Here is a 144,179-nt window from a genome sequence, read left to right as displayed (position 1 = left end):
CGCTGACAGTTTAATTTCAAATATACACACTCGATTTGAGTGCGGCTTGAGTGTAAACATCCGTATTGACGTTTCGTGCCGCAAACAAGCCGACTCTCATCAAATATCGATTTGATGACAAGCACTTTAGTCTCGTCTGAGTCGTCACGCGGCCCAACCACCTTTCAACGCACAGTATAATGTATAGCTCATCTTCGCTCATTGAAACCAGCTCCGTGTTTGTCATCGGAAGTCCTTAATAAATAGTATCCACCTGGTCTTCCACCGCGTTTTTAGTTCTTTTTGTTGGTATTTTCTTAAAAGTAAGTTCTTACAAGCAGCGGGATTCTATCGTTTTCGCACGCCTGTAGCAATTTGTCATCGCTTCCGCTAACAGTAAACATGTACCGAACAGGTCGCAAGCAGGTTAACAACTTGGCAGCAACAACGCTAAGGGACATTCGGCCTTTCTATTTTTTGTATGTCTGGGTGTTGAGATAGATGAATCTATCATTTTTTCTGAGCCTGATCTGGCTGCTTATAGCTGATGGTGGTGCGTTCTAGGTAGTGACAAATCCCAGCTGGGCACAAATCAATGTCAGTTTTACTTGAATGACTTTTTCATGAAGACATGTCTCTTGTTCCAGTACTGCTTACTTAAGAAGGATCAAACAAGACAAGAACGTAGAATCAAGTCTAGTGAGCTGCAACTTCACAAGGTACCGGGAAACTGCTGCCACGATTACCAGAAGACACGCTTGTCGATGGTGTCCACTTGTCGATTAGTTACATTATGCCTAGGGCAAGAAAAGCTTTTTCGGCTGTGCGATACGTGCTCATGTATGTCAGCCAGCCAGAAGAATAGGGTACATCCTACATCCTTCAACCGAGCACAATACAACCTTGATGTCAATGGAATTTCGTGATGTCACTTCATCATTACACGGACACTTATCCGGTGATAGAAAGTAAACCTTTAGAAACCGCAAATGTGAATCGATTTGAAGAAATTAAAGTCCGTGGGAGAAGTTGGCTGGATGAAACATAGGTAACATTATTTGGCATCGTGTCTTGGCCTACATCTGCATCATATCCTGTGCTCAACTGAAACACGAAATGTCACGAGCAGTGGCGAGTCTCTCATCGCACTGCTCTCATGGTATCCCTTTATCATGACATCCTTCATTGCCGCCTGTTTGAAGAAGCTGGACGGATGTCTAGGCATAAATCAGAAGAAACGCTGAAAGTCTCGCCATACATCACAACATACGCTTGCTACATAATGTTACACCATCATACTAGTTGAAAAAAGAGCCTTCTCATGAGGGTTGTGTATATCTCATAACATTCGGGGCGAGTACCGGCTTCGAACGACGAAATCCGTTCGACGCTCATGAGAGAATGAGAATCATGAGATACAACTGTCAAGCATTTAAAGACGTTTATATCTACGATTTAAGGATAGTTATGTTCTGAATTTTGATTTTTTTTTGCCGTTGGTATTGGATTTCATTCGATACATCATTATTGGATGGTTTGTTATCAATTATAAGGCAGCTTCACTCACTTTCTTGAAAAAAAAACAAAAAAATATCTCTATACATACATATATATATATATATATAAATAAATATATATATATATATATATACATAAATATATATATATATATATATATATATATATATATATATATATATATATATATATATATATATATATATATATATATATATATATATATATATATATATATATATATATATATATATATATATATATATATATATATATATATATATATATATATATATATATATATATATATATATATATATATATATATATATATATATATATATATATATAGAACGATATTATTATGGATATTTGTATGTATAGTTATATTCCGATAAATTTTATATTTTTTATATACATTTTCAAAACTGATGAAAATTTATGTCATTGGAAATTGATCACAAAACAATTTTAAAATGTTACATACCTCTAAGTTCAATTCACTTCAATCATTTAAAGCAAAATTTAAAGCAAAACGTTACATTGAAAACAACATTCGTTCCAAATCCGCAGCGCAAAACCTCGCGGATTTCTCGCCATACAAACGGGAACGTTCGACCCCGGCAGGTAGAACTCATTCTTTCGCGCGCTTCTTACAGTCTCTCAATGGTACGTTATTTTAAAACTGAGCGCCAAGTGAGCGCCTTCTGACAACCGCGGCGAACGGATCTCGTCGTTCGAAGCCCATAGTCGCCCCGATTATTTTTTCTCATCGAATTGGCTTTAGATCTTCTTCTTCTTCTTCTTTGGCTCAACAACCGATGTCGGTCAAGGCCTGCCTGTACCCACTTGTGGGCTTGGCTTTTAGTGACTAATGGATTCCCCCACATAGCAGGATAGTCAGTCCCACGTATGGCGGCGCGGTCTATTTGGGGATTGAACCCATGACGGGCATGTTGTTAAGTCGTACGAGTTGACGACTGTACTACGAGACCGGCTATGTCGGCTACGAGTGACTGGCTTTAGATATGTCATTAAATTCCGCGCACGGGTTCACGTGAGATCGAGTATGTCAACGATATCCCTCATTCATACACTTTAAAAGTCATGCTGACAGGACTTTTGCGTTGAACGTCTTTTGTCTTATCGTCCTCTTCAATGGCGTGATGGTGTAAACGTTTCGTGAAATAATGAAATATTGTTTACGACATCTGGGAAATGTCATGTACCGTGCCGCTGCACCGCGATGATATACACATTCACCCAGTGCGAGCCGGGCTGGCAGTAATCAGCTTCCGCGAAATTGAATCTCCTAACCGCATGTTGTCTGATGGCAGTATGTCGGATTTGCGACCTAAAGCATACGAGATGTGCGTTGAGGTGGTGCTAAACAATGCATTGTTCCTACTGGCGAAAGGTACTGATCTAAGCGTATGTGTGTGTGTTGGTGTGTGTATGGGCTCTTTGTAATCTGGCATTAGCCGTGATGTCATGTGAAGACAACGTCAAGGAAATTTCCGCCGCTATTCCGTGAGCGCATCGAGTCTCTTTTGCCATTAGATCCTGAAGAGTGAAGCATGCATACCTTTCGGGTACTTTCGTGGTATAATCTATGCTATCGGCTTTGCATTCGGACATGGACAATCCCGTGGGCGTCGTGTGGATGATCCAATGACTTCAGGAATTATGGCATTTATAATTGTGGTGTGTGTGCGATATGTGTTTGCGAGTGTGTGTGATTATCATGTGTTTGTGTGTTTCATCGCATTGTGTGTGCTCATCGTAGTTAAGCCGTCTAAAGCAGCGTCTCAGCCCAACGGTTTTAAAGCTCACGCGTGGTGAAAGATGAAATTGAGTGATCGTTTAACGCATGCTTTATCACAGCAACCACTAGGACGGATTGGAGTTGCATTCGTTCAAGAGGCTGAGAGGTAACAAGTTATTATGAGTCTTTTTTAAGCTACTTAGAATTATAATCTTTCCCATCTAACCACAGATAACCAGATTCTGGGCTCGTTTTGGATGGATTAATGACAATTGGCTGGTAATTGGCATTTTTGGAGCCGCAGACGGCAATCATGTCTCTGCTCATTATTCAACCGATTAGAAGCATTTGAATGACATAAGCTTTTTTTTATTCAGTAGGAAGCTTCAACATTAAAAACCGGCAAACTAGCCACAGCTTTCGTCCTCCTATTGCCACAGAACATCAGTTGGGATTGAAGTCGACCAAGCCTGTGTAAAATTTTATCGTCCCTAAAAGACTGAAAGCCCACCATAGACTTGATCGGTCGAGTGACATAAGAAAATAGAAATCAAATAAAAAAAAATGTATATTTCCAAAGTTGCCAGCTATATGAAAAATTGTTGAATGGAGTTAAAAAAAACCTTCAGAATAACCAGACCTACAAAAGACAAAGCGAAAGAGTATCCTATAATAGATATTTTTCTTATGTGCAGTTCAGCGTAATTATGGCTTTTCATTCTTCACCAGAGCTCTTAACAATTTGACCAGATACGTTGGCAGTTTTGATTTCTCACACACTCACAAAATTAAACAGTATTTCTCTTAAACTATGAACCATTTATACAAGACCGTTTGACCCTTCTTGCTGGGACCAAACTCATTACGAAAGCAATCTTTTAATCAAGTTGTTCTAGCTTTTAATTCTGAAACCCAACCATTTTGGTGTTTGTTTTCTTTTGTTTTGTTTGATTTTTCCTTGATGCTTTTATCAGCTACGTTCTCTTTTCCTCAACGGCTGAGGAAATAAAAAACAGGCGATGGCTATCAGGACTGGGCAGTGGACGTCGCAATCAGCATTTCTGGTCGTGCGCTTTAGTCTCGTGCGGCAACGAAACTAATTCGATTCTCGGGGCAAAAATCAAGGTTTTTCCCTTCGGATGAATGAAAACTCCAACTGAAACGCTGCTCTATCCTCATTCTAGATATCCAGTAGAGTGTCAAAGCAGGCTCCTGGAGCTATGTGGGGCTCGAAGACTTGTCCAAATTTTCAAAGTGTTTTCAGTTGCGGCGGAAACGATTTTTGATTCTGGTGCAAGGAAAATCAGGACGGCTGGTGTAGTTTCCGTTCATTATCGATTTGGCAATGCTAATCAAGTTCCTACGTGCGAGTGACTGATTGCGTGATTCAAGCTCTAGTGGAAGGTGAAACCTGGTGGAGTAGTAGCGAGGGACAGGTTGAGTGTTGATCATTGCGAGATTGGGATTTGATTAATTGTGTCTTTTTGTCTGTTTTCCGTTTCAGGTAAGCAATGGCGCAGATTCTGGCAAAACATACAATTTCAGAAAGAAATGACATCCTCCTCTACAACGACAATTGTGGCAATGTTGCAGAAGCTGGATCAGGCGGGCTTATCAGGTGGAAGTGTTAATTAAATGTTTGGATGTAGGTGATTCCATTTCGCATTACAATTTGATTCACGTGATTCTCAATTGTTCTTCAAAAAGGCGAATTAAGGTGAAAGCAATCACAGATGCGAGACTTCATTTGAATCCAAAGGTCAATCATACTGGGTTGTGGCATGTCGACCGGGATGTTAAGAATGAGGCGATATTTCAAAGCCTTCTACGTAACGTAATTAGTGTCATGCAAGAGTTTCTGCTTCCATCCATTTTTGGTTTTATTTCTTCTACAATGAGGGACAGAGATATCGTTCCTGGAATGGAAGCCAACATACAAGCATAAGCTGGTAATCATACAGCACAATCATACAGTACCGGGTGTGCTGATGCAGTGCGGCAGTACTAGTGGTGAAATTTGGTGTCTCAAAATCATGTCTTTTGACACTCCCTATTTGGGTTCCATCGCCACTTGGCTCTTCTTCTAGCTGAGCAACATGATGGTTGATATTTTTAACGTTTACCAACACTCAAATGAGGAATAGATTAAGCCTAGTTTGAGCTATTGGTGGAAAGCTAAGAGGACACATTGTATTATAGAGGGTGTTGAGGCTTAGGGGTTTATGCTTAAGCTGGTGATGTTACGATAAAAGAGAGTGAATCTGAATGATGGCTTCAACAGTAAGCCACAAAAAATCTACCTGTCCAGTAACGGTTGCAGCTGTAGCGACGGAGAGTGTAACCAAAGACCATATTTGACAGAACAAGTATTAAATACATAAATTGGCCCAATATTCAAATTTACCTTTCAGATTGAGCAAGTAAGCAAATATAAAGCATCTCACCTTTTTGTTAAAACAAGCTTCAAACTTGCACCTCATCAATTGCATTCACAGATGTACACTTTTGTAAACATTTCATCGTTACGATCATTCAAACATTATCACAGCAGGACGCCCAACTCATACGAGTCCATATGAGTCCACATGCCCATCATAGGTTCAAGCCTAGAATTTACCGTTTCTCCGTGGCAAGAACTTACTATTGGGCCGCATGAGACTGAATTTATGTCTCGTGTGAATGTCTCAAATGCCTATACAGACCGCTATGTCCGCATCGGACGTAAATCCAAATAGAAGAAAAAGGCCAGGGATGCCCTTGCTGTATGAAACATTCCACGTGGTACACAGGTTCTTTCGCACCATTCGCTTTGTAAACGCAACACGGTATGTAAGCGTATTGTTCGCACGCACTACCTTCTGCACTAGACCAGGCAACAAAATAGGGACGATATCACTTTTATCCAATCTGATGCTACTCTGACCGAAGGTTGGCTGCGGTTTCCAACACTAAATGTACTAGTTAGCTTGTGGTACGAGCTTAGCACCGTTCGCACAGAAAGTTTCGGACCAGATCATGGCAAGTCGTAGGATGTATCAAATGAAATATTTATTTCACTGCGTACTTGTTTTTTTCTGCATTCTTCCACTGGAGGAAACTTGCTGGGATTTGTTAGCGACATTTGAGCTGTTTCTAGTTGGTTTCCAACTAAAACGGGGCACCATGTCGCTCATGATACGTATAAAACCATACTCGACCTACGGGAGCCATACCTGCTGCAGTTGGTGCTTTCAGCAATACACGGCCCCTGGACTCCCTGCAAGACTACGGACGTATACAGTATAAACTTGGCCCCAATGTGTTTTTGCATAATCATGTCAACAGTTATGGTTTCGGTGTGATGTTCTCCAGTGGCTGCACTAGCTGTTGTTTGCACGGGGTTGCAACCCGAAGTGCAATAAAGTTTGCTTGGATGGCCATAGTCAAATCCCATCGCCACATTCGCTGCACACAAACAAGCTCTATGTTGTGTCTGCGTAACGTACCAACACTTTGAAGGGTTCTTCAGTAGCACAGTATGAACGCGCATTGGTTGGTTTTTCCAAACCACAGTCTCTGTTTCGTTGTCCTACCATACACCATCGAGTATTGGATCATGTTACGGCACCAGCAGCCGTTCAAAACCAGCAAGTGAGCATAAATATTTGCGTTTTGTTGTACCGTTTGCTGCTGACAGTTTTCGGGGTTTCGGAGGGCGGTAGCTTTCACTCGGTTAAGTTTACACCCCGTGTACAACGGAACGGCGCAGTGACTTAGAGCAAACCGTCGAGCCATTGGCGGTACTCGAACTGCCCTCACTAGCAAAGGACTGGACACGAAACTATCTCGAGTGGTTTTATCGTGGTATGGATGAAAAAAATCATGAACATACGACTTGTTGCATGTCTGTGAGCAGCCAAATTCACCAGCAGCGGTAGCTGATTTTCTATTCTGATATTTAACCTTCCCACAGAAACAAAAAACTACTAACCAAGCAGCGCAATGCGCAAACAATGGCATGGACATTGCATAGCACAGGTGCCAGGAGGTAAGGATGGCTACGCAATCTACAGTGAACATTAATTTTAAACAACAGTTGATGCATCTGGTGACGATGTGCTAATGTTTCGAATGAGATTTCTGTTTCACGGTGTATGCCACACCCCGAGGAAGAGCACGCAATACAACAAACGACTCGTATAAGCAACAAGCACCATCGTTACCGTTACTTTACACAATCTACAGTTTGTAAAATCACTTATCTTTCCTGAACGACCCATTGCACCGGACGTCGTTCCATCCTCAGAACGGTCATACGCTCTCGTACCGCAGGTTCCAATCTTCAGCAGACAAATTTTTTTCGTGTCAACCAATTCTCTGTTCATGCTTACTAACACAAAATGTGCCCTCAAAATCCCTTCCCGAAGCTGTCCAGTATTGATTGACGACAATGCCCGATGAACAACGGCCGCAGTTTTTCACTTTTCTTATTGTTTACCCTCACCGGCGGCGGATGGTAAGGCGGTCCAACCAGACCGTGAACAAGATGAATCAGGTTAGTGATGGCACGTACGCGCTCCCGGCAAAAGCGGTGTCGCTATTTTCGATCGAAAAGAAAGATGTTTTAAATCGAATTCTTCACATTTCTCACAGGACACTGGCGCTGAGTCACTCATGTGCGGTAAGCAATCGTCAGTGACTCACACATACTCGTTAACACAAACTGTCCCGCTAACTTTTGGCTCGATTGAAAAACGCCCAAGATCGCCTGTTGGTGGTCCTTCGCTGCTATGCCGGTGATGGTGTGCGATGGTTGAAAAGTTTTTATTGTTAGCTTTAAGGTGAGGTGAACAGTGTAAGTTGGGAATGACTCGAAACGGAACCGTCTCGAGATGGCTGTCGTATTGGACGTTCAAGTGTATGTAGTTCAATGAACGGACTTTGCGACTTAATAGTACTAGTCGTTGAAATTCAATATGAGAAAAATAGAAAGAGAAAGGCAAAGTGAGATAAACAAAAAGCTTGTGACAATCAAGATGAAAACAGCATCGAGCTTTTTCTGAAAAAAAATATGGTAGAACATAATAGCATTAAATCTCCATTCAAGTTTCCTTTGAACCGAATTGGTCATCTAGAATGTCTCGTTGCACTGAGTTTATTTGAAAGGTTATTGAGTTTATCGCTCATAGCCAGAACTAAGTAGTTTTTAATTAGGACAATGTTATTTAGCTTAAGTGGAACGAACCAACTAATTTATAAACAATTATTTTAAAGTTAAATCCTTTGTAAATTTAATTTCTAACAACAAACATCTTAACGAAATATCTTTCAATCTCAACCAAATCATTTGGGTGATTTGGAAGTGTGTTTTTCATTTGTTTTGCCTATACTATCAAAAACCGAATGCTTTAATTTGAAAGAAAGCTTTTTGTATTTTTTTATTTGATCAAACTATTTTATGTTTAAAATTGTTACAATGAATATTCTGACGCGTTTATTCATTTACAATGCATCTTTACAATGAATTAGAAACTTCTCCATTCTTATCTTTCTTAACAAGCAGCATAATAGTCAATATGTCATTTGGAAAACAAATCCACAAGAAAATCGTCTCTCCAACACCAGCAATGAGCGTCAAGTGGATTGACTGCTGTCCCCGAAAGTGTTAATTGATTTTCTTCCATCGAAACAAGCACTACTGTCCCGTAAATCGATTAAAAGGCATGAATTTTAATGTAGCTTCACGCGTATTACGAGCCACTGTATCCGACATGGTTTAATTCCCTGTCCTATGAACCGTGCAACACAAAATCCGTTTATTTGTGAAGACCCTCCAGCGCTCTACGGTTGGATGCTCATTGTACGCTCCGTGTGTTTGATTGTTCGTGCTTTTCTTATTCGGAAAACACCACACCTAACACAGACATTTGATGGGGTTCTTGTTCGATCAGAGGAAAATAAGCCTAAGCGTCTAAGAAAACAAACAATAAACCCCAGTGCAAAGAACAGCATCAACCGTGGGCTGAAAATTCCGGCATCACTTTTATCGCATTACGGATTGCTGTCGACGCCGCAGACGCTGATTGAATATTGTTGTCTGGCATCGAAGAAAGGATGGAATTGGAGGTCGTAGAACCCTGCACAGCTGGGTAAACAGCGACAAAATTGCCAATCCTTCACATGAACGCGTGCATCTGCCTGAAGCACGGTTCTGTTCTTTGACAATATATTTTCAATGTGACTCGCAGGAGTGAAATGAGTAAGATCAAGCACTTTTTTTGATCGGGTTTGAGTTAAAAATGAAATATGAAAAATAAACGAACATCATTTTTCTAACATGTCCTTATCGTATGCCTTTCCACCCACCCAGAGCATGAAGATCTGAAAACACTACGCCTATACCGGCAACTTGGCAACTGTACCGTGTTGGGCGAATTTATTGTGAAGAAGTGTCGATTTTTTCCTTCAACCTCCGGTATAACTGTAAAGAACGCGTCAGGAGGCCGTTTTGTATGCCAAAAACGATTCAGTTTTCATAACCGTGTGGATCACGTCCTCGTGACAGATGTGTTCGCAACACGGGAAAATGAGGTACCTAAGTCCTTGTTTGGGTACGATGAAATGAAGTTCTTCCTTTCATGGCCCCTCTTGCAGCCGTGTTTGAGGACAAGAGTGTGTTACCATCAAAATTGCATCCAACCGCGTTCAACGTTCAACACTTTGACACCATTTACTGACATTACCGAAGAAGTATGTGCAAACGCGCATGCTTTCGCTTCAGGAGGCTTTCCGTTTATGTGGCTTTCCATTGGCTCGTTGACTGAGTTCACGGCCCTGCTATGTCAGCTTGTAATCAGCCACGATGTAAAATATACACCTATGATGCTTACCTTTGGCTTGACAATTTAACCATCTTCCGAGTACACGTGGAGTTTGTGCGTGCGGCGAGCTTTGAGATTGTGATTGCTGGTTTGTGGAAGCAAGGAGCTGCTTCTGCCACCTCTCATGCATCTTCTTGGCCCGCAAAGGTCGCAGACACAAGAGCTCTGCTGCTATGCTAAATACCTCAAGAGTGTGTACCGGTGCGTAAGGCGTACATTTCATTACCATGCAATACCGAACACCTGCCAACTTGTGAACAGTTCAAATCACTCGTCTGCAGACATACGAGACTGGAAAAACTTTTTCGATTCAATATTTCTCCGCTTTTCTCGCTATCTTTTGCTCTTTTTCTTTTTTCCCAGTATGAGAAGGCTTCTATTGCCGTGGCCACCTACGCATGACAAAAGTTCATCGTATATTTGCGGTGAAAGTAAGCCATTTCTTATGGGTTTCGACGAATGGAGCATAGGAAGCGCAATCGCGACCGTCGGAAATAAATTACAAATGCTTTCATCTCTCAACGGGCATGCTACAGCCAAGATAGATGTTTACCATGAGCTTCTTTGGCCACCATTAGCCGTATTGTGACTACTAGGAGTCGAGGATGCGCGAAATGGAGTATGTAGGATGTGTTAGAATTCTAGTTCCACGCTTGAGTTCTACCAACAACTATCAACTTGCACTGGACTCGGTGTTAAATTATGAATTACTGGCCCATGGACTATCAAACCCGGTACGAATTGCTGTGCTGATGACTTTTTTCACATTTGGCTACACTACTCGTAAACTTTGCTAATCGCTGTCACGGTGTCTCCGTCGTTTGTACCGATGGGAAAAGTTGTTTTTATTTTTCCTATGACTCTTTGTTTGTCTTTTCTGGAACGAAAACAAAAAGACACTTCTAATCCCTAATCTGCCATTGGGTACTCTTGGGTACTCTCATCCTCAGTTTCGCATTGCCTTGTTTTCGTCTTTGCCTCAACCGAGAGAGTAAGTCAAAACATTCCCTTTATTTATTTATTTATTTATTTATTTTTATTTTATTAATTGCTCGGCCACGTTGGGTTACAGCAATAGTGCTTACTGACTATAGTATATAATTATTCACGAAGGAGTTGGAAGGAGTTTATGGTACGGAAAAGGAGCGAAGACGGGATCGGTAGACAGGATAGGATATGTTGAAATCGAACAGATCAGAAGTACTATTAAAAGACGACATAGCTCTTACAAAAGGCTCATTGCGAGCAAAACGTGTACGACATATAGGTAACTGGAGACGAAAACGATAACGTAAGGTGCGACAAGGTGCATACAAATGTAAGCGCGACAGAAGTGAAGGAGTATCAATCGTATTGAGCAATATGCCAGCGACGAAAGAAGCCTGAGCGACCGAGAGGCGGTGCTCCAACTTGGCAAGGCCTAATAGAGTGCATCTATCGTCATACGAAGGAAGCGGAATAGAGTGATGACCCAGCGACCTACGAAATACGATCCTTGTAAAACGTCTCTGGATCCTCTCAATCCTTTGGAGCAGAGATAGTTGAACAGGAGACCAGATGACACAGGCATATTCCAGTACGGAACGGACCCAACAACAATAAAGCGACTTAAGACAAAAAGGATCACGAATTTCAGTGGACATGCGACAAATATAACCAAGACTTTTGTTGGCCTTGTTGATGACATAGTCCGTGTGCTCCTTGAAAGAAAGACTCGGGTCAAAGAAGACGCCAAGATCCTTAGACAAGGACGCACGGGGAATAGGGGCATCACAGACACTATAAGCATGAGTTATACTTGTAGAAGATCGGAAGAAAGACAAGACAGAACATTTTTCAGGACACAGGACTAAACCGTTAGAAGCACACCATGTAGAGAATTTACAGAGCCAGGATTGAAGGACTAGACAATCAGCTGTAGAAGATACAGGAAGAAAAATTTTAACGTCATCCGCATATAGCAAGAAGCCGTTAGGAGGAAGGATCGAAGTACAGTCATTGAGGAAGAGAATGAACAGTAAGGGACTAAGGACACTACCTTTCACCAGGACTACCATCACTTCAACATTAAACAGCGACCCGCACCCGTAATGAGTGATGAAAACTAGAAAACATCCCAAAAACCGCCATTAACGTGATTCATGTTCGACTGTAATCAGGTTCCATTCAGCCGGGTTTTGGGGCAACGAGATGTCAAAGCCAAAAGGCTATAGTTCTGGAAACCGAACCATTCGGAGAGTACACCTTACACCACGCCCATCTGCAATAGATCCAAGACGATTAATAAAAATTATCCAGGTGCTTACAGACATCCTCATTTGCGCTACCTACGTTGTCTCCGTGCTTGGCTGAGGTACGCGAAAGACTCAGGTACGTTTGATTGTTATATTCTCTTGTACTGCTGAAACGACGATCCCCGAGGAGATGGAATCAAACCTGAGTGTGACACATTTATTGAATCTGTTTTGTACACACTGGAGGGTTTAGTCAGGTTTGACAATGAGCAGGAAAGGATAGAGTAGAGCAAAACCATAACGTCAAAACAAGAGTTGATGATGCGGAAAACGGATGCCTCTGTCTGCATCATGAATCATGCCACTGCCAAATGCAACTGAGAAGCGAGAATTGGACGATAGCGGGGACTTGTGGAGTTCCACTGGTTATGTATTCCTTCACTCTTAGACAGTGATCAAAATGGAAAAAATGTATGCTCTTACATTTTTCTATCACTAACACACTAAAAAGAGGAAATGAATTTCAAATAAATACGCTTTGAGTTGAATTGATGATTGCAGCACTGTGCCTAAAGCGTATGATTCAGCCAAAAAGTACAAGTTTTTCATAAAAGTATCAAATGCCAGCTTCAAAACAGCAGAGAATATTGGTGACACTTCATTTTGCTGTAGCAAAAGCACCGCCCGCAGTGTAACGCAATGCATCACACACAGCTCCGAGGTATTCAACGCAACAAAAGCGACCTGTTCATAGTTTCAAGCATTTTTAAATTAACTTCAACCTCGCTTTTTGTTCGCGTATATTACCATTTTTGTCATTCTGCTGCCACCCTGACAACCTCATGCTCTACGGCCAGCTAATTGTTAAAAAAACTGCAAAAACGTCAGCGCTTCACGTGAAAAGTATCCTTTACGGCAGTATCTGAAAGTGTAATTGATTTCATTCGTCTTTTAACACGTTTTCCGAACCTAAAAGTTCCCATAAAAAAGAGAGAACGAGAGAGAAAGAGAAAGAGAGAGAGAGATAGAGATAGAGAAAGAGAAAGAGAGAGAATTGAGTTCGGTGCTATCGGACCGAAACGAATTTCACAACCTTTTCCGCGTAAGGCCGTTGGAGAACTGGATGAAATTGATAAAAACCCGGCTTTTCTTTCGAAATGAAATTTCACAGTAAAAAGGTCTCACTTTGTGCGATCGGAGAGCCAAATTACACTGTCTCAAGATAGTTTCTTCAAGTGGTGCACAAGTTAATTACGCACCAGAGAAGGCCGGAACTGCTTTTAAGCAACAACTGCAACGGTCCTTCTCTGGGGGATTATAAATATTTTATCGATCAGCAATAAACTTATTTTGTGACCAAACCAGTTGTTGTTGGATGGTGTTTCTTCTCTCCTCAAACGTATGCGCTGTTTTGATCAGTACCATTTTTTAAAATAATTTTTATACGAAGAAACAGCATATAACTTAAAACACAAAAACACACCAGCAAATTTATCTATCTACAGGAAGATTCTGTGCTCTTAACTGTTGACATTTTTATTTTATTTTCCTCCAAAACGAGATGTCTTTTTGTAAACCCCGTTTGTCACTTTACTAAGGAATCTGCCATCCCTGACTGAGGGAAACAGAAGTTTGGCCGATACAAACTATGCTCTATAGCAGCATCCTTCCGTTTGATCCACGGCTTCGTTTTCTCACCTATTGTTGGTTTTATGCTCTTTTGGTACCGGCGCCGACACCAGGCTCAAGCTTAAATATCAATAACTGAAAAGTCCTGCTGGTGTTACTACTGATGCTGTTTCTATATAAGAACTAAACTCGGTAGACGAGAAAAAAAATTAAACGAAACGGAAATGACAGAATTCCATCTCGATTCTTTATTATGAGATGGCTGCCTGATTTCTTCATTTCTTTTTTTACTTTTTCATTTCAAATAACAAGAGGCAAAAGGGCGTGATTAAAAAACTGAAGCTATTGCGAGCTTCCGCTAAAGATCCCTTCATAGCGCACCAAGCATCCAATGGTAGTACCGATTTATTTTTGCCTGCTTCCAGCCAGGGAAAACTGGTCCGGTCGGGTTGGACAAATGGTTTCCGAAAAGGGACATGCAAGCGGAAAAGAAATATCGAGGTGAAATAAAAAGCATAACTTTTCTCGTATGATGAATGGGTGAGTTGTTGTACCGTTGGGTGGAATTGTGCGGATGGATGTTGCAGGAAAATGCTACAACCCAAATTGAAAAGTTTCAACAAGAAAGGAGGCACTGCACAAACAGGGAGTTTAATTTTATCGAGTTTAAGAATCCGTTCGCAGTATTAGGTACATAAGCTTCTGTGTATTGAGTCTATTGGCAAGATTCACAATGTGAGACATTTTGTTTGTGGGTTAGTAAGATGGTTTAAAATGAGCCTCAATGATCGTTGCAATAGATCATCGTGCTGCAAGCTGCATGGATGGTTCTGAACGTATACTGTGCTTTGCTAAATGTCTTCCATCTTACCGATAACACACAGAGCGGATAAGACTTGAAGCTTTTTTGTATGTCTTATGTCATGAATAATTTGGCATCATTTGTCAACCATATGTTCTTGAGATGACTGTCATCTTTTGAATTTCAACCTTCCGTAAAACGAACGAAAAGGCAATTTATGGCTAATAGATGTTTATTAGCTACCAAACGGGACAAAAACGCACTTGAGCACAAACGCATGGTAAAAAGAAATTAATAAATAAAGAAATACATCACTTCACAAAGTGTTTTTTTAAATAATACTTTATGCTTTAAACTGTCACTTGCAACACAAACTTACTTATTTCAACGATTCCAGCTTTTGTTTAACTTTAAAGTCAATGATAAAGCCGCATGTTAGTCCATCACTTCACAATTAAAACCCATTTATTCTTCCAAGTTCATTCATGTTGACTTCTTTTATTGTAGACTTTCGAGATTTATTAATAACTACGCAACAGAATCTTCAGTCCTTCTTAAGAAGACGGTTCACATGAGACTAAAAGCAACGAGAGGCGTGATAAATCGTGTGATTTGAGAACCATATCACGTCCAATTATTGTTTAGAATTGAATTTGGTTTGAAAAATACGCTTAAAACAATCAATATCTTTCGTTTTATTGAGTGCGATCCATCTTCAGGATTTAAACAAACTTCTGATGTTTAGAACAAGGGCAAGGAGAATCGCAATTTCACAAACCAGTGGGTCTTTCTTGTGGAAGTTTGTAAAGGGTTATAAAATATTCTTATTTCTGTTAAATTTAACTTTTTACGGCTTCGGCCGTGTTATCAAAATTACAATCATTGTTCAATATCATTTCGTATTAGAACCACGATGTGATTGATAGCAGAAAAGTTTCGTCAAAAGTTATCGAAGACAACTTATGGATGTCCGTACCAATTCTCTCATTATTCACAAAACAATCAGAAAGTACTTTAACTGCCACTGGAACGGTATACAATATTGTCGCGAACATCCCACTTCTACAAATGAAAAGGACAAACATTTAACACATACAAAATTGATCACAATAATTCAAACGGTTTGACGTATGCTTCCCATATGATGCCCTAACCGCCGAGTGAGCTGTTTTTTTGCGTTTTCACTTTATTTAAAGGTGTCACTCGTGCCTGACCCGCATGAACCTGAAACTCGAACAGTGAGGTACCATTTATTATGCATGCATATCAATTCCCAGCGGTTTCTGACATCTGGAGAGCATTCGTAGGATCTTCCGCAGCAGTAGGGATTTGTGGGAGAGTGGTTGAATTCGAAGCGGAAGCAAATGGCGGGTCTGGGCACTAATTAAAATTTTACTCATGAAAATCGTGGCACTTTTCATTTCTGTGAGCGCAAACACGTTCACACGAGCGCCAAACAAAAATAAAACTTAATACTTTCTACATATCCTTCTCTCCACCATGTTGAGCCAGGAGCGGCGTGTGTGTGTACGTACCGTGGGAATTGAATAATACTTCTGTCACACACAAATAACGAGCCTCTAGTTTCTTTTTTTGTATCTTTCTCAACACGAGGTCCGCATACGCAGCATTTCGACCAGAACTTGCTCAAAACCGGGTCGTTTTAAATGGTTGTGCAAGGTAAATCGGTAATTTATTCTTGCACATTCATTGCTGTCCGGTTTAACATTTGGACATGCCCCTCAGAGAAAGAGGGTATAGGATGCTGCGTATTTTGGTGGAACTAAAAATGGGAAGCTCGTTTGCGGAAGATTGGTTACTACGTTTATGATAATGTGCTCTTCCCTTGCGGTGTATTCCGTTCTGTGTACATATTGAACCCAGAAAGGCATGGTAGGGCTGGAATATCAGAATATGATTCCATAATAGTTCAGAAACGGAAGAAAGGACAAGCAAAGCCTTCAAACTTAACTATTGTTTCGTAGGGTTCGCAAGTCTTCTCCGCCAAAATCACAATAACTTTTATTAGCAGGCGACGCCATCGATGCCCAAGCATCTCCGAAGAGTTCAGGCTAGATATTTTGCAGCCGGAATGCCGAGTATCGAATTGATTCTTGTCCCCTGTACGAGATGTCTTATTTAGCCATCTGCGGTCGTACAGCTTCAGTGTTGGACCATGGTAATGCCAAACAATTTGTAGTGCCCAATATATCTAGCCAGCAAAGGACCTGCACCACCCAGCTCAGCCCAGTAGAATGGGTTGTTTTCAATGTTTCAACCAGAAATCCACCAGAAAGGTGCCCTTCACACGAAGGGTGAAGAAACCCCTTGACTGCACAAATCATTGAAAAGCGCTCCGATAACCCGAAGCTGTAGGCCCAACGTTACAGCAAATTTACCTGATCTCTTATTATTATTATTATTATTATTATTATTATTATGCAGTGGTGAATATTTTATCCCATCACATGGTTCGGCTGACTCAGAGGCGCTGTCTCAATGCGTCATTATCAGTATTAATTTCGGATATGAAATTCGCGAAGTCGCGGAAAGTTAGTTGATCGGTTAAGAAAAAACTCTGTGCACGGGTGCACAGTTAGGCGTCAGAATTGTAAGTGTTTATTCAGATTCAAAATGATTTCTTATATACTAATTTCTTCAAGTTCTATTGTGGGAAGGTTATTTTCTCTTCCTGTTTCGATTATATTCGTGTCGCTAGCCTTTTCCTTTTTGCCAAGCCTACGCATTCTCCTGGGAGGTTTTCTGGTTCTGGTGTGCTGTTTTATGTCAAGCGATCCTGAAGGAAATGTGATCCCTTTTTATTGCTTTCTCAGGTGAGAACAAATTGTTGCAGGCGTTGTGGTTTTCCCTTTTTGGCGTAACTGTACCTAACACTTGAATTCTCTGGTGCATGTTCCGGATATATTGCATTATTGACAAATACTTGAACTTATTGCTGTTCGAATTCTTTATCTGGTTAATGTTATTAACGCAGTGATTGCAGTGATTTTTAGGTTTATAAATTTTATGGCCGTGAGAAATATGGATGTAAAATTTTTCTACGCTTCTCGGAAATGGTCTAGCTTGATACACGTGCATGCTGTAATCCTAAATTAATCGTTATGGTTTTGAAACGAATTGAAGTAATTGACTGCTAAAAAATGCTAGTCAAAATACCAGATGGCCCTACTTGAAGGGCTTAGGATTACATGAAGTTTGTCTCCTTGATGGCACGTCTGATCTCGAGTACGTTTGAACTATCATATTAAAGTCTATTTTATGGTTAGAAAGAAATGTAAAAATCTGGATTGTCGCGTTCGCAACAATCAGTACCAAATAAAGCATGACGTTACATAGCAGGTTAAGCCTAAAACTTTGAGGTTTTGCGTTATCTGACACTGGATTCAACTGACAGCTGTCATTGAAATCTTAAAATTTCGAAAAACCACACGCGTAAACGGAGCAGGATAAAACACTGATAGCGTGATATGATATGGTAAGGAGGTCCTAGGGACTCAGAAGCAGGGAAGAAGCCTGAATCTGCGAGAAATGAGATTATAACGAGATCCTAGGGACTCTGACGCAAGGAAGACTTTGTTTCAGATGTATACAATTGGAATGAAACCATTTGTGGCTCGGTAGGGAGCGTATAGTTCATCAAGAAATTAGTTATAACATATTGTTTCTCATGTATATTCGGAACATGTTAAATATCGCTAGCTCGCTTTAAACTTCCTCTCTACGGATCAGCGTAGATAAACGAAAATTTTACAGCCTCCTACGGGCATACATGTTGCATTTCAGCACACAATATGGGTTCGATTTCACATAGAGCCAAAAGACCACAACTATACTCCGTGTAATTAGAGCTAAAAGATCCGTTGGTCTTCATGAAACTTCACTTTTGCATGTTCACAAAAACGTATCTCGTGGGCGGAAAGGCAAAAGAGAAGGTCACGATGGGTTGGCCTGCTGGTTAACGTCCATTAGTAAGACATCGAAGCATTGTGTGTACTGTTATTGTAAATTGCTCAACATCTCGGGTCGGATGTAAAACAACTCTATCAAAGCAATCTTCATAGTATCAATTCTAGGAATCATGTAACTGCCAGCTGTGTTGGTTTGTTTTCTTTTATTCCCTCTGTTTCGTACAGCCTGGTTACATGGCAAACCGTAAAACGATTTAGCGATACTCTTCTTAAAACAAATGCTTCTTTGCCGGAAAAGCTTACTCAACTAATGAATGCTACCAGTCGATTATCTTTTCCAGGTAAATGGAGGTGTGGATGTGTGTTTTTCCTCTCAATATTTCTAAGAATTGCTGCAATAAGCTTCCCTGGCTACTTAACATTGAGCTTGTGTCGAACCAGGCCTGACCAACTAAGAAACAGAATCCTTCGTACGGACGATCGGCCGAATTACTAATTTCTATAGCTTTAGGCTAGCAGTGCGACGGTAGAACCAAATACTAATGTGCGTCGCTTCCATTAGTCAATGCGTCGTATCCAGTGTGTTGTACCAAACAAAAGTCCCATTATACATCAAACAAAACCTCGACCGTTGCTGATGTTTGTCGACGCATGCGACCGGGCGGAGGTCCCCATTTGTATTTCTCTCCGGATCTCTTCCAAACGAAGAGGTTTCGAAATCTAACAAAAAGGTAATGACCGAACAAACAGAAGACGTACGAAAAGACATCAGCAACGCATTCTTGTGTCAAAATCCACTCGCTTGATGTTGTTGCCTTTTTGTACCGGCAGACAATGGTTGCGAGAAGATGGCAAGATAATGGGACAACACACGAAACGCCCTAAGATGAGCAGAAGATGAGAAGCCTTTTTGTTGCTTCGGGTGAAAATTAGAATCCAGAACTCAGAAATAACACTGTCAAAGGAGCCGGGTCGAAAGGGTATGTGAAAAAAAACACACACACACACACACACACACACACACACACACAATGTCAACAAAAGAGAGAACAATGTTGCACCTTGAATGTGCTTTTGCACCGAAAAGATGTGTACGGAGAGCAGGAAATGTTTTTTTGTTGGTGTCCTGTCAGCGAGGGAAGTGAGGTTGGTTTTGTTGCCTTAGATTTTACTCATACTGCTTGATGTTGCCAGTTTGTTCAGGGTTTGGTTGCAATTACCTTGACACTTGGAAAAAAATACGTCCTCGGTCAAAGATGGAGGCACTTATATAAACAAATCCATTTCCAAACGAAAAGTCTATTTGCTGCCTGAGAGTAGACAAATCGGCCACGCTGAAACCAGGCGCTGAAACAGGCGCCAGGAATGAGCACCACCATGACAATGTCAAAAATCATCTCTAGAGGGCGTCACGGGGCGTCCTCTTCTGATTGTCGTTTGAGCTTGACTCATACAAGCCCGTAAAAGAGCGTGAAAGTGATGGCGATAGCTGCTTTTAAAGGGGTTTCCAAAGGACTACCACAAAAGCTCAACCAAACACACACTCAGGAAGGAGGTAGGAGGAAACATGGCCGTCGTCATGGCCTTTTGTGTTCGCATTCAATCAAAAGGAACGCAACGGACAAAACGGGGGTGCTGGTATTGTTTTTTTTAATAGTTTCATCCTTCAGTGCCGTTCGACAAAATGGGTGATTTGTGTTATCTGTGACGACTCTTGCTCTTCCAACGATTGTTGGTAGTACAATCACGCACGTGCAGGCACGCGTAGCGTCTCTTTGGTGGCTCCTTCCCAGCGCAGGTTGCACTGTGGCGCACAAGATGTGGGCCGGATTTGGGTGCGGATCCGTGCGTTCTATTTCCGAAACGAGACAATTCCATTTATCAGAACACAATTTATACGATCCAATATATCCGAATAAGTAGGTTGTTTTTTTCCTCTCTGTTTTGCGAACTATCTCTTCCCCTCTTCCTCTCCTTCTCTCTCTCTCTCTCTTACTCGCGCATTTACTCTGCAATCGTTGAGTGAATCCTTTTGTTTTGTACACCATTTGCAATGGCGAACGAAGGCGCACGTTGCACGCTTGACGTAACTGTGCAAGAATCGAGTGGCAAGGAGAGGTGTTCAGTTGCTGAAAAGCCTGCTTACAGGGTTTCCCACGAATTATTGGTGGGTTCCCATCAATTTTTGGTGGGTTCTCATATTTTGTTGGTGCGTTCCCACGATTTTTTGGTCGTTTCCCAGAATTTTTTGGTCCAATTGTATTGATATCCTATATTGATCGATATCCATATATTGATGATATATGAAAAAATAAATTATGGGAACGAACCAAAAAATCATAGGAACTGACCAATAATTCGTGGGAAACCCTGTAACCCGTCTGTGATGCTATGGGCAGGGATGTAAATTATACAAGCGACAAGCATTACTGCCAGCAGTTTCTGAAGTCGTAGGGAAAATGGATGCGGGTCAAGTTATGTACCGAGATGGAATCCCAAGAACCTTAAGAATGGTGATGATGTCGGAAAAGGTGTAGGTTTTAGACCAAAGAAGATTTTTTGCACATTGCAAGATGTGGAAAACTAATTAAGATGAACGCTTATTTAGCTCTTTTCGTAACATTAGTTCTTCTTAAAGCTTAAGATATGCATGCTTTTTGTTGCATTTTGTTTTTCAGCTCAAATGCATAAGCATGTTTTAATTTTTACCTTATCTAAGAACCCATACTAAGGTGTTAGCCATTTTAGATTCATGCCCTGTTTGTTTTGATTTATTGAAAAAGTTTTGTTTGACCTTTTTGCCGTAGACTCAGATGAATTCACACAATAATATACACATTGAGTAGTGCATGCATTCAAAAGTACCTCCAACGAAACGCCCTAAAGGAAATCACTTGTGAAGCGACACTTTTTGTTTCTTGTCGCTTCCAATAACAGAATACCACCAACGACACGTGCCTCAACAAATCGGGCGATTCTGTCACCGCACAAATCGGATTTATATCCGGCTACAGAAGCAATGCTTTTTTAAAAACCTCTATAACTATTCGGTCAAAATGAAAATTCTGTAGAGAAAATGCTACCCCCATACGGAGATGTGATGTATGTGTTTTTCAAGCCTCTTGCTTTATTTTCTCCAGATTTCCTCCATGCCAGATCTGCGCATTGATACTTTAGTTTTATTCGATCCGTCAAACATTCGAAACACCTCTTTAAAATTATTCCTACAATCTGCGGTAACCTGTACGAATCATGAAGCATATTACGACGACAAGTTTTTTTGAGAGACAGACACTGTATGTATAATGACAATGCCAATCAAACGACTAACCATTAGGGATTTAAGATTTATTTTAATTATTTTGTTCAAGAAGTTGCCTCGGGAAGCGGAAAGATCACATTCAACTATTTTCCGAGCTCGGAAAGACTGAATTCGTGACGCAGATAGGAAGGTAAATTTTCCAATGCAATTATCGGTATCAATGAATATTCAGATTAAAACGAAATATGGATGGATATGGATGGACACATGGATATTTTCCCTATTAAGTGAACAGGAACAGTATTCCATAGACTCCTTACATTTTCGATGCCGGAATACAGCTGCAATTTCTCACAGTTTGTCCGTTGCCTACCGCTCGCACAAAAAACCAACTACTTTTTTGTGTTGTATTTCATAAGAGTTTTACCAACTTTAACAGTCATCGACAATTGTTTATCCACGCCCAACAGCCGTATACTAGGTCAGCTTTTTTGTCGATAGTGTGTGTGTGTCTGGGTAGGGATTAGATAGCTGTTAAATGGGATCGACATAATTCACTAACAACCGTCTCTGTTCATTCGTGGAAGCTGAGTGTGTGATAAATCGAAACTGGGAGAAATAGCAAGGGGAGAAGAAGGGTCCCACCAATTCATCATTGCACAAAAAGTACATTCTTTCAGCAAAAGAAAAAAAACAAAAATAACAAAAATCAACAACGTGCTACTTGGCTGAATGTTGATTTATGGTTTTGTGTCCCGCGTCGCGAGTATTTTCAATGGCATTGTTTACTTTTGTTCGTTTTCGCATCGTTTCATCGATTTTACTGTGAGCGCCATTTTTATAGCCTCTTTAAACAATATATTACGCAACGTTCTAAAACGACAGGAAACGCTCGAATGTCGAGCGATGACACAATATCGATGGGAAATCCCTATATCTAACAAAAACCGCATCTTACGGTTGAAAGGATTCCCGCTGCCGAAGCATTGGTTTGACACTGGAGTGCTTCATTCATCCTCTTCCGATGAGTTGCGTGGTGTGGAACCGTATTACTTGATATACACCGGAAGCGAGTCTCATGCTTTTTTGGTCGTGTGTTCATGTTCGTTCGTTTACGTTTCACGGAACTCAGATAGGTTTTGTATTTTTCTTTCTCTCCATTTGACTGTTTCAGAATAATTATTAGGATATAATTGAAATAGACACATTAAGTATAATATCAACGGTTTTTTTAAATGCAAGTAACTTTTTCATAACTTAATTATGAAAAAGTTACTTGCATTACTTGAAGCAAAAAAATATTCATAACTTAATTGAAATATTTTCTTAAAGTGGCTTAGGTAGAAAATCTGAAAACAATAGATCAATTTAAATAGGTGTTACAAGATACAAGTAATTTATATAGTTTTTATTGTGGTACACGTATATTTCTGATTCATTCTTTAATTAACAACATTTTAAAAGGGTATACAGAACATAAAGGATTTCAACATAGAAATGAATTTAAACATTTAATTAATTAAAAATCACTTACGCTATAGCGCGTGCTAGAATCAGTTAGATGTGTCAGTTCATTTTACAACCTTTTCTCTTCCGTATTCCTTTTCGATAGAACTGCAAGTGTTGGATGCTTACAATCTTAAATAATAAATTGAATTATTTGCTTGTATTGATAAATTCCTATGCCTGTGATTTATGGGTCTAAATGTATGTAAATGTTTTGCAGTGGAAATTTTTTGAAATATTTGTCATTATTTTATGTCTAATTGTTTTCACGCAGAAAAATAGCTTTAAATGTCGGTACAATGTGCACTGCGTCTGCGTTGAGTCCGGATATAAGGGCTTTTTTAACATTTTTTTATGAGCTGTTGTTCCATTGAAAGATTATTTGAAGTGTGCTTTCGAAAGCCATCCATTCATAACTAGAAAAAAAAAACGCGTTCATGTATACGTTCTGCTCAAAGTGTGAAAATCTCGAAAAATTGCCAGATTGACAGTCGCTCTTTGACACTGTGCCATTCATCTCGCTGCTTTAAATATGTGCCAGTGCCGTTACGTATCAAATATCTCGATACAAGATGGCATTTTTTTACCACAAAACACCGTCTCCAACAACCGAAACACGACCTCGCTGTACCGAGGAATTGATTTCATTGCGGTTATTAAGTTGCAACCACTGTATGAAACATACCATACATTGTTCACTCTTTTCTCGTTGTCCTTTCTGCTCAGGGGGAAAACAACGGCATATCAAGAGTTGAATTTTTCGCTTCCTTTCTTACCACTAGAAATCAGCTTCATGACTTAATTGTCTTTTGGGAAACGGGTTTCGATCGGTGCACTAACGGTGGCAAAGTGGGCTATACGGGTGTGGTAGAGTCCATATTTTGAATCCGTATCGAATTTTGCCCAGCAAGCACATTTTTTCTTGCATTCTCTCGTACCATGCTTCTTAATTTTCACGACCTGGGTAAGCACTGGGAGCGTATGTGTGATGTGGCATGGGATTGAAGGTCATCTATTATGCCAACGGCTCCACAAATGAAGGATCGTGCTTAACGCGTCGGCAAAGAATGGAGGCAAACGAAACGAACCAAAAGGAATAGGAAAACGTTTGCAATCTGGAATAGCTTTCTAAACCTCGAGCCCGCGGCCATTGAACCTCGTCGCTCTCTTCCCGTCACCGAAGCCAAGGAAGAGACGTGCACAGCATATATTTAGTAAACGGGAAGTGAATGAATCTTGTGCAAAAAATTGCGAGTACAGCGTGATTTTGTCTTACCGGTACGGGTGGAGTCGAAAGGATGGAAATAAACTAAATATCATACTTTTCTCGTTTAAACAGGCAGCTAATGTTTTCTGTAAATGTCGATCAAATTTATCTTTAACTGCAAACATTAAGATACTTTTTTTGCTTGTGTTGTTTGTTCAACGAAGCATTCCATTCAAAAGTTTAGACACCGATGCCATATTTCTCATCTGCATCCACGTCCAATTTGTTTTCATTGAAATCAGCGCTTGAATCCGTGCAACTTGTTAAATCCACTTCATTAAGCATTTAAGTAGCATCTTCATGCGTTGTTTGAAACTCTTTTAACAACTCTTTTTACCAAATAAAAAGTTCAGTTACTCTCTTCAGACTTGAAAAGTTGGTCACGGTATGACATTGGTTGGTACCGAACAAATATTGAGTTTGCCAATGAGGCATCAAATTCGTTTACTGCTTGTTGAGTTAAATAATGTTTATGAATGTTGTGTTTTACTCTTCATGTCTGCCAAATATCTCCTCGCGAAAGAATTCAGGAGGATTTTCCACTTGAATAGACTTTTGAAACGAGTCGCACGGCGTTTCTTTCGGGACTGCTGTTATCACAAATACATTGTGGTCCCGTTTTGCACGACTCCGTGCAAACGGTAATTGAATTTCATTTTGTTGCTTAAATACACACCAAAGAACTAAAATGCAATTTTCGAAATAACACACACACCAACTTACAAAAAGACTGATAAGCTGCACAACAAAAATTCAGTTTTTATTTTTTCTTATAACAATGTATTCCCCCGAAATGCTAAACATGATGTTTCCTTATCATGGCCCCATGAAAGTTACAAAATTCCCTACACTACTGAGAAACGATTGCCGTTGATGCGTGAAAAATAGAAAAAAAATTAAGAACCGGTGCAAAAGTTGAAATAACGTTTTTACACAGCAATTCTACAAAACGCACCTTATGATCGAAAAACTCAATGGAGTGTGGAAGGTGCTACGAATTCAATTACAGGTCACCTTTTTAATACAAAGAGACCCACACCTTGCTCCACGCCGTAATACTCCTGCGTATAACGCAGGAACGAGCGAAAGTTAAAATTGAAATCGTTAGGAAAAGAGTTTATTAGCATAGCCTGAAGACGGCGTGCTTACATTTCATGACCCTCAAAGTAAAAATGCCGAGTTAAAAAAGTAGTATAATTCAAAGTTTATGCCAAGTGCCAAACTTTTCGGTCTAGCCGGAAATGTTGATTTTTGATTCTCAATTCCTGTGCGTTTTGAATGATTTTTGGAATGAAATGCAATGGAATGAAAAATACCTATGCTTTTCTTTCTTATTTCTTATTGCTTTAGAGTAAAGGCGCTGGTAATTCAAGATTGTGTGCGTCATTGCCATCGCGTACCTCCATTTATTGCTCTAAAAGTTTCATATTGCTATCAAAAGTCCTTGCAGCACCCGATGATGTAGCAAAGATCAAGAAAAATGAGCATCAATAAAAAATACATCCTTCTTAATCTGACTCCACCAGCAATTACTCTTGTTCTAAGGAATACGATACCTGTGGTTGCCGTTACGCGTAACCTGTTTGTGTTAGCCAGGTGACACCGACGATGGCACCTTAACATTTCTTATACACACCCCTGTTCAGACCGATTATTAATGCAAAGCACGCACCCAAACTGGCCCATTCATTAAGTGTAAAGTGTTTTTCGAACTGATTAGCCTAAGATTTATGATCGCTTTCAGATTCACAGTTTGGCTTTCGGTCTAAAAAATTTTACAAAACCAATCACTTCCACCACCACCATCACCAAGTCTGCCCAAGGAAGTGTTGTAAAATTCAAATAAAAAATCTCTTCAACATGTCCGACAGGACGGATCGGTTCCCAACCATCAGTCACCTAACGCAGATCACGTGCATTTCCGATCAGCTTCAGGGTGTTCTCTCTTGGTGACACGGTGATAAATTGCTCCCACAACCAACAAAAAACGATTCCCACTCAATCTTGCTACTAAAGCACGTTTGTGAAGGTGTGTGGATGGATGAGTGAGAATATCTATTCCCCTGAGGATGATGGAATGAAACGTCCGCAAAGCGGGAAGAAAATATTTAGGAAAAATGGCACAAAGATAGTTCCCCCGAGGCGAGGCCCAATAGTAAAGGTTGCTGTTGTGAGAAGTAGCTTCTGATCCTAGATAAGCATAGCACTGTACCGCTTAGGTCATCCGAGAACATCACCGTGAAATTGTTAAGTCCAGCACTGCTTAGGTTTCCACCATGTGCTTAAGAAACCATCCTGTCTCGGCCTTTCTTTTGTTTGTTTTCCGTTTAATATAAATGACAAAAATTAATCGGCTTATCAAAAAAAAGATATGCCTACAGCAAAAGAGCACACAAAATGGCGAAAAATAGACGTTGTGACAAATACCAAAAAAAAGATACCCGAAAAGCAATCAGTCGTGTCTGTCCTCGCCTTGAGGAACAGCCATTCTTCTCTTAAACTATGGTGTTGTGTCCTGTTGAGCTTATTGTCTTGCGGTCACAAGCCGGCCATAAAACATCATTTTCCGAAGGCACCTAGAATCCGGATACAATGTTGGCAGGAAAGGCACGTTCGAAAAAATAACTCTGGCGAATGTCTTGTCCAGGGATGCTTGCGTGTTCCAGATTCATAATCTATACAAACAATAAACGTATCCCACAACACCAACACCGACCGTAAACAGAAATAACTCCTTACTTGAACCGTATCCCGTAACTAGGATGAAATTTAGGACAATCATGATGAGAACACCGTCCACAAAACGGAAGCTGATTTTCGCTAGCGCACTCGACGTAACGATCTGAGTAAATTTGGCTGGTGTGCAGATGAACGAGAACATTCATTTCCGCGGCTCGGTCAACTTTAAACAAAACCCAACCGCAAAGCTGCACATACTGCGGCTGGGACAGTTTTCATGGTGTATGAGTGTATTTAACTGCCTCGACTTTCAACAAGCAACGTTTCATAGTGTGTAAATGTCCAACCTGGTCGACCGAGGTGACAGAATGTGCACGTTACAGTGTGCAAATTTATGATGCATTAATTAAATTTACTTCACAACACAGTGTGAACCGCATACGGTAATGAGTTTTAGTGCTATCCCATTAGCCCATTAGCCTAGTTAAGGTTGTCGAGACAGTCTTTCAAATATCTGTAAGTATTTGGGAAAATGTACCTTTATTGTTGAGATAAGGAATAAAACCAAAGTTTTTTCTCGACTTGACGCCGATTAAGGTACTGAAAATGTTTCTCACATTCAATTTAGAATAAAATTCGTTAATCTTAATAACTAGTATTTAAACTAAACAATCTAGAACAAAAGAGTGATACTTTGATCTCATATTTTCATATATGTGGCGCCAGATTACGATGCTCGCTGCCGATGCCTTCAGGCACTGTGTGGGACTCCTCTCTTCCTTTCCTGCTATGTGTGTTTGAGGTTTAATGACAGCTTTGAATATTATTCCACGATGACACAACCCAAAATTTGTACAAAAACATACAATTTGTTAGCTTCACGGTAAGTTTTGTTTGAACGCGATTGAAAGAGTGCAAAACCAAAAGCAGCACACCGTGACCCTACATCGGTGGTACGGTAGATGTCAAACGAATCCCTAGTTTTCTATGTTGTGGTCAATTTATTTGGTACAGTCAGGTAATGTGGTGCGCGGAATCGCAAATATAAAGCCAGAGTTGAAAATGGAAGACAACAAAACTATCGAATCTGGAACACAGCAACGTCGGTGAATTTATGTTTGACTTGATTATGCGAGCGAGTGAAACAGTAAGTGAGTAAAGTACGATTGGGTGGGTTTTGCATTTGGAATTCGCTCACCGGAACATTACCAGGGATGGGGAATGCGTGACAGAAACAAGGAATTTGTGAAAACACGCATTCCGGAACACCGATCAATACTTAACCAGCTTTTCCTATAATCTATTTATATTGTTTTGTATCATTTTCCTCTTTTTGTGACGTAGACCCAGGTGCTGTTTCTAATGCACGCTCGCTTTTTTATCGGTGGGAAAAACATTCCGAAAAAACCCGATAAGCCACCGCTGTCAGGTCTGTCAATTGATACGAACGATGGCGCGTTTTAGCTCACACAAAAACACAAATGGAGAAGAAGTTGTCGACTCATTAACATTTAGATGAAATGACAATTCATTGTGAAACAACCGACCAATGCACCGTCGTAGGGGTAAAAGTGGTTAGCACCGTGGAATGGAAATAAAGCAGCTTGTGATTTGACCTGTAAATACGATTTGACCTGTAAACAACACACACACCTAGGAAGCCGATGAATTTTATACATTTTTCAGCATCTGGTTTTGGTATAAAAATAGCGAACCAGATGAAAACAGTAAACTTGACTTCAGGTGTGTTCCAGCGGGTTTCTTCAGAAATAGACCATTTCATATTAATAAATAATTTATCTTAAAAGCTACGTCCACGGAACAAAGTGGCACCTAAAATCCATTTTCTTATCTTGTCAATACCATTGGGAAAACGTTTATCGAATGTCTAAATGCCCAAAATACACACACAGCACACAGAAACGAAAACAAGCATCATTTTGCGTCTTATTTTGTCACAACATTTATATCCTTGTCGCATATCCCGGCTGTATGATAAGGGTTTGGCAGCCTAGCGAATCGGTGCGAAAGTGTGCATGACACGGGCAAAAAAGGTACACTAAGGAACAGGTTTAATGGAAAACAGTTTAAAGCGGGCTTTGTTTCGCTGTGAAAATGATGCCACACCGTTTCATCGCAGAAATGCCTGAACAGAACAGAAAATGGATAATCCTTTTTTAAATGAAACCATGCCACTCATGCATGGTAAGCGTACGAGCGGCATGCCAAGCAATATTAGCTAGAGGCTTGAAGACGCCGGTCGATGGGTTTGATATTGATAAAGAAATCGAAACATCTGCCGTTGATATTGGCAACTTTGCAAAGCCGGTCAAAGCATTGTGTCCAACAGGAACCTGCCTGAGGCTGTTCCAAAGCACCTGGAGCGAACCGGTGTCTTTGTGAGTGAATCGAACTGAAGTTCTTTATCAGTCGTGCGTTCTTTGAAAGCAATCAAAAGAAGAACAATATGTGGGACGTGAGATGGAATGCCACCAAATGCCAAAGGGAGTGTGTAACGAAGGTCATAAGAGCCATTATAAACATTAGCTCATCAGTAGCAAAGAGTGCCGTACGCAACGGTTTCGGTGTTCTGAAGTACCGCGCCAAGATACATCGCTCTAGAAGGCTCTAGCGCTGCGCAAACAACAACAAGCACTGATTGAATTTTGCTGAACAGTACGTGTGCTTTTTTGCATGCTTGTATGTAACATATTATCCTGTAAGGTACGCTTACTTTGTATTCATCACCACCACCCTATGACTACCGTTGAAGATTATGTCTAAGGTGGAGGAGATATGAGTTTTTGGCTTCTGTTTCTTTTTGGTCGATTTGGTTATTTTGTCCGTTCGGATGACAAAAACAAGCAAAGCATTAGACAAGATTTACACAGAAGAACCTGGTACACAAACACTGGTAATTGCTTTGGGTTCCAATGCGTATGAATACAGCAAGAATCATATGTATAAGGATAAGCATAGCAGTTGCACTGTGGTTAAATAACAGTTAGACCATCAGCAACATAATTATGAAATTGTGAGTGTTAATAATACCGGCAAAAATCAACAAATGTCGATTGCATTCGTCATCGGTGTCCATTGATATGCGTATTCTCTGCGACTTAATTGTGTGAAAAAAAGTATGCTTACATTATTGTTTACAGCAATCACAGAGAAAGTATTCAATCAAAAAACCTATTGTAGTACCATCCTCCCTCAAATTTAAGTCATTTTATTCGCAGTTCGAAAAATGAAAAATAACTTGTCGTACGTAAAAAAACTTTCAATTAACTAGACACCGACCATTGATCTGCTACTTGAGCATCATGGTAACTGCTATCGTTGCTGATTTTCAATCAAACGCCTACTTCACGGCTCATATATCAAATTGAAATCAGTTTAATTTTCAACCATTTATTTTGACTTCTGCATTGCTTGCATAGCATGACTGGAGGGTAAATGATCAAATATCAGATTCGATCTATTTCTAAAAAAATTCAGGCAAAAATAAATACCCGTTTTCACTTTTCGATTGACATTGTGCAACTTTTCCAGGTAATTTTCTGCTGCAAAATCGAGTAATGCTAGTTGAGAAGGAACAATCGGTTTCACCCTTGTGTTCGCGATCGTGATTTCCATTTTCATTCACCACTTTGAAGTAGGTTCCTCAATCTTTTTCTCTTTTTCTTTATTGCTCTCTCGATCAGATCATATGCATTTAAAATGATTTTTATAGCACAAATAGCCATTGCCGATGTAAAATGTAGAAGAGATTGGATTTCATTTGCATCCGTACGGACTACACGATACTTTACGAGCAGTAAACCGTTTGGATATGTGACTCTTCTTCTTATCAATTCACACCGCAAGGTCGAAGGAAAATTGCTCGAACAACCAATGTGTGTTGGCCATTTTGTAGTCCTTATCTGCTTTTCCAATGCAATGGTTTTGGTCAATCTTTCTTCCTCTCCCACATCGTTTCCTGGACACAAATGAGATGTACATTGCTGTCCACCTTGCATGACCTGTCCGAAGAAATGTTGCACGTACTACGAAATCTGGAATTTCGGACACAAATTTCCATCGTAATGAACCGACTGGTTTCTCCATAACGAGCATCGCCCATCACTTAAGCAACGATATGTTGCGTTGCGCTTTTCAATATCCCTTTTCTGTGTTGGATTCCAATCCCCCATATTTCCTCCGAAACGTTTGCTTTCTCAAATTCTCAAGCAACATATTGCCCTTTTTGAAGTCTTTCCATTCCACCATCTGGCAAGAAATGGAAGATGAGCGCAAACAACCTGAGAAAAGGCACTGAAATAGACGACGGTAGCCGATTTATTTTATGCAAATTTATGCAGCCCACAACTCGGGCATACGGCTTTAATGAGAAGATTCGTCGTAATCACTTCTCGCTGCGGCCGGTCTGTATCGATGGTAAGGCTCTTGGGCAAGAAACACAATTCTCAGGATTGCTCGATTATCACCCAGATTACAGCTTCACCGTGAAAGTGAACCGAAAAGAAGCGTACGGTCTAGGAAGTGATGCGTTCGCTTAAGTTTGTGTGTCGTTATGCTGAGAAGAGCGGTAGAACGGCCAACTGGTGAAAATGTTGTCCAAACGAAAGGAAAAATGACCAATTTTAAATGATCAGATTATGATCATTCCAATCCGTTGCCTTTCTGCCTGTCTGTGGTCTGTGATTTCACCAAAAAACCACAAATTTCGTGAGGAATGTAAGGTATACTTCGCCAACATTTATGATACTGTTCTACGTTTACATCGCAATTTAAACTTTACTATGTAATGACTATCTTTGGGAAAATCACACTTTCCTGGGACATTCCATAAATGCTTACATCACTAAATCCAGTTACTTATATTTGCCTTGTTTTCGATATAAAATGCTATCATCTTGCCTTTTTCTTAGGCTTCTCGTCACCATCGATCACTGTCAATCGGCTCGGAAGAATATTTTCGGATCACAGGACGTTTCTGATGATAATGCGGATTCTATTCGCAAATGGCGGATGCGGATAAATGTAAAGGTCCAATTATATCAAACGAAGTATGTACTTCAGTAGGGTAAATTCTCAACGAAATATTTAACACTTATCTTCATGCCTTTTCCTTCCACTGTAAGGACACTTAATGTAATATTTTTTGCTAGCGAAAATATGTATGCGCGTACTTCACAACGTGCATCCGCGCGAAAAAATCCACTGAACGTATGTGTTTTGTTGAATTCTGCCTTTCAACTATGGGCAAATGTTTTATGCTGCCTCGTTATTCTAATCGAAAAAAGTGTAACAGAAACGTCAAATGAAACAAGCGTTACATTCTCCAGAAATGACCATTTGTTTTTATCTGTCTCACCAGAACTGTTAGAATTTTGTGCAACTTTAGCTTCCACTCTGCCATGAGTTTTGTGTGAAGTTTGATCATGAAATCATTTGCGCCACGCTCTGTTCGTACTCACTAAGTGGATAGCAAATTTTGTATGAAAGAGCTTTTGTTTATGTGGCATTTGCTCATAAATTGTCTTATTTTCTGTATTCGTCACGAGCACAGAACTTTAAACGAATGTGAATTGGAATGGAGGAAAAAAAATCAAAAGCCCCACTACACACGTGTTTCATACACCCCTCGTGGAAAGCTTTTCAATACCAACCACTCTAACATTATCCATCATTCTTTCTTCTTCTTCTTTGGCACAACAACCGTTTTCGGTTAAGGCCTGTCTGTACCCACTGGTGAAGTGAGCTTGGCTTTCTTTGACATATTGTTACCATAACAGGATAGTCAGTCCTACGTATGGGGGCACGGGCTATTCGGGGCTTGAACCCATGACGAGCATGTTTGTAAGTCGTACGAGTTGACGATTGTACCACCAGACTAGCTCCATCATTCCATCACGGAACAAACAAACTGGATCAACTGGCCTGCATAGTCCAGCAAAAGCATCACTTGTAGAGGAGCGAAAATTTGACGCACTAACCGACTTCTATCTCGCATTATTGATTGATGATATCTGGGCCACTCATTCGCACAGCGACGACGCGTCTGCTGGAGCGCTTTTGACTGGATTTGGAAAATATCAAGCTGCCCAGGTCCAGGTCGATAACCAGGTCGACGGTGACAGGCGAAGACAAACTTTGCCCGGCGCATTGGTATCAGAAATAATCAATCATCATTATGTGTTGTCAGTTACCGTGCATTGCAGTATTGGGGCCCTTTCCGTTGTAAGTTGGTAGGCTGAAATTTCAGCCTGTCAGCTGTTTGGATTGTATAGCAGTTTCGTGCAGCTATCAAAGTAAGTTTAATATACAGGGCTTATCCCAAGGTGTATGAATTTAGCAGACTGATGTTTATCGCTTCTGCTTCTGAATGAAGATTTTAAGAGTGTTTTGAGTATTCGTCAAGTCTCAAGAAAGCTTTTTTGAACAAAAGTTTTCACCCATCCTGTCAAAAAGTGATATTCAAATTTGGTTATAAAAAATATACTATGAGACCACCTGGACTACACTCACTTTGCTTCCAGATTCCACAACGTGATATCTTTAATGCACCTAAAAATAAACTATAATATTAAATTATGGGGTAAATGTAAACAACAACGTGTTTTCGAGCAGGTACTCGAACCTAATTCTAGCTTTGAGGCTAGAATATTCTAGACTGAAAATTGCAGACAAGTTTTTTGTGTGGTTTTGTATGAAGTGTTTACATGATTTCAGCCTCCAATTGTCAAACTCCATACAAAAAGCAGACTAGAATCGTGAAGGGCCCCATTATTGGTTTATAAATCTATCAGCAAACAGATAATAGCCACAATCCGGGCAAACCCACACACATCACACATCGGTTGCATCTTTTAGTTCAATCGTGTTCGATTGAACTCTGTTTCTATGGTGCCTCACTATATTTCTATGGTATAGAGTAGCATACGGTTAACGGCTTAGTGGCAAAGGGTTCGTAGTGAGCTCAAGCACAAAGGATAAAATAAAACATAAATTTCATGACAGAAATGCTGTTGGACGTTGTTCATGCCTGGTCAAAAAGAATGAAGAATTTGAAGAATCATAATGGATAAAGAATTGATGTATTGAAAGAAGATGATGCTTGCTGGTAAAAAGTGTCAAATTTAACGAAATTTTAAAGCGACAAATCAACTGATGGATCAAAATTAATCCCAGGTATTATCTTGTTCCGAAAGTTTCACTTAAATGCAGTGTACGTTAAAGTTATTGCATTACATTTATTTTGAAATGGAAGCTAGAAACTAGCTTCGCTGGCAGCATTCTTAAAAGGAGCATGAACTTAAGTAGCATTGCTTTACCGCCGACTGCAGCTAAAAGCCTCTTGAAAGCCTCTGGTTTTGCTCTACTTTCCACTAAGCAGCACAGTACAAGCTTTCCCAAAGTCACCTGGCTCCATGAACGTCATATGATTGTTTTGTTGCGAGCAGGCGCTACAACATTATCGTCATCTGGGTATTGCTCGCTGATGCCATGGATCACCGGAGGTTCAGGTGTCACATAATTCATTCGCCAGTCTGGAGTATCTTGGACATGCAGCGGCGGCCACTGGTCACGGAGAACCCGCCAATCGACATTATACTATCACCCTCTGCAATGATTGTCCAACCCTGACCTCTACAACGGACTTCCGATGCGGTCCGGTGTGAGAAAACGTATGAGCTGGAAATGATTGTTTGATTTATGATTTTAACATGAGCAGTTAGCAGTGCCTCCTCCCATCCACTTCCCACGCGGTACAGAGAATGCGATTTACGGCACCAACAACGATAGCGCACATAATTCAATTACAGTACCGTGGATTACTACCACTGAGCCCACCACCCATCGATGAGCGAGAAAGCGTCTGCCCGGTTTTCGCACCGACATAAGAATGATTGACGATTCTGAAAAATGAGGTTGAATGGTGGTCCGATGAATGAGGAATTCTTCCCTAGGCAAGTGGAATGTAAGAAGGGATGTGTGCGTGCCTGCGTCCGAGTTAGTCACCGTATGCATGTTCGCGTGTGTACATTCGCAAGGATTAAATAGCGCTTTTTTCAATTGCTTCTTCACGTCATGCAAGCGCTCTTGCCATTTTGTTCCGTCAATCTTCGAACCAGGGAGTGGTGTCCTCTCGATCGATCGATTAATTCTCATACTAGCCGGATAAAATCCGCCTTTCCCTACCTATCCTTCCTAGCCCGACTAGTTTATGCTTGATCGGATGGAAAGCTTTGAAGAAAATGGAACTGGATAGCTTATTGCAATTCGCCACCCATCCCCGTTCATACACCCAATCTCGCTCCCTAACAAGCCACGTATCAATACAATCTGAGTACCCTACAAGCTTAGTGCACTGCTCATTGCATGTACCAACTCGAAGGTACGCCTAGCAGATGCCGACTGCTTAGAGCATACTTTAGCTAATACACAAGCATTAAAATTATATCATTTGATGGCGAAAAGTGAATCCAAAAGCTCGAAAGCAATATAACACTGTTCGTTTTAGCTTCGCGTCCGTTTCAAGCCTTGAAATATATGTCATACAGTCGCGCACGAACGCTCCCAGAGAATAAAAACAGTATCGCGCAAAAGGGTTGGATTTTCCTCGTTGAGATTGTGTGCAATAACTTCCGGGTCAAACAACGAGCACACTAAACCTTCACTTCCGTCACCAAACAGATTCGTCGTCACTCTTGAGCTGTTCGACGGGTCACGGAACATTTTAATCCTCACGTGTATTAATGTTTTCTGTACGATTTAAAGTTTAAAAATTTAGCCGTGCAAATCTACATTGTAAAAGATTTAACTTAATGTTATGCTACATTTTAGATAGCTTCTTCAAAATCTTCAACAATAAACAAAAGCAAATGTGGTAAGCGGAACGATTTTCATAACATGTCTTTTTAAAATCCCGAGGTATCTGACAACGACGGTCAAAGCTTAACACCGTCGTCAATCACAGTATTCCCACAGACCGTCCGGGAATGAAAGTTACTGTATAATTGTCCATTGTTGCAATTCTTAGTAGCTTAAGCGATATTTAATGTATTTAAATATTCAAAGCAAAGGAAAATCCAACGAATATTTTGTTCGTAATTATCTTTTCTCCGGGAATTTGTTGACCCTTCGCAGAAGACCTGAAGGGTTCAAATTTTTGTGATGTGTGATGTGTTCATTATGGCCATAACTCTGCATTACAGGTAACACGCACTGGGTTCATAAGAGGTAACGTGTAACGTTCTGTTGCACGAAGATCCGCATTAAAAAAACAGTTAAACCCATTTCACCATAAACTGTAATTTATTAAAACTCATTTCCGTCGGCAAACCAAATGTAACTCATGCCTTGTTTACCTGCTGAGAGTGAGGGTGTGGTTTCTTGAAGAAACATATCATCAACCATACTGGAGCTACTGATGATTTTTTCAATAACATGTCGGTGAGCTCAGCGCTAAAATAAATAACGTGTAAAGATCGTTAGTGTAGCAAAGGCACTCCAGGAGAGCTTAGCATCACGTCCCTGTCCTGGTTTCGTCAGACCGCATACTGTTATTGTTATGTCAAACATGTTGGGCTCTGTAAACACCGTCCCAGAAATTTATCTATTTACATAATCCAGCTTCGGCTCCCAGGCAAGCACTAACAAAAGCAAAATAAAACTGATTGCTTTAAAGTCGGTACAGAAAAGAAGAAAATAAATATCACACACACAAACCAAAAAAAAGTTTCGACCCCGCACAATGAAATTGGTTTCATCATGCATAACCAACGATCGTACCCGCTCTGGTAAATCAGAGCCCAAATGATCCTTGCCAACCTTTTCGGGCAAATTTTGGCCAAGGGTCAAAAAACCCAGTCACCCAAGCCACACTAGGGGGCTCCTTCCACAGTTGCAAATTGCCGAGCCACATTTTTCGGAGCGGGTACGTTAATGGCATTTCGAAAGTTGCCTACCAATCGACCCTCATTTAATGTTCTGATGCAAGTAGATGAAGGAAATGAGGAAGAATGAAGCCACAACCACAACCCAGTATTGTTGCTATAGCCGTCCAATAAATCCCTACTCCCTGGGCAGTTAACACCAGCTTGTCATCCCGAAGCCCGCCTTTTGCCCGTGTCTTTCCACTCGCTGTTTCGTTTCCTCGGTGACGATTTGCTGGATTCTGTTTACCATCGGCCGAACTACATGATTGCCTTCGCTCTTCTCGTTTTTTCACGTATTCATCTGTACCGATCAAAATGAAACCAGATTATGCGGGTGCTTTAATTAGTAATCTTCCTTTCCATCTGTTCCACCCGAGTTTAGTGTTTTCAGTAATCTGACCTGGGACAAATACTCGTTGTGCAGGGCAACCTTATGTACGATCATTCCAGAAACCACTCGAATGGGGCTTCGTTCGTAATCGATCACCGTTACATAACAGCGCCGATGAGAGGTAGTCTAGGTGAGGACCAACTAGTTATGAAATGTCTCGAGCGAATGGTAATTAAAAGTGTGCGATGCCATTGATAAGGTGTCTGTGCTTTATTGATATGATTGAAAGAATTCACTCAAGCTTTTGGTCTATATTGGCGTTGGATCGAGAAGAAATAAGAATCTTTATCTTTTTTAGTCTTCAATTAAACCTTTAAGAATTTTCCAAAGGAACTATGTTATGCAAAAGTTTTTTTTTTTCAAAGTTAAGTTTGTAAACCAACTAATTGATATTTAAAAATAATTGACAACCAAAAAGTTTACCTTTTTAAACAGGTAAGTAAGTAAGCAGAAAGTAAGAAGTAGAAATTAAAAAATAGTAAAAACGCTTATTAAATTTTTTGCGTAAAAAAAATTCATATCTACTAATGAAAGTGATGACCCATCAACCAGAAAGCTCTCACAACCTGACAAATCCCAAATACCAATAACGAATAACTGCCTGTCAAAAGAGATGGCACTACACTGCATCAAATCAAGAACAATTTGTGCAAAACGGAAAAGAAAAAAAGATCAACAGCCAAATTGAAATTACGAGCGAAAGATAAATCACCATCATCAATTAGATTCTCATCCTGTAAACCCACTCACCACTACCCATTCCGAGGAGGAATGATGAGCTGCCCGTTTATTTTTCTTCTCACCCTAGCCTGACATCATTACGGTGAACGAAAGGGCTCGCGGTGGATGCAAACGTTGATGCCGACCGTGTGGTTGAAAACTGTGACATGAAATCAACCAAAACCTGGAGAAAATCGTCTGAGCCAGTGAACAAAAACCGCCCGCACAAATGCCGGGAACCATCAGATGGAAAGTGATGTGATGGAAACACTTCCAGAATGGCAACATATTTTCCCGCTGACTGTTTCCCGTACATGGTAAAGGATGCTTTCAACCCCCAGAGCTCAGAGGCTGCCTCGCATTTTTCTTCTTTCGTCCTCAAGGCTATGCTCATTTCTCCTGGACGAGGTACAAGAAACCCATCCCACCATTCCGGTAGCTAATAAAGAAATATAAAGACGGAAAACACTACAATAACACAAATTGAGGACCACCCTCGGGACGCTTGGTTAAAAAAAAATGAAGAAAAAAAAACACAACGGTAGAGTTTCGAGAGATCGATTGAAGATAGCACAAAAACTCCATCCCAAGTTTCGACCGCACGCAAATGTACACCACTGAAACAAATGGATGCAATTTTTTAATTAATTAATTCCTCTTAGTGTTTGTTTATTGCACAAAATTGTCATCGCTGGTTGAACAACCATCCGGTGTTGCGTGACCAACACGGAAACCCCCGAACATGGATCCCAGGGAGTGCTAAGGCGTGGAAAGAAAGCTTAAGAATATTTTACTTTTTTTATCACTTTCCCTCTTCTACACGATTTGTTCCATTGGACACGACGTTGCATTTTTTTTTTCTGGAGCTAAGCGAACAAAAATGAAAATGTATCTTTGGCTATAGCTGTGTGTTGTTTCCGGCTAAGAAAAATAAAGAATCATGTCTTAATCCCAGTTGTCGTGTGGGAGAGCGTTGTGCTCGATTGGGTTGTTATTTTTAAGCTGGAGGCTCTTGGACGGTGGCTGAAATCACGAAAAAACGGAAAACTAGTGAACAATTGGCGGACTGGTACGCGGTGTCTAGGACTCAGTTCCTAGATAAGATGTTATTAAAATTTATAACCATCATATCAAGATAGAGAGAACGATAGTGAACGCTTCTATAAGAGCTTAATACAACAAACTTCCATTTTGCTATTTTGTAAAGGACAGTTCGTCCTTTAAAAAAACTAAATTCGAAATAACTTGGAAGATTGCAGAAAACAATATCAGATATTTATATCAGTTATTAAATTTTTTAATTCCCCAATAATTTTTTCATAAAACCCAAATTTTTATTCTGCTTTTTATCTGAATGTTTATCGTTCCATCATAAAGATATTAATAAGTTTATTGATAACACATAAAAGCTCACCCGCCAACAGTTCTCTCAAGCTTCTCTTTCAAAAGTCAAAAAAAAAACAAACATGTGGTAGGTTCATCGATTCAAGCGTGGTACCACCATACTATTTCCGCTGAGGCGTTAATGCGTGACCACCAGCTTCTGCCGTCCTTCTTCAGATGTCTTACTCCTAGACCCGACTATCACATCACAAGTTACAGACACAACCACGAGGGCTCGTTTTTATTTGATGGTCATAAAACAAAATATTATTCCATCCCAAAATCAATTAGCCTCGCCATCGGCGTGTTTTTTTTCTGCATTGGTCCCATGAAGGGAAAGAGAAGAGTTTTTGGCCAATCGACGATGCCCACCCAGGGAACCATTTTCAATAATTGGTGACCCGTATTTTCAGAAAGGATATGGATTGATAGAGGAGAGAAACAGAAAGAAAGAGAGAGATATTTATAGAGAGAGAAAATTGTGTGAGAGAGAGATAGAGATAGAGAGAAAGAGAAAGTGATAGTGGATGCTGGCAAGCAAGATCACTTAAAAAGTACGAGAAGGTGTACTGCCCGCCGTTCAATAGCAGCATCATCCAGGAATGGTCTAAAACGATTTTATTTCGCATTAATAAAAAGTCATTGTTTCGAGTGGTCGTCAAGCATGGTGCACACAATCGCTATCATTCGCCCTACTGGCCAAGCTATATTGTTATCTAATTTGACCTGCAGCGACCATTCGCCTATAGAGGTACTTTATCTGCCATATCACGCATTTAGCACAGCTATCCTTGGAACATTGCGAAGGAAATAAAGGATATAGATGGGGCCGGCTGTGCAATTAGTGGTTTGATTGGAAACTCAGAAAACATGGGAGATGGTTCCTGTGATAGTTTTATATTTTGCGCTCAATGAACGACACAATGGCGACAAATACCGTTGTCAATGGATTGTCATTAATTTATAGTGTCATGGAGGCGCCTGGTACTCTATCCTCGCATACGGGTGATAGGTGTATTGATTCCCCCGAACGGTTTGATCGCGGACAGCAAACATAGTAAATCGATGGTGTTTGCGAAGAGACAATGTGGGAAATGTAATAACCCTGTGTTCAATGCAAACAACTGGCAATACAATGTTCTTGAATGTTTCGTGCCTGATACAATATATTGCACGAATAGCGAAGGTCTTGCTTACACAACGTCGTTGAATGGTTCATGGAATTATGCAAAAGCAATCACCACCTTTTGCTCTTACCCATTTATTTGATGGAACTTAAGCTAAAATAAGAAGCCAATTGAAATTAATTTACACTTTTGGCATTGATTCCGGTTAGATGGCTTGCAGAAGGATATATATAACATATAATATGTTGTTATGTTTTTTTTTAATGAACTGTTACATCTTAAATAGGCCATACGGCCCGTTGAAGATTAAAAAAATAATAATATTAATAATAATAATTTATACACGCAATGATATTTCACAAAGATTTTTTTTGTACCAAAATTTAACATTTATTCGATAAAAAGCTTCATTAAAAATTGAATAAAAACTATCATACTATTTAAATAGCACAACAAATATATCGGAAACATTCAATAAAAATAAACTAAAAATTTCTATTTTCCGTTGAGGTACAAAGTTCATGCCTCAAAGCAACTTTTGAACAATATAACATGCCACTTAATTATTTTAACTGCACTTTAGTGAATTATCAATTCAAATCTTTCAACATTGACTCCATAATGCAGTCAGCGTTTGTATGGTTTTAGCAAAAAACTAGCATTCCACATCGAACATGCATAAGAGAAACGACACACGATACAAACGCCTCGCTTGCCGTTGGCTCCCGTGATAAAAAGCGAGTTTTTCAATTTTGCCATTTTCACCTGGCCTGTTGGTGGTATGTAGCACAAATGCTGATGCACTTGTGCATACCTGCCATTCGGATTCAAGTTGAAAGAAGAATTGAAAAATAGCAGACACACAGAAAACGAAGTCATATTTGACGAAATAATAAATTGCATTTTAGACCGTACCTTTGCATTGGTGCAACTATTTCACCAATCCTCCACAGAGCCCTTGATGTTGGCATTGCGCCGTTCAATCGATCAATATGTGAGAGCGAGAAAAGAGATACCGAAGATTCAATAACATACAGAATGGTTTATTTTGTTTGATAGCATCTGCATAAAATCCTAATCCTTTTCCTCTTTTGGTAATATAATCTCGTTAAAGCATTAATTTCAGGAAAGCATTATGAGTTGAAGTTTAAGTTGAAAAAGAAATAGAAATGTTTGGCAGATTGATGTTTTCCTTTTAATTATAATATTGTTATCAAAATGTTCCTCTTTCAAATACCATTCAAGACCAATATATCAACATTCTTATGAAATTCATGCCTTTTTTGTTATACATAAGGGCCGGTCTGGTGGTACAATTATCAACTCGTACGACTTAACAACATGCCCGTCATGGGTTCAAGCTCCAAATAGACCGTGCCCCCATGTGTAGCATTTACTATCCTGCTATGGTAATCCATAAGTCACTGAAAGCCAAGCTCACTTCACTAGTGGGTACATGCACGCCTGGACCGAAAACAGTTGTTGTGCCAAAGAATAATAATAAAAAAAGTGGATGTAGCGAAAATCCTCATGGTTTTCTGAATCGTTTTTTTTACTTTTATTTTCCAAATAATATCCACCAGAAATTTGAATATTTTTAAATGTGCTAAGAAGATTTAAAAACAATAAAATATACTTTAAATTTTAATATATTAAATGTAAAATATCCATCTTGTTTTTCTTCTTTTTGGCAATCTACAAGGTCAAGCCGATCTATAAAGATTTTTGAGACTTATTTCGACATTTTTGAGACACACTGCCAGATAATTAGATCTTGTTACGAGAGTACGGTCCATAAGAGAGGCTTGAACTCATGCTTGGCATGATTTTACGTCGTTCGAGCTGATGACCGCACCACGGAGCAGAATAATATTGATATGTTATGAATGATGAAAATATGTATTAATGAACCAGATTTATTACCTTAGTTCATATTTAATTTTGTAAGACTGTAAACTCTAAAAAATCAATCAATCCGTTTTAAAACAGAAAGTGTTAAAATCACTATCAAGTGGGCTTCTCATTTTAATAATATAACAAAAAACAGATTACAAAACAGTTTGAAGTATACCAAAACATATATTATGTCAATACAGTGGAGCACCGTTTATCTGGGCTTCTCGAGACTTGACCTCGCACGGATAAGCGAATAACACGGATAATGAGTCAAATGATATATTTTTTCACCGATTCCTGATTAATTTTAGGAAAATTATCTTATTTTTTGATAAAAATAACCCAGTTTTAATAACCTTCATGCTTTTTCCACAAAAATATTTGAAATTTGCCTTAAATTATAGGGTCTTTTGTTATGACAATATGCTCTTTTAACCGCTTTTTCAAATATCCTCCTCATAACGAAATGTCACCATTGTATTGAACTGTCATTTCTCAACAGCACGGATAAACGGAAAGCCGGATAAAAGGTACCCGGATAAACGGCGCTCCACTGTATATCAATACCAAAACATTAAGAAATTCCTCAAGATGTGTTTTATCGTTCTACACACGATCGCTTTTGTAGTATTTTTTGCGTAAAATTGACCTCAAGACGCTCTGAACATAACAATCCGATAGCAAAAAAAAAACCGTGTTGGAGAAAATATGTTTAGCTTAAATTTTAAAACTGTAGTAAGTTGTAAAAAAGCATGGTAAATTAATTATCCGCAAAATCAAAATTTAAGAAAAACTAAAACAAGATGGTACAAATTGAACCCGGATGGTGATGGTTTCTTACCGTCGAGCTTTGCTTTGTACTATTTTTTCTTTTGATGGTATCGTGTGGCGTACATGGCCAGCGTACGAACGAACGTACGAATCGAAGTCAGAAATCATGCCAGTAGAAAATGGATTTTAAATTGCTTCAAATGGTGCTGGCGGCTACACTTCTCGGCACACAGTGTCCATGAGGAGGGCAGCGGGAGGTCAAACACAACCTTGTGTGTCATGGTACCGTGGTGCTTCCGTGCGGCGAAAGCAATTGCACCAAATCACAAGCTCAGTCGGAACGCGCGACGGTTCCATTCGCTCACGGTTCCATGTTTGGATTCCAGATTTGTTCAGGACGCCAACACACTCACACGCATACAGTCAAACATACATATTTTTGGCTTTCTGCCTCTCCAAATCACTACAAGAGAAAATCTAAAATCGAGGTCTTATAATGCATTTCCTCCGAAAACCGAAGAGAGCCATTGGATTGGTTGGGAGGTGGGTGGGCTGAGTCGGTAAGGGTTTTGGTAACTAGTGAACAATGTATGTGGTTTTTTCCATTTCTACTTTGAGCATTTTTTTCTGATGCATTTTCCCTTCTTTACCGGGGCTGATGCGACATCTTTATCTATCCACTTTTTATACGTTGTGTAACTGTGCATTGCAATTGCCGTGGTTCGAGACCGTAATGGAAGAAGGAAAATCGAAATTTATCGTAACTGGTCCTCAATTAGTGGTCACTGATGCTCGGGAGCGTCCGGTCCATAACCGGTTGCATGAGTGACCTGTGTGACTACTGTTTAAATACTGAATGGAAACTACATCAGGAACAAAATTTAAACATTCTTTCATTTTACTTTTAATTTGTTATTTCCTGATAGGATCTTTTATTATAGCACTTTTCTGTCAGAATGCATCGGTACCTGTATTTTAGGCTCACAGTTTATGTGCACCACTTTAAACAACCAAATAAAAAGTACATTGTGTGTGTTTTGCTTTTCTTTCAGTTTCTAAATTTATCCAAACTGGGGTTGGTGACAAAAACGAATACCCACTCTATTTCGAGAAGGCTATCTATGAGGCGGACATCGACGAGAATGTGGAAATCAATCACAACATTCTCAACGTCAGCGCAAAGACGCACGGTGAGGGTAACTACTATCATACAACATACTGGATTGCTCAAAAAATGTCCTTATGAAAATAAAATGCAGTTCTGATTAAATAATTTAAAAAAATCTAGAAATTTTCCTCAACCCAAACCTAGGCACTTGAAACCATTAGACTCATTTTTAAAACAATTGTATTTTATTCTTTATCTTTTTAAGATAAAGGCATGATCTTGAAAAGATATGGGAAAAATCACACAAAAATGGTATATCAAATATAAATTTATTATTTCAGATAATCTTCTGACATAATTATTGACTCTGATAAGCGCATGTACACAAGAAACTTTGAATATATACGGAGAGTCCTCAGTCTCAGTAAAAAGCATACCTCACTTTATCTCAAATGCCGTTGGTTTTCCCGTTTCCAAACAAGACCGGCCTGTGCAAGAAGTCATGTTATTTTACACTTTGTATGCACCTTTCTCCTCTTGAAACCGTTTTCCTTATTAGCCTCTAGGAGTAGTGCATTCGTGTACGTCTGTTTTTACATGATGCATGTCACTTTCCTCTGTTTGTGTAGATGTATGTGTAGGTATGTATGTGGATTTGTTTATTAATATATGTGCAAAGGTACGATACTGTTTTCTGTACTTGCTACTTTGTAGTAAGAAAACACATCTTGTCGTATGTTTACTTTTTTCCCCACCAAAATGAACCTCACTTTTCGGAGCCTCGGCCCCTTTTTCAATGTTCGAGGCTTAAAACCTTTTGTGTGGGTGATGTTGACTGGGCAAACAAAGCAATTTGTAACCGGAAGTTTTAGTACATCGTAATTGTTTTTTTGTTTTTTTATCTAGTTGTGAACTTTGTAAGGAAGATAAACTAAAACACCCTTCGATTTCATCTGAAACACATTTTATTATTTGAATGTTATTGACATCAAACCAATTGTTTGTAAAAGCACAATAACATGTTTAGAAGGTTATTTTTCTCTCTCGGGTACTGTAACAAATTTAAGCAAAAAAGCATTGTACCAACCATCATGTCACCCGTTAACACTCCTTAAAGTTTATCATTACATTCTCGCTTCTTATCATACAAGCTAGTTCTTTGAAAGCTTTGTCAATTAAAACATTTTCTATCTCACTAACATAAACTGTCGCCACTTGACCACTTGAAGTTTCTTGTTGAACCGTGAACAACAGACAGACCTAGTGTGGTTCACTTTATCCTTTCTGCATCGAACATCATCCGCAAATACGATACCCAATAGGTGAAAATCATACACTCTCTACGTAATAACAGACGCTTCCTTGACATTTGAAGATTTTAAAGTGAAATATGCATAAAATTTTTACATATTATGCAGGAAAAACAAAGGTTATCAGATGAATTCTGAAAGAAAAAAGCCACAAGACAGAAATTGTTCTTCCTTACACTACCACAGAACAAAAAAGGAAAATATGTATCTTAGAAGAAGAAAAAAGCACTTTCCACTCCACCCAAGAGGTACGGCATACGCTGAGACATCTCGCGCGCAAACATCCTGCGAATCAGTTTAATGAAATGTTTGCTAGGAAATTATTTTTTGCTACTTTAAAGAACAGTTTCTGCTAGCGTAAAAGCTGGTAGCTTCAGCTTTAACGTTTCAATTTGGCTACGCATGAACTAATTTTGAACAAGCAAATCGATTTCAAAAATAGGCCACATGCTTACACAGTGAATACTTTCCACCAACCACAAATGCAAAGGAACGAGAACAAATTTAGCGAAATCTAATCGTCAATGAATGCTGTTGTGAGATAATGGCAAAACTGCTACATAAAACAAAGCTTTTCATCGTTTGCGCTTTAATCAATTTATTTCGATTCCATTTGAATTTCGGAGCAACTTTGCTATGTTGAACTAACAACTACCTCACGTCGTCAAGTATAATGAGAAATACGCTTCAACTGACTTTTTTCCTTTTGTATTTTACCCCTAGTAAGCAATAGAATGGGTAACAAGGAAACACGATTTAATTTGATACCAAGGTGGCATCAGCTCTATTGCAGGCAAGTGCAACCACCACGCAAAACTCGAACGCAAAATGCCACCCAGTCAGCAATACAGTTTCTTCCAATACCGGTCCGATTGCGTTTCCACCATCATCAAAACCTTCTGGTAATAACCGTAGTATTGCCTCCTGCCTTCCTTTCGCAAACACGAAACAAGAGTAAATCGATAAATAAAATCAAGCTGGTGACACGATATTAAAGTAATGGTGCCATTTTCACAAGCAAGGGTGCGATGCTGGTTAAAATTAGTATTAATTCAACAAATTAATCCCTTTACGAAAGTCGCTCAAGGCCATGACCATGATGTGTGCGCAGGAGCAAACAAGCTGATTTTTCAATCAGTGTATCTTTTCAATCCACTTCGCCGCTATTCCAGAGCCAGAGGTTTAATGTGCCTCCGGCTTTCGGTTAAGCTTGGCTGATTTAACCAATTTTCTGGTGATTGGAATAAATGCAAAGGAAATAACGAAAATGGACGCCAAGCATCGCTTAGTTTCTTCGGTGGTGGTTGTACAGAGCATTGGCACTCGTGCGTAAATTGGGAAAAGGAATGGGTTCAAATGAAATAACGTAGCACTGGTAATACACAAAATCTTGTACCAGTTCTCATACCACGGCAGCGTGAAATGGGTGGGACCCGTCAGAATTCCGGCCTGTATAGGCCACCCAAACAAGTTGTCTATTCGCACCGAGACAAGTAAGGTTCCGATTTGATCTGTATGCTTTGTGACGGGTGAATATCTTAATTTGTGAAGCGTTTTGACCTACAACCATTTTCTTTGTGTTGGAGCTCGCGTGCGTGCATAGAACGACGCAAATTAAAGACCGTATCATTAACCAGGTCTTAGCTTAGCTTTTACAACCTGTTAAACGTACTTATCTTTTCAACCATCAAACACGCTTAGATGATTAATTTGCGATGTAATAGCTTCTAGGAAGTGTGGAATCATTTTACTTCATGGGGTGGAAAGGTTGCAATGAAGGCAGCTGATCTTCCAACCGTTATTGATGCTAATGAAATAATGATTTCTTTGGTTATGCTGAAGATTTTTGTATCGCTAAATGCAATTTATTTGTAGTCCTTTGGATCTGACGTAATCAACGATGAATTATTTCGGTGACCTGCTCTAGTTGATAAAACTATCCTCTGATTGGTGAAGTTAACAATGCTTTTGATTGATTTTGAATATTTTTTTTTAAATTTAATAATTTCCAATACCACGCTATGTATTTTTATAATTAAGTACCACACAAATAGCACATGAATCTACTCTGACTATCGTCTTACAGTAGTTACAAGGCAAATCAAAATTATAAGCTTTGTATTCTACGAAAATACGAACTAAATTTATTTTCACTCACTAACTCAGGTAGCGCAAACCAAATTACAGTTTTTTGTTTGAATTACTTAGTTTTTTAAACAGTTTTCAAAGAAATTATAAGAGGGGATATATTAACAAAATAATTATATTGTTTGTGTCTTCTGCAAATTTATAAAACTAATGATATATAATATTCGACTAATGTTTACTAATGTATAACTAATGTTTACGTTTTTTGTTATTGTTGCGTTTTGACAGCTAGGGCTACGTTCATCCAGCATATTGTGTGCGTATTTTCACTGGGTGAAGCGTTAGCGTTCGTTTGAATTGTCTATGTATTAGTGTTAGGTCCGTTAGGCTAAGAACAAAATTGTCAACCATTGTCGTTAAAGGATTCGGAATATACTGACGCGTACGCCAAACGGTCACCTTTAAACCCTGAGCATTTTTCACTGCACTTTAACACAAAATATCACAACGTAGGGCCGATCACGAACAGAATACTTGGTTTTAAATATGGCAGTTAAAATAATGTAATTTTGAGTAGTAGTTTGTAAGTGTTGCATTTAATACTAAAAAAATAAATAAATGCTAGAAATAAAACAAAAAAGTGGTTCTAAACATGCATTTATATAATCCGAGTTAGAACAACACGAAAACAACTAAAAAAAAAACAAAAAAAATTAAATGCCTTTTCACATGTCCTTAGCACATATTATCTTCTTCTTCTTCTTTGGCTCAACAACCGATGTTGGTCAAGGCCTGCTTCTACCCACTTGTGGGCTTGGCTTTCAGTGACTAATTGATTCCCCCCATAGCAGGATAGTTAATTTATCAGCACAAAAGATAAAAACAAAGGCTTTTTTCGTTTTCGCGTGACTGCAAATTAATATCATCTCTACTCCCATCTCGAGTGGTAGTCAGCTACACATCCTCACAAACCAAGTGCGCTATTCTTCAAGCACGCTTTTTCAGAGCGGAGCGGAATAAAATCACTCCTGCAATTTTAGTTTTCCATACCAACACATACACAAATACCTACATCCACACACACGCTCACGCATTGTACGATCAGTTTTGCTCAAAACACCCAGTACAGAAACCGGAGTGCTCACGCTAAACCCATCCAATCAACTTCCAACAAGGCAAGTCAGTACGTGGAGAAGCCGGTATTTGTATGAGCAAAGCACCGGGGATGGCAAACCTGACATGTGAATTATATTAACACAATACAAGCTTCCTAGATGCCAGAAGTTTTCATTGCCGAACGCAACAGGCAGACTCGAAGATGCTAAGCGCGTATACACGCGGCTCTGGTCGTTAATGCACAGTCCGTTCTGCAGCGCTTTTCAAAGCAAAGGGAGTTAATGTAAACAATCTTAAGCAGAAGGAAAAGGACGTACAAAGCATGTTCAGTTCACAAGGTAGCACACACTCGGAACACAGTACATTTATACGCAGGGTGTATTACAGGGTTTACCTAGCCAATTCGGCATCGTCAAAGCGTTATCGGTCGCCGTAAATACTTTTTCGGGCGACGTAAACCCTCAATTGGGCATTGTAATTTCTTTTCGAGCCTTGTGAAGTATGAATCTATCCAAACCAGGCATTTCGACTCTACCCTAACTCTTGCGTTGCTTCTTTTCCGTCCCAGATTAGGTACCTGAAATTTCATTTCGATCTTCATTACACCTTGGAACATCACCAAACTGGTGTTTCGGTTTGGTGTTCTAGAATCCGTGGGTCATAATCAAAATCGATCAGGCTGCTCAGCATCGTACCTACCCTAACAGTAACCATTCCCATATACTTCCCGTAGTATAATCGTCACATCCACTTACGCTATAACATTTTGCCATCAAAAGTTGTGCATTTGTGCTGTCATTAGATTAGCCGTACCAGTTCTGGTACCACTTGTAATCTTTGGAAGTTTGTTACAGAATCCTACTTCATACCAGTGCCGGTTCGCAAGAATTGTCCACGTAGCAAACCGGAACTCGATCCCGAAGCAAGAAACCGGTTGGCTCGCCACAACTTCCGCTTCGAGCACACGAACAAGCTTATGGTTTTCATGGTCAAGCATGGCCTCCGCTTGATTCGGGGATTCAAATTTGACAAGCACCAAACACGCGCAATTATGCCAACTGGTACCGCTTTGGATAATGCCATGAACGAATCGAAGGAAATGACTTTCTTGTCCTAGGCAAAATCTCAGCTCGGTTTAGTAGATTAAACGTTATAGTCACAAGTGGTACGTTGTGGCGTACATTCGGGACTGCCCGTCTTCCGGTGAAGAAAACGAAACGTACAAAGACATTACAACCATCATGAGTAGCAGACGTTGGATGACTTTGCTCGGCACTTGGGTAAGCGTCTGTGTGTCATATTTCTGATCGTGCCCGTTTTTGATCTACGAAATGTTTATAAATACGAAAACTGTATGACCTCCCTTAGAGCCATGCGAACCCATCTCCGAAAGGAGGCAAAAGGATGATGGCCCCTGGAGCGGACAAGGCTTCATCTTCCACTTGAAACGAAACATACGATGTGACAATGGAATTAGTAGTACCCGACGGGTACTGAAAACGCTGGTTTTGCTTCCGTTCCCATGCGGCATTTCTTTCACTATCACGTTTGTACAAACCAGTTAAAACTGGGCACGGGTAGAAGAGAAACCTGATAGCAGTGGTATGCATGGTATTAATTAAAAGCAAATGGTGGATAACCATTGCTGGAGTAGAAAACAAAAACATGCCTTTATGCACCGCTTACAAGAGTCCACACATATAAATTCTTGGAATGAAAAGCTTGTTGATGAACACGTGGTTCGAAATAACGAGCAAATATTTATCGGAATGTCATCGAAAATCTTTCTTTGCCTTAAATGAGTTGTTCAATTAGTAAGGGATTTTGCATCATGTATTACTAGGCGACCTTTTGTCACAATATTTACCGAATAATCTCTTAATTGTCCTTCTATGGTGGCCGAAATGCCATCTGGACACTATGTATTTAACTTACAAAATTTAATTAAACACAATGTAAACGACGCCCGTAAAGGTAAGGTGCTAACGATAACACTTTTTCATCACACACAAGCACAGATTAGCTCTCCATCCTATTTTATCATTCATCAGCTTTTACGTGTTCTTTTCCGCTTACCTTCCACCCTGGAATTGTAAATGGTTCGTTGATATGCTAATCAGGAAAACTAAAGCTAGCGCAAACACATACACTTCCTCGTTAACACAGTTTCCTCTCAACAGAAAGCGTACAATAGACAAATAAGACAAGCATACCTTGACACAAACATAGCAAGTAATTAAAACGCCAGTGACTCACCATTGGGGCATTTCTACCATCGCTCGTTTGGTCCCGATCACTCCACCGATTCTTTATGAACGCTTCCATTGTTCTTCGTTGGCATAGTTCGTTCCAGATTCTATTACACATGCGAGGGAAGGAGAGATCAAGGGAAGATAACTGCCGTTCACCGAATAGTAATTAGAAAACTGATTTAAAATGTTAATTACTTCATTAACTATTACTTTGTACGTAAAATTAATTAAAATTTTATGCAAGGAGAACTTGAAAAATGAAGAACACTCTCCCACAAGCACATCTATTCATGGTTGAGCTTACAACTGATTTAGCAAGGGTGCTGCTACTTTCAAACGAGCATTTATGTGCCTTTTAGATTAAGTGATTGCGGTTGGCATATGTTGGCGCGAAATTTCACGAGATTCAGTATGTCAAACTGTCTATTTAAGTAGTACCGGTTGATTCAGCATGGTTCGTTGTCAGTGCTTCTAAAAGGAATGCTAATTGGTTTCTATTCAGCATCTGCGAAAGGAAACAGCATTGACCAGCTCCTACATAATTCGTTCAAGTGTTGTCGATGTTTGCATCCTTTGAAACAACAACTGAAGATAATAACGAACCCAACTGAAACGCAACAGCAGATGAACTGCCGTCGGCCGTTGAAAATCGAATCTTTCAATAATCGGCTCAACCCATCCCACTATGGACGAATCCGATCCATCACCCGCTTTAGCTTCGAACTGGCTTGAAATGAAAGTATCTGTTTCCATGTCGTTGACGCCCGATGGGTGTCCATCCTTCTGCCTTCCTTTTTCACAGCAACACAGCCGACTAGCTCCACCGGATCGGCCAAGAATGGCTAAATTGAAATTATAAATCAACAGTCGTCGCCAAAAATCTCTCACCCCGTTCGGTGAAGATGACGGGAACGATGTTTTAATTTAATTATTTTGATAACAATTTTCCGAATCGAATTTCCTTCCAAAACCAGAAATGAGAGGAGTGACAAAAATAAAACGGGGAGGAAATACACAGACCCGTGGACGAGAGGACACCAGGAATTAGGAGTACGCTTTCGAGTGACTCTTGATATGGAAGCTGTCGTGTGGTATGCATGGCGTGATCGTTTCTTTAAGGAAAAGATTGGCGTCCCTTTGCTTCAAGCACGAAACATTCGAGCTGAAATTGGTTGAGCGTAAGAATTGGATTACAAGGAAAGATTATGCAACTAAGCAATTTAATACATAGCTTAATGTTATCAAATATTTACCTTTCCGTATTAATTTGTTGATTGATTTAAAAGCGATTGCAATCGATGACAAAGAAAAAAAAGATTATAATTTTAATACAACCTAATTCCGAAAGATAAAATTAGGAGTAAAGCCAAAAATTTTTTTTTTATAGTTTCTAACGACGCTCAAGTACAAAATTAAATGACTTAGGTAAATTGCGAGAATGTTCTATCAGTTATATCATACGCAACAATAAACGATACATTTCTCGTAACTACGATTTTTTGAAATAGATCCAAATAAATCAATTCAGTCTCTAACAAACACTGTCTAACAAAATCAACAGTTTAAAAAAATACGAAAAATTTTGACGTAAGAATCTTCTTCTTCTTCTTCTTTGGCTCAACAACCGCTGTCGGTCAAGGCCTGCCAGTACTCACTAGTGAAGTGAGCTTGGCTTTCAGTGACTTATTGTTACCATAGTAGGATAGTCAGTCCTAAGTATTTGACGTAATAATAAGCATGGTTAATTGATATACACGTGTTATAAATGTTGTATTCTCACAAATGGAACGTACAAGCGTATACGCCATAAACAGAATACTTATACTTTACTGCCCTTTGGTATGTTTACATTGATTCGCGGATGCAACGGAAAAAACACACAATACAAGCAAAGCGGGGAAAGGACGTCTAATCTCCCTCGGGTCGCGTACCTCACTGCCGATGTCACCAGCTGACAGCACCGCTGTCATACGGTGAGCTCACAGGATGAGGCAGCGGTCGGTACACAACAATAAATTAAAGTGATTCGTTATAACCACTTTAAACGCTTCGTACGTTTACGTTACGCGGTCGGTACACAACAATAAATTAAAGTGATTCGTTATAACCACTTTAAACGCTTCGTACGTTTACGTTTTATGCTTCTGTTGCTTACATCATATCGACCCTGCGAGGTGTTCGTTTAACGTTTCAGCACAGGATTTAACCTCAGGCAGCTTTGTATTTAACCTCAATCCTTGCCATCATCATCCATCAGACGCTTGTGCAAACTGTTGCAAAATCGGCTGCCATTAATTAAGTAATAATGACGGAGTATTATAATCATTTAATTAAATATCCCTACCTGGTAATGTAACCGTGCACCGAATCCAGAGGCGAGAAGAACAGAACCGACTCTGTCAGCAGAACCGACTCGGCAGCAATGACCCTCAACCATGCTTCATCATGTTTCGGGCGTGGAAGAGAACGAGCATCACAAATTGTTCGTCGATTAATTCTGATTAAAATGGGATAATTTATTTTATTTACATTTGCATTTATGCCCATCACTAACATAGGGCAGAAAATGCAACGGAGCATGGGCGTGCAAAGCAATGGTACGTCCTGCTGCGACACTAAAACAGAAGACAACCACACCAAGACGAAGGCGGTGCGCATTAATAACGCTTCTATCCGCCATTGCTGCTTCAACTGCTGCGACAAGTGCCTAGGCACAGGGTGTCGTGATTTTTGCAGAAACAAATCTTTCAGCACTAAGCGTCTATCCACCCCAGGGTTCTTTCTCCAGCCAAGCTTAAGCTCACGCCTCACGCTAATGAGCTCTCCGTGCTAAAAAGTGGCAGCAGAAAATTGCAGAGTAACACAAGCAATCAAGTGTGAATCTTTTACTACCTCCTTGCGTTAGCCAGGGTGGCGACAGCAGACCAAAGACGTTCGGTGGGAACAGTAGACACACAACAGCAAACATTTGCCACCTTTACTTCATGTTGCGGTTATTACTGGGAGGTTTACTTAAACCGTAAACGGTTCTATTCCTTATGGTGTTGCTTTTCATAATTGCTCAATTAGGCTGTACATTTTACTGTACTCCATGAATGTTTGTGGTTAGGTAAAGTTGGGAAGTAGTTTAGTCTATTCAGACAGGCAGTTGCATCCTTCCCAGGAAGTAACAACCAACATAATAAACGAATTAGTTAAACTGTACCAAATAGCCACAGTAGAAGCAAGATGAGGCAAGCACGGAAAATGAAATGAGTACTGTACTCCTCAAGAAACACGTCATTTGAGTGGAATTCAAATGCGCAGACACTCACTTAATTATAATGAAAGGATTTTAGAGCTTTTACCTGATAAAAGTTTACAAGGAGGATAATATTTTTTCATCAAAGATTGTGTTGTGCATGATGTTATCAATCTTCTTCACCTCATTTTCAGTTCCCTTTTTAAACTTATCTAGTTGTCTAGATTGTGGTTTCCGCGCTCAAAATAGCTTATCACTGTTTCCTACCCCGCGTAAGAAAGCTAATTTTTCACCACTCATGTACCGCAGCATTTCATCTCATGTGATCTATATTTTCTGCAAGATGTGTCGCTGCGCGAGAATCTTCCGGCCAAAGCAATTCTTTCCCACTTGTGCATATTACTTTATCCATTCGCGTATTTTCCAAACAAGCTTTTCCCTCACATGTCCCCGACACCAAGTTATTTCCCCCCAAGCGGGAAACTATTAGCTGTAAGTGCATTCCAGTCACCTCTCTCCTTTTTTCCATTATCTCGCTCTCTTGCTGTATCAGTAGGCACTGATGCTGATAAAACTTTATCAACGGATGTGATAAAAATTCCAATGCTATTTCATTGAGCGGTAAACGGACATGTTCTGGAACAGCTCTCTTCCCTACGATGCTCGCTTAATGCTGGAAGGTCTTCTTTTTAGAGAGTTTTTTTCCCTTTCTTTTCCGTCTTGTTTCTGTGTGAGTTTACGCTTCTCGTAGCCATTGCCGGGTATGTCTGTTGCTTAGTCTGGTGAAAATAGCGCCACAAATATATTTCCTGAGAGTGAGAATGCTTCGTTTATGTTTTCATTATTTTCCTATTCTTGTTTATTTGTCTCCTAAACCGAAATGCTGCCACAATTCCGGGTGATATTTTTTGTCGCCGGTTTAAGATTTTATCACCTCCAAAAGTCTTATCGAACTGGTTGGTTCAATGTGGAATACGCGAGGCGACTGAGGCGTCATCCCCAAAAACAGCCTCCAATCCCTAGCCGGGAGAGCTAACGTCTGTTATCCGCGCCAAAAATGCTTGCAAGCGTACATCCTGTGTCGGTTTATGGTGTGGGTTGATGTGAAAGTTTAACGGGAAACATATTTCATCGCATACAGCTGGCGTATTAAGGCAAGCTTTAAATGTATGTGTGCGTGTGTACCGAGCGAAACCCCATTTTCACGATTATTTATTGCACTACCGGGAGAGAGCTGCGAAAGAATCGAGTGACACAAGACGAGGCGCGGGTGAGCGCCGGGATCTTGGTACCGAACTGATTTGAAGCGACCACTGCACGTTGTGTATATATTGTTCAGCACTTTTTCACATCCTTCACACTATCATTCTTTTGACCGTTGGAGAACAAATTTACTTTCTAGCAAATTTTGGTTTCGCATTGTGGATCGAACGTGGTGCAATGACACAGAACGCATGTCGCTTCAGCCAAACGCCGAAAGTTCATTGCCTTCCCATGATCGGTCCTGCGAGGGCACTTGGACGTCAAGCTAATGTCTGATGATGTTTGCGATAATTTAGCTTTTATCGGTCGTTCAGGAGCGAAGTATATCAACCGAGATCCGCCTTCCCATCGCTATTTGCAATGCAAAGAGTACCGGGGACGGTGGCAATGTGCAAACTTCCGAACAAGATTAACTGCCAACGGAATAGGAGATCGTTTGTGTGAAAGATTTAGCGCTTAGTTGAAGCTCAATTTTCAGCTCACTACAATCCACAATACAGGAAGGATACCAAAACTTTTTCAACACTGTTTATTATTAATAGACCATTAGTCTATTCAAATCCTCGAGTCAATTGTCCATTTATCTGTAATGCCTTGTGTAAAAAATTATATTTCTACGGAACAACACGGCTTTATGCCCAATCGCTCAGTGTCCACCAACCTAATGTGTTTTTTGTCTTCTCTATATCACTATCTGTCTAGTGGTAAGCAAGTAGACACTATCTATACCGATTTCAAAGCGGCATTTGACAGTATACCTCTATCATTACTTGTTGCTAAGCTTCGAAAACTAGGTTTCGGTGGCTCTATATTGCCGTGGTTCAACTCCTATCTTGAGAATCGTTCATATGCAGTTAAAATCTGTGGCTCTTTCTCTGAATGCTTTCTTAGTTCTTCGGGAGTCCCTCAAGGTAGTGTCCTTAGTCCCTTACTGTTCATTCTCTTCCTCAATGACTGTACTTCGATCCTTCCTCCTAACGGCTTCTTGCTATATGCGGATGACGTTAAAATTTTTCTTCCTGTATCTTCTACAGCTGATTGTCTAGTCCTTCAATCCTGGCTCTGTAAATTCTCTACATGGTGTGCTTCTAACGGTTTAGTCCTGTGTCCTCAAAAATGTTCCGTCTTGTCTTTCTTCCGATCTTCTACAAGTATAACTCATGCTTATAGTGTCTGTGATGCCCCTATTCCCCGTGCGTCCTTGTCTAAGGATCTTGGCGTCTTCTTTGACCCGAGTCTTTCTTTCAAGGAGCACACGGACTATGTCATCAACAAGGCCAACAAAAGTCTTGGTTATATTTGTCGCATGTCCACTGAAATTCGTGATCCCTTTTGTCTTAAGTCCCTTTATTGTTGTTGGGTCCGTTCCGTACTGGAATATGCCTGTGTCATCTGGTCTCCTGTCCAACTATCTCTGCTCCAAAGGATTGAGAGGATCCAGAGACGTTTTACAAGGATCGTATTTCGTAGGTCGCTGGGTCATCACTCTATTCCGCTTCCTTCGTATGAGGATAGATGCACTTTATTAGGCCTTGCCAAGTTGGAGCACCGCTTCTCGGTCGCTCAGGCTTCTTTCGTCGCTGGCATATTGCTCAATACGATTGATACCCCTTCACTTCTGTCGCGCTTACATTTGTATGCACCTTGTCGCACCTTACGTTATCGTTTTCGTCTCCAGTTACCTATATGTCGTACACGTTTTGCTCGCAATGAGCCTTTTGTAAGAGCTATGTCGTCTTTTAATAGTACTTATGATCTGTTCGATTTCAACATATCCTATCCTGTCTACCGATCCCGTCTTCGCTCCTTTTCCGTACCATAAACTCCTTCCAACTCCTTCGTGAATAATTGTTATACTATAGTCAGTAAGCACTATTGCTGTAACCCAACGTGGCCGAGCAAATAATAAAATAAAAATAAATAAATAAATAAATAAATAAATTAGTCAAGCGAAAGAATTTATTTATCCCAAAGCGCAATGGATAACACATTTATGAGCACTACTTTTAATAAGCATTTATGAGTTTATCAATCGTGCATGAAAATTGAAAAATATCTCACGCAAATTCATGTAAGGATGTTTCCGTAAATGGAAAAAGCTCGCGAAAAAGATAAAATCATATACCGGTGTGCCCATTTTTACGTAATTCACGGTAGTTTTAATTTCCATACTAATGTTTCCATTGTTCAACTTTCGTCGTACCAGTGCCTTTTTTTTGTTCCAATTTGCTTTTGCCGGAGTTTTCATTTTCAAGGAAAAGAATTTCAAATGCTAACTACTTCATGGGAACAGTTTCAGACAGTCAGTTTTGGCGAAAAGCAACCAAAACGTCGCTCATCTGCTGCTACGGAAACAAATCAACAAATCGCGCACCATTCTTCAAGAAAGCGTTCCGGGAATTCTATTTTGTAAATATTTTTGTCTGGAAAGCTATCTTTCTTTAAATTCGCATAAACATGAAAAAAGAGGAACACGCAAAAAATGCTCAAATTCTATCCAAGTACCCTTACAAAGAGCATGTGTTTCAATTGAATTTTAATTTTCCAGCCTCAGCGGTGATTCCAAAGTCACAAAAAAAAAAACAATCTTCCTAAGGCCAACGCATAGCTTGTGACAGCCGTTTTGTAGCAAATATTGTATCGCACCACTCAATACGACCATTCCCGTACGGCTTCAGGAACATGACATTATACGCCGTGGGACGGTATACACGCTAGGCAAGAACCGGTTTTGTTTTGGTGCTATGTCTTATCAGGGCGATTCTTCGCCTTTTAGTCCTTTTAAACAGGACCCTCTACCCCGAGTGCGGCAAAATTTTGAGTGAACAAAAATGTGCATACAAAACAAGTGGCCAAAACGACTCAAAAAATCATCATCGAACGACCAGAAAATATAAATTCATTTGATTTTGTCTTTTACAGTGTGCACTCACCCAGATCCAGTCTCGAAAATAGCCGGATTCAAAAGTACTTCTTTTGTCTGGGTTTTTGGTTCTGTTTTTGGTTAAGTAAAACAAATGAATCAGAAAGTCTGTGGATAAAGCTACTTGCAGTTTTTTATACTAAATAAAACATAAGCTACCGAGAAGAGGAATACGAATGAACTAAACATGTTTACCACGTAGGTTGACATCGTTCCGTAAGCTAATTGACTAATTCATATTTTTCATGATTCATACTAAGCAAGCGATTCCGCTGCTTTTATAAAAGTGAAGAATATCCATATGCTTTAACCAATCAAACATAACCATTTCTGCGAAAGGCTCATCCAGTATCAACTTTACACGTGCAAGACAATGCCTCAATAATTTTAACAACTTCTATGAAACGAAAACCCCAAAACTACCAGCCCTGGGTTTACCAGTCAGTGCTATGTAAAAAGCTGATCTAATGATAAACTAGCGTTATATTGAGATTTGATACCACGGTTTCCGGGTAGGCTATCTATCACTCCCAAAAGCCAAGGAAAGCCAACAATTATTTCGGACAACTTCCTCATTGGGTGGCAGAGCAAGCGTTTTACTGCTCCGGATGCGCTGCGGTGTATAACGATACAGAAAATAGACGTTTCACTTTATTCTTCTGGACGACTGCACAAGCCACCGCCCAGAACGTTACCAGCACCGGTGGTAGATGTTGTTACCAGCACCGGTGGCACAGTTGGTTCGTGAAACGCGGCTTCCCCTTTCCATAAATTAGCAACCTGCGTTGCTAATCCTTCCTGATGAGGACGTAATCAATTAACGGAGCATTCTCTCGGCTGTGCTTCTGCGGGAAATGATAGCTGAAGCGCAAACACGAGCCTGTATGTGTGAATTCTACTTTTTCCTTGGCAGTTTTCACGGTACCAGCATAGATTCGTAACATGGTAAAAGAGTCCAGGGTGTTTTTTTCGATCCTACTAGCAGCGATTTTCATCCAAACAAGCTCGACGTATTCCACGAAACGGTCGCTATCCTGGTCAGAATTTTGAGAACGAAAGTGCCACAAAGGAAGTGGATCGTTCGTTGAGTTGTGATACAAAGCAGAAGGACGCGCTATTCATACGCGCGTAATGTCGTTATCACACCACAATGGACGACTGGAATTGTATAAGCATGAATATTCAAACGCTTGGATGACCAATTCCATGTGATATTTTAATGTTAAAAGGGCTGACAACCGAAAACAAACGAGGAAATACAAGCAAGTAACATCCGTAAATTACAAATAAGATATTCTTTTCGCTGAAAACTCTTAAGGCCGGGCTACATTGATCGTAATCGCAAGTGTAGTTTCGATTTTCACTAGCGCATCTGGCGGCGGCTGACCGAAGCATTTTGCCAAACAATTTGGAGCCGCTCCAGAAAATATGTTATTTTTTCATGTTTTTTTTAAATTAAACTGGACTTAAAAAGCTTTGTAATTGATAGACAAACATATTGTGCAAGTATTTCAGCCGTTTTCGCATCAAAAAATGATGTAAAAACGACTTAATTTTGAGATCCAGCACGACCATTCCTTCGATGATCAAAAAAAGCTTCCACCAGCCGCCGCCAGATGCGCTAGTGAAAATCAAAATTACACCACGGAGTACGATCAATGTAGCCCGGCCTTTATACGCTTAAATTTATCAAAAGTAGAAAACACAAAAATTAACTTATTGCAATAGACCAGCGATCGGGAAAGCGCGGCTCTTTGGTATTGATATGGAGGCTCTTAACAGTTCATAGAACATTCATACATTTTTGCTCTTGGTTAAATATTTTTTCTCTTAACGTGAAACTCTACGAGCATTATTGTAGAATGTGGCTCTTTCGGTAGTAAAGTTTGCCGACCACTGGAATAGACCAAATGCAATTCTTTTTTGGATTGATACAAATACATCAAGTACATATTAAATTCCTTGTTAAATCTTCCTACATTTACTTTCTTTAATTTCCTGCCGTTCTTCAATATGCAAAGCAAGGGATTTTATTATATCTCCGCATATGGGAATCTCTGACAATATCAAACAAAAATTGATATGACACCAAACGCCCTGTCACTGCCTTGATTATCGTTTCTGACAACGCGCAAGACTAATGGTAATTTTGTCACTCGTAAGCGTAACCTTAAACTTACTTCCAATATGTACCTAAATCATGTTCATTGTCTCAAAGCATGACAAAGAAAAAAAACTGGACAGGGGCCTTATGAAAGGAAACGTTGGTTCGAGATCGTGTGACACCGAGCCAATTCACCGAGCAATGTATTTAATCTTTTCCGCTCGCTTCCAAAAACAGACAACAATCATTCATTATTGATCACAGCGCATTTAATATTGCTGTTTACTGTCAAAAACTGCTAACGAGACCGTTTGGTGGGCTGGGGTAGGAAACCGAACGCACTTATCATTTGTCCCAACGCATGATTGCAGCGGGTGTAGAGGGAAAAGAAAAATGAATTTTGTCAGATGGATGACTGAAAGTATCTAGTATTATAAAGGAGGCTTAACGTTTTCCGGCTTGTGTTTTCCGGGTTCCGTTATCCAATTTTATTGTCACATCGAAACCAAGACAAAAGACGATGAAGTATGGGGAAATATTACTCAGCGAAGTTTTGATGTGGAAGACAGATATACTAAAGCAGGGCAGGAAATATAGACACACAGTGAGGAAAAAGATAAAAAAGTAAAGAGGGAGAGCGAAAGTGAAAACAAAAAAATGCAACCACAACGACACTTTTACGGTTATGGTTTCCATTTCCTGATATACCTACAGCCTTCAGAAAGAGAAAAAAGGAATTGTGCTCTGATTTATTAACACACGTATTGTAAAAAGCCGAAAATAATCAACTGGATGAAAACGAATGGAATAAACGTGTATGGTTACAATTGATTGCTCACAATGAAGCTGACAATTTTGGTTCAAACTCAAATATAAAACATAAATACAAACACTGTTGATGCAAAATCAAATAAAACGATGGAATAGCGCTACATTTTGTCTGTTTTGGGCATATTATTTTTTATTATCAGGGTCGCTCGTTTTAATAACACTTCCTCGATTTTTTATATGTTGTTTTTTATACGTGTAAAGAACTCCCACGGTGTGCAATGAATCAAGCATCCTACCTATACCATACCATAAATAATGATTTTTGATGAATAAATAATTAATTTGCTGCTGAAAGCAACCGTGTAAGTGAAACGTAGAAACCAACGAGCCATATTTCCTGTTTACATTTCCTGCAAACGCTAAATTCAACATTACTCCCCGGCACGGCAGACACGCACGAACATATATCCATTTGTTTCCTCTGCTGGGCCATGTTCTGTGAAAGGACGTTTAGAGGGCGCATCATTATTAACGATCTACTACCAAGCTAAACGTACTGAAACACGGAAATTCGCGCATAGCAAACAAGACATCACCCACCAAAGTTCTCGTGGTCATCATTTACGCACCTAATTACCAATGACCGGAAACAGATTTCAAGCTGACCAGAACGAGCGTTTAGGCTGGGGAAATTGACTTTAAGTCACTTTTGCCTCGTGAAAGCTTCGTCGTCGCCGGGAGTTAATTATCAACCACAATCGCTCGGCGAGCATCCGAGTGTATGTGTTTCGGTGAACTTGAAAAGCGATAATCAGGGTTGGTGAGGTTTGCCATGCCTAGTGACTGCTCGTGACTATAACGATTGGCAGCCAAAAAGTTGGTTTGACAAAGAGATTGAGATGATACGATGCCGGGACTTATCGTAGTATCCGTCAATCAGGCGATGTTAACGATTTTCCGACGTGTCATGCATGTTGTCCGGTCGGTATTATTAATGGTTCATTAGAACAATGCTCTGTCCGAAATGGCTCAACTTGGCTCCAATAACGTTTTCTACGCCTGGAATGCTTGAAACATACCCAGGAAACTCTAGAACTCAGGAATATATCAAATGAAATCTTTCAAATGCAAATATAAATCCAGGCAAATAAAAATCGCTGAAAGTATTAAACTGTATTCAACAAAAAAAATGCTTGTCCTTGAATTTCAGACTTCAGTACACAACAATATGTGGGCACAAAGAAATTACCTAAGCTACCTCATGATTGAATTCACGACGGTCCTTACATTCTGCACAATTCTGCATCCCATTGTCCAAGCTAGATTCGGCATTGGCCAAAAGTTCAACTTAAACACTTCAATAAAGTTTATGCCTATTTTGTGATATCAGAACAGCTTCCTGGCGCACAGAAATCATACAATCAATCTCAGGTCAACGTTTCCTTTTTTCCTTCTTCAACAACGAAATTCCGTTTACAGCTTCAGCAGATCGTAAAAGAGATGGGACGACACAACCGCATAACGATGACCGACAACGACTGAGAGGGTAGGGGAGGTGTACCAATTCCGATAAGATGTTCCTTTTTGGCGATCTGATCAACGACTGACGAAGTTGTCTCCTCTATGATAGTGAACTTGCGTGCATCAAGCAAAACTACCTGCCACAATTCTTACATCTATGCTCGAAGATTGATGCTAGATTGCCAATTGCTATAGCAAAAGAGGATTTTCGGGCCGGAAGGGATGATGCTTCATACAATCAATTTTAATTTTTCTTAATAAACAAGAAGTTGATAGAATTATATTGATAGAAATGAATAAGAGTTAGCACATTGATCATCCTCCCGCGAATCATTTCTCATCATTCCAAGCATCTTGGCACTCGGCATAATTGCTATAGAATGCAGAGCAAAGCGAATTTTCGAGTGTCTCGTTCACAATACTATTAATCAAATGATAATAGATCAAAGAAACCAGAAACAAAATCGACAATAGTAGAGTTTCTGTTGACTCAAGAGTTAGGGAGCCAAATCTTTTCGCTGTAAATGGATCCGTTGATGTAATTTTCCATAATATTTTTAACGACCCTTGCCTACTGTGGGGCTGGCAACTCAAAAATTAGTAGACATCCGGAAGCAACGGAGCGCTTGGTTTTGATTTGATTCATAGCGCTAGAAACTGTTTTCGCTTTTGATTGAACCACATTAAAAAATAACACACAACTTCCACGACTGAACAAATTGTGATCCTATTTATGCAAGGACAATCCAATAGTAGCTTTCTGAAGCAAATGAAAAATGAGCTTTAGAATTGGCTGAAGCGTAAACAATCCAATAAATTATTGTCAAACAATCAAAAGAGGAAAATTTTAGTAAGTTATCAAGTCTTACGATAAAGCAGTTAACTGGGGACAGCATTGAGTTTTTTGGCGATGCTTAGATCACTTTTTTATGTTAGAAACATAACATTTAGTCATCCTTTTTTAAATAGAAATTAAATCCGTTGAATTTAAAATATTTAAATATTCATATAAATGAGTAAGATAACTAAAATTATTTTATTCAAACAAAAGTTTAGATACAGAAACAGGTCATAATGCAAGTTTGTATCATAATATTTTTTTAGCTTCATTGTTTTTCTCATTCACTCCTTACACAAAATGAATAATTGTGAAACACGAACACAGTTTGAAAAAAGCGTGCTTGTAAGTAAATCCACAAAATATGTACACATTTGTGTTAAAAATGGCGTAAAAGTTTCACTTACTTTAGGTACACTACATTAAAGCTTCTTCTTCTTTTTTGATTCAGCTACCGCTGTCAGTCAAGGCTTGCCTGTACCACTTGTGGGCTTGGCTTTTAGTGACTTATTGATCCCCCACGTTACATTCCCCACATGGCACGTTCCTTCTGGGGCTTGAACCCTTGACTGCAATGTTGTTAAGCCGTACGAGATGACGACTGTACCACGAGGCAACCTATTTCTGAGAAAACCGATAATCGTACAAATCTTTTCAATATTTTTTTGACAACTCAACATCCTCAAAACTCTCATTCGGCACATGATTGTAATAAATAGATGAAATTTATCGCTAACAGAATATTCACGGTCATCTCTCCTAGGGTGACACAACGTCCATGGTTTCAAAGCCTACAGGCAGATCGTGGATTCATTCGCATGACATCAAGACTCATGTCAAACCACTATTCGATGAATGCACATCTACAACGCATAGGGATCGTCGATACAAATGTATGTAGCTGTGGTAAAGGATTCCACGACATCGACCACGTCATATGGTCATGTGTGGAGTTTGAAACAACAAGACCCGCACTACTTTCGACGGTTCAAGCAATAGGGAGGAACCCTGAGGTCCCAATACATGACATCCTTGGTCAAAGGGACTACGAATACGCGAGAATTCTGCACAAATATACTAAAGAGGTTGGCATCACCTTATAATCACGTACCGAACTTATATGTTTAGAGACCCAATAAATGTATAGGTATGATCATTTATGGCTTAGGGTGTATGGGCGTTCGTGTGCATGGGTGGGTGTCTGCATGGGTGTGCGTGTGTGCATGTGGATTTTCTTTATATCCGCATCTACACACGCATAGACATGTGGACACTTAGGGGAAAGCGGGGCAAAATGGGCATGTGGGGCAAAATGGGCACCCTCTATTTAAGCATTATTTGACTACAAAGCTACTTTCCAATGCTCAAAATGTATTCATTAGAGTGTTTTATGAACACCATGTAAGTTTCATAACGCTAACACAAAAAATAACCAAGAAAAGTGCAAAATAAGGTTTAGTAGCATATTGATGTAATTTTTGTCACTTCGAAAATAAGCTAAACCCAGTGTCACAGGGATGCGTTGAAGTTTTACATTATATATTATTAAAGATATGATATTTCTATACAATTTGTCTGAAGAAAGCAAGGCGATCGAATGCGTATTTTTACTAATATAACATAAAATACAAAAATGCTTCACGTGGGGCAAAATGGGCAGTTACGCTTGGGGCAAAATGGGCAGATACTTTTGACAAATGGCGTTTGGTGAGGCTATGGTGTTATATTTGTCGCCTCAATAATGATAACAGACACAGCTTCAAAAGAATCGATTTTGTAGATTTAAACGTGTAAAAACTGTTTTAATTTTGATAACATATTTTTGGAAGAATTTTAAGGGCTTTCCTGACCAGCAAAACAAAAGATAGAACGAAAATACAATTCACGAAACGGTGCGCAAAAGCATAGACCATTACCTAAGCGCAGTTGTTGTGGCCCATTTTACCCCAGTGTTTTGACGTTTCACAGTTTGTTTACATATGCCCATTTTGCCCCAGGGCTATGCCCATTTTACCCCGCGTGTCAAAATAGCTTCTCGTAAAACATCAACTTTTATTTTACACTGTTTTCATGATTTTAAGTTGTTTTCATTCTATGTGGCAATTTTAATCCATAGATAAATAGTGGAGGCATACAATAATGCATGAATAATTGTGTTTTGTGGCATATTCAATGGAATATTCAGTAAACTGCTTAACATGCCCATTTTGCCCCGCTTTCCCCTATTAATGTTCTCGCGCGTACATATTTACCCGGTGATGTGTGATTGTACCTATTAGCGTATTTGTTAGTAGTAACTTTAGAGTGTAGTATATAGTCTACGTTGTATGTTAAATTATGTTTATTGATCCTCGGGCAGTCTGAACACATAACCGACGGTTGGGGCAGAAGCTCACCACCATGACGAGCTCAGAGTGGGGGTTCGACGGGTAGCTAAACCAACCAAGTGTAAGCGGGAATACGCTCCAGAGATATTTTGGATAAACATTATGAAACGCGTGAAAGGGCGCGTTGGAAGAGTGTTTGTTGCTAAATAAGATGGAACACTGTAACAAATAAGTGGAGTTTCTTGGGAATACGCTGGAGAAGTGTGAGAAAAGACGTATAAAATAAGCGAGCAATACTGCGAGTGGACGATAATAATGACAAGTGACAACAGGGCCGTCCCGTTGAACATTTTATAATGCATTGTTGCATAGTAACACGCATAACGCAGTAACATTGCAAGACTCGATCAGAGTACACTTTGAGTGAATAAAGACGATTCCATTCTGAACTAAGGAATAAAGCAGTTGTGTTTTTCTCAAGATATATTCCCTGCGACATATCATTTTGGCGACGAGGATTATTACTGAACCCGGAACCCGAAGCTCACGAGATTCTGAAGCTAACGAGAATTAGCGTCAAGGTTGAACAATGAAAACCTTGAAACCGTTATCAACCAAATGGCTCAACTTCTTCAACAGATGGCTGCTTTTAAAACTAGAAGTCCTGACGAAATCCTTGAATCTTTATCGAAAACCATCGAGGAGTTTCGTTTCGATGAAGAAAACAACATCACTTTTGAAAAATGGTATGTACGTTTCAAAGACCTTTTTCAAAACGATGCCAGCAGTTTGAATGACGAGGCGAAAGTGCGACTTTTGCTGAGGAAGCTGGAAACGTCCGCTCACAGCCGGTATGTGAATTACATTCTTCCGAAGCAACCGCATGAAAATTCGTTTGAAGAAACCGTCAATATTCTCAAAAAAATCTTCGGAAAGCAATATTCGGTGTTCCACAAAAGGTACCAGTGCTTGCAGATAGTGAAATCTGCATTAGAAGATATCATCACTTACGGCGGAAGAGTGAATAAGGCATGCGAGGATTCTGAGTTCGAGAATTTGAAATTAGACGATTTCAAATGTCTAATTTTCATTTGCGGACTGCAAGCTCCGGAATTCTCGGATATCAGAGCAAGACTGCTATCTCGAATAGAAAACGCGACGCCGGAGGCTAAAGTGAACATTCAAACACTAATGGCAGAATTTCAACGGCTTATCAATCTGAAAGCGGATACAACGATGATCGAAAATCAATCAAGATCGAAGCATTCCGTGCATGCAGTTTCAGAGAAGAAACCGTATCGTTTGCCACAGCCTTCCCGATTCGACAATTCAAAAGATCAGCGTCAACCGAAATCAGATTCGAATACTGTCCCTCGTACTCCTTGTTGGCAATGTGGAAAAATGCATTTTGTACGGGATTGCAATTTTACAGATCATCTCTGCAAAGTGTGCAAAAATGTAGGCCACAAGGAAGGTTACTGTAAAGCCATGAGATCAAAATCTTCAAACAACAACACATATCAAAAGAGTGAGAAGAATCAAAATCAAAATCAAAAGAAATCTCAGGGAATTTTCGTTAATCATGTCACGAAAAACACTGCTAAAAGGAAATTTATCTCTATCATAATCAATGGCATAACTACATCACTCCAACTGGACACCGCAAGTGACATAACAGTTATTTCTAAAACAACATGGCAACATTTGGGTCAACCGAAACTTTCTCAAGCATCCATTGAAGCATCGAATGCATCGGGAGAACAACTCAAGCTTATCGGTGAATTCGAATGCGAGGTTATCCTTAATGCGATTACAGAGAAATGTGTTTGTTTTGTTACATCATCACCAGTCCTAAATGTTATAGGTATAGATTGGATAGATAGGTTTAATCTATGGGCAATTCCCTTCGATGTACTGTGTAAGAAAGTTTCATCAGCATGTCCAAAGGATCGAATAGTACAGCTTCAATCGAAATATCCAACAGTTTTCGATGATTCGCTTGGACATTGCACAAAAACGAAGGTGAAACTGTTTCTGAAGCCCAATGTAAAACCAGTTTTCTGTCCAAAACGACCAGTACCATTCAATACTATCGCTCTTGTGGATGCGGAACTATCAAGACTACAATCACTAGGCATCATCACACCAATAGACTTTTCGGAGTGGGCTGCTCCGATAGTAGCCATTCGCAAGCCTAATGGTAAAGTTCGAATTTGTGCGGATTATTCGACGGGGCTTAACGAAGCTTTAGAGTCAAATCATTATCCTCTACCTACTCCTGAAGAAATTTTTGCACAGTTGAACGGAAGTGTTGTATTCAGCATAGTCGATTTGTCCGATGCATACCTACAAGTAGAAGTAGAAGACGAATCTAAACACCTTCTTACGATCAACACACATAGAGGTCTTTTTCAGTTCAACCGTCTCGCACCGGGAGTCAAATCAGCACCTGGAGCTTTTCAAAGACTAGTTGACGGTATGATTGCTGACATTCCTGGCGTTAGAACATTTCTAGATGATGCTATAATTTTCGGTAAAACTTGGGAGGCACACAAGCAATCATTAGACACATTTCTTCAGCGTTTAAAAGAATATGGCTTCCACGTCAAGCTGGAAAAATGTCATTTCTATCAAACTGAAATTGTCTATTTGGGGCATGTGGTAGATCGCAACGGCATACGTCCTGACCCAGAGAAGCTGAAAACCATCGCATCTATTCCAGCACCAACGAACATTTCCGAATTAAGATCGTTCTTAGGAGCTGTGAATTTCTACGGCCGATTTGTGAGAAACATGCATGAACTCAGACACCCGTTAGATCAATTGCTAAAGAAGGATACGAAGTGGAAGTGGAATTCGGATTGTCAGACATCGTTCGAAAAATTCAAGAAAGTACTGCAATCTGACTTACTGTTGACACATTATGATCCGAATCTTCCTATCATCGTTGCAGCAGATGCGTCTAGCACCGGCGTTGGCGCAGTCATTTTTCATAAATTTCCGAACGGATATTTGAAAGCCATTCAACATGCTTCAAGAACATTAACGTCTGCAGAACAAGGCTACGGACAACCGGAAAAAGAAGCTCTGGCTCTTACTTATGGGGTAACCAAATTTCATAAGTACTTACTTGGTCGGAAATTTACTCTTTTAACCGATCATAAGCCTTTACTATCCATATTTGGTTCAAAAAAGGGAATTCCTTTGCACACAGCAAACCGACTCCAACGGTGGGCATTGATGTTATTAAACTACGATTTTACCATCGAATATGTTTCAACCACCGAGTTTGGGTGCGCTGACATGCTATCAAGGCTAATCGACCGTTGCAAGCAACCAGAGGAAGATTACGTTATAGCTTCGATTTCACTTGAAGAGGATATTCAAAACGTCATGCACGAATCATTGAAACAAGTACCAGTATCATTTGCTGACATTCAAAAAGCAACAAGATTGGACGAAACACTGCAAGCTGTTTTGAAATTCATCCGGGAAGGCTGGCCGAACGAAGCGTCGTCAATCAAAAATCAAGACATTCGTTCGTATTACACACGAAAAGAATCGTTAACGCATGTAGATGGATGTATCTTGTTTCACAACAGAGTTGTTGTTCCAAACATTTACAGGAAAAAGGTACTTCAACAATTCCATCGCGGTCATCCTGGAATGGTGCGAATGAAATCCATTTCTCGAAGTTTCGTTTTCTGGCCGGGAATGGATGTCGATATCGAAAACTTTGTCCGGCGTTGTACTTCATGTTGCACTGCTGGCAAAGCACCAATCAAAGAAACACCTGAATCTTGGCCTGTGCCGGAAAAGCCATGGTCACGGGTACACGTGGACTATGCCGGTCCTGTAGATGGCGTGTATTTTTTGGTTGTAGTTGATCCATACACAAAATGGCCAGAAGTATATGCAACCAAAACTACAACAGCAAAGACAACTATCAAGTTTTTAACGCAATCATTCGCAACGTTTGGTGTTCCAGAAACTATAGTCTCTGATAATGGTACCCAGTTCACCAGCTTTGAATTCCAAGCATTTTGCAAACAATTGGGTATTTGTCACATCCGTACTGCACCATACCATCCGCAGTCAAACGGTTTGGCAGAACGTTTCGTGGACACACTAAAGCGTACATTGCGAAAAATTCGAGCAGGAGGAGAGACTTTAGATGAAGCTTTGCAGACTTTTTTGCAAGTTTATCGAACCACACCTACACCAGATAAGTCTCCAGCTGAATTGATGTTTCAGCGGCCTATTCGAACAGTTCAGTCATTATTACTACCTCCAGTTTCACGGTCACGAAATGAAAAGCCAGAAGCTGGTAGAAAATTCTTCGATCCTGGAGAAGCGGTTTATGCCCAAGTCCACCGCAATAATTCCTGGGAGTGGAAACCGGCATCAATAGTCGAACGAGTCGGTAGAGTGAATTACAACGTGTTTTTGGAAGACAACCAGCGAATTATTCGCTCACATGCAAATCAACTGAAGAAGCGTCTACAGGAGGAAACATCGTGTGGAAATAGAAATTGTCACGACACTGGAAATTTGTTAACTATTTTCTTTGACGAATTTGAATTGGGAACTCCACAGGCAGTTGAAAACTCAATTGAAATGACTGAACAAGAACATTACTATTCAGCTGATGAAGAGTCCGCTGAAGAAATTGAAGGAGAAAATTGGCAAACATCATCGTCCACAGTTACTACTCAAGCCGCTCCACCGATGCCTGCATGTTCTGCTCAACCCGTGAAAGCGGAAAGACCTCGAAGAATTCGTAGGCCACCAGCCAGGTTTGAACCGTATTGGTGAATTAAGGGGGGAGATGTTGCATAGTAACACGCATAACGCAGTAACATTGCAAGACTCGATCAGAGTACACTTTGAGTGAATAAAGACGATTCCATTCTGAACTAAGGAATAAAGCAGTTGTGTTTTTCTCAAGATATATTCCCTGCGACATATCATGCATGAAGCGCGATTTAAATCTACCCTCGAATGGAAGTGTTTTCCGACCAAAGGCTAACCTCGTCCAAGCGGTACCAACGATATTTCTGTGCATCGGGATAAATAAGTGTGGGGCAGTACTGAGTTGAAGTGAATTAAAAAAAAAAATAATAATAATAATATAAAAAAGGAAAAAGAATAATAATTATTATTATATTACATAAATAATAATAATAATAAAAAAGCTCATCAAGTTCAATCCAGGTTACCACTAACATCATGGAACTCCGATCCCGTCCAGGCCCGGTAGAATGCAGTCTCGGGGCAAGGCCAAAGAAGCCGGCAATGCCTACAGTGGCATGCAAGGAGTCACGACAGCCACTGTCTTTCCGAGCTAACACCAGCAGCACGGCGCGAGTAACAGAGGCGAGCGAGCTGAGACTACAGCTCGATGAGACGCGCAGGGAGAAAGCTGAGCTGCAGGCTCTCATATTGCAGCTCCAAACTCAACTGGAATCCATGCGCCAACAGTTGGTAGAGAGCTCGGAGCGTGTGGACCGACAGGCCAAAGAAGCACGCGAAGACTCCTTACGTCGCGAGAACTTTCTTCGAGAGAAAGTAGATCGGCAAGCAAAGGAAATGCGTGAGGAAGCAAGAAAAGATCGAGAACTCATTGCCAAAATGATGCAGTGCCAGCGTGAGCAGCCGAATACACAAGAACGGCAAACGCGAAAGCAGCAGGATCAGCAATGTCAGCAACAATCGTCACAGCCATCGTCACAACAACAAAAGCCGCACCGCCAGGTAGTGAGCAACGAAGTGAATGAAGGAGCATCAACGTCGGCAGGTATAGTTGAGGACCCATTTACTGAGGTGGTTAAACGAGGGTCACGTCGCTGGCAAGAAATTCGGGCAGAGCGCCGACAGCAACAGCAGCACCAACAGCAATTGCAGACAACCTCGATTGCGGGTGGACGGCTATCGGTTGATGATCATCAGCCACTGCATCAAAAGAATCTGCAGCAGCAGAGACTCGAGCAGTTCAACAAGGAGCAGCATCGTCCAGCCCGTAAACAACCGGATAAAATCTTCGTGGCGCCGGCAGCTGGAGTGACGTACTTTACCCTGTACCAGAAGGTTCGACTGAATCCGAATCTGGTGGAGGAGAATAGCCTGATTCGTCGTGGAAATCGTTCCTCAAGGGATCACCTACGCCTCCTGCTGAAACATGGTGCCGATGCTGGAGCCCTCCTGGGCAAAATACAAGAGGCCGTCGGCGAAAGCGGTACTGCACGTGTCGTAGCAGATATGGGGGAAGTCATCATACCAAACATTGACATGCTGGCTACGGAGGCAGATATCCGCAAGGCGCTTCAAATTGCCTTGGAAAAAGAGGCGATTCTGGCCTCGATCAATGTCTGGGAGCAGCGCGATGGCTCACTACGTGCGCGTGTGAAATTGCCTCGTAGTGACGCCAACTATCTCATCAACAAGCGGCTTATAATTGATTTTTCTAGCTGCAAGGTGCGCGAAGCACCGAAGCCATCTGCCGAGTCGCGTCGATGCTTTCGATGCCTTGAACGTGGTCACATGGTCCGAGAATGTCAAGGGACGGACCGATCTAGTCTGTGTATTCGCTGCGGTGCAGCTGATCACAAGGCGGTGAACTGTACCAATGACGTTAAGTGCCTGTTATGTGGCGGCCCGCATCGAATTGCCGCCGCCTCCTGCGCTGTTACATCAAGGCCCTGTTAATGGATATCTTGCAGATAAACATTAATAAGTGCAGGATTGCGCAGGACCTTGCGCTAAATACGATGCGTGTAGAGAAGGCGGACGTATTGCTTTTGTCAGAGTTATATGCAGTCCCTCAGAACAACGGAAACTAGGTGGTTGACATGGACAGGTCGGTGGCCATCGTGACGAGTGGGGTGCGCTATCCAATACAACGTATTCTCAGCGTTACAGTCCCTGGTATCGTCGTAGCGGATGTGAACGGGATAACAATTGTATGTTGTTATGTGAAACCAAATGTCAGTGTCCGGCAGTTTGAGGAAATTATGGAAAGGATAGACATACTTATCCGTGGCCATCCGAGAGTGCTGTTGGCAGGTGACTTAAACGCCTGGCACACAGCATGGGGGAGTGAACGTACTAAACCTAAAGGCATTGCGCTTTTACAGCTGGTTAATGATCTGGGACTTGAGGTACTGAATATCGGGACATCCCACACATTCCGGGGCTGTGGATCAGCACGACCCAGTAAGATAGACGTAGTTTTTGCCAGTCCGTCCATCTGCCGTCCAGACCTAGCAGCAAACCCTGAAACCTGCTGGCGGATCCTGTCACGATACTCCTATTCTGACCATGTTTACATCCGCTACACAGTTGGAGAACAGCCACCGAGGGAACAGCAAACAGGGACAGCGAGAAGACAACGCACAGCAGTGCGGTTGGCCGGGACGCGATGGAACACACGTCAGTTCGATCCTACACTCTTCGAGTCAGCACTGCAGTCAACCCGGTTTGAGGACCGGGCTACGCATGCGAAGAGTCTGATTGAGTCACTGACAAGAGCCTGCGATGAGACGATGTCGCGCATGTTCCCATCACAAGAGCACACCGGTCGGCCAGCGTATTGGTGGACTCCGGCCATTGAAGAGTTGGTGAACGAGTGCCGTATCGCAGAACAGCAGCGATTAGCTTCACCCACCGACCCCGATATTTCAGCATTGGATCGACAGGCTCGTCATGCGTTGAAGACTGCGATTAAGGCGAGCAAGAAACAGTTCTTTGACCGAATGCTTCAAGCGTTGCATGATGATGAGACGGGACAATGCATCCGTAAGGTCCTGTATCGCCTACAGCCCTCTCGGACAGCGCAAGAACGGGATCCGGTGGTATTGGAGAGCGTTGTATTGACGTTGTTTCCGCAGTGCAGCAGCTGGTACTCCTGCCCAAGCCGGGCAAGCCACCGGGGGATCCATCGTCCTTTCGCCCGATCTGCCTGCTGGACAACGCGGGCAAAACGTTCGAAAGATTGTTGCTGGATCGCTTGAATGAGCACCTGGAAGATTCAGATAATCCACAACTGTCTGAATACCAATACGGTTTTCGGCGTGGGAGATCGACATTGCTGGCAATCCAACAGGTGGTAAATGCGGGCAGACGAGCCATGTCGTTCGGGCGCACAAACAACCGTGATCGGCGCTGCCACATGGTTGTCGCGCTCGACGTGCGCAACGCGTTTAACACCGCCAGCTGGCAATGTATTGCTGAGGCCCTCAGGGATAAAGGAGTTCCTCTGCAATTGCGTAACATTCTGCAGGATTATTTCACTGACAGGGAACTAACGTATGATACAACAGATGGTCCCGTAACGCGTCGGGTCTCGGCCGGCTGTCCACAGGGATCTATATTGGGTCCTACGCTTTGGAACGTCGGATACGACGGCGTGTTACGGTTGGAGCTTCCTGAAGGTGCACAGGCAGTTGGGTTCGCAGACGAATTGGCAATTTTGGCGGCAGGAACCACGCCAGAAAACGAGGCAGCAATTGCAGAGGAGGCAGTAGAAAGAGTGCACGCATGGATGCGACAACATCACCTGCAATTAGCACCAGAAAAGACGGAATGCGTCTTGATCTCCAGCCTCCGTCGAGGGCATCCAGAGATCCCGATAAGGGTTGGTGGAGTTGAGATCCGCTCCAAGCAGGCGATACGCTACCTGGGGGTCATGATTTATGACCACCTTCTTTGGCGACCACACGTGACGGTGGCAGTGGAAAAGGCCAACCGCGTTGTGAAGGTCGTAACCAACGTAATGAGGAACCACAGCGGGCCCCGGGGAGCTAAGCGGAGATTGCTTGCCGGGGTGTCTGAAGCGATTATTCGCTACGGTGCACCCATATGGGCTGAGGCCACGGATCGCCAGTGGTGCCGGCGGATGCTGGCAAGCGTCCAGCAACCTAAGGCGCAGCGAGTCGTATGCGGATTCAGATCCATGAGCTACAGCGTAGCTGTACTCATGGCAAGGCTCATCCCTCATCACCTTTTGATAAAGGAAGACGCGAGATGCCACCAACGGTACTTCGCCGACCCGGAAGCAAGTCGTGCTGTCATCCGACGTGAGGAACGCGCGGTGACGTTGGAGGTATGGCAACGGGAGTGGGATGCGAACGCATCGAATCCAGGAGCCAGCCGTTACGCACGTTGGGCACACAGATTGATCCCCGAGGTGCATTCATGGATGGCACAGAGGCGGGGTGAGGTAGACTTTCATCTTGTCCAGATACTCTCGGGACACGGATTTTTACGAGAGTTTCTGCATGTATGCGGCTTCGCTCCATCCCCAGAATGCCCGGAATGCACAGGCTCGGTTGAGTCAGTGGTTCACGTGTTGTTCCACTGTCCGAGGTTTGCAGAGGTTCGGTGCGACCTACTGGAGATGGGAGTGGACGGTTCTATAACAGAGGAGAACCTCGGACAAATGTTGCTGAAAAGTTCAGACTCTTGGATCCGCATTCAGGAAGTAGCATGTTGCATCACCACGGTGCTGCAAGTGCGCTGGAGAGAAGATGAGGTGGCGCTGAATACGCTTGCTAATTACACATCCGCAGAGGCGACAGTCAACGCTGAACAGGCGCGGCTGCAGCCCGACGAGCGGCCCGTAACCGTCAAGCAAGGGCCCGGAGAGCGCAGGAACGCGTGGAGCAGCTTGGGGACGTGGAATTTGCGTGGGCGTGCAGGCAGTTGTACGGTCCAGCAGCCAGCGATGCGACATCATCAATTCCGGCAGCAGTGCCTTTGCTATTGGAGGCAACAGCAACAGTAGACCCTACACCAGTAGCAGCAGCCGTAGCAGTAGCAGAAGCAGCAACATCATCGGCAGCTGAGGCAGCACCACGAGTAGCAGTTGAGGTTGCACCCTTTTCAGCAACCACCGGAATGGCGCCGCCGTCATCACCGTCATCACCAAATCTCTCTCCCAGACGTCGGAGACAAGCGCAGCGGCAGGCCAGAGCACATATGCCCCCCGGCAGACAACAGAATGGTAGATCAGTGCCTTCTGCAGAGGAGCTGGAGCGTCGTCGCCAGCGACAACAGAAGGTTGCCAACCAGGCCGTCCTTACGAGAAATAAAAAAAAGAATATTCTCGGTTAAATGTTATGTGTAGAAACGAATGCCACGAAATCATTTTTCAAAACGAGAAAAAGCTGGAAGAGCTAGGAATCTTCTTGGTTTAAATATGCAAAGGTAGCATCGGACGGAGTGTGCTACCGTAGAGCGTCGCTGCATGTCTTTGCTATCATTCTTCATGGTATATTGCACATACACAAACTATTCACTTCTCTGTACTATCGCGCTCACTATCCTCGCAATTATAACACATACAGGCGTGGAATATTATTCCCAAATTTATTGTTATCACAAAACTTTTCGATTTAAGACCAGAGCTTTTACTGCTGAGCATAGAGATGTAGGGTGTTTGATGCTAGAAGAGTACCGCTCCAGCAGACAGAACGCACACACACTCGTATACATATACGTATACATATTCTTGCAAAAATGCTGTAGATGCAAAAGGGTTGCAATGAGCTATCCGTAACCTATACGCTACAGCATCCGGGAAAAAAGAGCAAAAAAAAAGGATTCAGCGTCACCATACCAGTATTGAAATCAATGAATGAATAATTCATCATGCCAAATTATTCGGTTCACGGCAATTAATTATAGCAGAGAGTGTGATATATGTTATGTGATATGTTTTATGAAAAAAAAGTTTATAACGTATAGCGAAAGTTCTATTCAAATATGTTTCCTCTCTTAACGATGCCAGTGGCACTTCACAAATAAAAAATAAATAATTAATCCTATTAAATCAATTCTGGCAATGGACACTAACAATACCATTTCATTCCCACGCTAACATTAATTACATCGATTAAAAATAAAAGTCATCTCAACCAGAGTGGCGATGAGGAGTCCATGGAGTGCAGGAGTAATGTACTGCATGCAATCAAATTTTTAATTTCATACTCAGCGAATTGAAAAGGATCGCAATTTATCAACCCATCCAGGCAGCAGTATTTGGCTCAGATTATAAGAATCTACCATCCAATCAACTCGGTTGGTATGTGTTTGTGTGTATGTTCAATCGCATGGCTATTACATTTGACATTCATGTCCTCACCACCTACAATCTTTCATGTATAAAAGCAATCCCTTTTTATGCTTTGCTTTCACTCAATTTTATTTCATTGAATCAGTTCACTGAAGTTCACTTGTTTTGGCTATGAGTATATGAGAGTATCCAATAATGCATTTTACCCTTTTAAGTGCATTAGCAGCATTGCTCCTCCATACATAAAACAGTTACCCATACAGCCGAGGTAAAAGCTACGGTACACATTACTGTATTCTAGCGAAATACGGGTTGAAACTATAAATTGCATTAAATGTCGAGCATTTGCATTGTCGATCGCAATGAAACGCAAATCAACCTGAACTAGGCGGTGATGATACTCAATTGAAGAGGTAATATCATAGCTGTGCATGTAACTCTATCATCAATTTAAAATTTATTTTATTGAGGGTGAGAGGGATAGTTTTGAGCAAATTTATTTGTGCACGTTAGTAATTGTTCCATTTCGATGGTACGAGCGAGATGTGCTGTCTAAGGAACGGGCGAGAAGGGCGGGCTGAGGAAGGAGTAAGGTGTGCGGTCTGAGGAGCAAACGGAAGGCTGTCCGAGGGACACCTGTTTAGGAGACTATTGTCTGGATCGGCGGCTTCAGTAATTGTTGTTTGAACACAGCGACACCGGCCAGGATTCCGCGACCGCGGCCAGATTCCCACCGTACGATGCAAGCGAGCGGCTTGTGTGATCGGACGGACCAAGCGTGCGATGCAAACGGGCGGCTTGTGTGGTTGGAGAGGTGCGATGCAAAGCGAGTTGCTGTTCGCCGGACCACGTTAAGGGAGAAAAGTGAGGGAATTAAGAGAAGGAGAGAGTAAGAGAGGGAATTAAGAATTTATTTTGTGACCAAGTGGAGTGCGCGAGTCTACACCGTGTATATTCAGAACTATGCGCTCATACTCTTGGTACATTTTTCATTATAAAAGCAGCTTACTATGGTTTAAACGTCCTGTAAACTTTATCGTTAAAACGAGAGAAAATATAAATATATTTAAAATGTAGGGGAAAAGCGAGGGAAAAGAGAAACAACCAGCGGAAAATAGAAACATTTTTTTTTTTGGCAGCATCTTACCAGTACCATAAAAGTGTTCGTCATTATATTATTTTTCCGTTTCGTGTAGTAACACGAACATTTATTTTAATGATTTTATTCACTGTAACCTTTTTTGAGCTTAGAAGCTGAAAAGCTAGATCAGCCTTAGCAACTCAACTTTTTTTCGCGAAAAATAAACCCACAATTGGTTGCAGTTGATGAGACATGCGATAGCTTTAATGTAGCTGATTGTACATGTAGCTTTATTAATTGATTTTAGAACAATAATCGGTTTCAATTGCATCAATTTTCATGTCTTCATTATGTGATAAAATTTGTGAAGTGTCTCATTCTTAATTTATTTCAAACAAAAAGCTTATTTGAAGACAAGCCAATCAACAATTTACAATTCGTCGTGAATGAATTTGAGATTTTAAATAAAAGATTCCACGAAAAGGCCACCTAGAACTATTGTTATTTACAGGGTAATGCTGTAAGCCAAAGAAATAAAAAAACGATATTAACGTTCCATGAATATTATAAGTAAACAAATGAAAACACCAGAAAAGTAAGCAAATCATTACGAATTTTTTTTGAAGAATTTTGTAGATCACTTACGGCTATAGATAATTACATAAATATTTACTTGCTAATTACATAAATATTTAATGCTTTCAAATCAAACAAACTGGCGAAGAAAAGTGAAACGAAAACTAATTCAATCAAAGCAAACAATTTTAAGGACTATGTAAACATAGAATTTTGTGCTTAAATTTTAAGAAAACCCTTCTATTTATCTGTTTTTTATGCTAGCTGGTTTTTCCCGAAGCATTTGCGAAATGATGGAAAAAATCTCTTTTCTTCTTATGAACAAAATTCATTGAAACTGTTAGACCACTGAACGAGAATGTTGCGAACGCGCTAGCAGTATCACATTTTTAAAGTTGAGGAAGAAAGAGTTATCGACACTGACACACGTGATCTGTACGTTTTGAGATCTAAATAGCAAGTGTTTATTATAATTCAAAACTGTTCTTTTATTCTGGCTTATTTTCTGCGCGAACGCGATTTTCCAGGATAGTTTTTCCTCATCTTTCCTGCATTGCTCTTGTCTTTTTTTGTACGCGAGTACCAATATGCTTGGCTTGTTCTTTACTTCGCAGGTGTCCTTTTTCCAACACCTTTTGACGTACACCGTTTGCAAACTCGTTCCTAGCGTTTGCTTCCGCCCAACACGCATTTTATTTATTTTTTTTATGTACTGCATTTTGAATTTTAAAGTTGCTGTTTATTGCAACGCGCTCATATGGTGGGACGATAGTGCGTTGTGTCTATTATGTTTCTGCTCGCTAGATTTTATTTTAGATTGACGCATTTCGCGAATGCTTTAATTCTCCTATGTTTTTTTTTTTTTTTCTTTGGCTCAACAACCGTTATCGGTCAAGGCCTGCCTGTACCTTTTGTGGGCTTGGCTTTTAGTGACTTATTGATTTCCTTGCTTATTTCTTATTCCTAAGCAGGTATACGTATGGTAGCACGGTCCGTTTGGGTCTTGAACCCATTACAGGCATGTTGTTAAGTTGTACGAGTTGACGACTGTAGCAAAAGACCGGCTAAAAGACCAGCTCCTATGCTTAAGTGTGTTATGAAATGAAATTTCCTTAACCGGATACGTGATTATTTTCCTAGATGCTGCTTATGCTGTTTTAAGGATCGTTATTCTCATTTGTTGCTCTAATTGTATACTTATGGCTAAGATATGTTTTATGTGTTATTCTGAGAATTGCTCGTTAAAGAATATAGTTGAAACCCTCTCTAGTCGGTCAAACTGTTGCAAGTGTCAGCATTACCAACGAGATAATTTTCCAATAATTTATGGTCATTGAAATTTTAATTTCCGTTATGCTGTTTAGATATAGCTTTTTTATTTTTTAATATTCGACAACATCGCACTCCAATCTTTAAAGCATGCAGGTACAAATCAATTATGGCACTACCAGTTCTCCATGATTCCAGCCGCTGTTTTAGAAAACCTCTGCATTTCCAACGCTGCTGATTGCGAAAAACGGAAGACGCCAAACACGCTCAAGCTTTAAAACACATTGCAGAGAAACATTAAATTTTCATCGCCTCATTTTGTTTCATTACACACAGTGAGCAACGTTTAACGGGTCTTTCTTTTACGATTATGTCGGTGTGAAATGGTACTTTTATAAGCACACACACACATCAGCTGGTCCCTGGACGATGCTCCAGTAGGCTTTTACGGTTTTTTTTTTTATCAAACGGAAGTTTCAAGTGGTTCCTCTAAAGCTACTCTCATTAAATGTCAGTAAAAGTCAAATTTTTACGATACCGCACCAACCATTTCGGTGACTACCAATCTCTTAGGAATCGAAGCGCTGTCCCTGCTGCTGCTGCTGATAATGATTAAATTGAATTTTATATTTTCGAATGAATTGCCTTTTGCTCTAACATCGCAACGGCAGGAATGAGTTGTTGTGTATCTTTTGCTCTTTGGGATGGCTCCTATCCTCTCCGTCAATTGTTCCCTTTTTTAGACCTGTCATTTGGATTGCAGCGGTATTGAAAACCGTACGAGAAAGGTATTTGTGTACTTTTTTGAGGAGTACCTACTGTTGAAAGAGAGGGTGATGGGATCACTTGTCCATCCTGCGGAAGCCTATGTTCGCTCATTAATCATTCAATTTATCCAACGTAACATTCGTTTGGTTGGGTGTTGGGTAATAGTTGGACGATTCATCGATAACTCACCTTTATCATCTGTATACCCACGGATGTTTTTCTCCCCTCTATACCACAATGATCGGATGCAAAATGGCCATGGCTAAGGATGCTGGTGACCAAAGAGAGGCAAAAATGGAAAACCAACCAACCGAGCCCACTGCTGAAAAGATCGAAAAGTTGTGCAGCGACCTTTCCACTTATTCGGCTCTACCTTCCCAAGAAAGGTAAAGTTATTTTGACATGTTTTCATCTCGGGCTAAAACATCATTGCCACCGAAGCGGTTACGCAAATATTTGGAAATGTTTTCCTATCCATAATAACGAGCAATGAAAAAGAAAATTCTTTATCTCTTTTTAATTGCAGGGTATAATCAATTGCAAATCAACCTTTGTCAGAGGAAAATTTATTGGTCTAATGCACAGGAAAATATACCTTTGTGTGCTTTCGGTGAATCAATATCAATGTTTGAAATTCGGTGCTGCTACATTCTGGTTTTGGACTAAATTGATATCCTTCCATGTATTGCACGAATGCATACTACTTCTGTAGAACCACAATTCTGTTTGCCGATACACTGATCTATTCCTGTGGCCGACCCCAGACCAGGCTGAGCGATGATGATTAATGACACCTTACAACTGGTCAGCAAGATGGACAAAGCTTAAGACCTTTCCTGGTCTAGGCTTGCTAGCTTTTCTTTGTCCATTTCCGGGGCCCACTTCATCTTTACGATAATCAATTTACATGGAAGTATGCCTCAGAACAACCATCTTTGCAGAATCCGTCTGGTACACACATACTACCTATCTTTTATATCACACCACAGCAATCTTGTACGCAACCCGATGAGGAAGGTGATGAATGAAGCGTATATCATTGTCAAGATGAGTCTATGGGGATTTGCTATCTCCTCTGGTCGGTCAATAAGTCCCTGTCGTCAGCTCATCAAACAGATTCCTTGGTAGCGTTGTACCTGACACTCTCCCAAAGCCTCAGAACGGTGAGAGTGAGGTGATAAAGGTCTCTTCACTTAATTAATCTGATAGAAAACCATGCGGCTTAATAGCAATTTTCTGAAGTATAGAAACCATTCGTCGTTTCAATCTCTTCAATTAAACTGAAGAAACACAAAGAGTGTTGCCAACGGTGGTACGAATAGCCATGTTTTTTGTTTAGTATGAATTTATACAGTTGGTATTTCCCAAAAAGATATGCTCGATGGCTGAAAAATGAACAATACACACAATTCATTAATTATTGATCCTATCGCATTATTGCATTTATTATTAATCCTATCCTATATTCATGTAAACAGTCCACAATTCACGAATGGCCAACCTGCTTGGGGAGATTTTTTAAACAGTATTAAAACAACTTATTTTCTTACTTATCAGGCGCTGCAACCGCTTTACGGTATTGGCTTGCCTCAGGAGTGTTCGAAACCGCTCACGGTCTCGCGCCTTCGTCTGCCAGTCCAATATCTCGGCCTCAATGGTGGATGCCTCCACGCCATTTTGCCACTTTAGTTTAGGCCGACCACGCCTCCTCTGCCCTTGTGGACGGCCTAAAAAGACTTTTAATAAAAACAACATACCGCAGTAAATGCTCCCAAACAACAACATTCATTTCATGTCGCGGGCTTCTGGATAACCATCATATCCTATGAATCCATGACATCGTTTATTAAAAAGCACATACCGTCCATTAAACACGCTAAAGTTATGCAACTTAAAGAGTTTAAGAATGGCACGATAGAAACTTCCTGCCATTTAACCACTATTGGCACGGAAATGTGACCCGCACAGGATGATGCTGCTTTCGTTTCGTCTCATTACTTCAGTGACCCCAACAATGAGCTGAATTGTGGTCTCGTTTAATGTTGATCCTATCCCCCATGAAACGTTTCACACTGGCAGTTAGGATGGTTTCGTCTATGCGCAGCGAATGTAGATTTGAGTCCGGTAGTGAGGAACCACAATTAAATTAAATGACATTATCATTGTCACGCTTTGCACTAATGGTATCACGTTCGCTACGAGCAAAATGTGACTAGCGCAAGAGAAAGGCTTGAAAATTTGCACAGGAAGGTTATTCAGGTTATTCCTTTAAGGTTATTCCTATGTAAGTTTTGATTTGAATAGAAAAAAGCTGTTTAAGCATACTGAGATGTTTTGAAAAAAAGCCATTTTTTTTATTCAGATTCAAGCCTGCTTTTATAAACATTCTTCTGCTTCTTCAACCATTTTTCCATGTAAAACTTTTTCTTTTGCAAATTGTGCCAACGCAAACCTGTACTTTTTGCAAAAATCCTCTAGACTGCTGTTTTTCTTTCACATTTTCTATTGCAGCCATTGTACTGTTTTTACAAAAATTTTGTGAGTTTTGTCAAGACCAGCGCAACTCCCACCAAGATGCACATAGACAACTTTTACCCAGAAGAGAGCAAGCAGCCAAATATCACAAAATCAGTTATCATTCAGTCGTTTGGCACTATACAAAACTAACATGAGCAGTTTGCAGAAAAAAACTCAAATTTCACGAATAATCACACATACTGTCTGCTACCAGAACGCAGAAGGCAGAACTGGAATGTTTCACCAAAGTATACGCAATGGAAAAAAATCTGTAAAACATTTCAACAATAAAATATCATCTTTTCACTGAATCGTGTCGCTAAATACGACTAATTACGACTTGGAAAAGGAGCACGATCATTCCTTTACTCTGCTTTCATCATAGTGAGATAAAGTGTCAACAATACCGCAAGTGCTTTTAGTCCAGCTCAATAGACCACGATATATTACAAAAAAAAAACAGAAAAAAGATCAAAAAAGCAATCAAAAGGATACAACATATTAAAAAAACTCCCTAAAACTAGTTGATGAAAAGTTTTTTTTTTATTTGCAACCTCAATGCAATGGTATTGCATGCTTTCCTTGTTTGTAAAAGTTAAATGTTTCACTGTGCATGTAGGGACACGTTTCACTGTGCTTAAGAGCATGAAATGGTTGCTGCTACTTTTGAATATGTCAGAACCGTCATACTGATCTATGAAGCTTTGATGAACGATACGTTTTGATTGGAAAAGACGAGAAAAAGGGCAATTACTACAATAGCAGTTGAATGTTATGTAAGTAAAAAACCTCTCTTTCCCCACTAAAACACTTACTTCTTGAACCACAAAAATTAATTTGTTCGTGGCGTTGTATGTACAAACATACTGAGACTCAGGGCTCTTCTGAGCACAGACTTCAGAATATCAACTTGTTCAACTAATTATCCTTTGATTGAAATGGTCAATGTTTATTGTGCATAAGAAAGTAATGTCGATTTCAGTTTAAGTTTCAATAAATGAAAAATACGCAGTCTTGTTTGATGGTAGCACATGCAATGTCATTTTATTTGTTTCCTCAATATCGTCTTTTTTAGTCATATACCGTTCCCTTGCAAACAGTCTAGATGTTTTAAGTTGAAATGTAATCAACCGATATTTTTATAGAAGCATAAGAAGGCTAGATAACTATATTGAACAAATAATATTAATATAAGTCTCATATGCACACACCGCGGGAAAGGGAACAAAAATCTCATTCCACGATTAAGTGATTTCAGTAAGTGCATTACCAGATTTCATGTGCATTCTGCTCATAGCTGCATTGTCAATCGCAAACCGTCGAACGTTACCTTTAGGGAAATGAGGGAAAGGGACTGTGGCGCATACACATAAGCGTAATGAATATAATTATAGTAAGCTATATAGCAGAAATTATAGTAAGCTATCATTTATAGGAATAGTTGTGATTGGTAGACGGAATTAAGGATACATAGGAAGTAAATGAATTAAGCTAGATTTAGATAGGGAAATTTTAGTATAAATAGCGGGATAGGATTTAGGATAATCAGATAAAAGTTAGACTTTATAAGGGGAAACTCTGTCCAAATATAGAGAGCACAAAATAAAAGTTATAGTTCCAACAAAACAACCCTTTTTTCAATTGTACAATAAAAGTGAAGTGATATACCACAAACCAAGAAAATGGACTGGAAATCCGTGAGCCGAATAGGAATGTACTTGCTCAAGCATCTATAGATGACCAAATCGTTGTCCTTGCTGCGAGTGCATCGAAAGAAAATGGCAGGAAAGGGAAACCAGATCCAAACTGTGCGATTTTGTATGTGTTGTGTGTATTTGTATTTTGCGTAAGCTAGACCCAGTGTGATTGGAACCAATTTCCATGCATCAAGTAGATGACGTCTTTTGAAACCGCATCGAACTTGGATGGAAAAACTCACTGTACGATGCTGCTGCCAAGAGCGGACCAACGCCAAGGGCTTTAGGAGAAGCGTTACTCTGATGCACTGTTGCGAACGGTAGATCATCGGCAGTAACAAACCGCACAATCTTCTCTAATCATCTTGAGAGTAAGAGCTTTTGTGATTGCAAACCATCTCCACTACAGCCAGGAATTTCAGAATGAAACAAAAATGTTTGCTGCCTGTCAGGATTTCTGAGTTCTTCAAATTTCCCAATGCAAATAAATTCATTCATGCTCATTTCATTAGATTTATTTATTGTTCAGACGCATATTTTTTAGAGACATGCGGTTGTTGAATGCTTGCATATGTTCAATCACACACATTATATTTTGTCTTTTAAAACCGATGATCCTTTTTTGTATTCAAAATTACTACCAGCACTTGAAAATCGCGAATAAGTTGCTTGAGATACCAAACATGTGTTTGCATGCTGTAATATAAAGAAACGTATATAATCTTGTTTACCTAACCAATCCGGCATCGTCAAAGCGTTATTGGTCGCCGTAATTACTTTTTCGGGCTACGTAAACCCTCAATTGGGCACTGTCATTTCTATTCGGGCCTTGTCAAGTACGAATCGGGCAAAGTGCAGAATGAATGCGGCATACTATGGATTATCTTGTTTTGGAGCTGTAAAAAAAGCTTTTATGCTTGTGGTTTGACTAATTTTTAAGAATATTGACTATTTTTAAGTTAATCTACAAATAATAAATAATTAAAATACCTTATTACAAATCTTTTTGTATCTTTAATTCAAGTCCATACACTGCAATTTGGTTTTATATTGTTCAAATAATATAATATTTTTAGTGACTAGCTTAATTGAAAATTTAAAATTAAAACAAACATAGTTAAACAACACGCAAACTTCGTATTTTTAAACAACTTAATGGATCAAACCCACCGGAGCCACCGGTTTGATACCTTCAAGAGTAAGACGCTTTCATTCTGTACTTTGCCCGATTCGTACTTCACAAGGCCCGAATAGAAATGGAAGTGCCCAATTGAGGATTTAAAAAAAATATATATATAATGCAAGTATTCTTGTTTTTATTTCTTTAAATAATTCAATCGCATGATGAAGTATCTATTACACCAACAAACAATCATTTTTGAACAAATCATAATATTTCACCTGTCAATTATTTAAAAACAAATCGGATAATCAAAAGTGGTGACATGAACTTCAGTAGGTAAACATGTTTTAATCATGCCTGAAACCAGTCTTTTGTGCCTGTTGATTTTCATGTAACGGGAAAACTACAGTTTGTAAACATTCCTAGAAGAGGATCTACATAAACTTATTCAATAATTACAAATAACACAGCCTTACGAGCAAAACATGCACAAACAACGCACGTGGGCTTAAAAAAAGGCCATTACTGTATCCGATCGATTTGGTGATATAAGTTTTCACCTCGCCGCGGGACAGATCTTCCATCAAAACCGACTTCACTGAAGTTGAAGGGAGCACTTAGTAACGTTGCGAACAAAAAGGAGTTCATCGTACCAACGCACCCAGCAAATTAATTTTGTGCTTTATTTTTCACAACAACGAGGTGTCCGAGAGATAGGGTAAATGTACCAATAGTGGTGCAATTTGTAGAGGTACCGATGTGTTTTAATGGATTTAAAGTGTCAGGAAGGACAATTTCTGAATATTTTAACACATAACAGTTGGAATATGTTTAATCTTCGCAATCACAACCATTTTTACCCTGAAATACATCAAATTTACGAAAAAATACATATTTTTGTGACTGCTTCGTTGTACCTATAATGGTGGTATGGTTCCTATAGTCATCGTATTGTGTTCCTATAGTGGTGGTAAACAAAGATGCATAAAAAACGGTGTATAATATCAATGAAACTTAGTTTCGAAGATGTTTTCGTATGAATAGCAAGGATTACTGCCATAATATTGGTTTCTTGCGTAATTTGATCGTAACAAAATGTATAAATTTGATTAATGAAACTATTCACTAAAGTACTGCATCACACCTGTTGCCAACCTACACCCGGAAGAGTGTGCCTGATTTGAAGTCAATTTTTCATTCAGGCAGATAAGCGAATTTTGGCCTGTTTTTGGTAAATTACCTACAGAAAACTAATTTCTGTTGCTTATTTTAGTGAAAACAGTACGACATTTCAAAAATTTCCTCAAAAAAATCTAAAACGACCTGTTTTTATTGATTTTATAACTATAACCACTATAGGAACATGCCTGTTTTGTGTACCTATAATGGCACTATGGTAAAAAACACTTAAAAATGCATAAATATGGTCAAAAGGCAAATAATTTTAGTAAAACAATAACATTCCATAACAGTCATGTTGAAAAACTAGTAATTGCGTGGTTATGTGGTCAATTAGAACGTTAACAGAAAAATGAGTTTCGTTATGAAATCCTAAGGATTTTGGAAAAATGTTGACACATTTCACAAAATAATGGATATTTCGGTCACTAAGTAACGGAATGGCCCCATTTAACTTTTAAACCCTTTGTAAAAGGCTAAAGAACATTTCACACTAACTTAAATAACTTAAATACTTTAAATTTGCCCTATGAACCGCATTTTAGAGCAATAGCACCACTATTGGTACTACCACCACTATAGGTACATTTACCCTAGCTTTTTTGTGAGCGTGTCACTTGTTTGATTTTTTCCACTTTTATACATTTTTGAAGACAATTACATTTTCCACGATGACGATGTTAGCAAAATTCAACTAAATGTATTGGTTTTAAAATACTTTCAAAGAATTGTGTGCAAACTAATTAAGGTTTCTCACGTTCACGTTCTTTGGTACAATATAACCCCGAATTGGTGAAATAGATTACTGTGTCACTGAAAAGCTCCATCACCGCATGTTCGGAGCTGACAGTTACAATGATGCCAATTGTTGCCCTGAACCACTCTGATCGGACAAAATTATAGTTCAAGCCTCAAAGGTTCACCCGTCATTGTATTCGAGCGGTGAAGCACTATCTTTGGAGTGGGATTAAATCATCAAGCTGTGGACGTCAACCACAAATTCATTTCGTTGGCATGTGGCAGGATGGCTCGAACAATAATGATCCTTTCCGCAATTTTATTGATTTCTCGCAACGGTCCAACACATCACTAGTAGCTACACAATTTGATTCTTTTACGTGAAAGCTTATTTTATCTATATGCTCTAAACATGTTAGATACCTTATGGACAACAATGAACCACTGAAACATCGAGATTTAGCTTATGACGGTCACATTGTTATTAATTCGCTCGGACGGTAAAGCATACTGAAGAAAAGAAGCTTCGCTTGAAGAGAAATGTATTGGATAGGGTGTGAGAAAAATGGCGAAAAGATTCCTTTACGTATCCCGAAATCACTTACCAGTTGCGTGAAGTAAAGCCCGAATGAAGAATGGACAAACATATAAACTGTTACGGTTCAATTGTGTTGTAAAAACTTCTTCGACCCATGTGTCGACCAAGGCCGGGAATAGGGCATCTAGTTGAATAAATGGTAACCCCATTTTTTAGTTAGGGATGCTTGCTACCTGTGGCTTAAGAATTTCTTTACAGGTGAGAAACACTATTGCCATCCCTCAAAATGTCTCCCGGGAATAAGTAAAAGTGGCAGACAAATTAAAAATAACAATTGCCGAAACTTTTCTTCGAGGAATTCAATTACCAAATCATTCAAATTTCTAGGAAAGAGGAGTAAAAAATACAGCACAAATTCTGAAATTAATCTTTAAAAAGTATGAAAAGGATAGGAAATTTATCTTTTTAACAAAAATAAAAGATAATTCCAAACAATTCGAACGATATTCAAAACTGTGCATTACATTCCATCTTATTTTTCACGCTTTAACCTAAAACCAAATTCTTGACTCAACATGGCGTCCATAAAATGCCTCGTCTATCAGTGGTCTAGTCTGAACAAAATTATTGTTATTATTAAATAATTAAGACTTATTGCCTGAAACATTGAATTTTCCTATGAGTCTCCCTTGAAATCTGACGAAACAAATATATGTTTATGAACATCATGCGGGGGCTAAGACATTCCTCTACCATCACTGCCTCAACAACTTTCGAATCCCATAGCATCGAAAATTACGTTCATTGTGTGCGACATGGACCTCGCAACAGCAGCTACCTCCAAAAAGCAGTATTGTGCAGTGCAAAGAAGGTGTTACAGAACGATGTTGATTCAATCAAAGTGACGCTTTCAGGCACCAGCATGACCCTAGCTGGAATATAAATGTAGTCTAATTCGACAACTCAACGAAGGTGATGGCAATCAGCGCCCCCGGCGAGCTTACCATCGAATTTGTAAAGTTTGGGAGGAAAATGTGTCGCCACAGTGTACACCACAGTGCTTTCAGTATGCGCCTCGCCAGTCCCCACTACATGGTTCCCTCCAGGGGGTTATCTAGTATTACACGACCGGTTCTAATCAACCTAAAGCACTCACTATGTAAAACTAGTACGCTCTACTGTCAAACTAAACTATTGTTAAGGCCGGGGGACATTGTCCGTACTCGCTAGTGTAATTTAAATTTTCACTAGCGCATCTGGCGGTGGCTGGTGGAAGCATTTTGCCAAACAATTTGGAGCCGCTTCAGAAAATACGTTATTGTTACATGTTTTTTACTTTAACCGGGCTGAAAAAGCTTTGTAATTGATAGCTAAATATGTTGTGCAAAAATTTCAGTCGTTTTCGCATCAAAAAACGATGGAAATATTACTTTATTTTGATATCCGGCACGACCATTCCCTCGATGACCAAAAAAAGCTTCCACCAGCCGCCGCCAGATGCGCTAGTGAAAATCAAAATTATACTACAGAGTACGATCAATGTAGCCCGGCCTTTATATTTTACGGCTAAGTGTGAAGCAGAAAAAGACAACCAGAGGAGGTAGTTGAACACCCAAAGCAAAGTGTTCTACAGACGGGGGAATACTTGGCGGCAATTGTTAAAATCACTGCAGAACTATGAATCCCAAAAACCTTCTCTCATGGCTTCAACGATGCTAACTCTGAACATCGAAGACGTCTCCATCTGCCCGACGCTGTCATTTTTTATCCCCTTTCCCATCACTTTGGCTACCACGAAAACCGAACCTCCACAAAACGGGAGTACGAAACATTGCATTACCAACTTGTGTGAGTTGTACCACGTACCGCGATATGTAGGGGAAATGGAGGTAGTTCCGACACCTTAACATTTTCTCCTGATTGCATAATTATTGCCATTGTAAACTTACTAATAAAAATCGACTCATTATGTAATATCATGTATGTACTATCTTATCTTAGATAACATTTTGATAAAAAATGAAAAGTGTGTTTTCTGTTGCAGCAAGATACTAAGATACCAAATATTCCCCATTAAATATAGCATTGGACCAGGTTTCGGATTGTTGAAGCTGTGAAGGTCGATTTAACAGTGCAACCTGTATCTTTCAACAATCGTCTTTTTTCTCATTGAAGAGGACATGTGTTTAGTTTTTTTTTTTCTGCTAACTCGAATGCCAAAAGTCAAACATCGGTCATTGTGATCCCATACAAGCGGTGCTCTAGGTCGTGTAGACGTTGCACTATTTTACTTCTGTTCAGCCTCAACCTGATACTTAATACATGGTTTGTGTACGAGTTGGGCTGACATTTTATAAGATAATAGCAAAACAAATAACAGTTATAAGCTGTTTTTTGTGTTGATATCCCGAGTCTTTTAGCTTGTAAAGCGTGCGTCCAGCGTGAAAGTGGTGTTATTCGTACATAGCTACGGGGCAAGTGTAAAAATATGGGCTTTTTTAAACTACCCAATAAATATGATGTTTTCGTACTACAAATAGGCATCAAACTACTACCAAATGTGGTGTCGATTTTGCCACCGCTGACCACACTAGTTTTGGTGATATTTTACACTTTGCAGTGGAATATAAAAACTTCGCTTTTTGTTACAGAACTAATCAAATGTATTTATAAATCAATACTTTTAACACGGAAACAGCAATGTTGTTGAATAAACGCATAAATACATAAGTCCAAAAACTAAAACTTTACATCGAATGTCTATCAATAACACTATGTGTTTGTTTTGTTGTTTATTTTGATAATTGACAAAGTTATAATAAGTACAGGGTGACTTAAATATTCGAAATAATTAATATAAAAAAGGTTATCATACCCACAGTGTTGAACTACCCTCACTTCTGCTACATGAATTTGCTTCCCCCGAGAAACGTACACCACCGTTCTGATCAACGTACGCGATGTAAATGACAATCCGCCGGTATTTGAGAAATCGTCCTATCGCACACAAATCACCGAGGAGGACGATCGAGGACTGCCGAAGCGTGTGCTGCGGGTAAGTGTATGAAAATAGACTTCCGCCCAATCCGCTGGCTGGATGAGACCATCTGACCCTTCAGTTCGAGACAGTTCGGCTGGAGGCGATTTATGCTTGAGGTATTGTTGATCCATTCGTACCGAATGTAGGATTTTGTTTCGTGCTTATCTTTCCGAATATCATCTCGTATCTGGTGAACCGTAAATTAGAACCACACTATCTAAACCACAAATAATTAGCACTTAAATTTACCGCACTCAAAACGAATCAAGAAAACCACTTATACAGCTAGAACAATTACACACTTTATTTCCTAACGCAGCTAGCCTTGTACCCTATCCAATCTACCGCACACGTTTTGTCCTACAGCTAATCTACGAATAATCGAAAGCATCTGTGCTTTGGATCTCTCGCACCTCGCACCCCGCACTCACTCTCTCATCTGTTCGCCTCTTCGTCGTTGCTCTTAATCCGCACTCACTCTCGCATCTTTTCGCCTCTTCGTCGTTGCTCTTATCCGCACGGCTACTCACTCTTCCTTATCTCCTCAATTTGCTATGGTAGCCGGCCGAGATCTCCGCAGTCGATCTCGTGGCATCTACTGTGGTACAGTCGAGGTCGCTACATGTCTTTTCCCTTTTTTTTTTCCCAAATAACAAGTCGTTCGTTGCCCCTATCGGTTCACCTCTGCCTTATTGACGATATCGCTATCAACGCATGAGCTAATAACGCTTCCACGCAACTTCTGCGACATTACGTTACTTTGACGATACGATGGCCAATTCATGTCTTTCCGTGTACATGATTCAAGGTAACGCCTAACCTTCTTAACACATCTAAAACAGGCCAACCCTTCGTCTAGCTGAATCGTGCACCAACATGTTAACAGCGCCCCTTTGCAATGCTCCTGTCTCTTCCCCATTCCTGACATTTCATTGTGGTGTAAATGTACGTATCTGTATGCGCCGTAATCTCATCGCGTTACGCATTCACATAAATTTCGCCAAGTTTTCGAGCCGCAGATAGAGATTTTTGCCTTCCAAGATTCACCGAATCACCGAATCACCGATTTCCGAGTTGTACCGGTCATGCCGCTTCTTTCTTTGCGCAGTCGCTCTACCGGCCTCATCCGCCATTGCGCAGCCTCTCTACCGGCCTCATCCGTCATTGTCACCTCGAGCCTAATTCTTTTTAGCAGCCGCTCACCAGTATGTCATGTGTTTCCGCGCTTTCAGTCCGTGCCGTGTTGTGCTTCTGCGATAGCGTGTGAAGTAAGATTGAAAAGGTTTATTAGAGTAGTGTGTAATTGTGTAATCGTTCTTTTTTTTTTTTTTTTTTTTTTTTTTTTTTTTTTTTTTTTTTTTTTTGAAAACGTTATAATATATATGTAACCTACCCTAGAACTAATCCCTACGTTGCCCTACCTACCCTACCTAATTTCAAAATGGGTTGTAGCAGCCGAAGATTAATCTATACCTATCCTATCCTATCATAACATATACATTCCGAAGCATCAGTCACGCTCCGCTCTTACCGCTGCTCTTTCGTTTCACTCTTACTATTCGTTAAACTTCTTCAGTCGGTTGTTATGTACCTTCTCCAACCTTTTGCCATTTTTTAGTACGCATGTCTGGTCACTGGGAATGTCGACCACTTCGTACGGGCCCCTCCATAAGCTTTGTAGTTTTTGACCTACTCCTGTGGGGTTGTTTCTTACCAGGACTAATTCTCCCCACATTGGTTGCCACTGCCTAGCATCTTTATCATATCTCAGTTTCCGTTTTTCCTTCGAGTCTACCAGATTTTCCTTCGCTACCAAGTGCATTTCGCTGAATTTGTTTTTTAAATCTTCGCAAAAATCTTCGTAAAGTATTTTCCCGCTATTCGGGTTAAACACTGACGTAGGTAGCCTAGCTTTCCGTCCGAAGACTAATTCATAAGGAGAAAATCCTGTTGATGAATTCGTACTGGTATTATATTCGAATGAAAAGTATGGCAACAACTGATCCCAGGTTTCCTGATTTCCTTGCACAAATGACCTCAGATAAATCTTAAGTTCTCTGTTTGCGCGCTCCACCAAATTGGCCTGAGGGTGATAAGCCGATGTATTTATCTTTTTTATCTTTAATATTCTGCACGTGTCCTTCATAACCTTACTCATAAAATTGGTACCCTGATCTGTAACGAGCTGAACCGGTGACCCTACTACACACACAACACCTTCTACAAAGGTTCTGGCCACCGTTTCCGATTCCTGGTTCTTCATAGGCAGTGCCAATAAATAGCGCGAAAGATCGTCTTGGATTACTAAAGCATATTTGTGACCTTGACTAGATTCGGGGAGTACTACTATATCCATAAACATTTTCTCGAATGGCCTCGATGAGGTAGTGGATATTTGCATGGGTATCTTGTTATAGCGGCCTATTTTGTTAATTTGGCAAGACCGGCAATTTCTGACATAGCGCTCAATATCACTATTCATATTCTTCCAATAAAACAATTCTTTAATACGTTTTTTCATCCGTCGTACCCCCACGTGACCTCCTAGGGGAGCATCGTGAAATTCGTTTAATACTGTATTGATCTCCTCGTTTTTGATTTCTATTCTCTCTGAATCCGACGAATAATTTTTAAATTTCGTTATATCTATGCTTTGAACTTGGTTTTTTCGTTTCTTGCGCAATTCTTCCTGTTCTGGAGATGTATACTCTATTCCCATATTGCATAAGTCCTTCCAATGATTTTCGACGTCCTCTTTACTCCTGTTTAAATCCACCGTCGCCATCTCCTCACTATTAGGAAAGTCTCCGACTTGTTCTAATAACGGAGTCTTTCGTTCTTTCCCAATGGCATTAGTTTGCTCTTTTACTTTCTGTTGTCGAGTAACGACTGCCAGTGTACCTACTTTTTTATCCTCTTCTTTGACCTCGCTCGTTTTCACTTCGGGAAGGCGAGAAAGAAAATCTGCTACAACATTTTCTTTTCCCTTTTTAAATCTTATCTCGCAATTCATCCCTTGTAATCTTAGTCGTAACCTCGTCAAAACGGCAGAGTTTTCTTTAAGTCGCCAAATGGAAACCAAAGGCCTATGATCTGAATATATGATGAACCTCTGTCCATATATGTAATGTTTAAAATATTCTGTCGCCCAAACAATTGCTAATAACTCCTTTTCGATAGGATGGTAACGCCGCTCAGGCATGGACAAGGATCTACTAGCGTAGGCGATTGGCTTTCCTATGGTGCTTTCGTTTGATAAAACGGCACCAAGTGCGTAGTCACTGGCGTCCGTTGTTATAACGAAAACATCTTCGAAATTCGGGCGAACCAGTAGAGGCTCAGAAATAAGAGTTTGTTTTAGCGTTTCAAATGCTTCATCACAATTGCTATCCCAAATAAATGGTACATCCTTTTTTAAAAGGTCATGTAACGGTTTTCGAATATCTGATACGTTACGTATAAATTTACCATAAAAATTAATAGTGCCCAGGAACGAACGCAGTTGTTTTATCGTCTTAGGTTTTGGCATATTCACAATGGCTTCAATGTTAGCTGAAGTAGGTTTGATCCCTTTCTCATTGATCGTATGTCCAAGGTAGGTTATTTCGCTTTGTAATAATTTGCATTTTTTTGGTTCGATCTTTAAATTGTGTTGTTTCAAGGCATTGAATATTTTAAGCAGGTTTGCACAATGCTCTTCTTCCGTCTCCCCAAAAATAATAATATCGTCTAAGTAAACTAAGGCCTTTACTGGTTGAACGGTATAGAGCACAGCGTTCATCAACTTTTGGAAAGTAGACGGACTATTTTTCAGGCCCATAGGCATCCTTGTGAACTCATAATGCCCTCGTAAGGTAGAAAAAGCAGTCTTCTGTGCATCGTTAGGTTCTATGGGAATTTGAAAGAATCCCGATTTTAAATCAATAGTGGAAAATATTTTACTATTGCTAATACTACTCAATATATCCTCGATTCTAGGTATTGGGTACACGAACGGTTTTGTAATAACATTAAGTGCTCGGAAATCAACTACAATACGATACATTTTTTTGCCATTTTCCTCCTGTTTCTTCGGAACGCACAATACCGGGGCATTCCACGGGCTTTTGCTCGGTTTAATGATGCCTTGCTTAAGCATTTCTTCAATATTTTCCTCTATGATATTATTTAAGGATCCTGGGAATCTATATTGCCTCTTATATATTGGAATGTTTGAACTTGTTTCGATCTCGTGAGTCGCTGCTTCCGTAAAACTTAATGTATCCCCTGGTAAGAAGAAAATCTCATTAAACGATTCTAGAATGCTTTCCATTGTGTTTTTGCTTGTAGTATTTAGGTGCTCTAAATTAATTGCTGTCATTATTTCCCTTAGCCGCTCACTTCCAGTTATCATTTTGCTATTACGCAACTGTAGTAAATCGAAATCAACGTTTTTATCCTCAATACTTACTAGCAGCTCTTGACTTTCCTGTCTTACATTCATATTTTTTAATTCAAATGAAATGTCTTCGCTGTTGGTTTCGCCAACGCCCGGGTGTAAATTATCAACAAAATTTGTACAACTGTCTTGGCCAGAGCTGATGGCTTGTGGGTAGTTCTTTTTTAGGAAAATGGTTTTAAAGTTTTCTCCTACCGCTCCCAGATGCGTTCTTAAAAATTCAGCGCCAATTATTCCCGGAAAGTCTAGGGTTTCCAAAACATAAAACTTTACAATGTAGCATGAGTTCCCCACATGTAAATCAAGAGAAATGGAACCTATAGCTTTTGATAAAGTTCCATTGAACGCTGAAAATGTTTTTTGGTCCGCATAATCAATATTTTGTTCCCCATACTGCCTGGCTGATTCCCAACTTAAAGCGTTAGCGCATGCTCCAGAATCTATCATGTATTCTATATTTTGACACAATTTGTAAACTGAAGGTATTTCCACAGTAAATTTTCCTCCATCAGTGACCTTTAACTCAAGTGATTCGTATCTAGAGGCAACAGTATCACCCTTAACGTTATCTAGATTATTTTGCTCGACTAAAGTTTGAAAGTTATAAAAATTGTTGTTATCTAATGAAGAGCTAGTGTTTCCATCGCTATCATCTAGTTCTTCAGCTATTCGTTTTTTGAAAAATTATTTGGTTGTCGCGGTTGTCTAGAAAAATTATTTTGATTGTACGATTGCGTTTAATTCCCTTGGCCATTATTGGAGCTATTAAAATTAGTTGTGCTGTTCTGCTGTGGTGAGCCACAACCATTGATGCTGGCATTTGACATATTAAACTGATTATTTCCTCTCAGTGCATATGTCCTTGAGGAATGCGGGCCATCGATTCTTGAGGCAGTTCTTTCCCAACTATTTCCTTGGTTTCCTGAATAGGTGTTATAACGTGTGTTTCCATCATTCATACTAGAAACTTCAGTTTTCCTTAATCTTTCCTCTATCATGTGAATGTGCTCCAGCTGAATAACTTCTTCTTCAAGGTATTCTAAAAGGTGATCAAAATCTAAATGTTTGTTGGTTCGTGCTAAGGTTTGCAATTCCGGATTCTTCAATCCTGCTAAAAAATGAATTTTTAAATTTTTAATTGCATAGGAATCTTCCGAATTTTTTGTGTCATTACTCATAATATGTTCCTTTAACATCAAAACCCTTTCTTTATAGGAACTATATGGCTCATGAAACCCCTGTCGTAGAGTTTCTACTTCATGGAAAATGGCTTCCAAATGAAAACGCTCTCCAAAAACATTCACGAGGTTATTCCTAATCTCATCCCATGTATCAGCCACTATTCTTTTAAAATATCCTGCAGCGTTACCCCTCAATTTTAACATTACTATGCGAATTAATTCCTCTTCCGAATGTCCATCAGGAATCTGTTTAGCAAAATAATCGATCTGATAGAGGAATCCATCTAATTCCTTCGGCGCACCATTATAATCAGGGATAAACTTCATGGCGTTTTCAATGGGGAACTCGTAAGCCATATTGGCGTTGGTGCCGTTTAATAACCTGTCCAGCTCAAAACTTTGGTTAAGTAATTCCCGCTTCAACCTGCGGATTCGTTCTTTGTGATTGCAACTGGCCTCACTTATCGTTGTTGAATTTAGTTTGTTGGATTCGATATAATTTATATTATTTAAGCTACCAGTTGCTACCTGGATTGCTCTACTCCTAAGTGCCAAAACTCGTTCGGTCATGCCAAAGTCAATGACCCTGCCCAACTAATATGTCACTAATACTATGTCACTGAAAATCTATATCACTTATAATCTATATCTCTAATAATCTATATCTCTAATAATCTATCACTAATAATCTATATCACTATTTTACTTTACCTCTATCTCTACTACATACAATTAACCAATACAAAACTTAAGTAAACTATTAAACGACGATTCGAATGACCTAAAAAGTAGACAATAAATTAGTAAAATTCAACAATAATTGTTATCAATTAATAAAATGAATAAATACAAAAAATCAATTAAATAAATATAAAAATTGTGATAACATTTGGCAAACAACCACACTGACGATACACCACACCCTACTTTTAGTGACTCTCTCGATCATTCACTGCCGCCATTGCAACGATGATGCTAGCTCCTTTATCACTGCTACTTCTATGAAGAGAAGGAAAAAGTTACGTACTTATCTACTTCTATGTATTCGTTTTTGTGTAGTCTAAATAAAAAAATTAAAAGTAAACGTTACGCTATGTTTAACACTAATAGCTAGGTAATAGCACCGTTCACCAGTCAGAAAAGACGCACCACACAGGCTAAATAACGCACTGCTTTCCGCTGTCACCACATGAACCGTAAATTAGAACCACACTATCTAAACCACAAATAATTAGCACTTAAATTTACCGCACTCAAAACGAATCAAGAAAACCACTTATACAGCTAGAACAATTACACACTTTATTTCCTAACGCAGCTAGCCTTGTACCCTATCCAATCTACCGCACACGTTTTGTCCTACAGCTAATCTACGAATAATCGAAAGCATCTGTGCTTTGGATCTCTCGCACCTCGCACCCCGCACTCACTCTCTCATCTGTTCGCCTCTTCGTCGTTGCTCTTAATCCGCACTCACTCTCGCATCTTTTCGCCTCTTCGTCGTTGCTCTTATCCGCACGGCTACTCACTCTTCCTTATCTCCTCAATTTGCTATGGTAGCCGGCCGAGATCTCCGCAGTCGATCTCGTGGCATCTACTGTGGTACAGTCGAGGTCGCTACACTGGTAACAAGGACGGCCAACACAAAATTTTGATTTGAGGGTAAATATGGGCTGTTATTGCCTTTTTACCAAGGCGTTCAAAATGGTCCAGCACCTTTGCTCAAATGCGAACACTACGGGTATGCTTCTTTCTCCTGAACAAATTTCAAACTACCTTTCATCGGGGTGATAGAATTGAGTTCACTTTTCACCAAGCTTTTTATGCGGTCATTTCCCTTCACACATCCGGCTCACTGGAAAAGTGTGCGTGTGTTTGTGTCCCACACGATGCCATCGAAACATTTGCCTGTCCTTCTTAGAAATTTTTAACGAGGGTCACACGATCTGATTTAGCCGAGCCTGCAAAATATTACCACGTGGAAACGTATGTTTCTCCAGATTTTGCCATCCACGTCGAATAAATTCAATACTGGTGCTGATACCCAATTGTTTGGTTAATAGGTACACCCACGCTAGTCCATAATGATACGGCCAACCAGGCCGTCCTTACGAAAAATAAAAAAGGTACACGCACGCTTTTTCCGAGTGCTAAGGGACAGATTGAACGAGTTTGCAATTTACAGCTTTATGGGTGTATGACTGCCAAAAGTTAAGGCGAGAACAGTGAATGGGATGCGAATCAAACACGATACCCATTTCTTCATTGCATCACACAGCACCATCCTCTGTTCAGACCGCCCTGGATGTTACTATGCTCTGGAGAGTTTACTAACAAAATGAGTTCAATTTTGCCTGGATCGTGTGAACGGGAGATGATTAAGAGGAAAAACCCATCCTAAACCTGACCAAATCAAACAAAGTGTGTTTTTTTGTTTGTGGGCTGTGCCTACGGGCTGTAATTTTAGACAGTCATTAGAACTGTATAGTGGTGTGATCGATTTGCAATAACTTATCAACTCCAATAGGCTGCTCCCTCCGGATGGCATATCAGTGTAACGAGTAGGACAACCTAAAGTTTAGTCAGTCAGTCAGTAAGCAAAGGCCGAACTCGAAACACCCGAGTAATTCCCTACCGGGATCGTGTGTTGACTATGAAGTTCAAGGATAGCGGTACTAATTAAGAATTTAGTACAATTTTTCAACCCGTTATCAATAATTTTGACATTTCAATCGACATCCACCCACACCCAACACAGTGCGACACTTTACCTGTACCCTCACTTCTCTCTCTCCTTCTCTGTCTCTCTGCTCTGCCAATTAATAATTTAGCTAAAAGCGACCACCCATTACCCACCCGTTGGAGGATATCGGGCAGTTTCGCGTATAGCAGTGCGAACAGAGAGAACGAGAGATAAGCTGCAAACGAGCAGCTTTGAGGCACCATAAACTTTGACGCACACCCTCAGATCCTTATTTATGTTTGCTGTGGTGGTCAGGATGGGCACCAACCGCTAGCAGCAATTTGCAACCAATAGGCGATGCTGAATAAATCTGTGCAAATGAATACCACGGCCAGTGCACGTAAAACCTTACGTTTGGATCAGTCTAAACGAAAGCAGAGAAATCCTGAATAATAATAATATATGTAAAATATGTATAAGAACAAAACACTTTAAAAATAATGGCTCGAGCCCAATGATGAGCCGTTAGAGAGATTCTGTGGCGGTCGCATATGGAATTCGGACGACGGCACACGCATGGTATGCGCAGCGCCGAGTGCAATGTGTTAGGAAGGATAGTGAGGTCCAGAACTGTTAAATATTTGTCGATTCAAAGAGGATTCTTACGCACGTGTTGTCTGGTTGAAGGTTTTAGCAAAAGAGAGCGAGGTTTATTCAACATCTGACGTTCTTGCTTATTCGACGTCCCGCTTAGCCTTTGTCGTCGTTTACATATGTGCGGATCGACTTCTTGCGCGTTGCACTTATTCAACACTCCTCCTCAACGCGTGTTTGTTAATGAATTAGCTCCTCCTAAATATATCCAGCTAATCCTATCATTGCTACTAACTTTTGCAATCTTATCCTCGGCAAGGGTTTTGTAAGGAGATCTGCTATCATATTTTCCGAAGCACAATATACACAACTAATCTTTCTTTCCTTGATCTGATTCTTGGTGAAGTAATATCTCGTAGCGATATGCTTCGTTCTGTTGCTTAACTTTTCTCCTTCTATCAATTTCAGGCAGCTCTGATTATCTTCATATATTAAAACCTCTTGCTCATCGTTGAGCTCCTTAAGAAGTAATTTAAGCCAAATCGCTTCCTGAATTGCCTCCGATAATGCTACAAACTCAGCTTCTGTGGTAGAAAGTGATACGCAACTTTGTTCCCTACATGCCCAGCTAACTGTTCCACCATTCACTTTAAATACGTATCCGCTGTTGGATTTCCTATCCTGTTTGTTTTCTGCCCAGTCTGAATCGCAGTATCCTATAATTCCATTTGTTGTGCCTTCTTGGCTCAACCGCAAACGAAAATCGATTGTACCCTTTAAGTATCGTACCACCCGTTTAACCTCTTTCCAATCACTTTGAGTGGGCCTAATCGTTTTCTGACTCAAAATCGAAACTGCTGCTGCGATATCGGGCCTCGTATTTATCGCTATGTAAAGTAGCTTACCGATCATCTTCTGGTAGTCATAGTTACTTGCTAGCGTTACTTCTTCTTCTTCGCGCTTAACGTAACCGGGGTCGAGAGGGATATTGGATATCTTCGCGTCGACTAAGCCACAAGTTTCGATCACATCGGTTATGTATTTCCTCTGGCTCAGGAAATAATCGCCTCGTTTGTCCTTTTCTATCTCAATTCCTAAAAAGAAACAAACATCACCGATAACATTTACCTCGAATGACTTCTGCAGTCCCGCGAGTAACGACGATATCATTCCGGGATCTTCTCCCGCCACGATCAAGTCATCAACGTAAACGAGAACGTAACACCAGCTTCCTCGATGCCGCCTTCGATACAAGCAAGTGTCCGCCAAACAACTGTTGAAGCCTTGACGTCTCAACTCCTCATCCAGTCTCTGATTCCATGACCTTGCCGCCTGCTTCAGTCCGTAAAGTCCCTTGTTTAATTTACAGACCTTTCCATCAGCATTCAGACCACATGGAACCCGCATATAAATCTCTTCTTCCAGCTTTGCATACAGGAATGCGGTTTTGATATCATACTGCTTCACCGCCAAGTTCTTCTTAGCTGCTACTGACATCAGACTACGAAAGGTCGTTTGCCTGACTACCGGCGCAAACACTTCATCGTAATCCTTCCCATACTGCTGGCTAAACCCTTGAGCAACTAATCGGGCTTTGTATCGGTACAACTTTCCATCTGCGTCGGTTTTGCGCTTATAAACCCATTTGCACCCAATCGCTTTACGTCCTGGAGGCAAATCTACTATCGTCCATGTGTCATTAGCCTCGATTGACTCGAGCTCTTCAGCCATAGCTTGCTTCCACTGATCCGCATCCCAGGAAGCCATTGCCTCTGCATAATTCTTCGGTTCCTCACTGCACAACTCTTGTTGAAAAGCAGCAACCCCTTCCGGTTCACCTTCTGTACTTTCATAATCATCACTGCTTTCGTCAGACGACACTGAACCAGGTGCGCTTGTATTGCCAACCACGAAATCGTTGAACCTTTCTGGAACCTTATGCTGACGTTTACTGCGTCTCAACACCTGAGGCTCTACTTCACTTATGCTGGTAGATGGAGTATTCGTGTTGATATGTGATGGTATATCTCCCGCCGTGCTGTCGCTTATATGCTCCAAATCATTTTCATCATTTTGGCTGCTTCCCTGTACTTCACTTAAATCAAGCAACACTGTGCTATCTAGCTCGGGAATCTGCGCATTTGTATCACCACCTTCATTGATGAAAATGACATCGCGACTTTTCATCATGCACCTTGCAGCAGGATCGTACAACCGATACCCCTTGGTGTCCTCTTCAAATCCAACGAGCACACACTCTTTTGATTTAGGATCCCATTTCTGTCGCTTCACCTTGGGAATCTGTACCATCGTTTTCGTACCAAACACCCGGACATGTGCAATATCCGGTTTCTTGCCGCTCCACACCTCTTCTGGTGACAAATCATGGCTATTGGTCAGCGATCTATTTATCAGATATACAGCTGTCTGCACAGCTTCTGCCCAGAATGTTTTCGGCAACTTCGCTTCGTACAGCATACAACGCGCCTTTTCCACAATTGTTCGGTTTGCACGTTCTGCCATGCCATTCTGTTCCGGCGTGTACTCATTTGTTGTCTGATGCCGTATGCCATGCTTCTGTAAATATTTTTGAAATATTGCATTGATGTATTCTTTGCCATTGTCCGTTCGAAGCACTTTCATTCTTCTCTCACTCTGACGTTCTGCCTTCACATGGAAATCTTTGAAGCATTCTAGCACTTCATCAGCTGACTTGCTTTTCAAAAAGTACACCCACACTCGTCGCGACATATCATCAATAAAAGTTATATAATAACGATTACCTCCCAATGATGACACTTCCATGGGACCAGAAATATCCGAGTGTATTACTTCCAGCAATCCATCAGCTCTCGTTCCACTCTTACTAAAAGGCAACCGCGTCTGCTTTCCCATCGGACAAATCCGACAATCACCAATCGAATCTTTTCCGTTCATTCGCATACCATTCACGACACCATTGGCCATCTTTCTCAGGTTGCTTGCATTCATATGGCCCAACCGCTTATGCCATATTTCCATCGAATGATCTGAGCATGCCAGTACCTTATTTCGTTCACACGATTTCCGTTCGATTATCTTGAACAAATCGTTCTCCATCACACCAGTCGCAATAACAATGCCATCACAATTCATTATTCGGCATCCTTCGTTATCAAACACGACTGTATTCCCCTTTTGCACTATTCGTGACACCGACAGCAAATTCATCGAAAGATTGGGAATATAGTGAACATCGTGAACCGGTAGAATACCCCCTTGTCTACTCTTAGCCGGATAAAGTTTTGCAGTGCCACATGCTTTAACCTGCATGGTCCTATTATTCGCAGCCAGGACCGTTCCGCTTCTATCTTTCACGGCTTCCAAGAGTTTGAGGTTACGTGTCATATGCATCGTGGCACCAGAATCCACATACCAATCGCTCTCTGCACCTTCACCAACACTTAACAGAACCGCTCCAAACGCATTCGATCTTGCATTAGATTGATCATCGCATTGTCTAGCGATGTGGCCAAATTTATGACATTTCCAACATTTGGGGCCTTTGTGATCAAATCTTCTAGGCTGGTTCTTTACGCGTAGCTTGTGTGTATCACGTTTCACGACACATATTTTTTCATGCGTCGAATCTTCTTCCTCTTGCAACAGAATCGTTTTCACCGAATCGCCCGTTATAGCTGTGCCTGAATTCTTTAATGCCATTACCATCGGCTGATAACGTTCAGGCAACCCAGCAAGGAGAAGCGCACCAACAAATCGTTCTGCAATCGTGAAACCGATCGCGTTTAATTGGTGGCATGTAGAAATCATTTTGTTCGCATACTGTTCCATAGATCCACAGCTCTCCAAGTCGGTTCTAATTAGCTTGTAAAGCAGACCAACTTCTCGTGCTAAGCCCGTTTCTTCAAACGCGTCACACAGCTTCTTCCAAGCTTCTTGAGCCGTTCGTGTATCTTTCACATGATAATAATTATGCGGTTCTAACAGCAATATGATTCTACCTCGCGCTTTCTTATCCTTTACGGGATTCACGGCCTCTACTGTTCCGTCGGCTTTCACAATAGGCTCGACGGCGTCCCACAGGTCTTCGACTTCTAAAAACGTCTGCACAGCGAATTTCCATGTCGACCAGTTCTCTCGTCCTACCAGTCGTTCGATTCCGGTATTTTTCACGATTTCGGACATGTTTGTGGATCTGGGCCCATAACCTGTGAAATATTTGTCGATTCAAAGAGGATTCTTACGCACGTGTTGTCTGGTTGAAGGTTTTAGCAAAAGAGAGCGAGGTTTATTCAACATCTGACGTTCTTGCTTATTCGACGTCCCGCTTAGCCTTTGTCGTCGTTTACATATGTGCGGATCGACTTCTTGCGCGTTGCACTTATTCAACAAGAACATATCATGCAATGCTGGTTAAAAGCATTGTGATAATTAATAATTGTCACCGGCGGTTACTTTGCGGTCGTCCGCCTATAAAAAATGGATGTGGCAAATGAGTTGCTGAAGATTTTAATCAAGTCCGCCGCCTCGAAGAACAAGATTTACCTTTTTGATGTGACAAAAAGCGCTATCAGCCACACTAAGTGTCACCTTTATATTTTAACAAATGAAATTGAAAAAAATCTTCACAAGCAAAGCGAATAAAATGAATAATCATTATATATTGATGCTTCATATTACCGTGCGAGATAATTACTTTACAATCCAAACATAACACGGAAGTAAAAAAAAGATGCACAGATTGAACTTATTCATCAGTCGAGTTGAAGCTGCGTATAATTGATGAACCCGTTTGTAAACAACCTGCCAAAACAATGAATAGCCAACTCACTGAAATTAAAATCACCCAGAAACTGTCGCAATGAGTACGTTTACAGACAAATCATTTTGCACATTAGCACCATTCCACGCGATTGTAAAACCCACTCAACACGCGAATCGATTTGGGCACGGGATCGAAAATAGAATTGCCAGTAATGTGCTTAGCTTTCATTGCAAATGACGTTCATTTCCCTTTACAATCAAATGCAATTTACACATCCGCCGGGTTGTAACCCCGTATGATTTGTGGGTATCTGGGTAATGCCCGAATCAAACACCGAGTCAATCTATTCCTCCTCATCAATATTTGAGCGTTTATGCAATAGTGATCATCATCATCATTGGCGTTCCAATCTCAACGATTCCCAACGGGTCGTTGCAAAAGAGAGAGTGTTTGCGATAATTAATCAGTTGAACCCAAACTAATGCGATTTCCAGCACTCAGGAAACGATTGAATGGTCGATCCAATTGCGCTTCATCTAACCATTGCTGTTGGTCGGTTCACAATTGCTGCCGTGGCAAAAACGTAATTTCATTCATAAGTAGCTTTAATTAACTTGTTGTCGTCTGTGACTTTCTACATAGTGCCAGGATAAAGTACTTGCGAATAGCTATATCCGAACGGTTTGAAGCAATAAATGTTTAAAAACGATATCCCCATAAAGCTTGCTTTTGTGGAAGTTAGATGCAAGGCACCAAGCACCCCAATCCCCAACTCGTTTCAGAAGTTGCCGTAAGGTTGATGTTTAATTTTTTAAAAATATTGTTCATATTTTTCACTGATCTCACTCCCTGAAAGCTGAGCACACGTTTTCCATTCTACGTGGAATTTCGGTGACAGGGCTGTTCATCGATTGATCAGGATAGTGTGAAAAATTCGGGGTACACATTCTTCGTTCCGGGCAGCAGAAGACGATAATTCATAGGATGGTATAAATCTCCCTATCTAAGTCGAGGTCAGGATCACTATGGAGAGAGAGTGTGTGTGGAGAAATCCTGTCAACCCTTCTCTATCGCGAATCCAGCACGCAAAAGATTTTCGTTTTGCCGGTGCCAGTAAAACCTTTGGCAATTGAAATTGGCCCTCGTTCGGCTCATCTCGTTGGGCTCAGTTTTTGTTCAAAAGGGGATTGCTGTACTGGGATTAATGTGTTTGAAGTAATTTTATGTAGCCATTTTGTTCAAAGTATACGTCATAAATAATGCTCGTTCCACAATTTCGGTAGCCTACGCCCGGAGTAGAGCCAGGAGGGTCGACTAGTAACTAAAACACAGCAATTATAGAAAGATGTGTATAGCTGAATCGGTGGCTTGATTAGCAATAACATTTGAACAGTAGGTTGGGCTCCTCGTTTTATTCCTGGTACCTGATGTCAGTAGTCGGAGCATTATTTTTTTTTTATCAACATAAACCATTCATATCGGTTAAAACGGTCCAACAAAAACATCAGTGTAGCAGTTATGAATGCATACCAATTATACATATTGTGTCTAGTCGAATGAACTGCCTAACTAGTATACAATTTTGTTTTCACATAAGCTTTGCCTTCTGTGTCATCACAACTATTCGCGTACACTGGTTCCCTCTCGGATCGCTCTTTTGCAAACAATGAATTAATTATTTCAACTACACGCTTCTTCTCAGGCCCCTTATCACCAGCCTTGAGAACATGGTTTATCAATGATTCTAACCGCACGGAAGAAATGGTTTAAATCCATCATGAATACCGAGGTGGAAAAACACAAATAAGCGCCACCAAAATAATGCTCCGTTCGCTCAGAATTCGTGCTGCATCAGCTCTAAAACTTTCCGTTCAACTACTGTTGGCCGGCTATTGGGACAGGGACAGTATTCTGCGAAAAGTTCATCTCCTTAAGACCACAGCGTAATACTTTGGTAGGGAAGGTTTTACGTACACTAGACGTTTGGGCCTAGCTGGCGAGTATGAACAGTTAGCTAGACAGTACGTCTCTCCCCAACCCGATACGGTCCGTTTGTGTCACTCGAGAAAGACATCTTCCATTCAGCGCGCGGTGGACAATGGTCACAAAACTATGGCCTGTTCGGTTGATGTTTTATCTTTTATCACAAAGCGACAGACGCTGTCACTTTCGCTTTTGCACGCCATCGGGGCGGTGATATTAATCTGTAACAAAAGTCACAGAGCGGTAACGGAGCTTTTGAAAGAAGTCGACTGAAAATTTTAACATCGTTTTCCGGTCTTCATCCACGTCTTCATCGTTCAAGAAAACATCCGGAAAAATACCGATTCAAATCAACGTTCAACCGGTTTCATCTACGTTTTCTGCGCGCCTTGCCTTTGTCGCATATTTGTGAGGTGACGCTGACTGGGTTCGAAACAAACCGTCGATACAATTTCCGGCTCTTTCATTTACCGATATGGCTAATGAAAGAAACATCACAGAAAGACGAAGTAGCCGAAACCTCTTTTGATTCGTTTCATTTGCCCAACAAACCAGGGACGAAAGTTCGAAACGAAACCGAACCCCATGTCCCTCGGTCATGGGAACGAGGTTTTACTGACCATTTCAGTAAAATTGGAACCACCAACCACCATCACAAACCGGGCCCGAAACCTATTTCGTCTGCCTGTGGTTTTGGTCGAAGCAAAAGTGCAATTTGATAAGATTCGTTACGTTTTTATTTTGTCTCTTTCCTGGGGGTTTCTCTGGGGGTGAACCATCCTCCACGACCGCTGAATGTCCCATGAGACCCATGAGCAGGGAGAAACATTCCGGAAAACGGGAATATAGTACTATCCTGCTATCACATCTTAACTGCAATGTGAGCAGATAGTTAAGATAACTCCTACCTGTCCGATGGCGGTAATGGTTATCGTCACTCCAGTGAAGGTGAACCACGCGGACGCTATTGGCTTTTAATGGAAAATGACCAGCTTCAACGACTGTTATCGAGGCGCTTCGGATGGTTTGCTAATGGGACACCGAAAGTAAAGTTACCATTAGGGCAATAAATACGCAGCCATAACATCGTAACAGGAAGGGCTTCTAACGATTTTATTATAATAATTTTGATCGTAAGCAATTATCAAGCTTCGATGGCAAGGTGATAAACGAAAGTATTGATATCGTTTCGTTAAGCCAAGGTACAAAATCAATCAAAACCAAAATCTCGTCTACAAAAATATTTCTGTTTCGTTGGAATCAGGTACTGTTGCACAGCAAAAATGTAATTTTATTGATATCAATAACATTGATCCATTGCTAGTTCCATAGACCATCGTGCTCCATAATTTTTTAATGTGTGTCATGCTGCTCAAAGGTGCTGCTTTCCATTGAGCTAAACTTCCGCAGCATTTCACGCTTCGTTTAGCTTGAACATACTTTCACAGGAATGACATTTGTACATTGAATTATGTTCCGTTGTGGGACACTCTTGTAGCTGTCTGAACATACAACCAGCTACACTGAAAAACATGCTAAATCATCTGAAGAAAAACATACAAAATCACCGCTTGCATGCTCACTGCCATTGTTTTCAAAGTTTTCCTGCACACCGGTGAACCATTTAAATATTGTTCTTTTTATAAACATTCCTCCATCATCTTACATGCTTGAAGCTAGTTCGGGAAAGGCAGTGGTGTTTATCCAGTTATATATGTTTTTTTTTTTAATTTTGCTGCCATCCCAACTACATGTGCAATTTACATCTCGCAACTGCACTTGGCGTACTGCACTTACCTCACCACGAGTAACGTCACTTCTCCACCAATGAAAAATGTTAACCGGCTCTGAATTATACCATCTTGTTTGACCGTGCTTATCGTCTGCAAGTAACACAGTAAAACAAACAGCATAACCGTCCCTATGTTTTGTTAATTTGGTAGGGCAGATGTTTCAGAAAACTACACACCCGTAAGAAGTACAGCATACTAAGTTACAACGCTTCCGAGTGTACAGAATTCCATATAAGCCTAGTCAGTAAGGCATCAGCTAAAAAAAATCAACCGGTCATGCATTCGGTTAGGGAATGTTTCAATAGAGAAAATACGGCAAACGATAAACAAACAACATTCTTCGTCGGAATGAAATGTCGTGCTGTACGAAAAATTTACAACGTTTCCATCTACCAACATGTACAAAAATTGCACACATTCTGGTAACACATTAACATATCTTGCCCAGTGCAGTTGCACTGCAAACGCAAAAAGGCAGACTGCCACGGGCGGACAGTACACCTGATCCGGCATGTAGTGCAACACAACAGGATTCATCATTTGTTTGTATTTTCTTGAGAAGGCAGCATCTCTTTGTGAGTGGTGCGTAACATTTTTCTGCCCGGCGCATTGTTTCGACTTGTTGTGCTTTTGCTGTATTTGTTTGTTTGTTTATTTACAAGGCAGCAAACTGCCGCACTGCCACGCATTTTTTGTGTAGAAAAAAGTGTATACAACTGTAGTCATTTTGCTTTTACCGTAATATTGTCAAGTATAACCTTTTAAAGGCTGATTAATTATGGTTTTCATTCTGAACTGAACACTAGACATTTCATTCTAGTGTCTTGTCTAACTAACTTGTCTTTTAACATCAACACGAGCAATATTAAAGTAAATATCACACTTCAATGCGGATCACACAAGTGCAATCAAAATTACTGTTTAACAAATAGATAGCCTGACTAAGTTGTTGATTTGAAGACAATAAAACAAAATCAATATCAATTAATAAATGATTAATAAATCAAATCAATAAATACCAACATGAGAGCTAGGTTTAAATAAGCTTAGAATTCGTAATGATGCTATGTTGTTTCGTAAAATTTTCAATATGCTGATCGTAATTTTCGGGGAGCTATTATTCAATCGAAATTAACAAATTTGTTGTACCAAATATGACCTTTAAAGATTTTAAATACCTTAAAAAGAAGATCAGCTGTTCTAAAAGTAATATTAATAAAATTATGCAATTATGACTCATTAGAGCTTTTTTGATCGATTGTTTATAATCGTTCTTAATACTCCACATCCCTTAGTTCATAAAGTTAACGAATTATGGCTCTTAAACTGAAAACTCCTCCTTCTCTCAGCAACTCAAATTCCATTTTCCTATCTACCCGTTTCGAACTCACTCCATTTTCCTGCTCACAAAAGCTTGTCGTAGTTACTAATTTCACTTTCATCCAACTTGCTCGCTTGCTATCTGCGCTTCGCACGAGCTTTTCGATTCTACCGATCATTAATAAACGGAATGGAACATCTTCTCCATGCAATCAAACATTCGAAACAATGCCAACAGTTCCCTCTCGTCCTATTTCCACAACTCCTTTCCTATTATTTCCTTCACCTACCGCACACAAACTCGTAATGGAAAATGTTTGCAAAAGGTAAATGACGAAGACTGTTTAGCTTCACTAATATTAACTCACTGTTACTCATCCCAACTAGAAAGTCGGGATCGTACCGAAGCACCAAATGGTGTCGTAAAGTTGGTCGTACTCTATCTTACGAAACGTAGCATGCAATCGACGGTGGGTGACTGTACATTCCGTAAAACATACATGCACTCCCTTACACGACTTTTGGATCGTTAAAGTTAGATTTCAAACTTTCTCGTAAAATATTTTGCTAGTGCACCGGTTCGGTGCTATCATCCAGCAAGTGTCATCCGGTTCGCCTTGCCCATGACCTAGGGACCTGTTGGCGGTGGCATAAGGTTATTGGTTCTATTATTTCACCCAAAAATCGTTTTTCTTGCGTTTGAGCCAAAGGCAAAGTGTTTCAGTCAAACCACACTGCTTAGGGCAGGGTGGGAATATGCGCACGTAAGACCGCCGAAAAAACGTCAAAACATCTCTACTCTTTTACGACAAATTTACTCCCGTCCCACAAACTCACACACTTTCATCCTGGTTCTGCTCGATCCATGAAAAGAGCATTCGGTTTCACCTTCGACGGAATTGTAGACTTCACAAACGTGTCCTCTTATGGACCGAAGACACGGCCCGCGAACGAGCCCAAGTTCACTTATCAACTCGCCTATGGAACGGTGGCAATAATAGTCTTTGAAACATAAAACATAATATGATAAGAAAGCAGTGAACAAGACGATTCTAAGAAAACAAAATGTTCCATTAAATAGGAAAGAACACGGTCAGAGCTGACAACATTGCTGGGGGAATCACGTCCATACAGTTACGTGGACGTAAAATGTTACACCAAAGCTAAAAACTGTATCTACGCGGGCCTCCTATGCCACACATGTCATCTCCATTTGGCACCCTCATTTTCGGATCGCAACTCATGAACTGCAAACATATCGAATCGATCGTAAAGCGGGCAGCATTGAAGTAGAGGAAGCATACAAAGGTACTGAAGAACCGGGTTAGCGGCTAAACTATAAAAAAGTGTAACTTTTATGAGCCCTAATACGGTCCATTTCCAGTGGTTCTCCATTTAGTTTGATTGTCCCATACTTGCAAGAAACGGCTAAGGAAAGGGTGTTACAAAACTAGAGAAAGGCGTAACGCGACTACTCTGCTGATGTCTCGGTACCAGCAGCGAAAGGCAGCTTCATCTTACCTCGGTTGACTTTTGATTGCAGTTGGCTGGAAGAAGAATGAATGAAGGACTTTTTCAAACAATGATTGTTCCCAAGGTACAAAGTTAGATTACCACACAATCGGGGGAAGTATTCTATTCAATTTCCGTGAACCAAATGTCGAGGTTTTTTTATACGTACCAATGTTACATGCTGCCAAATACTGTAACTTTCAGTTTCACACCAAGGAAATTGTGCTAGTGTTAACAGAAATAGTGAAAAACCGTTACCAAACCATTTAAACATCGTTGGTAACCATTACTCTAACGGTGACCTCACGAGTGCTCGAAACAAAATTTAAAATTTCTTCTCTAAATACCGATAGATCTCTAGCCCGCTTGTAAGCATCTTTTCTCTTGCGCTGTGATCAAAGGAAAAGGTATCCTCTTAAGAGAAACACGGCACTTGTCTTCCCCAAAAGCACAACGACTGGATAGCACTGCGGATAAAGCCCGGTGATCATCGGTAGGTAATTTCAACTATCCCCATCCGCCCAAAGACCAGGAGACTCTGGGAAGATAATTTGTATTTTTCATTAGCTTCGTAAAGGTTTTGAAAAGACACTCCCGAAAGCAAGGAAGTGCATATGTGATGGTAGAAACCGATTGAGAGCACTTTCCTCTGACGAAGTAAAATAAAAGTCCGATGGAACGATGGAAGACACTTGTCAATTTTATCGCTTTCGAACTTTCAATTATGGCTCTGACCGTTACATTGCTTCTCTTGGTCGGTGGTACTTGGTCGTAAAACAAGCCATGCTTTATGACACCAGCCTCACACATCCACTGAGCCAAAACGCAAACGCTTCCGATGGGCACAGGGATATGCCAGCTTATCTGGACTCGTATGAAGCTGTATGCCATTGCACAAGCTCAGAGCGGAGACGCACACACTCGTTCGAAGAGCATGTCTTTGAAAATCATGTATTTAATTTATGAGATAGTTTACTGAACGATCACAAAATTGTTGGTCAGTTAGTGGGAAGATGGTGAAGGAAATGGTGATGCTGATGAGGAGGCTGATGGAAAACCATACTTTTAATAGTTTGCATCGGTCAAGCCTATGAGGGTAGCTTTTCTGCTTAAAGCACAAGCTTAAACACGCTTAAACACAAGCAATCCTTAAAGCATTTGTTTGTGCTTCGAATCATTCACTAATAAATCGGCACTTTCGTGTATTCCACCTAGCCTCGCCTCGTTTACTTGGTACCGAGTTTATGCTGTTATGAGGGTTTTTCTTAGTGTTAGATTTTCCAAACATAAGGAACATTATTTTAATCACAAAATCCATTTGGAAATCAATGTTTTTAATATAATTTTCAATTATGTCACCTCTCTTGGGCCGCTCTGGAGGTACACTCGTCAACTCGTACGACCTAACAACATGCCCGTCATGGGTTCAAGCCCCGAATAGACCGTGCCCCCATACGTAGGAATGACTATCCTGCTACGGTCACAATAAGTCACTGAAAGCCAAGCTCACTTCACTAGTGGGTACAGGCCAGGCCTTGACCGACAAAGATTGTTGTGCCAAAGAAGAAGTCGCCTCTCTTTGCGCTACAAAGAATTATTACGCATTACATCGTACAGAATCAATATAACGGAAATAATAAAAAACAATGTTTCCACCCGTACCGATAAATGTCAAACAATCAAGCAACTTTCCCCCTTTTGCATAAGAACTGAGCCGTCTCCAGTCTGTTTCGCTTCCGTACACATAATTAAAAGAACTTTCAGTGAGGCAAAATCTTGTCTTAAATAATCTTAGTTATCGAGCACCGTGCCGTGCCTCTCTTATCGCACGCTGGACAATATTTTATGGCAGCATTTGCAATGTGAGCATTTGGGAAAACGATAAAGACCATAACAACGTCAACGAGCGCTCAACCAAAGCACGATGCGATCGATTCCCCCAATCCAATATCTGGTTTGTCCTGTTGTCCATAACTATGTTCCCATTGCAACCACTAGTTGATGACGGTGAAAGTCAGTCATCGAAAGGCACGTACTGCCATCGGTTGCTTCACTACACGTCAACGGGACCCCTTCGCTCTGGAGCACATACTAACGAGGTGAAAGATAAATCTTAACAAGCTTATGACGTGGTAAAGATGTCATTACAAAAATTCTATCCTGAAAAATGCTTTTCTGCGTTCACTCTCTATCTTTTTGCCTCTTTATTCCTCCTTTTTCTCTTTTTCTATTCTCGCTATCGTACGTCTCAAGCGATCATTATTTGTGGGTAGAGGCCCGTTGATATTTTCATACCAGTACCATGCCACTGTCGCTATACTCCTTGGCCTGACGTTCCTACGCATACAAGACGCATCCTGTTCCGAGCGTCCTGCTCTGAGCACATCGTCGAGTGCCTTTTCCTATAGCATGCTCTAGCCTAGTGTGCATCACACTTTGTCATGTTCCCAGACACATCGGCTGCCACTGGCGTCATCTGTGTTTCTGTGCTGAGATTGTGGCTGTATGTTGTTTAACTAACTTCCTGCACCTTATTTGCTTTTGTGTGTGTGTTGTGTATGTGTGGGTTATTTGGGGGGGGGGGGGATTTTAACGCTACTACACTGTTAGCCAAATCCTTCACACATTTTCGCGTGGCTGGTGATGATTGATGGTTCACAGCAGACACACATTTAAAGCGCCCCAACTGCTCCCACGAAGTTTGCTCCAATAAAAAATTCCCTCCAGACAAGCTGCAAAGCGAGTTGTTGGCGAAGCGATTTCGCAAAACCAGACCGCTATTTAATGCCACAGGCGCTGTGCACATCCGGTAGGCCAGCTACATCCGGTTTCCACGTCGGGTGAAATGCTTTCCGCTTAATTATGTGCTATGACCGAAAATTAACGCATCGCCAACTGGCTTCTGATTGCGAGTTTGCCCCATTTGCCTTCGCGCAGGAGATACGTCACTCGGTGCGTCAATAAGCTTGTGTACGTTACTAACATTGACTAGAATGAACGTGAAATCGGAGAAGTAAACTTTTTAATGAATATAAATACACAACCGTAAAACATTCTTTTCGGTTGGCGTCGGTATTTTGCACTCTCCCTTCCCGAAAGATCATTTAATGTGACCTCCACATTTGTATCCTTGACACAGATGCGTTCCCAGAACCGCCCTTTTGACGATCCGACTCGGAGTGATACACACAAACAAACACAAAGTTTGCACTAGAAATAGGATCGAATGAATATGAACATGATGTAGCTGTTAAAAAAAATATGGCCTTTTCAGATCATTCACCCGAAGCTGCACCGACGGCGACAACACAGGCAAAGCGCAAAGATCCGTACAAACTTTTGGAAAGGAACATCCGGCGTGAAGGTCAAGAAAATTACAAATAGATTGAAGAGGGAAATTGACGCTGAGTAGAGATAGGAGATAAAAATCTGTGCAGCTTTCAATTGGAATAAAATTTCAAAATAGTAGTAGTAGTAGTATTTATTTATACATAAACTTAATTTTCTTCACAATTTATTGCATTGGTTCTGGTCGCTTAATTCCATTATTCGCACCTTAACTCAATACTTGCTTTTTCCTTTCTTGTGCTATGCCATTTTGAAATTAATTATTATGGGATGATTATGGAGGATGATCCAACCTTTGGGAAAAATTGACAAAAAACCCTGGTACCTGTTTATTTTTCTATTATTTTTAAATTTCCTTCTTACGTAACTAACGAATTATTCTACATTCTTAGGTATTTAACTATTCTCTAATTAATACTTATCCTAACTTATTTTATTTATTTATTTATTGTGTTTCCCTTAGTCTTAGTTGCCTGTCATTCTATTTAGCCATAGTATCTTTTATGTATTCAAACAAATTTGGTAAATTTGCTAGTCTGTGTACATCTGTTATTCTATGCCAAGGTGGTAAATTAAGGATCCGTTTTAGACAATTGTTCTGAAATATTTGCAGCTTCGTTATATGAGAATTAGCACAGTTTCCCCACACTGGGGATGCGTACACAATAATTGGTCTAATGATTGTTTTGTAGAGTAAAAACTGGTTCTTTCTGCTAAGTTTTGATTTTCTGTTTATAAAACAGTACAATACTTTCCTTGCTTTTTCACCACTTATTTGTTTTTGCTCAGTGTGGTATTTGAAGGTTAGCCTTTTATCAAGATTTTATACCTAGGTACTTTACATTGTTGCTCCATGCAATTTCCAAGTTGTTTATTTTTAGGTTTGTATTAGGTTTTTTCCTGGCACTTGTGAAACGGGTAAAGTCTTATTTTAATATTTTCCTCTGCCCCTCTGGCCTCTGTCTTATTTTAATTTATTTTTAGTTTCCATTTAGTGCAATAGCCAACGTATTTTTTAATGCCATGATTTAAGTTTTGTAATATAGTCCTAGGGTAACGGGCTGAGGACGATATAGCAAAATCGTCAGCAAAAGCAAAACGTTTTGCTGATTTCATTGGGGGAATATCCGATATGAAAATGTTGAACAAGCAAGGTGACAAAATGCTGCCCTGTGGTAAACCGGCAGGGGGGGGGGGGGTGTATGGTCTGAGTATTTTGATTTCACTTGAATTATACACTTTCGGTTTAAGAGAAAGGATTAAATCAAGAGAATATCTTTGGGAGAAATTTAATTGAATAAGCTTATAAATAAGACCCTGGTGCCACACGGTGTCGTAGGCTTTTTCTAGATCGAGAAGTACTAATCCTGTTGATTTCTTTAGGCATCGTTGCACTTTAACTGTTTCTGTTGATCGGTTCATTTGATCTGTGGTTGAAAGACCTTTTTGGGATCCAAATTGATATGGTGGAATGATGTTATTGTTTTGAACATGTATTAAGATGCGTTTACCTATAAGTTTTTCATAAATTTTTGATAAGCCACTTAGTAAGCTAATTGGCCTATAGTTTGCTGGATTACTAGGATCTTTGTTGGGTTTTTTAATTGGGACTATTTTTGCAGTTTTCCAGGCATTAGGAAAATAGTTTAATTTGTAGCAGCAATTAAATATAAATGATAGGTAGATAATTGCCTTCTTAGAAAGTTGTTTTAAACAGCGGTTGTTGATTTTATCACAACCGGTAGATTTTTTTGTTTTTAGTTTTTTGATTATGGTTTGAATTTGTTTGGGCTTGCAAAATAGAGTTGGGTCTGTATTTGGTACCAAGAGTTGCCGGGCTTTAAAAGCATGCACTGTTTGGTTCACTTGATTTTCTATTGAACTTTTTTGTGAATGGGTGATGTTATGCGCTTTTTCAAAATTTGTTTTGATAGCTTCACATTTTTCTTTGTCAGTTAAATATGCTTTATCATTGGATCTTAAGGGAGGGATAATTTTACAATCGGATTTCATTATTTTTACGAATTTCCAGAGTCTATCATTGTTTTTGCCTTTGTTCATTTTGGATAAATTACTCTGCCATGCAGTGTTGCGAGTTTTTTTTTATGTCGTTCTTGATTTCATTAGCTAAAGCGTTGTACCAAGATTTAAGATAAAAACACCTTCTATTTCTCTGCCATTGTTTTCTGATCAAGTTTCTTTGTTTAATTTTATTTAAAATTACACCTGTTCTCACTTTCCTCTGAATCGTTATCCGGTTGCTATGGATCGCAATCCATGAGAATGGATCGCAATCAACTACGTCTGAATCGTTTTCAGCTACGTTTGGATCGTTTTCAGCTACGTTTGGATCGCTCTCAGCTACCTTTGGATTCTGCGGTAGCTCGCGCAAATTTCCTTGCAGCGCAAAGTTTATTTGGTGACCGCGGGACACATTTGCACCCCAAGAACTAATCAATTAATGCATTCAATTGTAAAATCTTATCGTATTTTTCTTATCGTGTATGAAGCTGCTTACATCACCATACATACGTTTTTGATTATTAGACGAAGTTTTCCAAACTAACCAGTACAATCTTCTTCTTTTTAGCGTAACGACCTACGTGGTCATTCAGTTCTGTTTATGCATTGTTTATGCTTCTTTGATATGGAGGGACGGTCTGGTTGGGAATTTATTCTTGATGGCCTGAGCCGACAAATCTGTCAAATGTTATTCATTGCTTAAAAATGAGTTTTCAGAATTCAAGTTCTCAATTGGGTTCAAACATAGAACAATATGAAATTGTTGCATTTTGAATCATTTGTTATGAGGAGAATCGTGAGGTACGCCGAGTGGTCACGAAATAAACTATGCGCCGCAACAAAATTTGCGCGAGCTAACGTAAAATCCAAAGGTAGCTGAGAGCGATCCAAACGTAGCTGAAAACGATCCAAACGTAGCTGAAAACGATTCAGACGTAGTTGATTGCGATCCATTCTCATGGATTGCGATCCATGCTGATAGCTGATATCATAATATTTTCCCTCAATAGATAGTTGAAAAACTCGGTTTGCTTGTTAGTAATGCTATTGGCATTCCAATATAATATTCGAAGTTTATCTACACTATACATTTTTGAAACAGTATTTAGCTGTGATTTTGACTATCACAGAAATTAGGTCGAAAAATTTCATAAAAATTTACATAACCACCGGCAAACTGGTTGAGTCGTGCTGGTTGCTTTTCTATTCCTTATTCCTCTACTCTATACACTTGCGGTTATGATACAGACCTACAGCTCTTTATAGATGAAGACAAATTCTCTGTTTTATTTACTCGATGCCATTTTCCCCCTTAATGCTTTGATCTTTTGTTTAGAACGAGGCGTATTGCAAGACGCACATGCAGCAAAAGCTGAACTTTTTAAATGCGCAGCTCAACATAGAACTTTTTCTGTCTTGTGAGAATGGAGAGAAAATAATTGAACATAAAACAGAACGATAAGATCGCTTTCTGCCGTGTTCAAAGGAGAGGAATTTTGTCTGCTTTCTTTTCTATTGAACCACTTGTATAGAAGCAGAGTGGTGCCTACGGTGTCCTAAAGCAGCGGTGTTGTATGCAAATCGGGAAACTGTTGCACGATTGCTCCATTGGAAAGAAATGTGCAGTGCCAATGCACTCCAATCACGTTTGACTCTTAGTTTTCTTACGGAAGAGGAATTAATGCTTAGAATAAAATGTAATACGTATGAGATATTTTCGGAAGAGACTAACCTGTGGTGGATTGCTTATAGCAATGTCTTAGTTGTAATCAAGTAGCCATTGGTTACAGCAACCGTGGTTACACTGAATATCGAATAAATGTAGTTAGTCTTAGTTCACTCTTAGAACGGTTTACATCGTCTTTTAATCGCTCCCACATTGGTGACCCCGACGTGATCTCCGGATTGTTATTAGTTCTCCTAATTTGAAAATTTGTGAACGAACATGTCTACCGAAAACGTTTCTAACGAAGAAACTTCCCCTGCTACTGCAGCCGTTTCGGTTAAACTACCGGAATTCTGGAAGAACGATCCATCGTTGTGGTTTTCGCAAGCTGAAATTCAGTTTTTGTTGGCCGGCGTTCATAAGGATGAAACAAAATTTTATCATATTGTCGCTAAACTCGAACAATCCGTGCTTTGTCATATCGCCGATTATGTAAAACAGCCTCCTGCGACAGGAAAATATGAAGCCGTTAAGGAGCGCCTCATATCTCGATTCGAGCTCACGGAACAAGCCAAAATGGATCAGCTACTTGGATCGTACGATTTTGGAGACCTTCGTCCTACGCATCTTTTAACGGAGATGCAGGAACTTGCTGCCGGATTGAATGTGAATGATTCCTTGTTAAAAAGACTATTCCTGCAAAAACTTCCAGCTAATATACGTGCAATACTTAGCATCCACGATGGAAGTCTTTCGAAGCTAGCGGAGATGGCAGATAAAATGATAGAAATGGCTCCTCAAACATCAGTTATCCATGAGGGGGACTCTGTGGTGGATTGCTTATAGCAATGTCTTAGTTGTAATCAAGTAGCCATTGGTTACAGCAACCGTGGTTACACTGAATATCGAATAAATGTAGTTAGTCTTAGTTCACTCTTAGAACGGTTTACATCGTCTTTTAATCGCTCCCACAAAACTATGGGAAAGCACATGAAAACATTACCGCTTCAAGTCCATTCCGGTAACAGTTACAAACACTTAACTCATATTAGGCCCAAGCAATTGTACATGCCGTTCGAAAATCATCAATCAACATGGCATTATCTTCCTTTTTCTATGTTTCTCTTCCTCTTGTTTGTTTTGACGACAATAAAACAAACAGCAATCAATTACAATTTCCAGCGACCAAGTAAGCTATGTTGCAATCACAACTACTTAATCACTGGCTGAAGCAACATTATTGAGCTAATGAAGGCATAACTGTCTCGAGCTACTATACACCTTCCAGGTTTGAGCTTGTCATAACCATCGAAATGTCAACATCACCAAATGGACCAACCTGGTAGCGGTTGGCTGACAGCGGCTGTCAACAGGGGGAACGGGAAAAAAGTGCGCCACTGGAGCAGCGTCGGGAGAAGCGTACAAACGGAAAAGATACAGAAGTACAAATATACGAGTGAAATACAACAAATTGGCGACGAGGAAGTACGAAAACCACGTTATTATACCTAAGCAAACTAAGCTTGTGTTGTTTTCATGGATCCGGCGTCAAAGAAGACCGAAATTCCTGCTGCTTCTGTCACCACACGGGCTGCTGCTAAATCTGCCAGTACCGGAACACCTACGGCCGATTCTTCTTCAAACCTTCCTACTGGCGTCCTTGCTACGGACAATTCTGCTACTGCTAAGCCTATTTCTTCGAAAACTTCTACTAGAGGCCCTGTTACGGCCCATTCTGCTGCGGTAAAACCAAAGGCATCCAGTTCTACTACATCCAGCACATCGGTGCCCGGCTCAAGTGTGGGTGAAGGTACCGCTCTGTCTGTTTCGGTCCGGGGGATAACTACTGCTGTTACGAATATGTCTACAATGTTCTCATTTGAGCCGTTTGATCCAACAAACTGCAAAATCCAGAGATGGTTGGAAAGGTTGCAAATTGCCTTCAAAATCCATCGAGTTTCCGAAGAAGACAAACGTGATTACCTTCTCCATTATATGGGTGGTGCTACTTATGACGTGTTGTGCAACAAGTTAAAGAATGCAGAACCGCAAACTAAAACGTTCCAGGAAATTGTTTCCATTCTTCAAGAGCATTTCAACCCAAATCCTTTAGAAATTTTGGAAAATTTCAAGTTTGCAAATCGGAAGCAAGCTGAAAACGAAACACTATCTACGTATCTAATGGAATTGGAGAAGCTAGCACAAACATGCAATTTTGGGGATTACCTCGACAAAGCCTTGAGAAACCAATTTGTATTCGGACTCCAAAACCGTGCGATCCAATCGCGGTTGCTCGAGGTGCGCGACTTAACATTGGCTAAAGCGAAGGACATAGCTTTTAGTATGGAAATGTCAAATCGAGGCGCAGACGAAATACACGGCGCCGGTGCAGCGTATCCAGTTCAGCACATCAGCACCACGAGCAAGAAGAAGAGCAAGCCAACAACGGTTCAAAGGAAAACAGCTTGCTATCGGTGTGGAAACGAAGAGCATTTTGCGGATAAGTGTCGACACCGGAATGCAATTTGCAACTACTGCAAGAAAATGGGACACTTGGATAAAGTGTGTCGTACAAAACTACAACGAGCAGGAGTACACACACTGGAGTACGAGCCTGATCTTCCTGCCTGTGACGATGACGTTGTGGATGTGCTCAACCTGAGAGCAGTGCAAAATCTGGCGGGTAAGTTTTTGCTGGAAATGGAAATCTCTGATAGAAAACTTATTTTCGAGGTGGACACGGGTTCTCCAGTATCACTAATAAGTAACAGGGATAGATTAAATTGTTTTCCTAACACATTGATGAAGAAAAGCAATGTAAAATTGAAAAGTTACTGCAACGGTGTTATCAACGTTCTTGGAGAGATCGAAGTGAGAGCAAAAATTAAAAATTTAGAAATTCCTTTGCCATTGCTTGTCACAAAATCCGACAGAAATCCTTTGCTTGGACGTAACTGGATGAGAACTATAAAGTTAGATTTGAATAAATTTATGCATACCAGTCAAGAAGTTTCATATTGTGAAAAGGAAAATTTCACTTCATGCTCAATACTAGAAGCTCTACTAAAAAAATATTCGGAAGTATTTGAGGCAGGAATAGGCAAAATTGAAGGGTTACAAGCTTCATTAACTCTTCGCAAAGAAACAAAACCTATTTTTATCAAAGCGCGGCCTGTCGCATTTGCTGTCCGAGATGCTGTAACCAATGAAATCAATAAGTTAGTTGAGGAAAACGTTCTAGAGAAAGTGGATCTTTCTGAATGGGCTACACCTATTGTGCCAGTAAAAAAATCAGGGGGTAATGTAAGATTATGTGGTGACTATAAAATCACGGTTAATCCAAACCTATTAGTAGACGAGCACCCACTACCGACAGTTGAGGAATTGTTCACAAATATTGCAGGCGGGGAAAAATTTTCTAAATTAGACCTTTCCCAAGCCTATCTGCAATTGGAGGTAAGCCCCGATTGTCGGGATATTTTAACATTAGCAACCCACAAAGGATTGTACCGCCCTACCAGACTAATGTACGGGGTGGCATCGGCACCGGCAATATTTCAGAGGTTAATCGAACAGATTCTACAGGACATTCCAGGAGTAACTGCTTTTATTGATGATATTAGAATTACAGGGCCAAACGATGAAATCCATTTAAAAAGATTAGAAGAAGTACTAAAAAGATTACGAAAGTACAATCTAAAAGTAAACAAAGCTAAATGCGAGTTTTTCGCAGATCAAATAGAATATTGTGGATACCTAGTTGATAAACATGGCATACACAAACTACATACAAAAATTAAGGCCATACAGGACATGCCGGCTCCGAAATCCGTAGATGAATTAAGATCTTTTCTAGGTTTGGTAAATTATTACGGACGGTTCTTCCCAAATTTAAGTACTGTAAACTATCCTTTAAACAATCTTCTAAAAGATGGAATACCATACGTTTGGGACGAGCATTGCCAAAAGGCATTCGCTCAGGTAAAAAGGGAAATGCAAACGGAGAGAGTACTGGTACACTATGATCCTAACCTTCCTCTCATATTAGCTACAGATGCCTCACCCTACGGGGTAGGTGCCGTCCTTAGCCATAAATTTGCCGATGGAACCGAAAGGCCATTACAATACGCATCGCAAACTTTAAACAAAACTCAACAGCGATATTCTCAGATCGACAAAGAAGCCTACGCAATCATTTTCGGAGTGCATAAATTTCACCAATATTTATATGGACGGAAATTTACTCTGGTAACGGACAACAAACCCTTATCACAGATATTTTCAGAATCCAAAGGATTACCAACGATGTCGGCAATGCGAATGCAGCACTATGCAGCTTTTTTACAAGGGTTTGATTATAACATTCGTCACCGGAAATCTGTAAACCACTGTAACGCCGATGCATTGTCAAGGTTGCCTTTACCGTCAGAGGATTCTGATAGAAGAATAGAGGATTCCGATTTAGTTGAGATCAACGTAATCGAAACATTGCCTTTAACAGTTCCTGAATTGGCAAAAGCCACAGCTGTAGACCCAAATGTTGAAGAACTACTGCGTGCCCTCAGAACGGGTAAAATAATTTTACCGAAACACTGTTTTGGTATTGATCAAAATGAATTCGATTTACAAAGTGATTGTATTATGCGGGGGAGTAGAGTTTACATTCCGCCTTTATTAAGAGAAAAGGTATTACAGGAGCTTCACTCTTCTCATTTTGGGATCTCTAGAATCAAATCTTTGACAAGAAGTTATTGTTGGTGGCCCAACCTAGACAAAGAAATTGAAAATATTGTAAATAACTGCCAACCCTGTCAAGAGACAAGAGCAAACCCACCAAAAGTACCGATACATTGCTGGGAGAAAGCAGAAGGGCCTTTTCAGAGGGTGCATGTGGATTATGCTGGTCCTTTCATGGGAAGCTACTTTTTTATTTTAGTGGATGCTTTCTCTAAATGGCCTGAGGTCCGTGTCGTCAACAACATGACTACCGAAACCACAATTAATGCCTGCAGGGAAATATTCAGTACATTCGGAATTCCTATGGTTTTGGTTAGCGACAATGGCACTCAATTTTCGTCAACGGAATTTACCAGGTTTTTAAAGCTAAACGGGGTGATTCATAAATTTAGTGCACCTTACCATCCAGCGACAAATGGACAGGCCGAGCGTTTTATTCAAACACTAAAATCAAAGCTGAAGGCAGTAAAGTGTAATCGTACAGAAATTCCAGAAGTGTTGAGCAATATTCTATTGTCTTACAGAAAAATAATTCATCCTAGCACTGGTTTTTCGCCCTCTTTGTTAGTATTTGGAAGGCAAATACGCAGCCGTATTGACATAATGATTCCAACTTCAAACTCGAACAATAGAGAAATCATAAAAACTAAAGATTTTGAAATAGGACAAAGAGTAGCTGCAAGGGAGTACATTAAAAATAACAAATGGGAATTCGGAAAAGTAACAGCAAGATTAGGTAAACTGCATTATGAAATAGAGTTAGATGATGGACGAACTTGGAGACGTCACATCGATCAAATGCGCGCTGTGGGTATTAGTATGCAAAAACCCATAAATAGGAACACTTCTTGGCAAGGCAGAGAGACTACTTCGCATAATTTGGAATCAGAAACTAATACCATCCCGAAAAATAGCAGTACACCAGAACTAATGACAGATTGTGGATCTAGGTCAATAGTACAAGCGCAACCATCCAACCCTCCACCAATGAGTTTTCCATCAGAGGCTCCATGTTCAGCAGAAATACCACCGGAAGCAAAACTGCGGCGATCAGCAAGGAGTATCAAAACACCACAAAGGCTACTACTGTAAATAACTATTTCGGAGGGAAGAGCTGTCATAACCATCGAAATGTCAACATCACCAAATGGACCAACCTGGTAGCGGTTGGCTGACAGCGGCTGTCAACAGGGGGAACGGGAAAAAAGTGCGCCACTGGAGCAGCGTCGGGAGAAGCGTACAAACGGAAAAGATACAGAAGTACAAATATACGAGTGAAATACAACAAATTGGCGACGAGGAAGTACGAAAACCACGTTATTATACCTAAGCAAACTAAGCTTGTGTTGTTTTCATGGATCCGGCGTCAAAGAAGACCGAAATTCCTGCTGCTTCTGTCACCACACGGGCTGCTGCTAAATCTGCCAGTACCGGAACACCTACGGCCGATTCTTCTTCAAACCTTCCTACTGGCGTCCTTGCTACGGACAATTCTGCTACTGCTAAGCCTATTTCTTCGAAAACTTCTACTAGAGGCCCTGTTACGGCCCATTCTGCTGCGGTAAAACCAAAGGCATCCAGTTCTACTACATCCAGCACATCGGTGCCCGGCTCAAGTGTGGGTGAAGGTACCGCTCTGTCTGTTTCGGTCCGGGGGATAACTACTGCTGTTACGAATATGTCTACAATGTTCTCATTTGAGCCGTTTGATCCAACAAACTGCAAAATCCAGAGATGGTTGGAAAGGTTGCAAATTGCCTTCAAAATCCATCGAGTTTCCGAAGAAGACAAACGTGATTACCTTCTCCATTATATGGGTGGTGCTACTTATGACGTGTTGTGCAACAAGTTAAAGAATGCAGAACCGCAAACTAAAACGTTCCAGGAAATTGTTTCCATTCTTCAAGAGCATTTCAACCCAAATCCTTTAGAAATTTTGGAAAATTTCAAGTTTGCAAATCGGAAGCAAGCTGAAAACGAAACACTATCTACGTATCTAATGGAATTGGAGAAGCTAGCACAAACATGCAATTTTGGGGATTACCTCGACAAAGCCTTGAGAAACCAATTTGTATTCGGACTCCAAAACCGTGCGATCCAATCGCGGTTGCTCGAGGTGCGCGACTTAACATTGGCTAAAGCGAAGGACATAGCTTTTAGTATGGAAATGTCAAATCGAGGCGCAGACGAAATACACGGCGCCGGTGCAGCGTATCCAGTTCAGCACATCAGCACCACGAGCAAGAAGAAGAGCAAGCCAACAACGGTTCAAAGGAAAACAGCTTGCTATCGGTGTGGAAACGAAGAGCATTTTGCGGATAAGTGTCGACACCGGAATGCAATTTGCAACTACTGCAAGAAAATGGGACACTTGGATAAAGTGTGTCGTACAAAACTACAACGAGCAGGAGTACACACACTGGAGTACGAGCCTGATCTTCCTGCCTGTGACGATGACGTTGTGGATGTGCTCAACCTGAGAGCAGTGCAAAATCTGGCGGGTAAGTTTTTGCTGGAAATGGAAATCTCTGATAGAAAACTTATTTTCGAGGTGGACACGGGTTCTCCAGTATCACTAATAAGTAACAGGGATAGATTAAATTGTTTTCCTAACACATTGATGAAGAAAAGCAATGTAAAATTGAAAAGTTACTGCAACGGTGTTATCAACGTTCTTGGAGAGATCGAAGTGAGAGCAAAAATTAAAAATTTAGAAATTCCTTTGCCATTGCTTGTCACAAAATCCGACAGAAATCCTTTGCTTGGACGTAACTGGATGAGAACTATAAAGTTAGATTTGAATAAATTTATGCATACCAGTCAAGAAGTTTCATATTGTGAAAAGGAAAATTTCACTTCATGCTCAATACTAGAAGCTCTACTAAAAAAATATTCGGAAGTATTTGAGGCAGGAATAGGCAAAATTGAAGGGTTACAAGCTTCATTAACTCTTCGCAAAGAAACAAAACCTATTTTTATCAAAGCGCGGCCTGTCGCATTTGCTGTCCGAGATGCTGTAACCAATGAAATCAATAAGTTAGTTGAGGAAAACGTTCTAGAGAAAGTGGATCTTTCTGAATGGGCTACACCTATTGTGCCAGTAAAAAAATCAGGGGGTAATGTAAGATTATGTGGTGACTATAAAATCACGGTTAATCCAAACCTATTAGTAGACGAGCACCCACTACCGACAGTTGAGGAATTGTTCACAAATATTGCAGGCGGGGAAAAATTTTCTAAATTAGACCTTTCCCAAGCCTATCTGCAATTGGAGGTAAGCCCCGATTGTCGGGATATTTTAACATTAGCAACCCACAAAGGATTGTACCGCCCTACCAGACTAATGTACGGGGTGGCATCGGCACCGGCAATATTTCAGAGGTTAATCGAACAGATTCTACAGGACATTCCAGGAGTAACTGCTTTTATTGATGATATTAGAATTACAGGGCCAAACGATGAAATCCATTTAAAAAGATTAGAAGAAGTACTAAAAAGATTACGAAAGTACAATCTAAAAGTAAACAAAGCTAAATGCGAGTTTTTCGCAGATCAAATAGAATATTGTGGATACCTAGTTGATAAACATGGCATACACAAACTACATACAAAAATTAAGGCCATACAGGACATGCCGGCTCCGAAATCCGTAGATGAATTAAGATCTTTTCTAGGTTTGGTAAATTATTACGGACGGTTCTTCCCAAATTTAAGTACTGTAAACTATCCTTTAAACAATCTTCTAAAAGATGGAATACCATACGTTTGGGACGAGCATTGCCAAAAGGCATTCGCTCAGGTAAAAAGGGAAATGCAAACGGAGAGAGTACTGGTACACTATGATCCTAACCTTCCTCTCATATTAGCTACAGATGCCTCACCCTACGGGGTAGGTGCCGTCCTTAGCCATAAATTTGCCGATGGAACCGAAAGGCCATTACAATACGCATCGCAAACTTTAAACAAAACTCAACAGCGATATTCTCAGATCGACAAAGAAGCCTACGCAATCATTTTCGGAGTGCATAAATTTCACCAATATTTATATGGACGGAAATTTACTCTGGTAACGGACAACAAACCCTTATCACAGATATTTTCAGAATCCAAAGGATTACCAACGATGTCGGCAATGCGAATGCAGCACTATGCAGCTTTTTTACAAGGGTTTGATTATAACATTCGTCACCGGAAATCTGTAAACCACTGTAACGCCGATGCATTGTCAAGGTTGCCTTTACCGTCAGAGGATTCTGATAGAAGAATAGAGGATTCCGATTTAGTTGAGATCAACGTAATCGAAACATTGCCTTTAACAGTTCCTGAATTGGCAAAAGCCACAGCTGTAGACCCAAATGTTGAAGAACTACTGCGTGCCCTCAGAACGGGTAAAATAATTTTACCGAAACACTGTTTTGGTATTGATCAAAATGAATTCGATTTACAAAGTGATTGTATTATGCGGGGGAGTAGAGTTTACATTCCGCCTTTATTAAGAGAAAAGGTATTACAGGAGCTTCACTCTTCTCATTTTGGGATCTCTAGAATCAAATCTTTGACAAGAAGTTATTGTTGGTGGCCCAACCTAGACAAAGAAATTGAAAATATTGTAAATAACTGCCAACCCTGTCAAGAGACAAGAGCAAACCCACCAAAAGTACCGATACATTGCTGGGAGAAAGCAGAAGGGCCTTTTCAGAGGGTGCATGTGGATTATGCTGGTCCTTTCATGGGAAGCTACTTTTTTATTTTAGTGGATGCTTTCTCTAAATGGCCTGAGGTCCGTGTCGTCAACAACATGACTACCGAAACCACAATTAATGCCTGCAGGGAAATATTCAGTACATTCGGAATTCCTATGGTTTTGGTTAGCGACAATGGCACTCAATTTTCGTCAACGGAATTTACCAGGTTTTTAAAGCTAAACGGGGTGATTCATAAATTTAGTGCACCTTACCATCCAGCGACAAATGGACAGGCCGAGCGTTTTATTCAAACACTAAAATCAAAGCTGAAGGCAGTAAAGTGTAATCGTACAGAAATTCCAGAAGTGTTGAGCAATATTCTATTGTCTTACAGAAAAATAATTCATCCTAGCACTGGTTTTTCGCCCTCTTTGTTAGTATTTGGAAGGCAAATACGCAGCCGTATTGACATAATGATTCCAACTTCAAACTCGAACAATAGAGAAATCATAAAAACTAAAGATTTTGAAATAGGACAAAGAGTAGCTGCAAGGGAGTACATTAAAAATAACAAATGGGAATTCGGAAAAGTAACAGCAAGATTAGGTAAACTGCATTATGAAATAGAGTTAGATGATGGACGAACTTGGAGACGTCACATCGATCAAATGCGCGCTGTGGGTATTAGTATGCAAAAACCCATAAATAGGAACACTTCTTGGCAAGGCAGAGAGACTACTTCGCATAATTTGGAATCAGAAACTAATACCATCCCGAAAAATAGCAGTACACCAGAACTAATGACAGATTGTGGATCTAGGTCAATAGTACAAGCGCAACCATCCAACCCTCCACCAATGAGTTTTCCATCAGAGGCTCCATGTTCAGCAGAAATACCACCGGAAGCAAAACTGCGGCGATCAGCAAGGAGTATCAAAACACCACAAAGGCTACTACTGTAAATAACTATTTCGGAGGGAAGAGCTGTCATAACCATCGAAATGTCAACATCACCAAATGGACCAACCTGGTAGCGGTTGGCTGACAGCGGCTGTCAACAGGGGGAACGGGAAAAAAGTGCGCCACTGGAGCAGCGTCGGGAGAAGCGTACAAACGGAAAAGATACAGAAGTACAAATATACGAGTGAAATACAACAAATTGGCGACGAGGAAGTACGAAAACCACGTTATTATACCTAAGCAAACTAAGCTTGTGTTGTTTTCATGGATCCGGCGTCAAAGAAGACCGAAATTCCTGCTGCTTCTGTCACCACACGGGCTGCTGCTAAATCTGCCAGTACCGGAACACCTACGGCCGATTCTTCTTCAAACCTTCCTACTGGCGTCCTTGCTACGGACAATTCTGCTACTGCTAAGCCTATTTCTTCGAAAACTTCTACTAGAGGCCCTGTTACGGCCCATTCTGCTGCGGTAAAACCAAAGGCATCCAGTTCTACTACATCCAGCACATCGGTGCCCGGCTCAAGTGTGGGTGAAGGTACCGCTCTGTCTGTTTCGGTCCGGGGGATAACTACTGCTGTTACGAATATGTCTACAATGTTCTCATTTGAGCCGTTTGATCCAACAAACTGCAAAATCCAGAGATGGTTGGAAAGGTTGCAAATTGCCTTCAAAATCCATCGAGTTTCCGAAGAAGACAAACGTGATTACCTTCTCCATTATATGGGTGGTGCTACTTATGACGTGTTGTGCAACAAGTTAAAGAATGCAGAACCGCAAACTAAAACGTTCCAGGAAATTGTTTCCATTCTTCAAGAGCATTTCAACCCAAATCCTTTAGAAATTTTGGAAAATTTCAAGTTTGCAAATCGGAAGCAAGCTGAAAACGAAACACTATCTACGTATCTAATGGAATTGGAGAAGCTAGCACAAACATGCAATTTTGGGGATTACCTCGACAAAGCCTTGAGAAACCAATTTGTATTCGGACTCCAAAACCGTGCGATCCAATCGCGGTTGCTCGAGGTGCGCGACTTAACATTGGCTAAAGCGAAGGACATAGCTTTTAGTATGGAAATGTCAAATCGAGGCGCAGACGAAATACACGGCGCCGGTGCAGCGTATCCAGTTCAGCACATCAGCACCACGAGCAAGAAGAAGAGCAAGCCAACAACGGTTCAAAGGAAAACAGCTTGCTATCGGTGTGGAAACGAAGAGCATTTTGCGGATAAGTGTCGACACCGGAATGCAATTTGCAACTACTGCAAGAAAATGGGACACTTGGATAAAGTGTGTCGTACAAAACTACAACGAGCAGGAGTACACACACTGGAGTACGAGCCTGATCTTCCTGCCTGTGACGATGACGTTGTGGATGTGCTCAACCTGAGAGCAGTGCAAAATCTGGCGGGTAAGTTTTTGCTGGAAATGGAAATCTCTGATAGAAAACTTATTTTCGAGGTGGACACGGGTTCTCCAGTATCACTAATAAGTAACAGGGATAGATTAAATTGTTTTCCTAACACATTGATGAAGAAAAGCAATGTAAAATTGAAAAGTTACTGCAACGGTGTTATCAACGTTCTTGGAGAGATCGAAGTGAGAGCAAAAATTAAAAATTTAGAAATTCCTTTGCCATTGCTTGTCACAAAATCCGACAGAAATCCTTTGCTTGGACGTAACTGGATGAGAACTATAAAGTTAGATTTGAATAAATTTATGCATACCAGTCAAGAAGTTTCATATTGTGAAAAGGAAAATTTCACTTCATGCTCAATACTAGAAGCTCTACTAAAAAAATATTCGGAAGTATTTGAGGCAGGAATAGGCAAAATTGAAGGGTTACAAGCTTCATTAACTCTTCGCAAAGAAACAAAACCTATTTTTATCAAAGCGCGGCCTGTCGCATTTGCTGTCCGAGATGCTGTAACCAATGAAATCAATAAGTTAGTTGAGGAAAACGTTCTAGAGAAAGTGGATCTTTCTGAATGGGCTACACCTATTGTGCCAGTAAAAAAATCAGGGGGTAATGTAAGATTATGTGGTGACTATAAAATCACGGTTAATCCAAACCTATTAGTAGACGAGCACCCACTACCGACAGTTGAGGAATTGTTCACAAATATTGCAGGCGGGGAAAAATTTTCTAAATTAGACCTTTCCCAAGCCTATCTGCAATTGGAGGTAAGCCCCGATTGTCGGGATATTTTAACATTAGCAACCCACAAAGGATTGTACCGCCCTACCAGACTAATGTACGGGGTGGCATCGGCACCGGCAATATTTCAGAGGTTAATCGAACAGATTCTACAGGACATTCCAGGAGTAACTGCTTTTATTGATGATATTAGAATTACAGGGCCAAACGATGAAATCCATTTAAAAAGATTAGAAGAAGTACTAAAAAGATTACGAAAGTACAATCTAAAAGTAAACAAAGCTAAATGCGAGTTTTTCGCAGATCAAATAGAATATTGTGGATACCTAGTTGATAAACATGGCATACACAAACTACATACAAAAATTAAGGCCATACAGGACATGCCGGCTCCGAAATCCGTAGATGAATTAAGATCTTTTCTAGGTTTGGTAAATTATTACGGACGGTTCTTCCCAAATTTAAGTACTGTAAACTATCCTTTAAACAATCTTCTAAAAGATGGAATACCATACGTTTGGGACGAGCATTGCCAAAAGGCATTCGCTCAGGTAAAAAGGGAAATGCAAACGGAGAGAGTACTGGTACACTATGATCCTAACCTTCCTCTCATATTAGCTACAGATGCCTCACCCTACGGGGTAGGTGCCGTCCTTAGCCATAAATTTGCCGATGGAACCGAAAGGCCATTACAATACGCATCGCAAACTTTAAACAAAACTCAACAGCGATATTCTCAGATCGACAAAGAAGCCTACGCAATCATTTTCGGAGTGCATAAATTTCACCAATATTTATATGGACGGAAATTTACTCTGGTAACGGACAACAAACCCTTATCACAGATATTTTCAGAATCCAAAGGATTACCAACGATGTCGGCAATGCGAATGCAGCACTATGCAGCTTTTTTACAAGGGTTTGATTATAACATTCGTCACCGGAAATCTGTAAACCACTGTAACGCCGATGCATTGTCAAGGTTGCCTTTACCGTCAGAGGATTCTGATAGAAGAATAGAGGATTCCGATTTAGTTGAGATCAACGTAATCGAAACATTGCCTTTAACAGTTCCTGAATTGGCAAAAGCCACAGCTGTAGACCCAAATGTTGAAGAACTACTGCGTGCCCTCAGAACGGGTAAAATAATTTTACCGAAACACTGTTTTGGTATTGATCAAAATGAATTCGATTTACAAAGTGATTGTATTATGCGGGGGAGTAGAGTTTACATTCCGCCTTTATTAAGAGAAAAGGTATTACAGGAGCTTCACTCTTCTCATTTTGGGATCTCTAGAATCAAATCTTTGACAAGAAGTTATTGTTGGTGGCCCAACCTAGACAAAGAAATTGAAAATATTGTAAATAACTGCCAACCCTGTCAAGAGACAAGAGCAAACCCACCAAAAGTACCGATACATTGCTGGGAGAAAGCAGAAGGGCCTTTTCAGAGGGTGCATGTGGATTATGCTGGTCCTTTCATGGGAAGCTACTTTTTTATTTTAGTGGATGCTTTCTCTAAATGGCCTGAGGTCCGTGTCGTCAACAACATGACTACCGAAACCACAATTAATGCCTGCAGGGAAATATTCAGTACATTCGGAATTCCTATGGTTTTGGTTAGCGACAATGGCACTCAATTTTCGTCAACGGAATTTACCAGGTTTTTAAAGCTAAACGGGGTGATTCATAAATTTAGTGCACCTTACCATCCAGCGACAAATGGACAGGCCGAGCGTTTTATTCAAACACTAAAATCAAAGCTGAAGGCAGTAAAGTGTAATCGTACAGAAATTCCAGAAGTGTTGAGCAATATTCTATTGTCTTACAGAAAAATAATTCATCCTAGCACTGGTTTTTCGCCCTCTTTGTTAGTATTTGGAAGGCAAATACGCAGCCGTATTGACATAATGATTCCAACTTCAAACTCGAACAATAGAGAAATCATAAAAACTAAAGATTTTGAAATAGGACAAAGAGTAGCTGCAAGGGAGTACATTAAAAATAACAAATGGGAATTCGGAAAAGTAACAGCAAGATTAGGTAAACTGCATTATGAAATAGAGTTAGATGATGGACGAACTTGGAGACGTCACATCGATCAAATGCGCGCTGTGGGTATTAGTATGCAAAAACCCATAACTAGGAACACTTCTTGGCAAGGCAGAGAGACTACTTCGCATAATTTGGAATCAGAAACTAATACCATCCCGAAAAATAGCAGTACACCAGAACTAATGACAGATTGTGGATCTAGGTCAATAGTACAAGCGCAACCATCCAACCCTCCACCAATGAGTTTTCCATCAGAGGCTCCATGTTCAGCAGAAATACCACCGGAAGCAAAACTGCGGCGATCAGCAAGGAGTATCAAAACACCACAAAGGCTACTACTGTAAATAACTATTTCGGAGGGAAGAGCTGTCATAACCATCGAAATGTCAACATCACCAAATGGACCAACCTGGTAGCGGTTGGCTGACAGCGGCTGTCAACAGGGGGAACGGGAAAAAAGTGCGCCACTGGAGCAGCGTCGGGAGAAGCGTACAAACGGAAAAGATACAGAAGTACAAATATACGAGTGAAATACAACAGAGCTAGACTTGATCGTCACGTTGGACTGGTGTGTTAATGGCAAATATATTGAACGATTTCATCTCCAACTAAACGAACTACTCCTTAGTATACAACATCATCGAGCAGTGCAATTTGCAGTAATAAATGAAAAACTAATTTTACATCTTACAGACGATGGAATTGAATTAGCTGTCCGGGGCCGTGCCTAGCCCAATCGACCTACCCAAACACGCCAGGTGTACGTTGATGTTTTCTGCCCAATCTCACCGATCCGAACGAGAAAATGGTCATGCCAATCATCCGGTTACAAAAAATTCATATTTCCCGTTCAAGATTGCTACGATGCTGACTGACCTTGACAGGGCGCAGAGCAAACCTGAGAAAGGCTATCGTACCCCTTGTGGCTTTGCAATTTCTGAATTTCATTGAGTCAATTTTCCTTTGTTGGGCGATTTCGGTAGTTCGTAGAAACAATTGTTCCCTTTTGTTTACTTTTCTGCATTTTCGTGTTTCGCCTTTATACGGTATTTTTACATCCACTTGCCACTTATTGCCTCTCATGTCTTTCCCCTCGCCCTGAACAGGTTACCGCCTCGGATGCCGACGTGGAGCGTCCAAACAACATCATCTACTTTCTGACTGGGGCTGGTATTGACATCGAAAATCCCTCCAACAGCTACTTTGACATCAACAAAGCCACTGGGGAAATATTTGTGCTTAAGGTAGGTCAAAATTATCCGCTTGGAAGCATACGCAAGATTTAATCACCGTTGTCCGCCAGTTATGACACACAAAACGAAAGCACTGCAGTTAACCGTGGCGGTATGAAATGTAAAGGAATTAAAAAAAAAAACCTGCAACATAACACTGCAGACAACTCAGAAATAAAATGGGAGAATCCTGGTATGTTCATATGGTTGATAAGATTCGACCAGAGCGGTGCATGGCAAAACCCATTTACCATCCAAAGCCGAAGGGATGTGATAACCGTTTTTTTCAGAATTGTTTAAGCGTTGGAACTCTATGAAGCCATTTTAAAAGCAGTATAAGTTTCCGGTTTAAAAACTTACACGTCTGCAAGACTTGATGGGCCTCTGCTGTTCGATGAAACCTTGGCCCGATGGAGAAACTTTTCGATGGCGAAACTGGATTCTGGTCTCCTCTACAGTTTTGAATAACTTCCCGCTTGTTCCATGTGCCGGGTCTCGAAATGATTCGTGTGGGACTAAAAGTACATTTTTTCGAGCTCAGTTTCCCGGACACTAGTTTAACCTCAAGTAAATACAGTATTTTAATTAAATCAAGCAATTTTGTAAACTTTCTCTTGCCGGCAACGAACAAAACCGACTTAATGGACCAGCAATGTCCCGAGTCTTGTTAGGCTTTATTAAGTCAAACAAAATTTTATTTCGAAATTGTTTAATTGAAAAATGCATCCCAAGCGTTAAGAATTATGCTGGTGACAACTAATAACTTTTTTTTTCTTTTTTGCTTATTGTACGCCTTCCACACCATTTCCTACAAATGTTCAGCCTCTGAACCGAGATCCACCACACGGACGAGCGTCTTGGAAGTTTACCGTCTTTGCGCAGGACGAATGAGGCGAGGGTTTGGTGGGCTTTACGGAGGGTCAGATCAACCCGAAAGACGTCAACGACAATGCGCCGCAGTTCCCGAACGGGATTGCGTATGGAAACGTGACCGAAAATGGCACTATCGGCATGCACGTGATGACAATAAAGGCCGAAGACTATGACGATATCAACGAAGGCACTAACGCGAAGATCATTTACTCGATCGAGAAGAACGCGATCCAAGAGGATACTGGTTTGCCGATCTTCGACATCAACCCGGACATGGGACTCATCACGACGGTGGTATGCTGTCTCGATCGGGAGAAGACACCCGACTACTCGCTGCAGATAGTGGCCACCGATGGCGGAGGTTTGAAGGGTACGGGGACAGCTTCCATCAAGGTGAAGGATCTGAATGATATGCCGCCTCGGTTCACCAAGGACGAGTGGAACGTCGAGGTGGAGGAAACCGACGGTAGTGTGCTGCCCGAGGCACCGATACTGACCGTGACGGTGAATGACGATGATGAAATAAACAATTTCCAGTTTAAAATCATTGAAAGCAGCGGTTACGGGGCGGATAAGTTCGCGATGGTAAAGAACGCGGACGGTACGGGGAGTTTGAAGGTAGTCCAGCCGCTCGACTACGAGGATCCGATGCAGATAAATGGCTTTCGATTTCGGATACAGGTGATCGATAACAATGAGATTGACGAGAGCGAAAAATACCACGTTGACCATTCGTGGGTGATTGTGAAGCTGAAGGATATTAACGATAATACGCCTCGTTTCAAGAAGCCGCACATCGAGACGGCTGTGTATGAAAACGCGTACGTGGGGAAAAACTTGGGCACCTTCAAGGCGGTCGACATCGACAAGGGCGGTAAGAGCAAAATTACCTACAGCATTAACCGTGCTACAGACCGGAAGCGCCAGTTTGCCATCGACCAGGAAGGTACGGTGACGATTCAACGTGAACTGGATCGTGAAGCGATGGCGAAACACTCACTTGAAATTCTGGCCACCGATGACGGTGTTCCACCGCGCACGGCCTTCGCCATCTTGACCGTGTTGGTGAAGGACATCAACGATAATGCGCCGGTATTCGCGGAAGATTATCGGCCCATTATGCTCGAAAACTCACCGCCGTCGAAGATTATCGAAATCTCCGCTGTCGATAAGGATGACCGGCTAGAGGGCAATGGGGCTCCGTTCCAGTTCCGCATGGACCCGGACGCAGACGATGTGATTCGCACGTCCTTCAAGGTGGAGCAGAGTAACAAGGGTGACGGTATGGCGATCATTTCATCGCTCGGCTCGTTTGATCGCGAGTACCGCAAGCAGTACACCATTCCGATCGTTATTAAGGACTCGGGCAATCCACCGCAAACCGGCACCAGCACGCTGACGATCACGATCGGTGATCTGAACGATAACATCATGCAGCCTGGCTCCAAGGAGGTGATCGTGTACAACTACCAAGGCCAGGCGCCGGACACACCGATCGGGCGTGTGTTCGTTAACGATCTCGACGATTGGGACACCTCGGACAAGTTGTTCTATTGGGATGAGGCCGAGAATCCACGCTTCAAGCTAGACGACACATCCGGCATGGTGACGATGCGGCGCGGTGCATGCGAGGGACTCTACAAGCTGCGCTTCAAGATCTACGACCGCAAGCACGCGCAGGAATCGTATGCGAACATGTCGGTGGTGGTGAAGCACATCTCCTACGAGGCAATCGTCAACTCCGGCTCGATCCGGCTGACAGGCATTACGGATGAGGACTTTATACGCATCTGGAACTATCGCACCCAGAACATCTTCCGCAGCAAGCTGGAGCGGTTCCGGGACAAGCTGGCGGAGCTGCTGAACGTGGACGTAAATAATGTGGACGTTTTCAGTGTGCAGATGAAGGATCGGTCGGTGCCGCTGATCGATTTGCGGTTCGCCGTGCATGGCGCGTACTTCTACAAGGCGGTGCAGCTGAACAGCGTGATACTCCTGCACAAGGAGGACATCGAGCAGAAGGTGGGCATCAACATCACGATGGTAAACGTGGATGAGTGTCTGCTGGAGAATGCGGACTGTGCCGGGTCGTGCACCAGCATTATCGAGGTCCAATCGAACCCCTGCCTAGTTAATGCGAACAAAACCGCCCTGGTTGGGGTGCAGATCAACTCCACGGCGGAGTGTGTATGCGGTTCGCGAGAGTACAAGCAGCAGCAGACCTGCAAATCCCATCCCTGTCTGAACGGCGGTCGCTGCATCGATTCCAAGTCGGGTATCAAGTGCTCGTGGCTGGTCCTGGTACCCACCGCTCGACATGTGCGACAAGTCGCATATTAGCGTCGAAAGCATCACAACGAAGCCGGATGGTTTAATTTTCTACAACGGACCTATCATACCACCGAAGGAGAACGACACGTCCAAGCAGCTGTCCGACTTTATTGCACTCGAGCTGGAGCAGGGCTATCCTCGGTTTCTCATTGATTACGGCTCGGGTACGCTAGAGTTACGCATCGCTATCAAACATCCGCTCAACGATGGCGAATGGCACCGGATCGATCTGTTCTGGGACACTGAGCAGGTGAAGATGGTGGTCGATTTCTGAAAGACGGCCGAAATCACCGAAACCGAGGACGGCAACCTGGTCGAGTTTCTCGACCACACCTGCCAGGCGCTGGGCAAGGTGCCGCCTTTCAACGAATATCTGAATCTCAACACGCCGCTCCAGATTGGCGGAGTGTTTAGGGACAAGTTTGACTACACTTACAGCCGCTGGCAGTACATGCCGGTCGGGGTCGGTTTCGAAGGGTGCATACGCGAGTTTAAGCACAACGGAAAGGAGCACCTGTCCCACCCGGGACTGTCTAAGGGCAGTGCGCCCGGTTGTTTGTACACGCAGGAGGTGTGTGATCTGAATCCACAGGTCGCCCGGTGTCTCGAGCACGGCAAGTGTGTCGGTAGGTATGTCGAGGCCAAGTGTGAATGCAATCCCGGTTGGACGGGCACGTACTGCAGCTTGCCCACCACTCCAACCACGTTCAAGACGCACAGTTACGTGAAGTACGCGCTCAGCTTCGAGCCGGATAAGTTCACGACGCAGATTCAGCTGCGGTTCCGCACGCGGGAAAGGTACGGTGAGCTGTTCCGCATCAGCGATCAGCATATGCGCGAGTACGGCATCATTGAGCTAAAGGGCGCCAAGGTGTACTTCCGGTACAGCTTAAACACGGGCCAGGTGGAGGAGCAGGAGGTAGCGTTGACTGCGGTCGAGGTGGACGACGGACAGTGGCACGTGGTGAAGGTGCAACGATACGGCTCAGCGGCCATCCGGGAGCTGGACGAGGGTGATGGTGCCAACTTCAACCAGAGCTTCTCGTTCGACGGACATCAGTGGCTTTCGGTGGACAAGCAGGAGGGTGTATGCGGGTGGCAAGCCGGAGTTTACCGGCGTGAAGACGTACGATGTCAAATCGGACTATCAGAAGAGTTGCATCGACGATATAAGGTAAGTCCAGCGGGTATGGTGGTGTGTTTCTATGTGTTGTTTTATAATGTTCTCTTCCTGCTCCTGCCCTGTCTATAGATTGGACGGTAAAAGCTTGCCACTTCCGCCAGCCACCAACGGTACCCAGTGGGGTCAGGCCACGATGGCGAAGAACATCGACCGCTACTGTTCCTCCAACAATCCTTGCCAGAACGCGTACTGTCCGGATCCGTTCGAGTGTGTTGACCTGTGGAACAAGTACGAGTGTGCGTAAGTATCTCGATGTCCTTTGTGAGAGTTCCTGTGTCTTTTTGGTCACACAGTTAACATCTTGTGTTTGGACTGAATCTCTTTCGTTACAGCTGTGGCGATGGTATGATCATCTCACCGGAAGGCAAAACCTGCATCGATCGGAACGAGTGTCTGGACTATCCGTGTTTTAATGGAGGCACTTGCATCAATCAGGAGCCGCGCCTAAAGTACAAGTGCATCTGTCCAGACTCGTACTGGGGCGAGAGTTGTGATTTTTTGAAGGAACGACAAGCGCTTAAATTCAGCACCAGTGCCTTGGCCGCCGTTATAGCCGGCCTATTACTGATCATTAGTAAGTGGAGTCGAGTTTGGGTGTGCTTTAAACATTATTTTGCAATTCTTTTATAAAGACAAGTTTTGTTTTTGTTTCTTCCTTTCCACACGCAACAGTTTTAATATTTGTTTATTTTTCCTGCTCCCGGCGTCGTTCGGCTAACTTCAACAAGAAGCCAGTCACCAAGGACTACATCCGCGAGAACATCATCAACTACTGCGACGAAGGTGGTGGCGAGAACGACATGACCGCGTTTGACATAAAGACACTCAAGATTCCGATCGGACCGCTGCCAGAGCTCGTTCAACATAAGGCACCGCCAGTACGTAAGTAGCGTGTTTCGTTTTCATGTGCCATTTTAGGAGTTATGCGCTAAGCACCAGCATGTATTGCCCTCTCCAGCATCGCCCAATTATTATTTGCTGCTTCAATGTTACGTGTTGTTTGTGTGCGTCAGTTCTTTGTTTGTAATCTAATGGGAAGCTCTTTTATAAACGTGGGCCAACAACGCTTTGCTAACAATGTTTTATTATGTTCTGTCCATTCCACGAACGCACCAACAGGTCCAGATATTGCCGTCGTGTCCGATCAGGTGGTCGGCAAGGTGGACGTGTTCCTGGACGACCGGAAGCGACGCGTTGACATCGACTCAGCCTCCGGGCCATTCGACGATCTGCGTAACTACGCCTACGAAGGTTGTGCGAGTACCTCGGGTTCGCTAAGTTCCTTGCAGGCAGGTAAATCAAAAAAATCGCCCAAACCCATAGTAATCTTCCAAACCTGCCCCGAACAGTACACGACGATAAACACCTAAACTGTCCTCCCTGTTCCTACCGTTCCACCACAGGTACGGACGATGCACCCCATGAGTTTAGCTTTTTAACCACTAGTGGTCCCCGTTTCGATAAATTAGTCAATATTTAAGTACCCAGCGAAGAGCAGATCGAAGATGAAGATGTTAGTTAAAAGTAACTGTAGCTGTCGCAGGTGCTGTAGGTCTTTTGATCTTGAGATCAACGTTTGTGCACGTTCGTTTAGTTTATCATGACATACCGTCAGACGAAGCTGAATGATGCGCACGGACTTGTAGATAAATCATTGTGTTCAAAACCTTCAACCCTCCCAAGAAGATAAAAAAAAACAAATTCGTCGTATAAGACATACGATCTAGGGGATATCTCGCCGGTGTGTGAGCTAACCGGTAGATATTCTTTGTAAAATAGTCACTAAAATCCATAAACTCTTAAAAATCCCCATTTACGATGCGGACACAGTCGTCCGAGCCAAAGCGGGACTGTAAAACTGTTTTCCAGCAGTGCATCAGTTCGCAAGAAGCGAAGATGTTGCGAAAATGGAAGTGTATTGGGGCAGATTCAATTTAAATCGATTTTATTAACTGCCAATAGATGGTACCTTGAAGCTACAAACAGCCAAACGGTGCAACACGCAGAGTTGGATTGCTCAGAAAACGAGAGCACCACATGCTCGCTATAATTGCGTAAGGAAAAGCGCATCACTGTAAATTTCGGTTATGATAGGTCGGTATACTGTAAATAATGAATATAAAATCAAATCTACAACCTACACGTCGCGTACAGACATGTAATAGTTTAGTGCGATGGGAGACACTGTAAAATCACTGGACAGTTCTTTTTGAAAGGTCAAACTAGCTAAAGAAAACGATGTCCCAGGGCAGAAAATGACACAAGAACAGGACTACTAGCTACTGGGGTCAAAAGACTAAACAAATGTTCTTTTTTTATAACAATAGATTTTTTCATCATTCATTTTCAAGACATGTACACGTGTTCTTTGGAAAGGTTAACGAAGTGAGTGAAGCGATATTACCATGTTGGTAATCGCATCGCCAAAGTGATCGATATACGGATCCAGTGAAAGGAAACCCACGCAGTAACTGTTGGATATAGCCCACGCATCAAATCGTTAACGTTGTTTCCGGTGAGATAGTGAGAGACGAAAACTCTGCTCAATATAAGAAAGTCCCAAAAAACCTTGACAAGGTAAAATTCCGTACTCTCCATTATTTTTCATCCGTATGATGAACTTGTCACTAATAGGAAAACGCCAAATATTCCTAAATCACAAAACAAAATCCCAAGAAAATCAAAGCAGCAACAAATAATCGAACGAACCAACAAGCGCACAACAACCTCACCTGCAAATGGACTGCAAGTGGACAAAATTTATGAACAAACCTCGAAACTCAATCAAAAATTCCGGTGAAAGAAACAAAAGCCGGAGACCGTTAAAGGTTATAAAGCAAACACGTGCTCACCAGTCTATAAAACTACCAGACAACCTACTTGTTTGACCGGAATGAAAACTTTTGTGAATGCACGAATGAAAGCAAAGACATTTACTAAACCAACCGCACAACCTTATAAGAAGAAAGCGTAGCTCGTTCAAACTTCGATAGGAGACGGGTCGAATTTGGTTCTTTATATTTTTAGACCTTGTTTTAAGTCTCTTAAAACATCCTTCGCTGTTTGTTGAGAAACCTTACAATTATGTAATCCACTGTGTTTTGCACAACAGCTTTATTACATCCATCTTTTATTCGGTAGGATCAATGGAAATAGCTCCATTTTACTGTAAATATAATAGAAATATGAATATTTCTATCACTTTAAACGATGATGCAGTAAATCAAATGCACGATAAGGATGATAGTGATGAACAAGGGGCGGGAGGAGGAGCAGGGCATATTAAAAGTTGATCAAAAGAAAATTTGAGAATTGTTCGAACGTGCTGCACGACACAACTTCAATCGCTGCAATGAATGAACGTTAGTAAAGTGCAGTTTGTAGCATTTTCCTTTCGCTCAGCAATCCTAAGAGCCTAGAAGGCGAAAATGTATCCAGATTTTGCAGTGAAGTTTCGTTGAATAAAAATAACCCTGAAAAGATGGTTGATAATGTTTGGTACGCCAATAAAAGAACTTCCTTTCGATATCGTTTTCTTTCATCTATGATCTGTTTGAGCATGCATTTACACATTTTATCATTGGACACACAAGGAACCGGCGCAGTACGCTTCAAGGATCAGTCTTCTTCTTCTTCTATTTGGCGTAACGTCCTACGAGAATTAATTCATTAAGGATCAGTCATGTTTACTTTATTAGTTTGCAATACATTTGAGGTGGTATGTTGGATAGAAGGAGTAGTAGATTTATACAGCTTCTCTCATAGTGCTTTTAGGGTGTGGCAACTTTGACTATCGAAAGATGAACGAATTATTGATTTTCAAGTTGTTATGTAGCGTTCATAAAAAAGGGGAACCGTTTCAAATAATGTGTACAATGCTTAATCGAAGCGCAAATACAGTTAATTCATCTAATTGTGTATGTTTATGTATGTGTGTAAACGAGATGAAGAGAATTCTAACATAAAATTCCAATGAAACACAGAGAAAATAAAAGTTACAGAAAACAACCATAACTTACCAGCTAAACAAAGCATTTCAAAGACTACGAGCTTCTTAATGGAAGGTGTAGCTTTCTACAGCCTACTCCGTCTCGCGGACTATGTTAGAAAGGGGAGCAGTACTCCCGAACAAAAGCCTTGAAAAAGGCTGACACCCCGATGCAAACTTCTGCCTATCTAACAACGGAATTCACCAAAGAGGTTTTGCCACTCATAACGTGAATTTAATTTCCCATAAAAAGCAATGCTCTCAAAAACTTGGAGAAAGAACTAGAAAATTACACTGAAATTCTATCTCGATTAATTTGTGATTTCTGGGGTGTTCTTATCAAGAGCCTGCGTGCTCCGTTAGCGATACATACATTTTCTTATTTAATTCTTGTTAAGTTGGCAATATTCCAACTGGATTATGTTTGAAATGGTTTAAATGGGATTTCTGTTTAATGGGAAAATACATGTAATGCGTGTTGCCTATCCATGGGCATTGTTATTTCATTACCTAACTTACGGGTGTGTTCTGCCTAACTCAAAATCCAACAG

At 40.8% G+C, this 144,179-nt stretch overlaps 2 protein-coding genes and 1 pseudogene across 6 annotated transcripts; all 3 read left to right on the top strand.

Annotated features, from left to right (window-relative positions):
• Positions 1-71,819: 71,819 nt before the first annotated feature.
• Positions 71,820-76,634, top strand: LOC125907219 (uncharacterized). The gene is given in 3 exon segments (XM_049608280.1): positions 71,820-73,143; positions 74,324-76,111; positions 76,114-76,634. Coding segments are annotated over 3 exon segments (3,633 nt in total).
• Positions 76,635-86,948: 10,314 nt separating this feature from the next.
• Positions 86,949-141,712, top strand: LOC120954847 (neural-cadherin-like; annotated as a pseudogene).
• Positions 120,705-134,567, top strand: LOC120957537 (uncharacterized). Of its 5 annotated transcripts, none has more exons than XR_007452753.1 (3): positions 120,705-122,109; positions 125,114-126,664; positions 129,669-132,075. XR_007452753.1 is itself a non-coding variant. In XM_040379792.2 (3 exons), exons 2-3 carry the CDS (start codon positions 130,073-130,075, stop codon positions 134,229-134,231), a joined length of 1,155 nt encoding a protein of 384 aa, XP_040235726.2. In that variant the 5' UTR covers positions 124,206-126,664; positions 129,669-130,072; the 3' UTR covers positions 134,232-134,567. The 5 variants fall into 5 exon arrangements, 4 of the variants coding, with proteins under 4 accessions (XP_049466395.1, XP_040235726.2, XP_049466394.1 ...); XM_040379792.2 differs by lacking the exon at positions 120,705-122,109 and adding an exon at positions 134,224-134,567 and having other exon boundaries at positions 124,206-126,664; positions 129,669-131,219; XM_049610438.1 differs by lacking the exon at positions 125,114-126,664.
• Positions 141,713-144,179: the final 2,467 nt, after the last annotated feature.

Source organism: Anopheles coluzzii, chromosome 3 (assembly GCF_943734685.1).
Source record: "Anopheles coluzzii chromosome 3, AcolN3, whole genome shotgun sequence".
NCBI lineage: Eukaryota > Metazoa > Arthropoda > Insecta > Diptera > Culicidae > Anopheles > Anopheles coluzzii.
The sequence above is the reverse complement of the archived record's forward strand: the minus strand, read 5'-3'. Positions and strand labels throughout refer to the sequence as shown.

Coding starts and splice junctions, on each gene's coding strand:
- LOC120957537 (XM_049610437.1), top strand. CDS start 125,518: ATGGATCCGGCGTCAAAGAAGACCGAAATTCCTGCTGCTTCTGTCACC.